Source organism: Peromyscus leucopus, chromosome 10 (genome assembly GCF_004664715.2).
Source record: "Peromyscus leucopus breed LL Stock chromosome 10, UCI_PerLeu_2.1, whole genome shotgun sequence".
NCBI classification, from domain to species: Eukaryota; Metazoa; Chordata; class Mammalia; order Rodentia; family Cricetidae; genus Peromyscus; species Peromyscus leucopus.
In genome coordinates, this window is record NC_051071.1 from 77887762 (window position 1) to 78031940 (window position 144179).

The 144179-nt window shown below is 43.8% G+C and overlaps 1 protein-coding gene across 1 annotated transcript; it reads left to right on the forward strand.

Annotated features, from left to right (window-relative positions):
- Positions 1–12079: 12079 nt before the first annotated feature.
- On the forward strand, positions 12080–116692 carry Parm1 (prostate androgen-regulated mucin-like protein 1). Its single transcript, XM_028881898.2, has 4 exons — positions 12080–12411; positions 78993–79691; positions 100243–100321; positions 112924–116692. The coding sequence occupies exons 1-4, from the start codon at positions 12369–12371 to the stop codon at positions 113006–113008; spliced, it is 906 nt and encodes a 301-aa protein (XP_028737731.1). The 5' UTR covers positions 12080–12368; the 3' UTR covers positions 113009–116692.
- The last annotated feature ends 27487 nt before the right edge of the window (positions 116693–144179 follow it).

Here is a 144179-nt window from a genome sequence, read left to right on the forward strand (position 1 = left end):
TTAATCCTATTAGGGAATAATTTATTTTTTTAATTTTATTTTACAATACTATTCAGTTCTACATAAAAGCCACAGATTCCCTTGTTCTCTCCCTTCCTGCCCCCTCCCCTTCCCCCAGCCTACCCCCCATTCCCACCTCCTCCAGATCAAGGTCTCCCCCGAGGACTGGGATCGACCTGATAGACTCAGTCCAGGCAGGTCCAGTCCCCTCCTCCCCAATGGTTAATTAATCAACTAAATTAATTCTCCAAGTGTTTAGCAGGTGTTTGACTATGAACTGACCCCCACAGGTTTATTATTTGAACACTTGGTCATCAGCTGATGGCATTGCTTTGGAGGGCTTTGGAATTCTTTGGGCATGGGGCCTGGCTGGTAGATAGAGGGCCATGAGGGTGGGGGCTAATGGTCCTAGCCTAGGTGCTGCTTGTTGACCTGCTGGCATTTAACAAGCCATGCTGCAAACTCCTTCCATCACTGACAGAACTCCAGCAGTCAAGCCTCCTAGCCACAAAAGTGTGAGCCAAGATAGACCCCTTCTCCCTCCAGCTGCTTCTTCTCGAGTATTTGATTACAGCAACAAGAAAAATAACTAATACACCAAATAGGAAAATCTATTTACCATGTGTGACTTAATTAAAGTAGCCAAAAAAAAGGATACTGCGAGAAAGTAAACACCATTTAGATAATTAGCATCCATATGAGAATAGTTGCCATAGGTTAAGAAGATAAAAAAGAAACATCACAGTGAAATTAAGATACAAGCAATTAATTGTCAGTACTTTCCCTGAGTCGATGGCATTACCGATGCTGTTTGGTTATTGATTGCCTTAGCTGGGGGTACTTTTGCAATGATGAAACACTCTGACCAAAACAAGCTGGGGAGGAAAAAGTTTATTTGAGTTACACTTCCATATTGCTGTTCATCATCAGAATGAAGTCAGGACAGGGACTCAAACAGGGCAGGAACTCAGAGGAGGAGCTGATGCAGAGGCCATGGAGGAGTGCTGCTTACTGGTTTGCTCATCATGGCTTGCTCAACCTGCTTTCTTATAGAAGCCAGGACCAGCAGCCCAGGGGTGGCACCACCCACAGTGGACTGGGCCCTCACCCATCCATCCATCACCAGTTAAGAAGAATGCCCTACAGGCTTGTGTATAGCCCTTACGAAGTCAGATCTTATGGATGGATTTTCTTAATTGAGGTTCTCCCCTATCAGATGACTTTAGCTTGGGTTAAGTTGATGTAAAACTATTCCAGCACATTGTTGTTTGGGAATATAATACTGAATGTTTTAAGAGACTGAAAAATCAGCCTCTGTGAATTTTCTGATTAATGTTACAGTTAAGAACACTGAAAGTTGAGAAACCAGGAAGTCCGTCCAACTGGAAGTAGAATTTACTAAGGAATGTACAACTTGTGGTTAAAATGTGCAAAGCAAAACAAGACAAAACAAGACAAAAAGAAGCATGTCCAAGGGAGATGGCTCAGGAGGTCGAGGGGACGGCTCAGGGCCTTGATGACCTGAGCGCTGTCCCTGGATCCGTACGGTGAGGGGGGAGAACCAAATCCTGAGAAGAGTCCTCTGATCTTCCTGTGCATGCTGTGGGACATGCACATAGATATACCTGATTTGCAAGCTCAAAATAGTTTTTATGCTAAGATAGTATTTAATATTTTTATGTTGTCTTTTTCTTTATTTTCCTTAGAGCAAACGAAAGCAATGAAAGGAAGCTCTCCTAGTAACCACTGGGTTACTAACCACAGAGTGTTCCCAGTTTCAAGGGAAAAACAGTCAGTTTCATGTTTTAATAACCTTGCTTCAGAAGTACAGGTCACTGATTTTATTAAATATTCTTGATACTTTATGTTAAAAGTTGGGAAATAAGGCTGGGCAGTGGTGACACATAACTTTAATCCCAGCACTCAGGAGGCAGAGCCAGGCGGATCTCTGTAGTTTGAGGCCAGCCTGATCTACACAGTGAGATCCAGGAAAGGCACCAAAACTACACTAAGAAATCTCTTGAAAACAACAACAAAAATATGGGAAATATGGATATAATACAACAGTAATTTTGGAAATACCATTGTGTGCTGACTTTCAAGGTATAGTGATTGCTTTTTTTCATGAAATACATTGGTTTTACTTGGAAGAAAAAGTCATAAACTGTGATTATTTAGACACGGGGATCTGTGAGATACTTTCCCATGAACTTAGCTTGTCATGTCAGAGAAAGCAGTTGGCAGTATTTGCAGCACTGGGAAGACTCCGTATTTCAGGGAGAAATTAAAACTTGAAGAGACAAGTATCATTTATCAATAAATTCATAGTTTCCTAACACTTACTTTCTGGTGGTGTGGCTTAAAATTTTACAAATGCTTTATACCTTTCAAATGTGGTGTTTTTGATATTGTATAATAAAATGCTTTAAATGTTTGGATAATCTGTAAAACTCAGTGAGCCAATGTTTTTCATGTGGCCAAAGCTTAATATATATGCATGCGCACACGTGTGTGTGTGTGTGTGTGTGTGTAAACCCTGTGTATATGAAAAACATATTCAAAATATAGAGAAGTCTAATGGACTTTAATGTGTCACAGTATGAAAATGGCATTCACATGCTCTTAGGTTCCACACTGTGATTAACTCTTAAGAAGCCTTGCCTTGTTGAACACACGGTTGCAGCAGAAAAGAAGAAACTCTGCAGTTACCTGAAGGGCTATGAAGATGCTGTTCTTACATAGACATTTCAGAGTTCTTAAAGGTTTCAGCAGTGCCAAGGGTCCTGAGACCACAACGTTTGGGAAATCCTGCCATGAGCTGTGCCTGTGTGGACTTAGGGGGACAAATGCCACTGCCAGTGGCTTTGGGTAGTAGTGAGTCTAATTTGTCAAAACACTGTCATGATGTTTGTCAGGATTTCACTATTGATCCTACTTTTTCATCAACATCATCATCGTCATCATCATCATCATCATGTTTTAGCCTACGCAAGCCTCGTTTGCTGAAATTCTTTGTCTAGGCTCAGTCATAACATTTTCTGTGCACTTACAACCATCTGGAGTACAGTCTGCAGATGGAAAACTGCAAGTTCAAAGGTTAACAACTTTCTTTTGGCCACGCATCCTTCAGTCTCATTCACACCATCCCTCACTCTTCGGCTGTCAATCTGTCACTGCTCTGCCCATGGTGGCACCTGCTGGTCATATTTACCAAAAAGCAGCTAACCAATTTAAATGGCCTGCACGTGTAAAAGCCTAAAATCTACAATGGGATTCAAAGTATGACAAGAATGTGAACTAGCTCGATATATTTACGTTTGGTATCTGTTGTTATGATAACTAACTAAGACATCTTGGGCCAGGTAAAATATATTCTACAATAAATCGTGGTTCTTTCTTTTCCTTTTGAGAAATGTGATGTGGGCTGGAGCTGAAGCTCAGTAGTGTAGTGGGTGTCAGCATGTGCAAGGTTCTGGGTTCCAGACCAGCGCTAAAATGAGAGAGACAGAGAGAGAGAGAGAGAGAGAGAGACAGACAGACAGACAGACAGACAGACAGACAGACATACAGAGAAAGAGTATTAAATGAAGCTACTCAAAAAGTTTAAGATATGCATGTGGCCAGGCCAGTATTTTATTTTTATTGGACGGCACACACCAGTCTAGCGTATTAACTCAATTAAGTTTTAACTAGTTTGAGTAAATGGTTCCATTGTGTGCATAGCCTCCAAGCAGCCAGCTTCTTCCTTCTTGAGATATTTAAAGAGTTTTAATCCTTAATTAAAAATTACTGACACATGGTTTATTGTTCTCAGCGCAATCATGCAGCTTCCAACGCTGCTGTTTAAGTCAGGTAAACAACCGTGCTTCATCCTGCCCTTTCAAAACTGCCCCGTTCAGGCACTCACTTCTCAGCTAAGTTCTACAATCGTGTACTCGCTTTTCATCTATTTTGTCCTTAGTCTTAAACGCCAAAGAACTGTAGTTCAAAAGGGAAAGCAAAGCTATGGGGACAAGTGATGTAGACCCAAAGGAAATGTGTTTGCAGTCCAGCTTGTGGAGAGGAAGCGAAGCAAAACTAAAACATAGCAAGGTCTCGAGGCTGCTGCCTCCCTGCCTTGGAATAGCAGCAAGGGCGGAAAGGGGGCTCTAAGAGGCAGGAGAGCCTTCCATGCTGTTTATTTGCAGCAGTAACCATTACTCCTCCCAGAGGTTCCGTCCGACCGCTGTCTATGACAGCAACCATTGCAGCCGGCAGGAAGGGGTTCTCACTGCCCAGTGGCTCCCCAAATGTTTTTGTATGGACTCTAAAGTTTCTTCTCCAGACATTTACTGGCCCTTAGACTGTGGCAAGCCTTTCATGTATAGTATGTGTTCTGTCTATATGGGATGAGGTTTAGAGGAAGCTCCTCCAAGTCTTCCCTATGGTGTGCTTTGAAAGCACATCACTGTTGGTTTCTCAGTGAGAAAGGAATTGGACTCAGGATGACTCACATCTTGGGTCTTCATCATACCTGATTTAGATGACAGATGAGAACTTGAATGTGGAGCTGGTGCTACAACAGCTTAAGACTCTTGGATCTGTTGGGGGTGGGGTAATGTATTTTGCATGGAAGAGAAAATAAGATGGGATTTATGGACTAAGTAAGTGCTCCATGGCGGGTGGTCATGTCAGAGGAGCTGAGCATGGCAATTGACTTCAGCGGATTGGCCCACTAGGAAACAAACCCTGACAGGCAAGGCCCGGCGGCCTCGGCCCCAGAATGTCTCTTGCTACTGCTGTGTCTTTGCAGGTTTGCCGCTGCCGTTTTCCTCTGGTATCTGGCACAGTGTGAATGGTGTGGGGAGATCCCCACTGCCCTTAATGTAGTGTGATCACCTCTTGGAAATATCCCATTCTACTGGGCATTTTTACCTGTGGATTATTATGAAGATGATTTCCTCCTAAGCTGTACTGTTTAACTGAAGCAATGATTTTATACAATAGTAGTGTTAGTTTAAATAGGATTTTGATGATTGGGGTTTTTTAATAAATATAGTAAGGAATTATGATAGGGGTTAGTGGAAAAATTAACATAGGTAAAGGCGGGATAAAATGTTGCCCCTGCCTCCGATAAAGCAGAGGATAAAAAATAAAACAAGGAAGTGTCACAAAGCTAGAACACATGAGTTTCTATTGAGGAGCTGTATAGACTGTGGCTTAGGTTAATGATTAAGAAGAACAACTGAGTCCCAGTAGCCCAGCTAGTTGAAATTCTTTTAATCTTAATTTTGGGAGATGTATTCACAGGTTATGGCGTACATCATAGCTGAAACAAAGCTTTGAACATAACTTAAGTTTAGACAAAGATATTTTTTTTTTGTCAAATAACTTTGAGGTGAAAAACCCCTAGAAAACAATCTAAAATTCACAAGGAGACATAGCTGAGTGATGAATTCATTAAACTTAGACAGAAAAACCTAAGCAGCCCAATTATTATTAGTTGACATACCTTCCTTGCTAGCATTGGTTAGTGATCAAGGATGATGATTAATTCCTTGTACCCATTTCTGTCTTCAATCTCCTGATATAAAAAACTATTGATGAGTGGGTATGCACCCTAAAGATTTAAAGTAGAGCTGACTGGTTGTTTTTCATATATAAATGTTTAGGTTTGTGATTCTTTTAAGATTTCTTATAAGATTATCTTTCAAGATAGGTAACAAAGTGATTGATCCTTTGTGACTGCAACATGCAGCCTGCTAGTAAAAGAACTGGCTGAGAAAAAAATGCCCTGCTTACTCACATTCTTTTATAGATCTATAACAAGCTGTTTAGATGTAATGTATATGAGTTCTTGGGATAACTTTGTTTTAATCATGTAAGGGAAATGGAAAATGTATTTTTACCTGTATTCATTATAATCATTTCACTTGAAAAATAGAATGTAACCACATTGTAATTTTTATATTGCCTCAAAGATTTTGTTGGGGTATATAAGCTGTAGAGGAAAAATAGTCATAAAAAGACAGAGTACAGTAGAAGGAAACCATCATGAGAATGCATGTGTGTCTTTTCCATTACCCCCTCAGATTAAAAAAGTCTTAGTACACCGAATCTGTGTATCCCCTTTGAGGCCCGCACTGCTGGAGGCTGGTCCTCATGGCAGCAGAACTCCACACACATTTCAGATTCATACATTGAAGCTTTGACTGCCAGTGTGACTTCCAAGTTTGAAGATAGCATTTTTAAGGAGGTAATTAAGGATAAATTAGGTCATAATAGTGGTGCCCCAATCCAGTAGGACTGGCACCCGTATAAAGGAATAAAACCCATGAATATACCACAGATAAAAGGTCATATGAGACTATAATCCAGAGTACAGGCATTGTAAACCAAGGGGAGAAAAACAAACAATCACAAATCAACTCCGCAGCACTTTGGTCTTAGTAGTCAACTTCTGTAATTTTGGAAAATAAAATACTGCTGGACCTGGTTGTGTAGATCTGTAATCCCAGCTACTTGGAAGGCTGAAGCAGGAGAATAACAAGTTCAAGGCCACCATGGGCTACAGAGAAAGTCTAAGCCTAGCATGAGCAATTTAGCAAAACCCTGCCTTAAATAGAGAGTAAAAAGACAGCTGTGGATGTTGCTGTGTGGAAGAGCAATTACCTAGAATACCTAAGGCACATTCACTCTTTAGTACTCTGTCACTGGTGTAAAAGCCTCCAAAACCTTACCACAACTGGCACCATGTTATAGGCTCTAATCTAACCTTAGAATCCAGCACACAGGCCCCAACACCTGCCAAAATGAGAACAAATACCTAATCTATCAAAGACCTAGTCTGTAGATGAAAGTTTTTCTGTGTCCAGCCCAGTTCTGGACATAGTCGCTCAGATCCAAGCAAACACACAGAGGCTTATATCAATTACAAATTGCATGGCCATGGCCTATGGCTCAAGCTTCTTGCTAGCTAGTTCTTATAACTAAACTCAGCCCATTTCTATTAATATATATGTCACCACATGTTCCATGGCTTTACCTGTGTGCCATTACATGCTGCTCCCTGGATGGCAGGATGGTGTCTCCTCTGTCTCTGCCTTTCTTCTTCCTGTCTCTCTCTTGGATTTAGTGCCTGGCTATATCCTGACTCACCATAGGCTAAAGCAGCTTCTTTATTAACCAATCATAGCAACACATATTCAAAGCATACAGAACGATATCCCACAACATTAGTCCATAGTGCAGGATCTGGGAAAGTGCCCAACTGGACTAACCTTGCTTTTTGACCTCTGTAGCTTCACCTCTCCCTAACTTTTCTTGCTAATTGAAATGTGTCAACCAGATGTAGTTTTTGTGTATATAAGGCAAGGAATGGTGAGGCTTGGGGCTGCATGATTTAGGCAAGTTCCCCATGCAGTCACCACCCAGCAATACAAACTTTCTATTCGGCTTTAAGAGTGTCCATGTGTTCTCTGGTGGAATTACCTTACAACACTGGGATGGAAGAAAGGGAGGGAGGGAGGGAGGGACAGAGGAAGGAAGGAGGAAAATACTCTGCTTCTTAAGACATTCAATGTATAGTGTATCATTATGGCAGACTTAGAACACTAATACAGAATCTGATAGGTACCAAGAGAGTAGAGTCCTTATTTGGCCAGTGGTAGAGAGGAGATGTGGACCACATCTCCAGTCACTATTACATTATCTCACACAGCTCTATCGCCCAAATTATTCACTCTTTCCTTAACCATGAGACTAAAGTTCTCGAGATAATATTTCTATGAGTCTGGCATATCTCACCTAACATTGTCTATAAAGTACAATACATCCAGGATATCTAAAGCTCAGCCAGCCAAGGGTAATGTTTTTGTAAAATGTTGAAAGTCAGTAACACTAGAAATTCATTCTAACAATGATCAAAATGGAATGAAGTCAGTAAACGGCTGATTTTTATCCCACTGGAACACTATAAAAGGATCAAGAGAAATCTCTGAAGAAATCTACTTTGGATATAAAGGCACAAATAAACAGTTACATGAACATTTCACCCCTGGCCCCACTGACCACGGTGTGTTCCCTGATATTATACAGCATAGCATCCTTCAGTTTCCTTCAACTCCAAATGTCTTAGTTCCTTTACTTTCAAGTAGAGGATAGTAGTATCATAGAAGAGAAAAATTAGTTTTCACTTTATTAAATAGAAGGTCTTAGCTTGGGCCCCCTGTAATGAATTATATGGCATATTAATATGAGAAAAAAAAGTTTAAGAAGATGTGCAAGTGTTACAGCTCTGGAGGGTAAGGTATCCTGGCTGTCAGAAGCCAGCCTTTACCTACAGCTCAGAAGGGGAAGGTATCCTGACTGTTGGAAGCCAGGTTCTATATATAGCTCTGTTCTGGTGGGGGATGGTTTCCCCACGGGAATGTAGCAATCTTGCTCCTGCTCCAATGAATATTGTTACTTCTCTATTCTCTGCTAAGGGGTGTTCCTCTCCATACACACACACACACACACACACACACACACACACACACACACACATACCACAGAAATGTAGCATGAATTGTTAGAAGGTCTTGGTAATAAAATCAAACCCAGAGCCAGGTATTGGGGTGAATACTGGAAGATCAGAGAGACAGAACAAGCCACCTCACCTCACCAGTTCCTGGGCTGATCCTGTTTCCTCAGACTGGAAGTCTCTGTGTCCTCTTTCAAATGGATCTCAGCTGAACTGCTGCTAAAAGCCTAAAAGCGTAACCAGCTAAAAGCTTCTAGTTTCGGGTCTTCATGCCGTATATACCTTTCTGCTTTCTGCCATCACTACCTGGGATTAAAGGCTCACTTTCTGGGATTAAAGGCGTGATGAGTCACCATGCTTGGCTGTATCCTTGAACACACAGAAATCCAGGTAGATCTCTGCCTCTGGAATGCTAGGATTAAAGGTGTGTGCTACCACTGCCTATCCTCTATGTTTAATATTGTGGCTGTTCTGTTCTCTGACCCTAGATAAGTTTATTAGCATGCACAATATTTCGGGGAACATAATACCACCACACAGAAATGTAGTAGTTTGCTCTTACTCTGGCAAAAGTTATTACCTCTCTGCTCTGCTTCACTCTGGCAAAAGAAGGTCTTCACCCAGAATTTGTTCAACAGATTTATTGGAAGGGAGGAATCCAGGAGAGTGGCTGCCTCTGCCAGGGTGAAAAGGCGGCTCCCAACTGAACAGGTACAGGGCCTGTATAGGGATTCTTAGGGATGGAGTTTTTCCAGGGTGAAGATTTTCAGGGTGGGATTAGGTCAGTTTTCAATTCCTGAGTTTGGATAAACTCAGAGATTGCCTGGATTTTGTGCTCAGGGATTGGCTGGTTTTCATGCTGAGTTGGTCAGGGGCAGAGTGTGTTTCTTTGGTTCTGGTTTCACAGCCAAAGTGTGTTTCTTTCACTGGCTTTGGTTTCAGGGTCAGATGTATTTCTTTGACTGGCCCTTTGGCCTTACAACATGCACAGACAATATATACATGGGAGATGTTCATTAAATGAGTAACTCTCAAAGGGGAGGATTCAGTTTAGGCTGAACAGCCATCTTCAAGCGAATAAGTTGATGATAATATAATAATAATAATAATAATAATAATAATAATAATAATAATAATAAGTTGATAATAATAACAATGCTGTTGGGGAAAGCGGCCAGCAAAAGCTTGGGAAAGCAGTATAAAGTTTTTTATATAGACCTATCCCCTCTGCTCTCCCACTGATCAATGTGTCTAGTAATTTAGTCATCTTATTTCTCTTAATACTGACATAGAGACATTTTTACAAATGGATGTGTCCTTTATAAATTCCCCTCTACAGGAGAGTAACTTCTACTCTTCTCCTATTTCTCCCCATTTCTCAAAGTAATTATTATTCCAGAGAGGTATTTTTTGGGATGGCATATTCTGGTCTCCTCCAGTACCTACCTCATAGTGCAAACAAATGCATGTTTTCTTACTGCTCACATCGAGTTTTCTCCTCTTATAGAAACATAATGGTTTAATTACAGAAAACAGACTTTCAATATTTTCCTACTGTTAATTCTTCAGAACACAAACAGCAAATTGTATATGTTTGGCTTGTATTCAAATGTTTGTTTTCTTTTTAAATTGCTGTTAGAGTTTCTGAATAGTTTCATTAAAATATCATTAAATGAATTTTGGCATGGAACAGAATCTCCAACAATCTTTCAAATGGTCCTACACATCAAATGGTTCTGCCATTTTGTGCTGTGTGTTTGTGTGAAAGGTGTTTTCACGGAAGGGTTACAGCAGGAGGAGAAGAGGGGATGAGATAGGGCATAAGAAGGACTGAAACCCATTACCTACGTGTATGACTCATAAACAATAAAGGAACTAAAAGGTACTGGTCCACTCTGAAATGCGGGAGGTGTTCTGCAACTTGCAGGAACAGTGACAGTTTGATTTTTTTCAGGAAAAAAAAAAACTATGTTATTTGTACGCAACCTTACTTAAATCAGCCCGTATAAAGAGAAAGGCACCAGCAGTGCCTCCAAGAGTGTCGATGTCAGGTTCCACCTGTGTGTGGCTGCAGACTCCATGACAGTCAAAGCCCAGATGTCGAAACACTTCACAATCACACAGGTCAGGTAGACACCAGAAGGACTGAAGACCAGAAGGCTTAAGAGAAGTGTTTAAGACATTGAATTTGCCAGTATTTCTAGCCAGGGAGGCAGGAAAGGGGTTCAGTGCTGACCTGCATTGTCTTTTGCTTCATATCCCAACAGGAGTCATTACATTTGTGAAGACAAAGGACAATTACGAGTCCTGTGTAATCTATTGTGGAAGTCCAGCCGAGATCTGCAAGTGGTGACGGTGAGGTAAGGCATAGAATTGACCTGACCACAGCTAAAGTGATGAACCCTGACTGAGAAAGAGGAGTGCCTGGCACGAGGAAACGACAGAGCAAATGACAGGAAATCGGTGCTGTAGATGGCACCAAGCTCTTCAAGTCCCTGTAAAGGTTCCTTTGCTCTCCGACTCTCCATTCTAGTTAGCGACTGAGGGGCTACCAGGCTCACACTGTACCAAACTGAAAAGGGAGTGGCATGTAACCGGCATGAGAACTAGGCAAGGCTGGAGGGGGGCGGGGCTAGGTGAAAGGTCAGTTTTGACCCCTCTTTGAAGAAGCCCTGATCTTTGGAGAGGCATTCAAGTACACAGACCGAGCCCCAGGGAAGCATCTGATTACCCTTTGGTAACTGTGAGGCCTGGGCAAGAAAGTACATTTATTTCCTACCCCCCAAATGAGGATACAATGTACCCACCTGGGATGATTTTAATGGGGAGTGAATGACTTGACTTGGGTCGTATGTGAATGGACATTGTCCATTGCCTAGCCTATGCCATTTCTCAAGAAATGTCAACTACTATTATTATATAACAATATAGGGTTATATTGTGGTTATGGGCCTGCTGTACAAACCATTCTTAAACAAGCTATATAAACATAGCGCGTTCCTTAATTTCTCATGCCTTTAGTTTCTTATCTGAGAAATGATAATTTTATGTCTTTGGGTTAGTACAAGGAACTTCAGCGCAGTAACTAGTCAGACACCTGGTTCAGTTATCCAGCGATCATGTCACCAGACAGTGGCATTTCTTCTGGTGTGAAGCTGAATAGGGTAGCTCAGGCACCGGGAAGTGCCGCGGGAGTTCAGGGCTGGTGAGGATTTAATGTACACAGAAGGTTGTTTGCAGAAATGAAGGGGAAGGTCTTCATCCCATACTTGGAAAGGAAAGAAGTGTGTTGATTCTCTGAGGTGACCTCTTAGTCACCTCTCTAAAGGTAATGTGTTTTCGTAGGCAAAACTGAGTTGGATTCCTGAGGGCAGGGACCCACTTCACTTTGCCCTGGCTTCTGGAACAGTGCAAGGATCTCTGAGCGGCGGCTGAAGCCACTGAAAGCTCCGGCTTAGCGCCCACTGTCCAGCAGAGGCCGCCCTGGGCCGGGACTCCTGGGACTAGTGCACAGGGAGGGGGAAGGCCAGTGGGTGGCCCTGTCCTCGCAGGAGGGCCGGGTGGGAGGGGTTTGGCGACGGTACAGGCGGGCCCTGGGCTCCGGCAGCTGGGATGGAGCAGAAGTGTGCCTGGCGCCGCAGGGCACACAGCTGACTCTGCGCACCGCCACCGCTTCGCCTAGCGCCGCCAGACACCAAAGCTGCCACCGAAGCTGCCTGGACTGATCGCGCCGGGCGGTCAGCTCCACCCGCTCCTCCCGCAGCCCACCAGGCGGAAGAGGAGCTGCCCGTGACCAACGCACTTGGTCAGCCCCAGGAAACTCTTCCCTAGCCGCGTCCAGCTCGGTGCCGAGCGCCGGAGTATCATGGTCTGCAAGGCGCTCATCGCTCTCTGCATCTTCACCGCAGGTACTTGGCGCGCTCCGCGGAAGAACCAGGCGTGGGGAAGCCGGCACCAGTCTCCGGCTCCGGGAGTTGGGGGGAGGGGGTCGGCGAGATCGAGAAATAAGTCGCCACTGGAAGGTGGTGGGTCTGCAGGGGTGTGCGCACTTAGATTTGAGATGTGCGGTTTGGGTCGTCCTGGAGGGGAGAAAAGACGGGGTCTTTGTGGCGGCAGCCTGTGCCCCCCACAAATTCAGTCTTTGTGAAACAGGTGGCTGGCTAGCTGGCGCGTTAGAACACCGAACCCCGCAAGGAGAGGAGTGCTCTCTGCGGCTTCTCTTCTTCGCTGGGGGTCTCAGAGCGCACCTGCCACAGTCCCAGACATCACTTCCTGCCGTGGTTTGCCCTGCCATGGGATACAGAGCCAGGGCAGGGGTCTGATAAAGCCGCTGCTAAGAGGGTTTCAGCATCATGTGCGCTCAACCGGGCTGATTGGCGCTCCAGGACTTAGAGGTCTCTGGAACTCCCGCGTCTCTTTTTACTTAGGCTTAGGATGATGATGCGGCACAGTCTTTGGGGCAGCGGCCCAGGCTGGGGTCAAGCTTGCGATCACTGCTGGCGAACTGCCGGTCTACTGTGGCCAAGAGCCTTTTAAAGATGTGCTCCCTGAATGAAACTAGTAACTTGTCTAAAAGTAAGACACACACCCCCTTCTGCCTGTGCCCTATCCCCAAATATCGCTCTCAGGCTCCACTAAGCATGTCCCCGATGGTCTAGGGACTTCTAGCAGCCACGACCTTGGGCCGACAACCCAAACCAGCCCGCGGACTGCAAAGATGAAATCAGGCACCACCGTCTCGGGTTGGAAACTTAGGTTTATATCCAGAAAAAAGTGTAGCTCAATAAAGGACTATGGATAAGGGACAAGGCATGCGGGGGTGGGGGTGGGAGTGTGTGGGAGGGGGGAGTAACCCAAGAGTCTGGTCTGTTTAAGAACAGATCCAAAGCCGCGTACAAGCCGATTCAAGATTCTAGCGTTAGTTCAAGTGTTTCCCCTCTTGAATTGCTTGGGTTCCTGTAAATATGCCTCCCCACCCCCACCCCGCCCGAAAGAAGTCACAACTCCTTGAGAAGAATCTGGAAGCTTCCCTGCGGCTCTCAGAGGATAATATGGATTTAGGGGAAAGTTCCCCAGCTTGAGCCAATAGCGTGCCATTTTCTCTACATGCTAACGTCTGGGAGAGCCTTTCATCTGCAAGGTCTAGAGACCTGCTTGCAGATCTTTCCGGAACAGTCAGGCAGCTTCCGTGGCAGTCCTCCGGGGAGAGGAGCGCTGAGACCTGAAAGTGGAATAGCCTTCCTAGCTGGACTGCCTCCAAAGGTAGATCCCTGGTCCTCAAAGGGGAGATGAGGACGGGATGAAACGGGATGAAACGGGAAGGGAACCCGTTTAAGAAGCTTAAGAAACCTGCAGTGGGCTAGGATAGATTTTGTTTGCTAAACTGATTTTGCACCTTTACCCTTTATTTATTATTTATTTATTTGTGTACTTAATATTTTTTTTAAACAGCTCTGACAGTTGACAAAACAAAAACAAAAATGGATTAACAAGGAGCTCGGATAAGATGGTTTACTGATGGATTGATGATTGATTGATTGATTGATGTCACTAGTGTTAACTGTTCAGCTGTGCTCTGCTGAGAGAAAAATATTGCCCATTGCCATTCCCCTCCCCCAGAGCCAGGTGGCTGGTGTTTCAGAGACTGGCTGAGCAGCCTCAGCTCTATGCCCTCCAGGCTTCTGCTGGGATCAGGGCCATCAGGTCACAGGTTCCGGAGGCCTAGGAAGATATATTGCCTCCTAATTCATGTTGCTATCCCATCCAGGCAGCCATGAGCCTGAGGGCAGCTTTCTCTGGAGTTTATAAATCTGAATGAATCTTTCCACGGACAGTTTGTTAATAAAACTGCTTACCATAAATAGGCTGGAAAATAATGTCAAAATTATCATAAATACCTCACGAGAGTCTCCGCATTCCAAAGAAAAGCATTTTCAGATTGACATATTTTTCTAGAAGGTTCTGGATAATGGCAGGCATGTTCCGGCAGCTTGTGCTGGAGCTTCTCTGGCAAGCTATTCACCAAAGGATGGCTTTTTTTTTTTCCTGTTCTATTTTCTCTCCAGCTTTAGAGGCTTCGGAAGAACCTGAACAAACTCTTAAAGTGATACTTGATTGAGTCAGATACAGTGTCCAGTAGGGCTTTAATTTTTAGCTTCACAAATCCTCCTGATATATGCATAGTGTTTATATATATATATATATAATATATGTATTATATATATATATAATGGACACCTGAAAATATGCTTGCATTAATGGCATCCTTGACAGGAGACAGCTCAACATTTGTTCCCTGAATTACCGTTGAAGGGATGTATAGGAGTACCACATGTGAATTAAGACCCAGTCCTGAGTCTCCAAGGTTTGGCACAGGGACTATGCAGGGAGCGGGGACAGAGACCACTGAGTAACTTTTGCCCCCTCCATCCATTGTCATTGCTGCTCTTTGGGGCTGGGTGGCACCATTCATTTCAAAAACCCCTCAGTGAGATAGATATATAAGATATATAGAAGCATTCAAATGGTCTTTTTAAACACTAAAGAAGACAAAAGAAATTCATTACATAAGAGTAGTTCATATATATATATATATATATATATATATATATATATATACATACAGAGAGAGAGAGAGAGAGAGAGAGAGAGAGAGAGAGAGAGAGAGCGCGCCTGTGATCTGGCTTCTCTTGCTCTGGGTTTGCCCTGCCTACCCCAGCACCGGATCAGGAAAAATACAGTGCACCCCATTCCCAGGCACACCCGGGAATACTCATTGGTCCTCTGGTAAGCAAGACCAAGAAAGTTAAAATTTCATCAGCAAGGGATCTGTGTGTGTATGTAGGTGTGGGTGTGGGTGTGCGCGTGTGTATACGTGTGTTCTGGACCCATCAGCTCTCTCTTCTCTGCATAACTAACATTGGCCACTGCTCTTAGCCTATGCAAGTCCTCACGTGTGGCAGGTCAGTGGCTGTATCACAAGCATACTGCAAAAATAGCAACCCTTTTCCAGGAAGGTGTGTGTATCGGAGTGCCAAGGGAGAGCTGCCCGGGTTCCTTTCGCCTGAAATCTGTGGTCCCGGTGAAAGACATGGCATCTTCCTTTGTATGAAGAGACCTGAAAATTGCAAGCTCTTTATATTGTCTTCTGATGCATTCATAGAGGCAAGGAGAAGCAGGTAGATTCTGCAGCCTGACTATTCACAGTACCCAGCCGAGTTCAGGCCAAGTACCCTAACCACCCTGCATTTTCTCCTGTTTAAAATTAGAGGAGGGGGTCATCTCATAGGGTTGGTGAAAATGCTAACTGACTGAGCATGCCTACCAGTATGCAGTGCTGGGGACGTGGAAAACGCTCAGTAATGTTAGCCCTTGCTGCTCTTACCCTTACTAAAGATGACTAGACCCGGCACTGAACACACAGGTCACCCTCTCCAAATGCAGAGCGTGTGTGTTTGCACTTAGCCTCTGCAGATCACAGACTGCAGCTCACATGCCAAGGCTGACTGTTCCAGCAAACTCAGTATGCAAATTAGGAAGTCAGTCGGCTGAGCCACTAAAGGCCTAATTTAAAAGGTTAAGACTGTGTTGGTTCAGCCATAGCGCAATGATCAGGAAAGAAAAAAAAGGGGGGGGGGTTAGTTACAATTAAAGTAAAATAAAGTCCTCACCAAGGATTTTTGCAAACTGGTGTATTTAGAAAGCCCAATTCAGCTAAATCTAAAAGGTCAGATCCCCAGAGCGACACATTTGGGGATAATTCAGAGTAAATGGGTCATTTTATCTGATGGTTCTGAGTGACTTTCTCCAGCACCCAGAGTCCTCAATAATGGCCAGATCTCCAAATGAACCTTAGCACTTGGGCATGTCTAATGTGCTAGTGTTTATATGGAGAAAATACTGGTCCAATATTCATACCGTCTAAGACAGCTGTCTAAAGCAATCATTTCACTCAAGGATCGGGGAGCATAGCACCTACAAAAACACACAGAGTGGCATTTTAAAAAATATTTATTGCCTGGCAGTGGTGGTGCACACCTTTAATCCCAGCACTCAGGAGGCAGAGGCAGGCAGATCTCTGCAAGTTCAAGGCCAGCCTGGGCTACAGAGTGAGTTTTCCAGGAAAGGCTCCAAAGCTACACATAGAAACCCTGTCTCAAAATAAAACAAAACAAACAAAAAACATTTATCACTTCAGTGGGACTCATGGCAAAGGAAAGATCCTTATGAGAGCAGTCAGAACTCAACTCGTCTCAAGAGTATCTGTCTCTAAATCAGTGTTGGGGAGTCAGCTATTTGCCTTGCTCATGAACTATCAAGTGAAAAGTTAATGTTTCCTGGAGAAGACAATACCAGCTCTAAGAAGTAGACGGGTCGTGTCTGCCTCACCCTATGGTGGTTTTGTCATGGGAAATGAGGAGTCAATAGGTTATCACCCGGTTAAAACAGCGTGACTACAAAGCCAGACTCAGGGTGCATGCAGTTTATCACATCTTAAATGATTTAAATGACAGGAACTGATGTAACATTTTTCTAGCACATGTACCTTTAAATATTTTATAATCCTTCACACCAGCACAGCCCATTTCTTTCAATGATATGTTTTTAACATTGTTTACAGATGTTGAAAACTTTATCATTTTTATGAGTAATAAGAACCATCAAATGAAGTGGAGAAGTATAGGATGCTTTCACTAGGTGTAGGTACAGTGCCGATGGAAAGCATATCATCTTAATTTTCCTTTGCCTCGTGTTGTCACATTTAGCAAATAAACACTCAAGCTGTCCGGTCACACTTGAATTTCAAGTAAACAGTGATTCTAAATATATCCCGTGTAATATTAAAATTCAAGTTCACCGGGGAATGCTGTATTTTATCTGGCAATTCTACTCTGGCCTTGTCTCCAGACCACCTATGCACGGGGCCGCTGTAGAATGACCTTCAGTTTAAGCCTTGTTTCCTGGGGCCTTAGCTGACCAGCACCTCTTCAGTCAGACTGTAAGTGGGAAGGAAACACATGGAGATTCAACAGCAGCTCTCTTCGCACAGATTAGGATGCAGGAGCAGTTTGCGTTCCAGTGAGATATTTGGACTGTTTCCACACCTATCAACTGTGCAGGGTTTTGTGTTTCTGACCAACAGATGGCATTTCCATGGCTTCTTTAACCCATTTTAATGAACCTTTCTAACCCTTCCTTTTAAAAAGAAATAGTATATTTCTAATGGTTAGCCATGTTTTTGCCTAGTGCTGGATTTGGAAACTGTCTGGAATATAGCTGGCAGCTGATTCAAAGGGAACATTATAGAATAGCTTTGGATTTCAGCACCCATTTTCTCGCCAAGATCTTAAGACAGCTTACAAATATTAATTATATAAGTTTTATATAATTCCTGCTGGATAGATGTATTGGTATCACTTAAAAAGCTGTAGCTATACAGATCCTAAGGCAACACATTAGACAGAATTTTAAGGTAGATATTAAAAAGTCTTTTAAGCTATTTAGCTTTGGGAGAAATTTGCACTCTTTATTCCCAGGGAGAAATCTGTGACTAGCTAACTGTTAAGTAAGGGAAATTGTGGAAAATTACCAGGTGTGATATTTAGAAAACATGTCTATTTGATGTGAAAAGTAAGTAATGGAATAAAACCTCTACTTACATTCTAAATTCTGGTTTTTCTCTTCCCTAAGCAAGAAAATGAAGATATAATGTTCAATATGGGTGTTGATCATAAAAGGAATTAGGTGGGAGAGGGAATGTTTTTTTCTACCTGTGGTTGTAAATTTGGGACTACCAAATTTAGATCATATTGTATTTCCTAATATATAATTAATAAAATATATGCTATCCTTTACAGTTGCGATAGTCTTCTCTGCTTTGTATAGCTCCAAAGCATAACCTCATCACTGTGTTTAATTACCCATCACTGCATCCTTGATGGAAAACTACTAATGGGTCTAAGATCTTAATCTTCTCATTCGGTTATAATTGGGGAACTTCTGAATAAGTATCTATTTCTCAGAAACTCTAGAGGTTGAGTCAACGATCTAGGTGCTAGTGGGTTCTGCATCTTGAGAGTATATATGGAGCCTTGTTTTTGTGTAGCTGCATGGTAGGTGACGCAAGGCAGCCCCTGGCAACATTTTATAGACACTATTCCATTCATGATGGCTTCACCATCATGATCTAACCACCTCCCAGAGCCTCTGCCTCCTAATACCATCTCTTAGGGAATTACAGTTTTTAACACACATATTTGGGGGGACTGGAGGACCAGGGAGATGGATCAGTAGGTAAAATCTTTGCCATGCAAGTGTGAGGACTTAGGTTCAAATTCTTGGTACCCAGGGGCAGAAACACAGGTCTGTTACAGAGAGGAGGGGCTAAGATGGAGAATGTGAGGGACTTCTATGCCACTTGCTTGTCAAAGAATCATGACAAAGTCTAGGAAACTGAGAACCTCTTTCTTGGCCTAGTAAGGAGGCAAGGCTTTGGTAGGTGAGATGCATGTCTGTCATGGGTGTTCTTGTGTCCATGTACCCATGAGAAGACGCAGCAAAGCATGCCAAATAAGAAGGAATCCTGGTTGTTTTGACTTAAAAATTGCAGCGTTGATGGAGGTGGTGTTTAGAGGAAAGCCCCGAAATTCTCCTTCTTTGAAGCACTGGTCAACTATATCTGAGCAGGGACAAATATCAACTTTCAAGAATGAATGATCATTCGTTATTTATCTTCTGGGAAATGCTTGCGAGGGAAGTGTGTGTGATGTGAAATTACATATGGAAACCGGTCAGGTGTGATGTGAACAGGAAACAGGGTTAGGGGATGGGAAGAGCTATTCAGAACTTTACTAGATGACTTGGGCATGGCAAGGGGCACGGAGTTGAAAGAAAGCAAGAAGATGATCAGATGTTTGAAAGATAGGAGTAGATCATGTAGATTTAGAACTAACCAAGGCCTTTTTTCTCTCAATACTCTTCATCAGTCCTTCAAGACAATGTGTTTTATTTTCCTTTAAGTATTATGCCAAGTTCAAACACAGTCTAGCACTTTCATTGCTCTGGTCCTGAGCAGAGCCGCTACCATCTTTTCTCTGGAGTACTGCAAGGGCCTCCCAGATGTCAGTCTCCAGACTTCTCTTCCTGAGATCTGCTTTGCACAGGGAAATGTCACTGGCTCTGTTGGAAATGCATCAGGAGTGTCACTGCTCTGTGCTAAGTCCCAGCCCCATTGCACCCAACTGAAGGTCAAATCCTTAAAGAGCTAGTCAAGATCTGCCCAAGGGGTCCATGTGCTCTTGACCTGGGTGTTCTCCCCGGAGTCCCCTTGCTCACTGTCCCCAGCCACCCTTCCTTCTTGCTGCATGCTGTGGTTGGCTCCTCTATCTGGAGCAACCTTTCTTCAAGGGGTCACCTAGCGAATGTTGTCTGACCTTCTCTAAACTGCCATTGTTGGTCACCTTTCCAAAACTGTCCCAAACACTTAAGATAATTGAGAGAGCGAGAGAGTGCTTGATTCCTTTCGACTCAGTTTGGCAGGTTTTAATTCCCAAACAATTGGCTGACTACTTTGGGCCTGCGTTGGGACAGTACTTCATGGTATGGACACAGAGTATCGGAAACCTGTTTACCCTCTCACTGAGCATAGGAGAAGGAGAGGAAGGAGACACTGTCCCATCATCCCCTTGGAGGGCATTCCTCCAGTGATCTAAAATCTCTTACGAGGCCACTTCTTACCATCCCACTAACACTCACCAGCAAGGCACTGGGGACCAAACCTTTAACAAGTGAACTACTGGGGGACATTGCAGGGCCCAAAGGTAGCACACTTGCCCGACTTTCACTTCTCAATAAACCCTACCCTAACCATCATGCTAAAATCACAGCACAGTCTCCCTGCCAAGTCTGTGCCCCTGGGGTACTGACCTGAGCCTGGCCTGTTCTTACTTCACTGCCCGCATCCCTCCATCCCTCCCTGCTACATCTCACTACAGTACAGCCTCACACAGGGGCTTTTTGTCTCTCCTCCTTGTTCTGGCAGTCCTCAGTGAAAGAATATTTTGTGGCACACAGTAGGTGGTCAAAATACATTTGCAACATTGGCAAAATACTGAGTCGAAAATTTCCCGTAGGTCACCTGAAAATGAGACATCGCAAGCTAGCTGACCATCAGCGCTTATGCCTGGTGCAGTGCTTACACACGGTGTCTTAGAAAAACAGTAGTCAGACCTTTGGTCCTTACTTTACAGGAAACAGACTAGCAAACAGAAACCCAGCTAAGCCTTAAGATCCGCTCTTTGATAGCTAGCTGTACACATACGGAATTCTGAAACTCTTCTTCTAAACTGTGGTGTCTCCCCCTCTCCCCCACCACTATGAACATCATTTTAGAATAGTTGGAACTTAACTCTGTGGCCAATTAAAAAAATGTCACCTTTGAGCTCAGCTAGGACGGATGAAGATACGACCGAGCACTATAATTTGAACCATTTTGAGAATTTTCTCAATAACTAAAAATAGCTTGTTGATGAAACGTGGTTTGAGTCTAAAGGAAACACAACTGGCAATTTCCCAGTGAAGCTTGAAAAAGTTAGGTAAATTCAGACCCTGAGCGTTGACAATGTAAAAAAATGTACGTCAGTCACTAATGTGCTCGAGGATATAATGGGGGATTTTCTTGGCCTTAGAGACTATGCATTATAGCTTTCTTAATGAGTCTGAAACAGGAGCTATGTGTAGTCCAAGCAGTAGCTAGAGATGATGCTGAAGTTCCAGCTAAAATCAAACCTATATCCTAGAACAGTGAGGAAAAATGGGAGGGTGCTTGTTATTTATCCTGCAGTAGATACGCCCCTTGACGCGGTTGGTGTTAAATTTACCCAGCATGGCACATGCCTCAGCTTTATCATACCCCCCCCCAAAAAAAAGTCTGGTACTTTCTTTCTTATTCAAAATAGGAATGATTGTTTATGTGGTGGCTGCCAGCAAGAACATGATCTTTATAATACGAGCATCCTGATCTTGGTGATATCAACTTGGAGAAGCAATTTATAAGTGAGGGAAAGATAATGCTTCATTTCAAACATTAGACTTACTTATTTCATAAGTTCTGTTTGTCCATTCTTGAGAAAGGTAAACTCACTGCCATCCACATTCAGCAGCCTTGACTGTGGAACAGAGAGGTATCAAACTCACGTGACCCTGGGCTTGCCCTGCATGGTCTGCCGGGATGTGTGGTGTTGAGACCCTGGCATTGCAATAGAGGTGACACTCTACCCCACCCCCACCCCCTGCCTCCCAGAGCAACATGTGGAAAGCAGGTGAAATGTGTAAGATGAGAAGCAGGGCCTAATACCTTACTGGAAGGAAAAAGATCACACAGCATGAAGAGAAGGTTGGGGGACCCCAAATCTCAAAATCAAGTGTGGCTGCAGATGGAGTGAAGTTCTGTCATTCTGAGACCAGAACTGGTCAGTGACGCCACCCTGTGCTCAGCATTCATCCTGAACGGTAACTGCGTTCAAGAGTGAGCTGGCTACACCACTGTACCAGCATGGCTGCCATTTATAGTTGCCAATCTACGGGGAGAAAAGCTATAGGATTTGTGCGTTAAATGGGATTGGAGGGATGCAGGGAGTCTCACACACACCCCCCCCCGCGCCCCACTTCTCTGAATTTTTCAGTAACATATTATTTCAAGTCCATCTTTTGCAGCAGTTCATGTGGTCTTAACATAATAATGTTATATTTTCTAAAACTCAAGTGTTGTATAAGGTGTCGCTCAGAACCACCATCTTGCATCATTTTTAAGGGGCGCTGAGCTATCAGATCAATACTTAAGGCACAATGTTGTAATTCTCTTCTAAAACCTAAAATCTCTTCAGCATTTGTTACCATGGGGTCTACTTTTTAAAAAAAAAAAAAAAAAAAAAAAAAAAAAAAAAAAAAAAAACACATCCTAAGTTTCTCAAAATGAAAGTTGTTAACTTAGATAGCAAATAAGAAAAATACCCTTCAGAAGACTATATTATTTCTTTCCTTTGGCAACATTCAATATATGATATCATATTTTCAACAAAGTAATCGATAAAATGTGGTTTAGAAAGATGTTGGAGGAGCCATTATTAATCCTCTGCAGCATTTTCAGAGAACAATGCAGGTGTGCTGGGGACATTACCGAACAGGCAGATGGGGCAGGGAGAAGCTGAGCTCCGACCGATTCCAGCCAAGCCCTTCTGTTTGGACACAACTGTGCGCATTGCTGGGGACCAGCCTGTTACCCTTTTAGCTCTACGGGGTACCACCACAGATCACTCTGTGTGTGCTTCCTCTGCATCATCATCTGCTCCTCCAGTAGCCTTGGGAGGGATGCAATACTGTTTGCACTTCGCAGTTGAGGTCACAGGGTTTCGAGTTAGGTCGTACGCCATTCACGTGTAGTTGGTAAGCAACAGAGCTACGATTTGAACCGACAACCTTTATCTTTACCCATTTCAACCCTCACTGTCGTCAGCTGTCCAGATGGCTGCTCAATCAGTTCGTGTTCCCAACTTTGATTCTCATCTCCGTCCCACATGGTCCAGCTTTGGTTGAGAGCCTGCCTTGCATCAATCTTTCTTTAAGCTGCGATGCTTAAGTGGTCCCTTTCTTCACACAGGATCATCTATCAGGACCTATTTAGGCCAGAACGGAGTGCCTATTCCCATAGTAAGAAAGGTAAATGGACCCAAATCTGCTTAAGACTCTCCCAGTGTTCATAGCATGGTGCGGGGGTGAGGGGCTAGGTTCCATTTTCACTAACAGAATGACAGGTCCTTGTGGAGGAAGCTAATTCCAGGCAGGACTGATTAGATGACTACAGTATTATATCAGACCAGAAAGTAAAGACCTTCTCATGATGTCAGAGGACTCAAAGATCCTTAATGAAACTCTAACTGGCCAAAGATGGTGCAATTTGATTATCAATGAGAATAATAATTGGAATAGACTGAAACTTACTAAATATGTTTGCTCATGAGTACAAAATAATTTTGAAACCACAACAGTGAAATAATACAGATGTCATTATTCTTCACTAGAAGATACGAATAAACTAACAGATTATTTTGAAAAGTAGTATATAACTACGGAGAATCAAGTCTTGTTTATTGATTGATTTTCAAGTCTCGCTGCCTTTATATTGTGAGTGTACCACTGTGTGGTGGAACATTTGATGAAGAGCTGATTGGTTGTCTCTGCAGAAGTATTGTAGCTAGTAAGTCTAGAAATGCAATAGAAACAGTTACTTTAATGCATAGGCTCAGAAGTTAGTGGCTGCCTTCTTCTTGAAGTGTGGCAGTGTGGCATAACCAGATACTTGTCCCTCCCACACGATCCCTTTTGATACAATCCTGCCACATTCAAAGGGAACTTACATCCCACTGAACTTCTTCAGCCAACTGGGAAAGGCAATAGTGAATCCCATGGGAATGAAGTCAGAAAGCTCCAGAAAACAAGAGAGTCAATAGGATCAACTGCCTGGTTTCTTCAATACATAGATTTTTAGGGAATAAAGAAAGAAGGCGAGAGAAAGATGTGCAGAGGAAGGAGAAATCTGCAGACTGAAAGGAGACTTGAGAACAGAGTAACCAAACCCTACCACACAACTTATTCAGGTTCTGACCAAGCCAAACTCTAAATTAAATAATGACATTCATGACACATTTGAGAAGAAGATTGACTTGCTCTTTAATGAGGCTGAGGTTTTGTTTATTTTAACCATGATAATGATATACACATTATTTTCCAACAATCTTACCCTTTAGAGACCCTTAGGATTATAGTTACCAAAAAAAGTGCTATTGTTTCTAAGATTTGCTTCAAAATAATATGTGAGTAGGAAAATAGGTTGGGATATTATCTGAAGAAATGGTTTTCAGTTAATAATTGTTGAAATTGAGTAAAGAGAACAGGGGGATTCACTGCACTCTTCCATTTAGTGGATGATTCCATTTTTGTTGCAAAAGGTTTTTAGAAAAGATCCTCATCCTAACCATAGCCTATGTCCAATTGATAATCACTCACAAAGGAAAAATTAGTTTTCTCTGATGAAGTCTCACTGGGTATACAAACCACACTAACAGACAGGCCCCATACCCAACAGTAGATGGCCAATGCAAAATGAACTCGGTGGTATTTTTGGAGATTTATTTTGTCTCATAGTGCTGGGCATTTTTTTTCACCATATAGCTCTTTTGCTTATATATTACGGTTTCCAGTTTTGCATCTTTATGGGATTTCTGTGTGTGGGGGTGTATGTGTCTCTGTGTCTCTGTGTGTTAATTGTGCTTTTTCCTTGTTTCTCTCTCCTTTTTTTTTCCTGTTTGTTTGTTTTGTCTTATTCTGGCTGGTTAGTTTGCTTTAGTTGCCTGTTTGTTTTCTATTAAGAGAGAAAGACAAAAAGGGTGTGGATTTGGGTGGGTGGGGAGGTGGAGAGGATCTTAGGGGAACTGGTGATACGGGCAATGATCAGAATATATTGTATGAAAAAAATCTATTTTCAATAAAAATTAAAATTATTTTTAAAAGGCTTTTAGAAATGAAGTTTGTCAGACCTCACTGTTGGGCACAGAGGTAAGCCCCAACCATTTAAACAAGTGCCTTGGAATCTTACTCGAGGACAAGGCGGTATGGGTGAGCATGTCAATGGGAGCTATAGAAGCACATGCATCATCCTTGGTGAGTCAGCCTCAAGAAAGGAAGGCCTGCTGTGTCCCTTCGGAACCCTCTGGCCTTGCTAGTGCCATTCCCCCACTCCTGTACACTAATCTCCACTATCCTCTACTGACCCAAATTCTCCAGCTTGCAAGCTCACATTTGAGTTGTTTGGGCGTGTGAGCCTCTGGAGAGCAGGGGGCATGTCTTGACTTCATACCCCTCCATTCCGTGCATGAACTCATGGGGCAAATGCGCAATGCTTGTCCAGGTGAACTAAAGGAACTGAAGCTTAGAGATGTGGAGTCCAAGGTCTCACAGCTGTTGATGGATGAATGTAAACTCATGTTTTCATGTAAACATTAAGTTTCCTGGCTTAAGGGAACCAAAGCCCATTCAACTTTGCCCTTTTCTCCTTAGGAGGTAAGACTTGAAGGCTTACTCGGTTAGAGAAGTGACATATTAACATGGAACAACAGAGAGATACTATCTACTGCCGCTCACAGGAATGTAGATGAGCACAGAGCCCGACAGGACTGACTGGTGGGGAAAATAATGTCTTCCTAGAAGAAAACGGCCCAAAATATACAATACCACATGAATTGGGAGTTGCTCCGAGATGGGTACCATAAGGACCTAGAGAGAGCACAAAGGACAGATGGGAGGCTGGGCAGAGCCCAGTGGCCTGCTTCATCTGATGACACAGGAGCAAATGATTTAGAAAGGAATTGTAATTGCTTTCCAGAGAAGCTTGTTATGTTTGCGCAGTCACACCACCAGCACATTCTTATGAAAGGAAATTCTGCTCTTTCTATTCATGTGAAGACAGCAAGGATTGCCTTGTAAAGACTCTAGGAGTTGAGCTAGGGCTAACCGCTCTGGGGAGTTTTAGAGAAAGGAGGCAATCCAAGAGCATCCTCTGAAAATTACATTCGTCGGGAAAAAGGGGAAAAGGCCTAAGTTGTGTTTCTGTATGGGTGTGTGTTCTTGTTTAAACACCAGATTGTTCTTGCAATCCACAGTCCAACCTTTGAAATGTGTCATCAAAACAGCCTATAAACACCGCCTGGAATTCCAGCACTCAGGAGGAGAGTGGGGTGGGGGGGTACTCAAGGCTCCTCAGCTACCGAGTGAGTTCAAGACCAGCCTGAGGTGCAGAAGACTCTGTCTCAAAAAAAAAAAAATAAAATAAAACGCACACACAAACACACTAGTTGAAGATGATACTGTTTTAAAATACACAGTCATGTATGTTTCTCCAAGACAAGTATAAAGAAACTGTATCTCAAATGCTAAAGATAAACCAAAACTCCCAGAACCTACAGAGGCCAGCAAACTGCTTCTAATTGCATCTGCGGTATAAAGGATTTGTTAAAGAAGGGAGCGCTTTCCTTTCTGGGTTTTTAATGGCACTAGAAAGACATTTCTTTCCTTTGAACTCAGGACACCAGGGATCAATCCTGGCGTCATCAACCAACACTGGAGAGATCCAGGAGGATGTGCGCCCTCCTGGGACACATTCCCCTATTTTCTTCATTACCCAGCAGCTGAGGTTGCCAAACGTCCGTCTTGCCCCTGCGAACTGTTGGGAGCTTCTTGTCCCCCTGAGCCAAGCCAACTGCCAAGCCTGGTATAAATATAGATTAGCTATTGTCTCAGTTTCTTAAGGCTCCGTAATAAATCACCACAAAATTGTACGGCTTAAAACAGCAGCCGTTTATCCTCTCGCAGGTCCGAAAACTCAAGTCTGGGATCAAGGGTTCTTCTCTCTCTCTCTCTCTCTCTCTCTCTCTCTCTCTCTCTCTCTCTCTCTCTCTCTCTCTCTCTCTCGGAAGCTCCCCAGGGGAAGCGCCCTTTCTTTCCTCTCCCAGCTTCCAGTAACCCCAGGCTTTCCTTGGCTCTGCTCCCTGCCTCTGACTTTATGGGAACCCCCCCCCCCATGCTGCCTGTGTGAATTCTCTCTGATAAGGACATTGAGCCCATGGTCCGTCATAAGGGCTAGCACCCACCTTCATTCAGTGTGACTTCATCTTAACTTGACGTCATCTGCAGAGACTGTATTCCAAGCATGGCCACATTCACCATTCTAGGAGTTTGGGTGCCTAAATATGCTTGCTTGCTTCCTTTTCTTTTCTTTTTTTCTTTCCTTTCTTTTTTTATTTTTTATTTTTTGTTATAATAGCAAGGTGGGATTTTTTTTATTATTCTTATTTACTTATTCCTCTTGATTGAGATGGCTTAGATCAGATGTTTCTCAGTTCGGTGGGAATTAGAAAAGGATATTTCTTTACCACACAGAGACACCCTACCTACCCCCTGACCACTAAATAACAGCAGCACACTGTGCATTGTGACAAACAATAGAAAAATTAGGAAAAAAAAAACCAGGAAGGAAATGTCTTTATACATTTCTAAAATATGAGACTTACTGGAAACCAGCAGTCTAAATTAATGAGGTTTTCAATGCCTCTCATTTCAGCTCCACACAGATGAGTGAATTGTGTTAAACAATAGCAGCTCTGATTGGCCAGCCATCCTGCCAAGTGTGAGAGGTCGTAAGGTGATTCTAGAACTTTCTGATTTGGACAAGGCCATAGCAACAGCATATGTGCTATTTCAGATGCCTATGGAAGATTTTGCACAGCATTTCACTTTTTCTCTGTGGCTTTTAAATGCAATGTTGCCATCTACAGCTGAGAAGGGGGCTGCAGGAGGTGAAAATTGGCCTTCTGCTGGTTCTCAGTGTAGCTCATCGCTGTGTAGGACCGTACCTGCACCCTGTGTGGGACAGAATTTATTTCTAAAAGCAGCATCCTTTTCTCAGCCCTACATAGTGTATTGTGAGATGTGGGGATGTAAGAGGTCAGGAGAATCCTTTCTGGAAAAAAAATGCATAAATTGTGATACTTTAGGAGAATGGATACCTGTTTGCCATTGTAAACTCTGTGTGTGTGTGTCTGTCTGTCTGTCTGTCTGTCTGTGAGTGTATGTGTGTGGGTGTGAAAGGATATGTATGTGTGTGCCTGTGAGTGTGTATGTGTGTGTGCCTGTTAGTGTGTGTATATGTGTGTGTGTGTGGATGTGAGAGGGTATGTATGTGTGTGCCTGTGAGTGTGTGGGATGGTGTGGGGGTGTGCCTGTTGGTGTGTGGGAGGGTGTGGGTGTGTGTGTGTCTGTGTGTCTGTGTGTGTCTGTGTCTGTCTGTCTGTGAGTGTATGTGTGTGGGTGTGAGAGGATATGTATGTGTGTGTCTGTGAGTGTGGGGGTGTGTGCCTGTTAGCGTGTGTATATGTGTGTGTGGGGTGAGTGGGGGTGAGTGGGTGGATGTGAGAGGGTATGTATGTGTGTGCCTGTGAGTGTGTGGGAGGGTGTGGGGGTGTGCCTGTTGGTGTGTGTGTGTGTGTGTGTGTGTGTGTGTGTGTGTGTGTGTGTGTATGTGTGTGTGTCTGTGTGTGAACCGGGGTCGGAGAGAGGTATGATATGTATGATGTACTGTCTCCTTTCATCTTCCTTCCTGCTAAAATAATTAGAATTTTCTAAAGGTTATCAAGTAACAGAAGAATGTCTTATTACATAAAATTAATATTCAAAGGACTCATTTATTTCTAGAGAATCTAAAATTTACTTTCCCGTCCATAGACAGGTAAAACCTGTATAAGACCCGTAATCATACCTATCTCTCCTGAGTAACAACTAAGATGCTGTTCTACAAACATGAATATTTATTTGGCTCTGAACCTATGCACTTGAGGACCTTTTGTAATTACAGCTATTCAGAATGAAAACTAACACTTGAAACTCCTGGAAAGCACAGTGTCATCCATAGGAGATTTAGGGACTTATGGCGTTCACCTGTGTAGGTAAGAGAAGCAAGGGGTCAAGCTCTGGGTCTATAAAGGAACCTCTTTGAGGAGAAGCTGGTTCATGCCCAGATGAGAAGTTACAAAGTAAGAGAACTGTGTCATTGTATTTTTAAGATCTCAGAGAAAGTCATTGAGCCACCGAGACAACACACAAAGAGCCTCGTAGCCAGCGTCGGTGCCTGAAAGACTAGGAGTACAGAGTTTAGAAGCTTTCAGTGTTTGGTTTGGTTTGGTTTGGTTTGCTTTCTGAAACAACTAAAATGAGAAGAGTTAATCAGGAGATCTATGGTTACCCAAGGGTGAGCAGGTCAGATGGCTCATATATCTGGTTTGGGGCACATGTTTGGGATGACCAAACTTTTCCATGGAAGATTGTACCTGATGATAACTCATAGAACAGAAGAAATGATGAGAAACATTAAAGTCTGAAAGTGAGCTTTTCTGCTACTGACATCTGAGGACATCCTGGCCTCTCCAGGGTCATGTGACCAAGGGGATGAAGCAGAGAAGCTGGCTGGGGTCCCTCCAGCCCTAGAGGACCTGAGGAGGCTGGAAGTGGGTCACAACTGGCGAGGGAGGCTCTGTTTCTCTTGGCAAACCAAGACTTCGAGTTTACTAGCTCCACTCCCCCAGTCCCACCCCCCATGGTTGGGCTGGCTACCTTTTCAGAGGTAGCATCCCTGACAGCTTGAGACCTGACTTGAAACTTCTGAAACAGGAGCAGGTCCCGAATACACCCCCAAAGCTCCAGGCTCAACAGCCACAAGGAATTCCTCTAGAAATGATTAAAATGGAAACATCCACTGTTCAAACAAGAACTACCCAAGAAGCACCAAGAGCCTGACATGGTTGGAGTTTTAGGGAAAATAACTAATGTCTCCTGACAACCAGCTTGGGTTTTGGGTTTCTGAGTAGGTGCAGAAAACTTGAACTAGAGAGTCAAGTTGGTATTTAATGTCTTCTTTCTTTCTTTCTTTCCTTCTTTCTTTCTTTCTTACTTACTTACTTTCTTTCTTTTTGGTTTGTTTGCTGTTGTTGTTTATTTTTTATTTCTGTTTTTATTCTGGTCTTTTATCTATCTTGGTCAGGCTTTACAAAGAGCAGTAGTTTGGATTTGGAAAGGTGCCTAAATTCTTTGCCACATTATCCATGCAAGTTGTCCTCTTATTATTGCTGTTGTTTGACTTTTAACAGAGTGTCTCAGATATCACAGACTGGCCTCCATCTCTCTATATAGCCAAGGGTAACCTTGAATTTCTGATCCTCCTGCCTCCACCTGAGTGTTGGGATGACAGGCATGTGTTCACCATGCCCAGTTTATATGGCACTGGGGATCCAACCCAGGGCTTTGTGCATTCTAATCATACTCTCCATCAATTGAGTTACATCCCCAATCCAACTTCAATATTTGTAATAACCCTAATCTGACCTATGTTTGACTAAATGACTCCATGCTCCCAAATGCAGCTCCAGCCTTAGAATTATAAGAACAATACAAAGCTCTGCCCTTGTTATATTGATAGGACTAAATAGTCCTATCAATGCAGATGACCGACCCTAGTATGTTCAGAAGACACCCACCAATCCTGCACCTACAGAAAAGCAATTTCCTCTGGCTGTGATCACAGAGGAGAGGTGATGGGTCTTGGCTCCCATCTACAATAGTGATGCTGGCCCTCATTGTGGTCCTGAATGCACATATTATACTGTTTGTATATTTTCTTGATTTTATTTTCATAAAAATGCTTTTTTAACATCACACCTAAGTAATGCTTGATTTCTTTTTCTTTGTGATAAGGAATTTGGCAGAACACAGGCAATTAGCTGGGAGCTGTGTAAATTCAGGTGACCTAATTAACAGATCAAAATCTATCTGAGAAATTTAGGCTGAAGCCATGTAAATTTACCTTCTAACAGTGTTAGGCCATATGGCTTTCAAAGAATACTGGATTAACTCAGTCAATGCTTTCTCCTTATATGGCACCATTTTGAAGTAAAAACATAGCTTCTACTGTGGAAAATTATTAAGATCCACAAAGGCTTAATTTAACATAGATTATAAATGACAGGTTCTGGTGACTGCAATTAAGTCCAACAAACAATCTTACTTCTGTATGTTTGCATGTTTTGAAAAATGGAAAGAAAAACTTTATTTTAAAATGTATTGCACAGTTATAATAAGGTCACTAAGAGGAAGCATACCTCCATTGCCATTCATTAAATAAAAGGATTATGTGGTCATTTTGGGTCTCTCTTGTTTGTGATCTAAAATGGCTTCTTAACCTGAGGTTTTTCCAAACACAGTTGACTCATACATGAACACCTGGAAGCCCATGAATTGTATAAATCATATCAAACATGGTGTGTTTTCTTATGGGCACTAATTTTCTTGGGAGAAGACCTGTAGATGTTACCCACTACCTAGGTTCTATACTTCCAAGGAAGCTAAGAATATCTGATATTTACTCTGTGATCAATTTGACCATTAAATGATTTAGACATAAAAAAATACAAACTCATTAACCTCCTCAGGATGTTTTAATAATCTTCCAGTTTGCTTGGGCTATGGCTTCTACCACATCCATTCATTTTGCCCTCAGATCACCTTCAAAGGCAGAGGTTGACCTTTCAAGTTGTTGATCAGAAAGTGGAGAAGGCAAAATGGCTCAGAGACATGCCACTCAGCATAGGAGTCAGTCATGGCTGTTTGGGCCTGTGAGCTTTTCACCAGAGTCCAATATAAAGAGTATCACAAAAGACCTAATTTAAGGGTAAAGAGTGTGGTAGAGAGCTTGCTTACCATAGTGAAGTCTTGAGTTTAATCCTCAACTCAAAAAAAACAAAAACAAAAACAAAAACAAAACAACCTCCTCTCCTACACACAAAGCTCAACAACTTAGAAACCACTTTGACCAAAAAAAAAAAAAAAAAAAAAAAAGGCTGGGCAAAAGTTGGTGGCACACGCCTTTAATCCCAGCACTCGGGAGGCAGAGCCAGGCGGATCTCTATGAGTTCAAGGCCAGCCTGGGCTACCAAGTGAGCTCCAGGAAAGGCGCAAAGCTACACAGAGAAACCCTGTCTCGAAAAAAAAAAAAAAGAAAAGAAAAAAGAAAAAAGAAACCACTTTGACTAATAGAGTTCTTCAGTTGATGGCAGAGGGACACAACTGAGGGACACCCATCACCACACTGTCTCCAACAACAGCCTGAGGACCTCTTTTCAGAGTTCGTTTCTATGCAGGTGAAGCCAAGATTCTTGATTCCACTGCAGGAAAGAATTTCTGAACAAGTCAGTATGAAACAAAGTTGGAGTTTATTGAAAAGCTTCTTTAACATAGATGTAAGAAGAGTTGAGAGATAGGCTGTTCTAGTACACTTTCTATGGCTATGAGAAAACATTGACCAAGACCAACTTGGGGAGGAAAGGATTTATTTGGCTTATATGTTAGTGTCCATCATCAGAGAAAGTCGGGACAAGAACTCAGGCAGAGACCATGGAGGAATAACTGCTTACTGGCTCTCTCCTTCTAGCTTCTCAGCTTGCTTTCTTACACCCCCCATGACCAACTGTCCAAGGGCAGCACTGCCTGCCATGGGCTGGGCCCTTCTTCATCAGTCATCAGTCAAGAAATGCTCCACAGCCTTCCCCACAGGTCAGTCTGGTAGGAAGCATTTTCTCAACTGGGTGAAATTCTCTTTTCTCAGAGAGGTTGTGTCAGTTTGACACAACCCTTTTCTTGGGTGAAATTCTCTTTTCTCAGAGAGGTTGTGTCAGTTTGACAAAAAAAACTAACCAATGAAATTGACCAAAACACACACACACACACACACACACACACACACACACACAAAACAAACAACAAACAGATGCTGAGGAAAAGGGAAGTACACGCCCACAGGCATGGTTGGAGGCATCTCAAGAGTGAGGCATGCTTAATTGTCTCTACAGCAACCATACATACCATTTGGGAGGCTTCTGGTATTGTATCTCACAGAGTTGCTTAGGAACCTGGATGAGATCACAGGTGATTACTAAGGTAGGAAAACAGCTGATAAGGAAAGACTATGGGTCACAAGGTTCTAAAAAGGGAGAGATAACACCACCGTGTTACCAGAAACCAAGTTTAGAGTCTCATTTATGGGATTCCTCAGAAATTTCAGGTTCACATCTGAGAAAGGAGTAAGAGTGCACTCAAGGGTCATCTATGCTTAGGCCTTGAGCATGTCTCATTGCTATTTTAATATTCCTGTTTGAAATACCTTGCCGTAGAAGGAAGCTTGTCTCTGGGGAGCAATCTTCACAGTAAATTTTGTTAACTCTGCTGCAATTCTTGACTCTTGACTAGCAAAAGACTTCATCCAGACTCCGGCCCCTTCTGTTCCCCTGCTTCTTACTGTTCCCTGCCTTTTCATCCGGCCTCAAACCAAAAGAAACCCGACCGGGAGAAAGCATGAATTTATAACTACAACTGTTTCCTAGCAAACAGGGTTCTTCAGGCTCTTTCTCTCTAAATTCTAATAAGAAAAAAAAATATCATAAGATACCGTGTGGCTTCCTCAGAGCATCCGGGTACAATGTGCCGGTTCTCACAAGATTCTGATTATCAACCAGTGCTCTTGTTACAGACACGAGAGAAAGCAGATCACAGAACTGAGGTGACATGTACATAGGCTACAGAGCCAGGACTGCACATTGATCTTATGACTGTAGCTTGTGCTCGCTCGCTCGCTCACTGCGTGACAATTGTCTCTGTGGTGCTCTGAGGGCATCAAACAGAAGGGAGGTTGGGGACACAGGTGGCCTTTATCCTCTGGGACCATCTTTATAGAACTGTATTGGAGAGAGCTGCTTACAAAAGACATTCCTGGTGAAAGTAAACAGGCCAATGCCGAGAGTTTAAACTGGAAGGACGTTTCTAAGAGTACAGAATGTTTCTCCACACACACCAAGCAAGAAGAGACTAACCAGACCTGTGACAAGCCAGAGAAGGCCTGAGCATGACATCTTCTCAACCTGAAAGTGCAGCCTATGACTTTTAGGAGACATATTTTGTGTGTGTGTGTGTGTGTGTGTGTGTGTGTGTGTGTGTGTGTGTGTGTGGTGGGGGTGGGGCTTGCATTTACTTTTCCTTCCAGAAGCAAACTCAACCTAAAAAAACAAAAGAAAGAAAAGGACAGCAAGACAGATGAAGCATCCCTGTGTCCTCATTGGCTTTTTGCGAAATCTCATAGAAATTAAAGCACAGTAATTATTATTATTTCTTTTTTTGAAATTTATATTTGCTTGTTTATTTGTAGACACTAGTCTTGAAGGTAAAAGAAATTAGCATCAGTAGTTTCAGTTTGGAAGGTAAAAGAAATTAGCATCAGTAGTTTCAGTTTGGAAGGTAAAAGATAAAGTGGGATTCCAACTTTTAATGTGCACATTTTGAGATATTTATCTATGAATAATCTGTAAATGAAGACTGAAATTCATATTGCTCAAGGAATTAGAAGTATATAAAATCAACTACAAATTCACTTATGGAATAATATGAGCCACCGATGGTGATACAGATACTTGGAGGCTGAGACAGGAAGATTGCAAGTTCAAGGACAGTTTGAGCTATTTGGGGGAAACCCTGTCAAAAATCTCCCAATATAAAAATATTAAGTTACTCTTTCTGGAAAAATCAACATATTTTTCAAACTGTTAGGTCCTCAGCAGGAAGGCAGGCCGCATAGCAAAGCAAGCTTCTTCCTCCTTGTCTCTTTGTTTTGTTTTTCTGAACAGATCACAAAACATAAATATCCTTAGTGGTCTTAACAATTTTTTTTTCACTCAAGAAACAAAGCCTACAAATATTTATGGGTGGGCTGTTCCCTAGGGAAGACTGTCTCTTCTGCTCTCAGCATTCCTTAGTTGTCTGTGGTTCTCCATATAGGGCTAAGGCCTTGTGTTCTTTCCCCATCCACTTTATCATGTGTCTTGTTATCCTTCCTTGTTCAGCTCATGTTTAGTGTCCTGTTGGTGAGACTTCATGGGTGTGGCTCTGGTATTAGCAGAAGGCATCGTCTCACAGAAAACTCTCTGGTCCTTTTGCTCTTCCTGTCTCTCCTTTGAAAGGATCCCTGAGCCTTAGGTGAGAGAATCGTGTTGTAGATGTATCCCTTGGGATTGGGCCCCACGGCTCTGCATTCTGATTGGCTGTGGTTTTCTGTAATAGTCTCGGTCTGTTGCAAGGAGAAGTTTCTCTGATAAGAGGTGAGGATTAAGTTATCTGTGGGTATAAGGACAAATATTTAGAAACAGTTAGGAATATGATGGTTTAGTAAAGTGGTGATTGTATGTTCTCCTCCAAGAGCTATGACCTCACTAGCCCAGGGTATGCATATCACTACTGCACCCTTAGAGTTTTCATGCCATGCTAGTAGTTGTGGTTCATAGGCATCATTGTCGGTTAACTAAACTCCACTAAGTGCTAAGAGAGCAAAGAAAGAGAGACTAGAATAGGCTTTTTCGTAAATGAAGTTTGTTGCAGTAGTGACAGCCGTACCTTGGCAGTAACCAACAGCTCTCTGCCTGGACTTAAGACGAGATCAACAAGAGAGAAACGATGCCCGGTACTGGAAACCTCACCGAGTGTTGGTTGCTCACCTCCTTCAGAGGCTTGCTTGGAGAAAAGATATTTTTTACAACCAGGCTCTACCGGAGCTTCACATTTCAAAATTCACTGAGAAATGCCTGGTTCAAGGGTCTCAATTTTATCTTCTATAAAAGATAAAGTGATGGAGAATGGTCTCCTGACACGAGGGATTGTTCAAGTCTTCAGTCTGACTGGGAGCTCCAGTGACGGGGGAACCCCTCAAACAGGACCCTATTACAGATGTTCAAAGGATGTGGGCTTGAGGGCCCTGGCTCTGCTTTAAATTCCAACTCTTCTATATCCCAGAGAAGGAAAGAGGTGCCTAATGCTTATTAAACATGACAAAGTGCCACCTGCTGTGTTGGGCACATTAAACACATTGTCATATTTGCCTCATCTCTGAAAGGTTGGTGCCACTGGTCTCTGTCTGCAGGTGAGAAAACAGATTACACAGGGCACAATAATCTCCTCAACTATAACCAAACACAGTGCACTCAGCCTTTGGTGAGTGCAAGCCCAGTGAGCAAATACAGGCAATGACGAGTAATGAGACACTTTACAAGTCATGCCATAGGGGATGACTTCTAAAGCAAGTTCTTCTCAAACAAAAGGAAGTAAAGGACTGGTGTGATGATGCATGTCTGCAGTCCCAGTTCTGGAGAGACTGAGAGGCAAAGGCTGGTGTCATGATGCATGTCTGCAGTCCCAGTTCTGGAGAGACTGAGAGGCAAAGGCTGGTGTCATGATGCATGTCTGCAGTCCCAGTTCTGGAGAGACTGAGAGGCAAAGGCTGCTGTCATGATGCATGTCTGCAGTCCCAGTTCTGGAGAGACTGAGAGGCAAAGGCTGGTGTGATGATGCATGTCTGCAGTCCTGGCTCTGGAGAGACTGAGAGGCAAAGGCTGGTGTCATGATGCATGTCTGCAGTCCCAGTTCTGGAGAGACTGAGAGGCAAAGGCTGGTGTCATGATGCATGTCTGCAGTCCCAGTTCTAGAGAGACTGTGAGTCAAAGGCTGGTGTCATGATGCATGTCTGCAGTCCCAGTTCTGGAGAGACTGAGAGGCAAGGGCTGGCTGGAGTCATGGTGCATGTCTCTACAATCCCAATTCTGAGAGATTGAGAGGCAGGAGGATCCCTCACATTTCCCTGGCGTGAACTGAAGTTCCAGGGATTGCAGGGGGGGGGGGGTACCTATGTTAAAGACTCTACAAGGCTACCTAACTGATTATAACTTCTGTGATTATGGTGAGTTGGAATATTGGAAATCCATAGCCAAATTACCATGCTGTCTTTAGTCCCTTAATAGTGGCCATTCATTGCTTGTCTCTATATCTGACTTGACATCAATGTGACAATTATATGAAACCTTTTGGGTATTGACAGATCACCAGCTTCCACCAACCCCAGAGCTAAGACTGTTGTCAGATAGCATTTGAAACCTATTCTACTTTGTTGAAAACCTAATGTTTCTATCAGTGTTTTTAAAAATGCGTTGTTATAACTTTCTTTTGTTCTATAACTATAGAAATTTCATGAAATTACTACCATGCTGGGAAAAATGGTATTTTAGATAGTCTGAATGCATGTTCCAAGGCTATGATGACTCATATTTAGCTATAGAATAACTACCTCTAATTCTGTTTGAGGTACAAGGCCTGTGTTTTTGCATCAACACTAATAGGATCCAGGCCAGCCTGGGCTAGAAAGTGAGCCTGTCACAAAAACAAGAACAAAGAAAGAAGGAAACTGAGGGAGGAGAGAGAAAGGAGAGTGTGTGAGACAGAGGGAAGAGAGGGAGAGAGAGATAAACAGCAAGAGAGAGAGAGAGAGAGAGAGAGAGAGAGAGAGAGAGAGAACACAGGGGGTCTTCATTGAGTTAACTCATGCTGATCATATGGAAAAGGCTCATCATGACCAGTAAAGGTGAAAACATTCCTGAGCATGCTCAGTTTAATATTATTCCCCTTCAAAAACAACAGACAGGACACTGGGCAGAGAATGTAGCATTAATATAAAAGTATAATGATCATATGTTACTCTGGATCACCCACTAGCATACATCAGTGACTGGGGATACTTTTTCGTGCTCTTCTCTAGAGGTCCTTTTATGAAACAAAATGAATAATTTTTATTTTCCCCCAACTCCCATATAAAAGCATAGGAACCTCCCCACAGAAGTTCCTGCCTTGATGTTTACAAAACCATAGGGCTAATGGTTACCATGTTTAAACTCGTATCTCTCTACCATCAAACCTGTGCTTTTCCTATTTACCTATGTTTTGTCTTTGTCTTTTAAGAAGCAAACATCAAAATCTCCACGTGGACTATTGGATGATGGGAGATTAATTTACCCACAATAATCCTGATATGCAGGGATAGTTCCATAAATAAATCCCCCCTTCCTACACTTCATGTTGGTAGTGGCATGATTTTGCCACTTAATTTGCTTACTGGGTTGGTGGATTCGAAAGCTATTTGAGTATTTGAGTCTGCTCAGCTTTTTTTCTAAAATGCAGAAGCTAAAAGAAAACTCCAAGTAGAGGTTCCGTATAAATGTGGGGACAGGGACGACCAGAATAACACTTTGTTCTTCAGCCGTTTGTCTCAAGTGAGGATCTACAAGAGAGCAATGGCGCAGAGAATCGTGTGGCGCTGATATACTCCCGAGAGACTGTGGGTGGCTGCCAGGCATCTGGAACAGTGTTCCAAAGTGCGATGAACAGCTATGGTCCATTGTTTTAGGAGAAATGGAAGAAAGACAACAACCAAGCTACATCCAAACAGGCCTGTAGTACTTCCAATGGGCTCAGCCATTGTAGGCAGGAGGCCCAGAGTGCTATCCAAGCCTGGGATGTGGTAGATAATGTGGGCAGAATATCATCCAAATTGCTAGGAGCTGACAGTATCTCAGTGCTTTAAGTGACAAGCTGCCTTCAAAAAAATCATAGAAAAGACTCTTCACAGAAATGCTTGTTTTTATTTGGCTCTTTGTTTGGTTTACATTACTCCATCACTTGCAAATAACTGAGTGATATCTAAACCACCCGGTATGAGAACAGTAGCAAGCATTCTGATAAGCTGGAGTGGTGGGAAAATGTGTCATAAAAATGAGAAATAGTTCCTACCTCAAAGGGATGTGAGGATTAAGTCAAAATGGCCTTTAGCACATTCTAACATGCAGTCACACTCAATAAATGTCACCTCCCGGTAGTATTCACGACAGCAAGAGTTAGCTCTGCAATAAAATCAATAGCAGTGAATACATAAGTAGTATCCACATGAAACGTCTCAAGATTTTCTTTTAAAGAAAAGGTCTACTACTGGGATGGGCCATAAAACTGTCTATGATGTTGGAAATCTTCCCCCTCTCTGTTTCCTACTCAGTAAGCCATGGGCTGCACCTGACTACCGAGCATTTGAAGTGCAGCTAGTCCACATGAGAAACCTAAAGTCTTGCTTAGCTACACCCAATAAGTCACTTCTGTATCACACAGTGGAGGTCTAGCATCATGAAGTCATATGGTGCTTCACTTATAAGAGACTGTAGCCAGCACAGGTCTACCCTGGGTCTTTTGTGTATATATTATGGCTTCCAGTTTAGTGTTTTATGGGACTCCTAAGTGTGGAAAGAAAAAAAGAAAGAAAGAAAGAGAGAGAGAGAGAGAGAGAGAGAGAGAGAGAGAGAGAGAGAGAGAAAGAAAGAAAGAAAGAAAGAAAGAAAGAAAGAAAGAAAGAAAGAAAGAAAGAAAGAAAGAAAGGAAGGAAGGAAGGAAGAAAGAAAGAGGAAGGAAGGAAGGAAGGAAGGAAGGAAGGAAGGAAGGAAGGAAGGAAGGAAGGAAGGAAGAAAGGAAGAAAGGGAAGGAAGGAAAGAAGGAGAGAGGAAGAGAGTTTAGAGTTTTCACTTTACCTGGCCTTAACCATTGTACAGATGTGATTGACACACTCAGTGGGAAATAGACTTGACCAGGGTCATATAGTAAGTAAAGGACTAATGTGGCACTAGAGCCCAGCATTTCTGGGTCCTGGGAGAAAAGTTGACATTATTCACAACTGAAATCCAGTTGGATTATCTTGCACTTCAGAAAGCGCCTGTTGCCCAAGCATCATGAGCTTCAATGTCCTTCTCATCATCCCTCTTCCCACTCCAGGCACGGTTCTGTTCCTTTGGTACCTGGTAGGATACACCTGCTGTTTCCAGGAGGTCTAGAGTCATCCATCACTCATTAACAAGTATCTACTCTCTTACTTGGACACTAGCTAATTGTAACAGAACGAATCCCTGCACTTGGTCTACTACAGTGTTCGGCATCGCTGTTCTCACAACTAGTCCTTCATATCGTTACCTTTCCTGAATACTAAACTTCTACCAGAAAAAAAAAAAACCACTGATCTTCTTAGCTATTTATAAAATGGGAGATCAGATACTTCATCCTTGAAAAGTTGAAGATGTCACACTATGTAATCAGGTCATTAGTTAAGAAGTGGCCATCAGGGGGGTCTGGGGTGGTAGAAAAGAGGGGAATGTCAAGAGTCAATCTCCCCACATAGACAGTCATCACACTGGCAAAACATGTCTCCAAATGCTGGAGTCCATTAGAAGGATTTCAACTTCCAGGAGTATGATTGGTTGGTAAACTCTGGGGAATTCCAGTTGATTCCAGTACCTAGGTACTGAGGAGCAGCTCTCCAAAGCACCTGGCAGGCAGTAGAGGAGCCTCAGGGAGTCAAAAGGATTCTGTCTTCCAAAAATTAAGGATTCATAACCTGATTGCTACTTCCGCCTTCTGACCTTCAAGGGCAGCTTTGCTCACATTGCTAAAGTAACTTCCAGGGAGTCTAAAGGACACACATCCTATTCTTTCCCCACCCACTTCTCTTCTTTTTTCTAGTTTTCCTCTATCGGGAGACACATATTTAAAGTCTAGGACATTTGAAAGCAACTGTATATATGGGAAATTCGAAAATACAACCAGGAAAAGGCACAGAACAAAGAAATCTACTTGTTCAGGCTAACAGCCAGCACAGAAAAGGCCTGCCCAGCTCAGAAGTCAAAAACAACCGCACAAACCTGGAGGAAGAAAAGGTGTACTTTCTACAGTCACTGCATGACTAGATTCAAACATCTGATTCTTACCTAAAGAAAATGTACTCATCTACAAATAAGTGGGAAACCATGGCCATTAAAGGGATGAAGTAAGACAATGAAAACGGCCCCTGAAAATGACTCTGGTTGAGGCTCTACTTAACAAATACTTCAAAGTAGTCCTCTGAAAGACATTCAAAGAACTCAAGGGAATGTGGAGAAAGTTAAGGAAATTAAAAACACAGTATAACTGTCAATAAAGAGACGGAAAGCCAGAAAGAAACACAAATTCTGGAGCTGGAAGGTGCAGTAGCTGAGGTGAAAAGTCCCATAGACTGACTCAAAGGTGCATTGAGGCTGACTAGAAATGGCCAGTGGTTCGAAAGCAGAACAACCAAAATTATTCATCTGAAAAAATTACCAAAGGACTTTGAACAGAGTGTGAGGGATTGGTGGGGGCAGGAGAAAAAAGGGGGGATTGGGGGAAAATTACCTACTAGACCAGCATATACGTCATGGAAAGCCCAGAAGGAGAAGAGAAGGAGAAATGAGCAGGGAGATTAGTCAAAGAAAAAAATGCTCCTAAACTACCCAAATTTGGTATCAGGTGTGAGTACAAATATTTAAGAGGCTCTAGAGAGGATGAGCTTAAAAAAATAAAAATAAAACACCCATGCCAAGACACATTTCTAATCAAACTGTTACAGGACAGACATAAAGAGAATCTTGAAAGCAGCAAGAGAGAAGTGACTCATTATACAAGCAATCCTTAATACAATTATTATAAGAAATCCCAGAGGTCAGGAGGCAGGGTGACACATACAAGGTGATGAAAAGAATACTGAATTCTGTACTGGGAAAAAAAACTGCTGCAAATATACAGAAGAAAAACATTCCCACACAAACATATGAGAGGAAGTTCACTAAGGCTTGATCTTCGTTGCAAGCCTGGGGACGCCCTTTATGGGCAGACTTTCAATGACCAAAGGACCCGTGAAAAGAGCTCTTCCAGACTGACGTGAAATGACCCTAGGCAGTAACATGAACCCTATGAAGAAATGGAGCTCACAATAAAGGTAAATGCATGGCTATATTACTCACCGTTATCTAGAGGAACAGAGCTGATATAATGAATATATGTGCATATATGTTCATGAATATTCATATATATGAAAATATACACTTGGGATTTATTAGAGTAGCTTACAGGCTGTGGTCTAGCTAGTCCAACAATGGCTGTCTATCAATGGAAAGACCAAGAAATCCATAGTTGTTCAGTCAAAGAGGCAGGCTGTTTCAGCTGGTCTTCAGTCTACCGTACATGTGAGAATCCCAAAGAAGTAGACTCTAATGTCAGTAAAGGAATGAACTTGTTAGCGAGAGCAAGCAAAGAGAGCAAGCTTCCTTCTTCCATGTCCTTTAAATAGACTGCAACCGGAAAGTGTGGCCCAGATTAAAGGTGGATCTTCCCACCTCAAAAGATCAAAATGAAAAGTAGGTTTTCCCACTTCAAACAGTTTAATTTTTAAAAAAAATCCCTCACAGATGTACCCAACAGCTTGGGTTTTAGTTAATTCCAGATGTAGTCCAGTTGACAACCAAGGACAGCTATCACAATGAGCAGTTATAAAAGCAATGTTTTAGCTTTGGTGTGTAGCTTTATTTTTCATGTTCTCTCTGGCTTAAGAGAATAATGTCTTTTTAAAAATCATGCATTAGTCAGCTTTCCATTGATATAATGACATAGTAGAGTCACCCCACTTATTAAAAGATAAGACTTATTTTGGATGATGTTCCTAAAGGTTGCAATTCAAGATCCAGTGCTCCTTTGTTTGGAGCTCCTAGAAGAGAAAGGTCCCCACATTCCCTTGAGGGCTGTATTAGTCAGGTCATCTAAGGAAGGAGAGCTGACAGAATGGCTACATATGTTAAAAGGATTTATTAGAACGCTAATAGGACGCAGTCTGGATAGTCCAACAATGGCTGTCTCCCACTGGAGAAATCAAGTCCAGTAACTGCTTGGTCCACAAGGCTGTATGTCTCAGCATTTCCACTCTGGTGCTGGAGGCCTGGAGGATTCCTGGAGAACAGCTGGTCCCCAGTGCACATTTGAAATCTAGAGAAGCCAGTTCTAATGACAGCAAAGGAATACTCCAGAAACAGGACACGTGGACTTGCCAGCAAGTGTGAAGGCAAGCAGCCAAAAGGCACAGTTTCCTTCTTCCATGCCCTTTCCCCCAGGCTCCCACCAGAAGGTCCTGCCTTACAGGTAGTGTGGGTGTTCTCAGTCCTGTGGAATTCTTTTTCAAAGCCTCTCAACTCTGTCCCATTCTGAGAAAAGCACTGGAAGAACTCACACTGGAAACATTCTACCAGAGAGCTGACTATTATTCTCCAGACTACCAAAGTGGCACAAAAAAGGAAGGCCGCAAACCAGGGAAGGCTGATAATGATTGGCAGCTGAGAGCCAGGCGGTACCTAATCAAACCCTAGATCAGAGAGGAGACAGCAACGGAGAAACAGGTGAAATCCAAATTAAATCTGGAATCCACTTAATGGCAATGCACTGATGGTGTTACAAAAGAAGCTTGTCAACAATGTCAATAAGAGAGGATGCTGGTGAAGAGTGGATGGCAAGTCTGCATTATTGCTACAAAGTTTCCGCAAATCTAAACTTATTACAAAATAAGTAGATAACATAAGGGTTGTAACACAACTTCTAATAGGTTCTTTAATTTTAAAAAAAAAAAAAACCTGAGCTAGATATTGGGGTAAATGCTGAAAGATCAGAGAGACAAAGGAACAAGCCACTGCCATGTCTTACCTCTAGGACTCCTCAGCCTGAAAAAAAAAAAAAGCCCCTAGTTCCTGTCTCATCGCACCTTATATATGTTTCTCCACCCAGCCAGCCATCATGTCCTGGCATTAAAGGTATGTGTGCTTCCCAAGAAAAGACATAAGATCTCAAGTGCTTGGATTAAAAGTGTGTGCCACCACTGCCTGGCTCTGTTGCCTCTCCTAGACTGAGTCAATCTCATGTAGTTCAGGGTGGCTTTAAACTCACAGAGATCCAGACAGATCTCTGCCTCCCAAGTGCTAAGGTTAAAGATGTGTGCCACCACTGCCTGGCATCTATGTTTAATCTAGTGGCTTGTTCTGTTCTCTGATCTTCAGGCAGATTTTATTGGGGGCACACAATATATCACCACAAGGGTAGCCTCAAAGCTTAGTTTGGCTCCTTGTTAAGGGAAGCAAATAAATAAATGGTTTAAAGAGTTCAAGATGGCCAGGATCAGGGTGGAGGGATTCCAGTGCTCAACTGACCTTCCTTTTCCCCTTTCCGTTCAATCCAGAACTCACCCAAGGGATAGAGACACCCACATTGAGAGTGCATGTCTCAGTTAACTCTCTCTGGATGCACCTTCGTAGACACTCCCAAAGGTCTGCCTCATTACTATCCAAGGTGTTTCTTAATCTAATCACACTGGCAAAGTCAGCCAACAAAGAATAAAGCCAAGCATACCGAGTCAATCCCAGGTATAGCGCTATGAAAGAGTAGGGATTTATATCCAGTGTGCAGAGAGAGGGAGTCAGTGGGAAGAAAATCACAGGGAAGAGACATCAAACATGGAGGGATTCCTGCCAAATCATTTTAATAGGATTTTCCTTCAAAGCTGGCCAAATGCTGGCACAGCAAAGGTGGGGAGTGGAGAACGTGATTGGCTATACATGGCAGGAGTCTCACTAACCTGATGTGGGAGGATTCTCCTTAAGACTGGGCCAAGCAGACCAAAGACAGGACAAGGTCCCAAGAGAAGGCCTGTCTGAGACTATGGCTCAGAGGGGCTTCGTGGAGGTTGGGTGGAAGAGAACATCTGTACCGCCACCAGTCGCTGTAATGTCGTTTGATTCCAATCTGAGTGGCTCCTGCGGTGCCAGCGTTTGTAGAGCAGTTTGACTCCTCTCCGAGTGATTAGTTGTATCTGTTGAGTTGGCAGGGAGGGAGCCTGGGCATAGATCCACCTGTGATTTCATGTCCAGCACCTGAATCTTGGCCTTGGCATTACCAGCATTGGTCAATTTCCTCTCAAATTGATTGGCATGTGGGTCTGAAGACAGCAAGCTTTGGCATTTTGCATGTGATTTGGCAAATAATCTGGTACCTACACTCCACCAGGCAGTTCCTTCTCTCACAGTTAAAGGCCTTGGGACTGTCTTTCTAGCCAAAAAATGGTTACACAGATGGAAGAACTTTATAAACATGAATCCCATGAGCCTGCCAATGTAGGTCAGGAGGATTAACAATAATAAGACTTTATATTGTGCATTCTAGTACAGCATGAATACATCCGGGTGTAGAGTGCTTCACAAAGCGTATAAGCCCAGTTTCTACTCTTGGTGCAGGATGTCACATTTGTTTGACATTTGGGTTATTTCTGGAGTGATGTCTTCCATGCAAAGCCATCTAATGTAATGAAGCAACCTCAGATAGAACAAGTTCTGGGTTTGGACCCAATTCTGACCTAAAATGATTTGCACAATAGGCCCGTTTCTCCAGGTTTTGGCCATGGAGACACCTAAGAATTCTGTCTGCAGGGAGACAGATTGTATCACGGGGAGTGTTAATGCAGAGGGATTGTCAGGGGGAACCCAGCAGAAGTTGACATTGGCGTGAAGGCTGAGCTGTTGAAAACTCAAGTTCAAAGTTTTCTGGGTATTTTTTTTCCAGTGGCTTAAGTTCCAAAAAAAATTTCATAGGCTAACATATCCTGACTCTCCCAATTCCATAAATATCCTGAATAGACATGGAAAAGGTCTTAAAATCCAGCTAAATACATGTCTGCCTCTAAGGTCTTTTTGTTCTGCAGTCGTTTGACTTGTGACTTCCCCGAGGAATATTTTGATATATGGAGGAGGTAAAACGGTGGCTAGAGTCTTGGGCAGAATGCAGCCATTATTCATAGCACAGACAGATTGTCAGCCAACCCCCCAGTGCTTAGATGAGTTCCTTGGTGAGGCTGCAAGCACAGAATTCTGTAGCCTGCCCAGAAAACATGATACGTGTTTCATTATTTCTGAAATATTAAAGGTTTCTCCCTCCTTTCACTCTCGATCCTTACAAAGTCCTTTAATTTTAACACCAGCTCCTAGCCAACATTCACAAGGAAATTAATGTATGCTATGACTTCATTTCTTTTCAGCAGTTTATGATATTTAAGAGCAGGCCAACCATAATTTATTTATAGAGTTTGATCCTGTTTCTGCTCCTCCATTTCCTCTCCTGGAAAGCAGAGGGTAAGAACTGTAAATATATCAAAGAAATTAGACATTGAACTTTACTTTCCCCCAACTGCTGCACATAAAATTAAAGCATTTGTCTCAAGACGAAATTAAGAGAAAAGAACATTGTATCATCTGAAAATCAGATTACAAAAGCATCAGGTCTACATAATGATCTCTGTACAGGTCAGGAAATACAGAAGTTGATTTATGCTGGTTTTGAGCCCCACTAACTTTCTGCGGCTACTATACTCCATAATAAGCCCCTTTCCCCTTCCTGGATCCTGCACCATGTCCTCTTCAAACAAGATGTGGAAACTTTTACGTTTCTCATCCTGATTATTTGTTACTGTGCACAGAATGAGGAAGAGGGGAGAAAAATAACACTGCAGCTCCGCTCATTAATTAAACCAGAAATTAAGTGCACAGTCAGCCTCGATCCCTTGACTTTGTCCTGGTAACTGCAGAGGAGGGGCGATTTGAGCTCCACTGTATACTGTGCATTCTTTTGCCATCAATCATCCCTCTGTCCATACATCCATATATCCACCAGAAGGAACTTTTCCTTTTGGCCATTTACTTCTGTTTCTCCTATGCCCCAAACCGCCAAAGTACGTGATATAATGTGTTTAAAAATAATTAATAAAATCTGAAGGCTATTTGGTTTCTAGTCATTCTGAGAGTATGGTTCTTTCCCACTATGAAGAAATGCTTCAAGAGACAAAAAGCAAATTATAGATTGCTGTTCATGATCAAAATTAGCAATAGTTTTCCTGACAGAGAACCTACCAAGCTAGACTGAACGGAAGCACGCAGGAAGCCAGGTTTGGGCTGCTAGTCATGCTTTGCTTAGTGGCTACTGGGAAGGTGGCCAAGGCACACATCTAGAGCTTCTCCTGAAGCTGAGGGGAGGGAAGAACTACTGATGTCTTCCTGCTGTTTCCTCTCAGTTCCAGAAATGCCATGGATCACAGGACATTGGCAGTGTGTCTTAGCTGCTGTTCTATTACTGTGAGACATGATGACCAAGGTGACTTATAAAGAAATATTTCATTGGGGCTTGCTTACAGTTTTAGAGCATGAATCAATGACCGTGATGGCAGGGAATATGGCAGCAGGCAGGTAGGCATGGCACGAGAGCAGTAGCTAAGAGCATATGTCTAATCCACAAGCCTGAGGCAGAAAGAAAGAAAATGAATTGAGAATGACTTGGGATTTTGAAAACTCAAAGTCCACCCCCAGTGACACACTTCCCCTCAACAAGGCCATACCTCCTAATCCTTCCCAAACAGTTCCACCAGCTGGGGACCGATGATTCACACACACACGAGATTCTCATTCAAACCACCACACAGTTATATATTGGGGGATCCAAACCCACTTCCTGAACTCATTAGGTAGTACATCTGTTGCTTTTATTGTTGTGATGACCAAATATTTGACATAAATAATTTTTAAAAGGAAGTTTTTATCTTGGTTCATGGATGCCTGTCACATGAGCTTGACATATGCAGGAACATCTGGCAGAGGCTAGCTGCTCAGTTCATAGCAGATAGGAAGTGGAAAGAATGACTACAGAAAGAAGTCAGGGTAGGATACATCTCCCACCAAAAGACACACCTTCAGTGACCCACTTCCTCCAAGCAGGCTACCTCCCGCCTTTCTGAATCTCCTTATGAATTATTATAGTGTTATAAACTAATTTCGCGGGGGAGAGGATCTACTCATTAGATTTGAGCCAAGGAACCAAGGCTCTTAGAGACTCCATCACAGACACACCCAGAGGTGTGTTTCTTTAACCTTCTCAACACAATCAACTTGACAGCTCACTCTAACCACCACAGACCACATAACCTTCAGATTCTAAAGAGTTTACAGACATTCAGGGAGGAAGCACAAACTTTAGCAGCTACACCAGGGCTCCAGTATCAGGGAGTGCTGAGCCACACCCAGAATGCCATCTTGCTCAAGCCGAGTGCAGTTACCACCATTTTATCCTGAGTGACGTGTGTGTCTCCCCGCCCCCAGCCCCCCAGATCCACACAACGGCCTTGAGCGGTCAGAGGATGGCAGTGAGGGTGCACAGGCCCTCACATTTCATCACAACAGTTAAAGTCTCCATCTGGCTGTAAAAACAACCACGTCTCCAGAGGAATAGGGTGTTTTGAAAGTACTGGGTCAGAAGGCAAGGCTTCTTTGGGACTGCTCCCCCTGTCCTCAAGCAGTAAAAGCTAGGAAAGGAAAGGTCACCAGGTAGAACATGGTGTGATAGAATCGATTCCCTCCTGGGAAGGCAGTGCCTGACACCTTCTCTTTCAGCTGCTCCTCTATCCAGCAGCCAGAGCTTTGTTTCTGAGAGAGGTCGGAGAAACTGATAGTTTACTGTGCTTTCATCTTGAGATTTATCAGCTGAGCTCCTGGGCCTCCCAGGGGCTGAAGGAGCCTGGCTGCATCTTTGGTTATTGTCAAAGTCTTCGGTTCACTCAGAAAGTCAAGGCAGGTCACGGCCGGATGCCCAGCCTAGGCACAGAGATAATGTTTGCAATATTCTCACTGACATGTATTCCAGCCACTATTCTGGGTTGTAAAACTCAAGTCAAAAAGAAACTTCTCTCAGTACGAAGTTTCCACAGTTAAACTTAAAAGTGACAATCTGTGGACAGGGGTCAGAGTATCCAGAGGTTTCTAAGGCCTCAACCATACTAGACATTCCAGATGATTCTTTCCAAACCTTATTTTGCCTGGAGCCATCCGAGTGTTGTCCTGTCACTCTTCTCAGGTGTGAGGAGTCTCTGGGTGCTGGGGACAGAAGATGTCACATGTCAGTCACCAGCAGTTAGATTTGGGCACCGTAGACCTTGCCTCCTAAGCAGGGCACAACTGGTACAAAGGAAGCTCAGCGCTCCCACCGAGCAGTGGGAGGAAAGACTAGACCAGGAAATAGAACACCATTCTCATGCCTGCCCCTGACTCCATTAGGTGTAGATCCAGTAGGCATCCAGTCCAACTGTGATGGAGCTGTTCAGTCACCCGGCAGGTGCACTACCTGCTTTGGAATTTACAGAGCATGATCATTCTAGAGACCCTCTCTTCCCCAGTGGCAGAAGCCTAGCCATGCTGCTCCCAACCTGTCTGCGTGTACTGGGGCAGCAGTTAGATTTCTGTGTTGTCACAAGTAAAACCTGATCCGGAGCCAAACGCTCTGCCTCGTCATTTGCTTCTATTTTCCAGAGCCAAAGATAAACCCTTGGGGTGAGAGACCATGCCTTAGGAGGCAGCATTCAGGAATCAGAAGCCTGTTCTGAGCTCTCCCTCCGCCACCAGTCCTTAGCTCTGTGACTTGAGTAGGTCTTTCAACCTCTGGACGTGAGGTTTTGCATCTGCAGTGAACAGTGGGATACAGAGATCTCGGAATTGAGTACTGGACTTTTAGGGGCGAGATACTTACTATAGCTTACCAATTCTAAAATAGTCTTTCCAAAAATTCTTTCATCTTTTTTTTTACATTTAGCACATATGAAGGATGTGTCTCAACTAATACATCATAAGTTATCATCAGCATTTTGCCTCTCCTTTTCATTATAGTTTTTTATTTTTTGAAACTATAATGTATCATTTCCCTTCTTCCTCTTCCTCCCTCCAAATCCTTTGGTATACCCCCTTTCAAATTCATGCCTCTTTTTCTTTGTTGTTACATATGTAGGTATGTATGTATTTATGTATGTGTGTATATATATATTACATATATATATTAAATGTATAAATACAACTTGCTTGGTCTTAATAATGCTACTTGTATGTATATTTTCAGTCTGATCATTAGGTACTGGATAACCAATTCCGTGCTCCTCCATGAGGAAGGCTGTTTCTCCTGCTCTCAGCTCTCCTTAGTTGCCTGTTCTTTGTTGACACCTCCTGAGTCTTCTCTCTTTCATATTAGCATGTCTGTTGGCATTGTTCTTACTCAGGTCTTACTGGTGAGACTTCATCGATGTAGCCTCTCTGACGTTTCTAGAACACAGTCTCACAACAAACCTCTAGTTCCTCTGGCTCTTACAATCTTTCCATCCCCTCTTCTGGAATGATCCCTGAGCCTTAAATGTAGATGAATTGTCAGTTGGGAGCCACAACTCCACATTTTGATCAGTTGTAATGGTCTCTGTCTGTTGCAAATAGACATTTCCTTGATGTTGCCTCTTCTCCACAATACATGGAAAGGAGGTGCGTCTGAGAGCTGTACTTTCTAGATTTGGTTCCTAGACTGAGAGTGTTTATCGGGAAACATCTCAGGCCAGTCAGGCCAGTTCTCAGGCATCCTCCTTCTCAGACGTTCTGAGTTCTGCTTTGTGGGATTGTCTGTTCCACACCTCCCTCCATAGCAAGGTAAATGAGGAGCTGGCTTGACCTTCAAGCACCCTTGTCTGTAATCCTAATATTCCTCCAGCCTAGTCTAGACTCTTCTTTCCAGGAGAAAATCCTTAAGGTTTCTGAGGAGTCTGAGCTATTATAGCACATTTGCTGGATGGTGCCTGTCCCTCTCAGAGCCACAGGACACCTTGTACAGCCACAGCACAATGATTTTATGTCATCGGTATTTTTCTGTTCCTATAGAGTTCCGTGGGGTCACTGGTAGTGACGTTGTCTCTAGGGGTTGTGCAAGGGTGAGCAAGAATATGGAATGAGTGTCCTAAATGTGAGCAGGACAGAGATGAAAACGTAAGAATCCCTGAGTCATGCCTGGTGGAGCAATGCTGTTTGCTCCTTGTGGCCAGCCAGAGGCAGACAGAGCAACTACTCAGGCATCTGTATAGCCTTGCTCTGCTGTTGGAGAAATCCTTGCTTTTTGCATTAAGCAACGGATGCATTTAATTTTGCTTTTAACAATGTAAAAAAAAAGTCTGTGACAACACTTTCCCTTTCAACCATATCCATTCACTTGATTTAGACTTCTGTGTGTTGCCTCCATAATTTGCCCCATTTAGCATTGAGTTTTGTATTTGTGTGTGCCATAGCAAGACGGTGACTTCAGAAAGAAACACAAATCTAACTGAAAAAGTTTCTGAACACTCTGCCTTTTACACACTCACCAACAAACCTGGGTGTTCCCAGAAAGTCTGCCACTGTAAATCATTCTTCCTGACATTCTGTAAAGATCCTCTCAGGGTCCAGAGCCATCTCTGAGAGACTTGTCATTTATTTAATGTCCTTGTAGAAAATCCCCCAGTTAATAAACGACGTAGCAGTCCACTTCCTCTTCCCTTGATCTGCAGAGGCTCCACCTAAGAATAACTACTTTCTCTGGGTTCTTTTATTTGAAATGTTAAGTTCTTGACAATGTAATCTAGATGGTTCCCTCCTGGATCCAGACAGGGAGACAACATGAAAACTGACAATTTGGAGACAAGGACTCAAGGACAGCTGGAAGGTGGCTCAGTAGTGTCAGGCATGAGCTTCAATAGAATTATCATAGACTCTGCTGCACATCATCTGCCTTATGAACTTTAGGAGATCATTTTGATCTTGGGAGGTCATTTTCCTCATTTGCAGATAGTAAGACCATCATACTATTTGTGTGACTTTTCTGAGAGGAGACACAAATAAATGCTGACTCACCCCTAAATAGAACCCTGACAACAGACCAAGGAAGCTAAAACCAACTCGCTGAACCAGTGGCCTTGTTGGGTTTGCTTACAGAAGAGTGGGGTTACTTGCAGAAGTATTTACAGGTGCCATGTTGACTCATAGGCAGCTGTATCACTGAAAAGCACACCCCAGGTGCCTCCCTGGACCCCCTGTGTGACTTGTAAGCAGCTGGAAAGGTCAGGGGTCTCTTACCTGAAGTTGTTAACTGTTTACATAACCTTGGAGAGGAGCCTTAGGGATGTTGTATTTCAGTAGCTTCCTACGATTTAGGATCGTTCCTGAGCCTTGTATATTTCCTGAGTTGGGAAGAATCTCTGTGTTGCTATTTGGAGGCAATTTCCATACCTCAGTACCTCACAGTGTTATTCTGAAGATTAAAACAATGTAAGAATGTATTCTCTATAATTACATCATATCTAGGTACTTAAAATGATCACTTTCCACTTCCACACTGCTTTTAGGGGCCTTGTTTAATATTTTTGTTTGGATTTCAACATTTGTTTTTTAATCAATGACTGGTTTCATAAATTCTCAGTGTATGGATCATCAACTTGAAATTAAAAAAATTAATGAAACCTGCCATCTAGGCAATGCTGGAGAACATGTTGAAGAGAGACTCATTTCCCCCTGTTAAATACAAGTAGACTTTCAAAGTATTTCTGTTTCCTCCGTAAAGGGTTCAGTATATTGAAAACGACCAAGAACAACAGAGAAAGAAGAGTGAGAGGAGAGAAAGAGAGACAGAGACACAAGAGACAGACAGAGATGGGGAGAGAGAAAGATAGAGACAGGGACAGAGAGAGGTAGAGAAGACAGAGAGAGAGGTGGGGAGAGAGAGAGAGAGAGAGAGAGAGAGAGAGAGAGAGAGAGAGAGAGAGAGAGAGAGAGAGAGAGAGAGAGAGAGAGAGGAAGAGAGAGAGAGAGGAAGAGAGAGAGAGGCTGATAAAGTACAGCTAAGGTACACTGGGATAGAGCTGAGGACACTGTCTTCTGGATTCTGATAGTCAGGTTCTTCATCTGTATCTTTGCCTTCAAAAAGCAGCCAAGATAAGCAGAAAGTCCTGTCCCCAAGGATCTGAACAACCTACATCCCCCCTTATAGTCTGTGGTAGTACAGGATTCAAGATAGCCAGGAAATTTCAATGATAGAAAATACAGCATGTTTACAAGATGCAGATTCAGGGCATCCATTTTAACAATTTCCTGTTTTCCTTTTTTAAATATTGCTATTTGCTGAGGCAGTCCAATGAACTGAAGACATTTGAATGTTTCCAAGGTGCACACTTCTGGGGCTCCTCGGTCCCTGAGGACCACAAGGAAGGGTCCAGCTTCTGAATGAGGGGTGGAGTCTTGATCTCACTGGGGCCTCCAAATGTTAATCCCAAAGATGGGAGAAGAAAGGCCACCAACCCAAATCATCATGGTCAAATTAATTAAAGCAAGAATTTTTATTGTGTATATGAGCTGCCTCCCCCTAAGGCAGTGTTTGGTAAGTCAGCTTTGGATATGAGAAAGACAAGGCTTTTATAGAGTTCAGGGGAGGAGGTTTCTAAATGGGTGATTTGTCAGGCAAAATAGGCGGGGTTACAAGAGCAGAGCACAAGCCTACAAATTAGTCCCTCCCGAAACAATGACATGGTTGCAAGGTGGGCATAACAAGGTAGTCACTGGTGGTCACAGAACCTTATGAAACAAATGTAGGTTTGCGAGATGGTTATAAACAACCTTTTGAAGCAAAGACATGATTGCCATTCCTGCAATATGCAGTGCAGAACCATTTGTAATTAAGGTTATAGGGGGGGACATAGTCCAGTCCTTGAGAAACACAGGTTTAATCATAAACAGGAATGAGCCTAGTTTGTCTTTACTATGGGATGGCTTTAAGCTTGAGAAGGAGGTAGGTTGGTTCTTCGGTAGCAAGCTCTGAGCAGTTCAGCCTCCTTTCCCTGCAGAGTTAGTAGAACTGGGGCAGTCTCCTCGTGTCACTGTGACATGCTTCATTATCTATGTGACTAGCCACGTAAATGGCTCAGCTTTGGAAGACACTGGGGTACACTCAGCAAAGATGCACACCGACACTTGGCCCATTGCCAACAGTGAGTTGTCTTTTTCATCGTCAGCACAATCCTGGGAAAGGAGGTACTATTGTTATCCCATCTTACAGCTGAAGAGTCTGAGGCTGTGAAAGAGGAAAGCAAAGTGACCTACCCAAGGTCACAAGTAATGTGCCTGAGGCTCAGAACCAGTATGTGAACAGTGATTTCACCTCCCTCTGCCTAAATGCAGCACAAACACAGTCATATAATTCAGCAGAAGCCAAAACCCACAAAGAATAGACCCAAGAAAACCATCCTTTGTTTTTAGCCTCTTCTTTAATAACAATAACGCTTGAAAGATGGCATTTTTACAATGCATAGGACCTGCGATGCATAATAACCCATTTTAAGATTTATGTGTGCTTGGATGCCAGCAAAGCCTGCCAAAAATACTTTCCTGGTTTAAAAAAATAAATGGATTTGGCTAGCTTTCACCTTTCCCAGTGGTTTTGAAAAGTTTCTTTTGCAGTTTGAAAGACAAAATACAGATTTAATTATCTTTTTCTAGATAATGTTCTAACTGCCTAATTACACTGAAAGCATTAATTGTAGATATTATGAACAGCGGTGCACGATAAAACATTTCCTCATGATTTAACCGAGCTCACCAATCAAATAAAGTCCTGAACATCTTCCCCCAAACCCTTATTATCTCTACACTCTCGCAGACAAGTAGCTCATTTGCATGGACCCTGTAGCAGCAGGTGCAAGATGTGCTATACCTGGGCTTGTGTTGGGGGGGGGGGGAAACTGACATAAACAGCAGAGGAAGAGGCTAAAAGGGGGAATGTAAGCATACATCTACACATGCAGGTCAATGGTGATGGCCATTTGCTGTGAGTGCATGCACACACAAGTGTGTGTGTGTGTGTGTGTGTGTGTGTGTGTGTGTGTGTGTGCACATATGCATGCACACATACAGATACACACATAGCCTGGAGTGAAAGGGGTAGACCAGTTGCCTATGACTTCAGATTGTGGGTAACCAGCACCTCTGGAAGTGTTAAGCAAAGGGACACAAACATAGTCAAAGAGCTAGATAGATCCTGCCATTCTACCTGTGAACAGAACGGTGGCCTGTGGTGTCAGAGGTGTCACTTCTCGGCCACCTCCACTCAGCGCTCATCACTTCCATTTCCTTGGCTATCAATGTCTGGGTTGGTTGAGTTCTTTCAGACAAGAAAGCCCCCCATTGATCCACACCGAGTGCCCAGTTGTGCTTCCCCTTCCCGTTTGTTTCATTCTTTTCCATTCCACAGATTAATTTCCCTCTGTTCTTTCTTCACAATTAAAACATTAATTCCAACAGCCTCTCCAGAGTTCTAATCCCCAGTACAATGACTTGAGACAGGAATGTAATCAGTCCGACTTGGGTAAGGTCTACCCTATTCACCAGCTGTGGTTGGGGAATGGGAACCCAGCATCTGGGTGTGACCACGGATCCCATTCCTTTGTAGGTGGGGGGGGGCGTGTTTTTAGAAAAGGGGTGTAGTACTGTCATAACAGTTTTGAAATAACTATAAACATTAATAGTTGTAAAGAAGTTATATCAAATGTTTTAATACTCCTCATTAAAAACAGTAGTTACTTTAAGGAGAGTGTAAGACAAACTATTGTCAATAAGTTCATAAAGTAAAATCACTTGAAAGATTCCCTTTAAGTTTGAAATAATAGATACATTGGATATTTGGTTTCTTATAGGAAATGGAAAATTTTTGAAATTTATTTTCTACTACAAGTTGTGTCAATGTCAGGAGGTAAAATTGAGAAGTTGTAAAGTTTGCTGCTCAGTCTCTGACTAGTTCTTGAAGAAACTAAACTTGAAAGATTGTGGTGCTTTCTGGTGGATGCTCAGTAGGGACAGCATTATTCTCTGTTTTGAAAAGGATTAAAGTCCAAAGAAATGAGCCAGTCTCTTCTAGGGATAACAAATGATTTTAGTCTTCCTTTCAATTATTTAAAACATAAGCAGATCGTCAGTGTCCTTCCATGGAATCAGGAGGAGTGTGAGATGTGGTTAGTTCATTGAAAAACTTGATTATAGGAGAGATGGCTCTGCATACACCTGACACATTTACCCGATGGAGAAATGAAGGGCCAAGATTGCAGTCTGTATGTTTATGCTGGGGGAGAAATGTCCAAGTATAGTGTATACAGAGCACACTCAACTATGGGGGAGGCTGGCCACATACACATTCACATGAGTGTGGGAGAGATGACTTCAAAAGATGTTCCTATTCGTATTTAGGCAAAACTCTTACCGTGAAGTTTTCACACAACCATGGAAGATATGTACAAGTACACAGTGGACATAGTTGCATGACTGTGGAAGAGGTCTGCACATATACAATGTAAAACAACCATGGGCAGCTGACCAGATATGGAGTGACCAGATATGTAATGCAAACAACGGTAGGACCAATGACTTGGTATGTGAGAGGTGAAGTCATCAATGAAATAACTCAATAGCATGGAGTCTTGCACCCTGTGGATGCTTGCCCAGTTCTTGTTGAACGAATGGACGAAGTGGTACACCTAAGCAGAATCGGAAAAGTGCTATTAAATGCTATCTGACAAATACAAAATGCTACAAAAAAATATAAGAAGATAAAGGTCATTTGACCACTAATTAAATACTTCCTGTGGCAGGGTGGCATGCCTTTAATCCCAGCACTTGGGAGGCAGAGCCCGGAAGATCTCTGTGGGTTCGAGGCCAGCCTGGTCTACAGAGCAAGATCCAGGACAGGCACCAAAGCTACACAGAGAAGCCCTGTCTCGAAAAACCAAAAAAATAAACAAACAAACAAAAAAACTTCCTGTGGACCTACCATTTACCAGAGTCTGCTTTAAACAAAACCATATGGCCATTACCTCTGATTTGAAAAAATCCCATACAGGGGATGGCTTATGTACTGCCTTTCAAAGCTGAGACTTCTGGCTGTGAGCCGGCCAACGTGAGTTTGAAGGAATTTCAAGAGAGGGTTAAAGTTCAGTTTGGTATGCGAAGAAGAATGGCAGGTAAGCTTATAAACACAGACTAACCTAAAGTCACCGAGGAAAAGGTCCTCCATGCTGGAGGGCTGGTTTGAGCTCCGTGTCTTAGTTACTGTTCTTAGTTACTAGTACTGTGATGAGAGTCTAGACCAAGACAACTTATAAAGGCAGCCGTCTAATTGTGGGCTTGATCACAGTGTCAGAGGGTTAGTTCATGACTGTCGCAGAAGGACACATGGCAGCAGACAGGCAAGCGTGGCTCTGGAACAGTAGCCAAGAACTTACATCTTCATCTGCAGGCAGCAGTGGCGGGTGGGGGGTAGGGGCGTAGGGGTGAAGCTGATGTGGGCTTCTGAAACCTTAAAGTCCATCTCCAGTGACACACCTCCTCCAACAAAGCCACACACACCTCCTAATCCTTCATGAACCTTTCCACCAACTGGGAACCAAACATTCAAATAGATGAGCCTGTGGGGGCCATTCTCATTCAAACCACCACGCTTGGCTTTGGAGACGGTAGTGAAGTGTTGAAACTTTTGACGTCCTATCAAGAGGTTGCCTTTTGGAAGGTCTGAGCACAGAGGGGAAGACAAAGTGTTTTCCTCTTCTCCCTATTGCTCGGTATAATGACACAGATTTCTCCACCCCATCCGCACCAGCAGCCAGAGAGTCTTCCTCAGGAACTGGTCAGTACCAGCTGAGTATCCTCATTCCATGCAATCCAGTTCAATTCTGACACCATCTACTTGGAAGAAGCATCAGGTTCCACAAGTCTCAAGAGCTTAGCCACACACGACTACCTTATACTTCAGATGCCCACTGTAAACACAGGGAGGCACACTTCTAACCAACTGCTATAAATTGGAGTTCCCACAGCCAGCTCCTCGAATCTGGTTAACTTGTTAGCATGTCTCACAAAACTCAGAAATGCGTTTACTAGTTTGCTGTAAGGGCTATTACAAAGGATACAGCTAAATAGACAATGGAACAGGGGCATGGAACAAGGCATGGGGGGAGGGGCCCAGAGCTCCCCAGCCCTCTTTGGGCATACCTACTCTCTTCAAGAATCCCCACTTGTTCGTTTATCAGTACGTTCCCCAAGCCCCACCCCTTTGGTGAGGGCTTCCTTATGTGAGCATGGTCAATTAAATCACTGAACACTGGTAATCAGCTCAGTCAGCTCAGGTTAATGGTCAGGTAATGCAATAGGAAGTCCCACCTCTCTGGTAACTTTCTGGTGGCCAGTGCTCACCCTCCTGCTCTTTGGGGTTTCCAGGTAGCCATCATCTCCCTAGCATTAGAAAGATGGTCACATTCCTTTGGAGAGTCCCAACGTTTTAGAAACTATATGTCAGAAAAGACCAATTGTGTCTTCCTAATGTCACAGCAGAGTCACCTGGTAATGGATGGATCAGTGAAGCTAGAAGCAATGGCACCAAGGATGAGGCCTTAGTAACAAGGCAGTGATAACGGGAACATTAAAAAAAAAAAGAGAGATGAGTAGGAATAACGTCGGAGGATTGGAATTCATAGCAAACAAGAGACCTCGTACATACGATGCTGCTGTAGGATTGGGCGGGTAGAGCCTGTTAGAATTAATGGAAATAATAGAAGATCGCGATGTCAAAGATGACTTCTGTTACCCATTAGGAAATCGAAAGTACTAACTAAATGGGAACTGTCACTAATGAAAATCAATCCCAGGAGAAAGGTCAAAGAAAAAAACCACGCTGTTGTTGCTGGCCTTGAAGTGCAAGCGGAGTATAATAGAGCAATGTGCAGCGTGCCCGCCTGATAGGGGCTCCCACCTGAGCAGTTAAGACCCAGGGCCACTGCAATGTGTCCCAAGAGCGGAGTCTTTCATCTGTGCAGTAATTCCTTCAGTAGCTTCCCCTACAGGACCAGTTTTTCTGGTTGGAAAGAGGAAGAGTTTTGCAGCTGAGGTATAAATAGGGATTAGTGAGTTTCTTCAGAATGCTTTTGGCCTCAGCACAGCACAGATCTGGCCAGACGTGAAACTCAGATGTGCCGAAACAGTATCGGAGACAGTGGAAAAACCTGGAGCCTCTGTTGATGATCCAAGAGGCATGAAGTTACAATCATCTAGACAAAGTCTTCAAAAGTTACACATCAGCACCGGCCAAGATAGAGACAAAGATCATCTAGCAGAGAGTGGAAGGCTGAGATGGGAAGGCGGGGGTGGGGGTGGGGGGTAGACACAACAGTGACTGCCCATCAAACTTAGTACTGTAATTAGGTAATCAGACTAATTTGGTCAGATGACAGGAATTTTCACCTGGATTCACTTTTGAAACGTTTGTCATGTAAAATGACAGTTGAAGACCCGCCATCAGGTCGGGTGATGGTGCAAAGGGAACCCCCATGTTGTGGATTCATTCCAGGAGCTACAGAGATAATAGGGGCCTATGGGATGGATGCACTAGTTCCAAAGCCATAGGAGCAGGCTTCACAGCCAACTTTTCTGAAATACCATGTAAACAGTAAGTCTCCAGGGGCACTTTTCATGGGCATATGGGCTATTTGAGACATTATTGGACTGTTACAGATTATTGAAGCTAATATGGTCGGGCGGTGGTGGTGCACACCTTTAATCCCAGCACTCAGGAGGCAGAGGCAGGCAAATCTCTGTGAGTTCTCTGTGAGGCCAGCCTGGACCACAGAGTGAGTTCCAAGAAAGGCTCAAAGCTATACAGAGAAACCCTGTCTCGAAAAACCAAAATAAATTAATTAATATAATATAATATAATATAATATAATATAATATAATATAATATAGTATAATATAATATGTGAGATTTCCACACTATGCACACATCTGAATTACACACATATACATGGCACTCGTACATGCATACATAACCCCCCCACACACACACACTTTTTCTTTTTTTAATACTGAAGAGTTCTACCTAGACAGGAATGCAGGCAAGGCCAAGCAGTTTCCCTGAGTCAAGTATGCAGTGTTGAGGGGTTGAGGGAGGACAAAGCTGCTTCTTGAGACAGAACATTAGCTCTAAGCCTGCAGAGTATTCGTTTTCAATCCAAGCTAGGTTCTGACAAGTAGATATCTATGTGCAGAATTCTTGAAGTTGAAGACAGAATCATTAGAAATGAGTTGACAAACCAATTTATGACACTCATTCTGACTGAAAATAACCCATGTCCCCATGAGATGGGAGAAAACCTTCTACTACATAGGACATTCAGTTAGAAAAGCTAAATTAATAAAGATTGTTGTGGTCCCCACATCACAGAGCTTAAATACAAGCTAAGAGGATAAAAAATTTTCCAAGTAATTTAATTCATGTCCCAAGACAAAGTTCAAAACAATGAGAGGGATACAAATAAGTCAATAAATAACCCAACCGCATAGATAATTATAATGCCTACACCCTAATCAAAAATCATCAGACACTTACAGAAGCACTAAGTTGGGAATCATACGGAGAAGAAAAGCCAGTCAATGGGATCTGACCCAGAAGTGGTACAGATAACAACACTGATAGTAGAGAACATTAAAGTAACCAGGGTAAAGGCACTGCATGTGGTTAAGAAAATGGAAGTAAGCAACGATGTGCTGGAGAAAGGGGTGGAAAACTCCAGCAGAGGCAGACCAAATAGCAAGAAAGGACTTATAACGTTTGGTGTGAAAACATTAATGCATTAATATACATTCATTAGAATAATTCATGAGTTTAAGTACAATGGTTGCAGCACTTTTAAATTAAAATGGGGGGACAATAACTAAACTCACAGAAAGGACGTAGGTTTGGGAACAACTTCTAATTGGCTTAATGCAAGGAACACAGGGAAACTTTGAGGGCAGTGGGTCTGTGCATTTTCTTGATTGAGGTGATGGTTCATAGGATATACAAGTATGAAATCATCAATGAGAAGCACTTAAAATACATGTTATTGTGCATCAATTGTCCTTCACAAACATAAGTAGGGGCTGGGGAGAAGCCGTCGTCATGTTAACTTTGAAGACCTGGGTTCAATCACCAGTACCAGTGTAAAATAAAAGGTGTGGTAGCATACACTTGTGGTCCCAGTAATAGAGAAGTGTGCATTGGTGGATTCTCTGGCCAGCCAACCCTACTGAATTAATAAGCTCCAAGTCTATGAGGGACCCTATTAAAAAATAAGATGGATAGCTCCTGAGAAAAGACACCTAAGGCTGTCCTCTGACCTCTATATGCACATGTACCATCACACATGTACACCAGCATGCACACACACACACACACACACACACACACACACACACACAAGAAAGATAAAAGCATAAAGAATAGACAGAATCTTAAAAGAGAGAATGTTCAATATGAATAGTCATCATTAAAGAAAACTTCCCATAAGTCAAAAGAACCTAGAATCAGGCCTTGCTCAAGTGGCTGAAGAAACTCAGGGAGGTATTTAGGCAGAGGACAGAATACTGAAAGCTAAGAAGCAGGAATTTGTTTGCTGGGCAGAAGGGAAGAGCAAGTCAAAGAGCAGAGCAAACAGTCTTTCTCCATTTTCAAGGGTAATTTCTTCTTGAAACCCTGATGAAGCAAATTCCTGTATGTCTAAAACATAATTGCTGCTCATTCCAAGAGATGCCAATGTATCCTGAAAGCCAGTTAAACCACTGATGCTAAAAGAACACCAAATTGTTTTTGGATATTATCATGTCAGTAGAGGACACTAGTCCTAGTCATTGTAGTATGTCCTTTCTGCATTAATTATTCTGTGACAAGACTGGATGTCTCAGTTCAGTTTGTTAATGGCAAATGAGTTCCATGTACTTAAACCATTTTAGCTCCCCTCCATAGTAAATAAATCAATAAAAACAATGCAGATAATGTATAGATTGCCATTTGTAACACAGCGACATAAACTTGCAAAGCAGAAATACTAGGGATAGAGCACCACTGGGAAGATGACCTCACAAAGCCAATTGTTTCCTGATGATAGATCAGGAGTTTCCTAAGGACAGACTTGGTGTGCCAGGTAAAACTGTGAAGGGACATGAAGAATCTCTCATGAACAATCTGCTCAATATAGCTTTTAGGAAAGTATATATAATCCAAGATAGCCCTCATAGACATGGATAAGATACATCACAAGTCAACACAGATAGTGCATGAAATTTTGAAAATTTATATTCTTGCAGACCCAAAAGGCATACTGAGAGGTAAGCTAAGGGAAAAGTAAGAGTAAGAGCAATTAAGGTGGTCATTTGAATGATAGGTTGAGATTTGAACTTAATCAGGAAACTTACAAGATCTAGAAAAGTGACCTTGTAAAAGATGTCTTGAAGATTAGCCAATTCTATGTGCAGAATAGAATTAGGCAGACAGTGAATGACATGGGAAACATATTTAAGATGTCATCATGGGGTCAAACTGGAAGATGGGATGTGATTGTGAATTTAAAGAAGTGACAATTCCAAACACATTTAATACAAATAAGTAATATGCAGTGGTGCTTCTGATGTACCTGACATTATGTGTATTGGCTATAATATTATGGAACCTGCACCATTGCTATCCATGTTTCACATTTGAGAAACCAAAGGAACCAAGAGAGTCAATGACTGTGGTCTCAAGAACTAGTGAAGAGCTGAATCAAGGTTTGAATCAGTCAGTTTGGCTGCACAGGTCCATAGTTCTCTGCTGCCCTCCAGCATTTACTTGACAGATCATGGCATGGCTACTGGGAAGGTCACTAAAGGAGCCAAGGCCAAGGATGATTCTGAGTATGTCTGTAGGTGAACTTTTCTTTTCTGCCAGCCAATTCCCAAATAACCACACAGAGACTTAATATTAATTATAAATGCTCAGCCAATAGCTTAGGCTTGTTTTTAGCTAGCTCTTATAACTTAAATTAACCCATTCCCATTCATCTATGCTGCCCCGAGGCTCATTTACCTCATGTACATACTTCCCATCCTGCTCACTCTGCATCTCATGGCATCTCCCCAGACTCTGCCTTTCTCCGCAGCATTCTCTCTGCCCTGAAAATTCTGCATAGCCATCAGCCAATCAGCTTTTTATTAACAATGAGAGCAACACATCTTCACAGTGTACAGCAGGATTATTCCACAGCATGTGTCCATTTCTCCCCATGCTCACTCCCATAGCCCAGGACAGTCTTCTCTCCACAATGACCCTAGTTGCTTTCTCCATTTCCAAAGACGCTACCCCTCCAGTCATTCTGCTCTCCAGTCACATCTCTACTCTCACCAGAGTGATCTTTCAGAAGCATGATCACATAACCCTTTGTTCAAAGCTCCTCTATGGTCTGGCCCCTCCAACCTTGTCTCGTTCCTCACTTGCGTTTTATGTTCCAGACATGAGGCTTAGTGCTCTCTCACTTCTAAGACTTCAATGTTCTTTTAGTTGAGAATTCACTTTTCCTTCTGTCCAGCCCCCTGTTCCCGAACCTACTTCTACAAGGAAATCTGCTGTAATCTCCTGGCCAACATTTGCTCCAAGCTTCCTCTAGTATTCATAGACACAAGTCTCTCCCACCTTTGGCACCACTAATTACACTGCATCCTAAACCCCTGCTTACTGAGTGGCCACTCCACAGGCTCTGGAGCTCCATGGAGGCAGTGATTACTGGTTATTTTATTCCCAGCACTCAGCACAATACACTGCAAGGGGCCTGGCTGAATTCTTCCAGTTGAAATATAAGTGAATATTGACAGAATGTAGAAAAGAAATCCAACTTTCTCTGAACACCTTCAACCTAACTAGTACTATTTGGCAGAATTGGGAAGCATTTAGGAAATTTGTTTTTGGAGGTGGTTAGCAGAGAGATATTCAGTTGACATGTTGAATTTGGTGATGAAACGACATCCAAGAAGAAATGTCCTGTGCCCTGCTGTGGCACAGCAGGGCATGGGCTCACTTGGGGATGAGGCTGGGGAGTCAGCCTTGCTCATTATCATTTTAGAGAATGTTTCTCCCATTGCCTTGCTCAGTAGTCCTTCCCTAGGCTGACTATTGCTTTATTACAGTGAAACAGAAACCAAATTGATACCAGGCATATTCCGTACATCAAGGGAGGACCGATTTCCTCTGCACCTTTAAGAAAGTTTGTTTGTGTCTTATGTACTTTGCTGTTTCTCACTTGGATAGAGGGGCAAGGAGTGGGTTTCAGAGATAGGAGCCAAAACTGAAGTGCTCCTGATTCAATTACACAGTAAATAGAAATGCTATTTCTGATCTTTCAAAGAATAATTTTGGCTTTTCTATACATCATTATTTGATAAGGACTTTAAAAAAGGTAGACTTTCTGGATGAAGATCTATGAATGCAATTACAGCTTCAACTGTACCCAGCCACGGTTCTCCTGCTTTAGCTTGCAGGGACTGGACCTGACTAAGGACTAGGAAGTACTGTTTGCGTAAGATGGGGATCTGTCTGAAACAGCCTCCGGACATGTTTTGGTAGTCTGGCTATCAGAAAGTCCCTTCTAGAGGACCTGTGAACATCTATCCCACGATCTAAAAGAAAACCAGTCATTTCCCTCTGAGCACCGATATGCGGAATTTCTATGTCTGGGCTGGGTCCAAATATTTCTTCTTTTCTGATAAATCATTTAGAGAGAGAAGAAGAGAGAGGGAGGGAGGACAGAGAGGGAGATATTGATTTATTTCACTCTACTGCAAAGGATTTCTCTTAATAACTCTTATCTATAGAAATAGGATCCTCTTCACTAAAGGCCTGAAGACGTCAGTGGAAGTCATACACTTCTGGATGCAAAACCCAGCTTGTCCTCTTGCAAGCTATTTAACTTTGGATTAGAACTTGAATAAAGGGGAAGGAGGATGGCCAAATCAAGGCGAGCTAAGGGGATCTGGTTTGGGTATCAACGTAGACTTCTGGAAAGCAACAGGGAACACAGGCTGGGTGCTTAGACCATTTTACACAAAGCCACCTCAGATTTATGTGGAACTCTGTTGCAGAATATTTGTTTACACTGTGAAGCTGTGTCTTTGCCAAGACACCTTCTGACTGGTTTAATCAGGAGCTGAATGGCCCATAGCTAGGCAGGAAGAGGTTAGGCAACACTTCCAAGGACAGAGAGGACTCTGGGAAGAAGAAATACAGAGTCACCAGCCAGACTTAGAGGGAGCAGGATGGGCAGTATGGCGGTGAGATAACGCCACATGGCAGAATGTAGATTAATATAAATGGGTTGATTTAAGTTATAAAAGCTAGTTGAGAACAAGCCTAAGCTAAGGCCGAGCTATCATAATTGGTAATAAGTCTCTGTGTCGTTATTTGTGAGCTGCTAGTCCCAATGAGAAAGTACTGCCACAAAACTCTGCCTCAGATTACACATGGATTAGTGTCACCTCAGAGTGTCACCAGTGCCAGAGGGGGCGTGAGAATACATAAAGTGAAGTGATGCAGAAGACTGAATACAGCCAGATGGGTTTTTGGGGTTGAGCTTTTTTTTTTTTTTTTTTAATGTTTTTTTTCCCTAAGCTGCAGTACTTAGAAATTCTAAGCAAGTATGCCCAAAGCAACATCATTTTTGGGTTGAGCTATGAACCGAACAAAATTATATACAGCTTCCAAAATTTTCCCAACTTAGCTCATGGTGCCAGACTCTGCGCTTCCAGACTGATGTGTCTAATAGCATGTGTCAGCAACGGATGGAGAGGAACATTGTGATGGGTCCCAGAGACGTCCATCAGATAGGCCGCACTCCAGCACCAGCACGGTGACACCTCCCCAGCTGGCGAGGCTCAGGTTTTCATGAGCAGAGAAACCTGCTGCAGCACTTGAGAAACGCTGTAGGTGGCAGCAGTTGGTGGCTCCTTAACAAGTGGAGCCTGGGAGACTAGAGAGCTAGCCCAGTGGGTACAGTGCAAGTCTATGAGAATCATGAGGACCCCAGTTCAAGACCTAGAACCTAAGATGCTGGCTGTAGTGGTCTGTGCTTGTAACTCCAGAGCTGGGGAAGTAGAAACCAGTGGATATTTGGGGCTTACTGGCCAGCCAGCCTTGGCTAATGGGCAAGCTCCAGATTCAGTGAGTGACCCTGCCTCAAAAAAAAAAAAAAAAAAAATAGTTTATCTCCTGAGGAAGGATACCTAAGGTTGACTTCTTGCATGTATCTCACACATGTATACACCCACGTGCATGTGCACACACAAATGGAGCACACAGACGCTGTTTGTGTGGTTATGTGTGCCCAAGAAATGGCCAAAGTTATTTTGAGCAGAAATGCAAACTCTGAAGAAGGAACTGTGATCTCTCTGGACTCATGGGTGTGTTAGGGAATGAAGGCAGAAGAGAGGCTGGGAATTTTAGGCAAATTAAAAATCTGAACACTTCTGCCACAGGTAACAAATTGGGAGGTAATTAACCACATTAAATGAGAATTTGTCACAGAGTGTCTTCAAACAGCCCATTTCCCTTGTCACTTCAAGTATTTGATGAAAATTCATTACCCACGGCATCGCTTACATAAAGCATGATCTCGCCTATTGATCGCAGCTGATTTACTTCATTATGGGCAATGTTTCTCAGATGAGATTCACCCCCTACAATATTAATAGGCAACCTTAACAACACCTTATCTTAATCGGCTTTGTGCCACTGCCACAGAATAATACCACAGCCTGGATTGTTTATAAAGAGACAGTTCTTTGCTTCTGATCAGGAGGCTGGAGAGGCCACAGTGGAGGGGCTGGCATCTGACGGAGGGTCACCCCCTGGGTGGAGTGGGGCAGGGTGATAGAGCATGCACACATGTACCCATGTGCACACACGTGCAGGTACATGCTAGAGAGGTCATGACAGGACTGCAGCCCAACTAGTCTACCTCCTTCAGAACCCACTCCCACCATCACTAACCCACTCTTGAAATAACGACATCAAAGGTCTCACCTCCCAACACCATCACACCAGGGAGTAATTTTCTAGCACATGGACTTTAGGATGTGCATTGAAAGCATAGTAGAATTGGAAATAAGGTTTGTCTCACTTAAGTTTTCTGCTAGTCACAACTTCATGCAAGCTGTAAGCATGCACATGGTTTTGTCGCCTTGCAATGACTGGGTTTCCATTCTTTATCCAGGGACCGAATGGTAGTAGCATAGTTCCTGCTTCCTGTGGGTGGCCTGCATATCTGTGACATGTGGGGACATGGAAAGATTCCACAGGGGACAAAATGAAACAAGGGCTCTCTTGGACCCTGGTGACAAGTTGGGTTGTGCTGTACATGGTGGTTCGATCCACAACCTCCAGTCTGCCCTCAGCCCTAGCTTGGAAAAATCTGGTTGTCATGAGAGTATTGCAGTATTGAAGATCCCTGGTCAGAAAGAAGGTTAATAATTTGGGGAACTGAGTCTCAGCAAGGAGAATCAGCTTACTTGGCAGCTCTGGCCTTGCTGTTCTCACAGGCAGGGTCCTCTGAGCTCTAAATGCTGCTCCTATATGTCCAGCCGGGAACAGACAAGCCAGTGACAAGCCTTGTTCTCATGGAGATGTCGTTCAGGTTCTAAGCACTGCAGCCCAGTGCTCTCTTACAGCCTGCAGCTTAGGAGACAGTTTAAGAGGCAGGAAGAAAACTAAAGGGCGACACCATAAGGCACTCAGGAGGCAGAGGCAGGAAGATTTCTGTGAGTTCAAGGCTGCCCTGGTCTACATTGTTTCAGGCCAAGCCTGGGCTACATAGTGAGACCCTGTCTAAATAATAAATAATAATAAACAATGCTATAATAAAATATAATATAAATATAATAATAAATAATTAGTGGTTTATCTCGGCATTTCACTTGCCCCTTTTCTAAATGATTTGGCCTGTTTGCTTAGCCAAGTCTCCAGCATATTTGGCAAAATAGACAATGCACAGGAAGCAGAGCTGGCTGTGCTAATAGCAGAGGGTTTCACCCACAGCGAGGTCAAGTGGGGACGTCAACACATAGGAGGGAAAGCGATCTGAATTGTAGCAGTCAGTGGAAAGATCTTGATGGTAAAGACATTCTCTCTCTCTCTCTCTCTCTCTCTCTCTCTCTCTCTCTCTCTCTCTCTCTCCTCTCTTTTTCTCTTGATGTCCTCCTCCATATTGTTTTGATACCTGGGAGCCCTACTCAATAGCAGGCACTCTAAACACCATTGCTGAATTAGACAAGCCAAAGGTAACCTGCTAAATGATGCTTAAAAATTGAAATTGATGGTATGGTGGTGACTCTTGATTGTGAACTTGATTGGGTTAAGAAATGACAAGGGCATTAGGGAGGCACACCGTTGTAGGGAATGAGAGCATTTCTAGAGAGGATTAATTGAGGGCAGAAGACCCACCTTGAATGTAGCCAAGAGCATTGCCCCTTCTTACATATTCCTTTTTTTATTTTTTTTTTATTTTTTTTTATTTTTTTTTATTTTTTGGTTTTTCGAGACAGGGTTTCTCTGCATAGCTTCGCACCTTTCCTGGAGCTCACTTGGTAGCCCAGACTGGCCTCGAACTCACAGAGATCCACCTGGCTCTGCCTCCCGAGTGCTGGGATTAAAGGCGTGTGCCACCACCGCCCGGCGACATATTCCTTTTATAAAGAGGCAGAGAATTTTCTAGCAGTCCCATAGCCTCTGTTACATGTATTTCTTTGACCAGCACTGGAACACATTGATAGCCATTAGCAGCTCAGGAAACTAGGAAGGCAATGGGCAGCACTTATCCTCTTTGGGAAGAAAGGAAATAAGGGATTAAGATTAGCTACTGGATTAGCCAAGCAGCAATGTCTACTTTCCATGAAGTATCAATTAATCCTGACTATAAACCCTTTGAATGCAAGAGCTGGTGGCATCCCTAGTTTGTAATAAGGGGATGGAATGAATAAGACAATTATCCAAAGTCACTCAGCAAAGAAGTGGCCTGGCTTATCATTTGAACCATTACGGGCAGCTTCATATAATAGCATGGTAATTACAAGAGCAAGAGGCATGAGGACAGACTGTTTGCTCAAGTCTGAACACAAGATGTGCTGCTCCCTAGCTAAGAGCACACTAACAACCCAGCTGAGTTCCACTGGGGATGAACAAATTCAAACATACAAGTTTGCCCCCAGCATGACTCCATTGGTGTGAAGTTCAAATGCAAGCAGCATGAGTCTAAAGGGCACAAGATGCGATAGGAACTCCTTTGATGGAGTCATGTGATGAGAGGACACGAGGGAAGTTTCCAGAAGCCGGAAGGACTCAGATGCTTTTTGGCTATGAAAACAGTGACATAACTATGTCTGGTAGCCCAAGCCACTGAGGACAGTGTACACCCAACAGAAAGAGATTTGGTCTTAAAGCAGGACAATTTATGGGCTTTGCTAACTTCTGTTCTGATGTTTCCAGGCCCATAGGGATGAAAAATGGCTTGCTTGTGACTTTGGCCCACTGGAGGTGGGGAAAGAAAAACAAAAACAAAAAACACTGGGCCACCCCTTAGCCAGGCAAAAGACCTTTGCATTTTATAAACACCCGGACAAAAAAATTTCTTTTTAATCCCTTAACAGGAGATGACAGAGAACTGGACTTAGCTTGTAAGCCTAAGAGCATGGCCTGCCAGCACAGGATAAGGGTACACAGGGAGAATCCCAGCTCGGTTCTTGGAAGCCTATCTCTAGTAAATCACCTAAAGTGGTGCCTGCTTGTTCTCTTTGACTTCTGCTTAGTCTGGAAAATGTCAGAAAAGTGAGGTGTGCCAAAGAGATACTGTCCACCAAGGCTGCCTGGGCACTGCATTCAAGCCAGGCTCTGTCCCAGGCACTACCTCAGACCATCTAAATCCCATTCACCCAGGGATCAATAAAGGGGTACCCCACGAGTTGGCTTTAGAGCCCTTGGGGAAACACAGGCTGACTACAAAGACATCTTCATTTCTAACACTGGAACATTTTAAGTCAACATTTTCTGTGTAGAAATGTGGCAGAGTTGTCCAGAGTCCCACAAATGTTAGGATTGAACCTATGGAAGGGAAGTACCAAAAAAAATGACACTTCCCCTAAAAACATCTCCTGATAATCAAAAGAGGTCTTAAAGCTACTTTTTCTCTTTTGATACTGCCTACTGTGTGGTGGATGATGGCCACATTCAACCCAAAATGATCCAAGAGAAGGTGCACTACTTCCTGTGTCCATGTTCCTTCTTTCCACTATCCTCTGAAGAGCATCACTATGCCTTTAACCTTTGAAGCATCTGTCAATCATCTGATGGTATCCTTTCTCAGTAGTTCCTCCTGGGACTGAGTACTTCAGGCCTTCTCAATCCAGAGGAAATGAGTTTTGGTGGAATCTTGACTGACAAAAGATGTTAAAAAAATGAACGCCTTTAATCCCAGCACTTGGGAGGCAGAGCCAAGCGGATCTCTGTGAGTTCAAGGCCAGCCTGGGCTACCAAGTGAGTTCCAGGAAAAGGCGCAAAGCTACACAGAGAAACCCTGTCTCAAAAAACCAAAAAAAAAAAAAAATGAAAATAGGATTTTTTTCCCCAAGAGGTACAACATTCTTTATAAATGTTATTTTCTCATTAGCATATTAACATGCATAGCAGGGACAGAGAGCTGATGATGTCAGTAATGCTGAGTGTGTGGATGAAGAAGTTGAGTCATACAGCATGTCGGCAGACTCTGATTTAGTGCTGATGTGGCAGGTGCTCTCTGCCCACTTTTTGGACCACATGGTGTCTCATTTCCATAAGCAATGCACTCGAGGCAATGTGGCTTTTCTAGTAAAACCAAGTGTCTTCTAAAACAGAGTTCGATGGCTTAGGGGCACACACATTCTGTCCAGACATATGACAGTTTTAAAATGCCATATGGTTAGACCACACTCCAATTAGCAATGAGTTTACAGATGCTACATGAAACTTCTAGAGCATTGGGTGCCCCGAGGAACCCCAACCAAAGATAGCATGGGTAACAGTTGTGAGTTAGTTTTACTCACCCTAAAGAATATAAAGACCCAGCTTAGAAACTGAAGGAAAACTCAATCTCTCCCCATTCCCTAGCAGCTCCTGATGTTCAGTCTATTTAAGGTGGTGATATTAAGACAGGCTTGTCATTAAGCCAAGTCATAAGGTAGTATTTCAAGAGCTGATGGCTCTGACCTCTATCATTATTATGGGGAAGAAATCCCAGACTGGACATGTAAGTAGCTAAGTTGATAGATTGTTTCTCTAACATAAACAGTGACCTGGGTTCAATCTCTAACACTATACAAAACCATAAAGCTGGACATGGGGGCTCATGCCTGAAATCCTAGCACTCAGAAGGTAGAGGCAGGACAAAGGACAATCAGATGTTCAAGGTCAGCCTCAGCTTTATAGTGAATGTAAGCCCAGCCTAGGCTACAAGAAAACGTCTCAAAAGAAAAAAAAAAAAGTCCTCAATCTCCAAAAATAAGTCAGTAGAAGTAACAGATACCTACTTAAAGCCCATATGAAATTTCATGTTAACTATTCATTTTTATGGAACTTCTAAATGAGAGAGAGAGAGAGAGAGAGAGAGAGAGAGAGAGAGAGAGAGAGAGAGAGAGAGGTACATTTCTAGTAAGACCCAGCTATTAAATCAGAAAGCATTTCTATCTTCAAAGGATAGAAAATGCCGGTTTTTCTCCATCTTTATTGAGCATGTTCTCTGTATCAGGCACTAACACATCAAGGATGAGTTTCAGTCCTGTCAGCTCGGTGGGAGGAAGCAGAGAAGAAATGATTGACAGTAGAGTATGCACTACAGTCCCACTCATATGAAGCCTGAACAAAGGCATTTTGTAGTTCGAGTGTATTTCACAGAGGATGTCAGGCTCCCTTTCTTAGAACTGGAGGGGCAGACTAGAATCAGAGTGGATGGGGTCAGACTAGAAAGACCAGGAGCCAAAGAAGGGAGGCAGCCAGGCGGTCCTGGGCACATCAGGAACTCACAGTGGTTCTGCGCCAGAGTCCAGGATCTATACTGAAGACACCATGGAGACTGTGGGAGCACAGAAGCTAAGAAGAAGGGCTCATAGAATCATATACCATGTTTAAGAGCATCCTAATGGCCCACACTAGACGGTATATCTAGGGAGAGAAGAGGAAAAAATTTTCAAACATGGGATCAACAATTCACAAATGCCCCTGCATATTCCAACCATAGAGCAGCTAAAAGGCCAGGCTTGAGCAAGATGGTGTAGGTTCAAGTTTCAGCTTAGAAAACTTAGTTTCCGATTCTGAGTCTGGCTCTAGTCATTTGCGAAACTTGAGACAGAAGATGCCAACCCTGTGAGGGTCATATGAAAGTCAAAGGATGTGATGCATAGAAAGTGTTCAACCTAGGCCTTGCCCACAACACTCACACATTCCCTCAATGTGAACGTGTGTGTGTGTGTGTGTGTGTGTGTGTGAGTGTGTGAGAGTGTATGAGTGTGTGCATGAGTGTGTGTGTATGAGTGTTTGTGTGAGTGTATGAGTGTGTGCATGAGTGTGTGTGTGTGTGTGTGTGTGTGTGTGTGTGTAAACACACCACAGGCTCCTCAGAGGCCGAGCTAGTGCTGTGTAGAGTGACTGTCGGTGACTGTAAACACTTAACACACAGCCCTTGTGCAGCCCAGGCCTCCGCCAGGACACCCCAGCCAGCACTGCAAGCTAACTTGGCAACCGCAGAGGAAGGATGACTGCACCTGTTTTAAGTTTTACCAAATTTGCCAAAGCTTTGTCCTATCTTTTCTCAGGTACCTGAAAAGCTGGGGGCAAGGAGGGACAAGGAGAAAACAAGGAATGGACAGTCATGAAGCCAAGCTGCATGAGACTCTGGTAGCAGCTGAGGTTGCGGCCCTGGGAGTTTAGGGACAGGGACAGAGGTTAGGATGGTGAAGCATTGATGGGTCAGAACACTCTCTAGTCTACAGTGCCTCATAACCCCTCCCAATAGTAGGAGAATATGCCTAAATGTCCCATCCATCAATCCCAAACCCCTCTTCTTCTCATGGTAGGAAACCAGGGATCAAGCCAAATGCCCAGTCTTTCCAATATCAAAGAGCTATAAACAGAAATACTGATATCCCACTCAGGACAATGCATATGGGGACAAGGACACTGATAACCCATTCAAGACAATGTACGTGGGGGCAAGTCACTGTCTCTCCAATGAAGAATCTGCTTTGTTTTTTCCATGTCATCCATCTGTCACATCTTGCAACATGGAAGCTTAAGTCTAACCAAGCCAGGACCAGGCACTGCTTGTAAATACTCACGGAGTAACAAGATTAAGTTGACCTTGTGCCCCTGTACCCCACGTCTGATCTAAGTGGGGTCAGTCCATTTGACACATGGGGGCACTACACTGCCCAGGCAGTTCATACCATGTCTGCTAATGTCACTCTGTCTTTAAGCAATGTGGGCTCATCTCTAAGAGAGAGGTCACTGGATTTAATGTCTTCATTTTAGTAGCTTCCATTTTCTCAAGGAAATACTAAAACTCCTTTGGTTTTCCAGAGTAAAATGGCTCTGCTGTGGAGGGAAGTGGGACAGAGCATGATGCTTTTCTAACCTTCTCTGATGTCTCCTGGGGGCTCATGCTTGCTTATTCTGTAATGGCGGCTGATAGAGCGACGTCTTCCATCTGTTTGAGGATGTAGCACTGTATGCCTGGAAGGTCCAGACATCACATGCTCAAGGGCTGACTCTGTCTTCAGAGACACTGCCCAGTTCTTGCTCTTGGAGTTGAAAGGTGGATTGTGTGACTTTCCCTGCCTGGACCTGTTCCCTTGTTTGCAGATGAGAGGTTATGCTCACTCTTCAGCCCTGACTATTTTCTTCAAATACTCAAAAAGTGTGCATTCCCACCTGTCAGACTTCTTCAGTTTGGTGTGCTTATGAGAAAACAAGCCATCCATATGAAAAAAGCAGAAACCATAAGCCACAGAGGTTCTGAATAATGAAACTTTAGCCCCCAAATGTAATGATGCTTAGGGACAGAACTTTGGGAGCTAATTAAGGTTAGGTGTGGTCATGAGACAGTGGGATCTTACTGATGGGATTCGAGTCCTTATAAAAGACATCATAGTGCTCAGGAAGATGAGACAGAAACACAGTCCACAAGTTCAAGATCAGCCTGGGTGATATAATGAGTTCTAGGCAGCTTGGGCTACAAAGGGAGACCCGATCTCAAAAGGAAAAAAGATACAGGAGTAAAAAGAAGAGAGAGAGAGAGAGAGAGAGAGAGAGAGAGAGAGAGAGAGAGAGAGAGATGCTAGCTCTCCCCGCTCCACTCTCCACCCAGATTCCTAGAGGAAGGGCATGTGAGCACATCTAGTTGATGGCCATCTATAAGCCAGGACGTGTGTCCCACCAGAAACTGAATTGCCTAGCACAGTGATATTGGGCTTCCCGTCTTCTATAACTGAGGTACATTGTGTTAAGCACCCAGTCTGTGGTATTTAGTTATACACACCACCACCACCCAGGAAACAAATGCAGGTGGCATTCTCTAAGATAGTCATGTGTGTTTGTCTGTCCTTATGCTAGAAGAAGACCTGCCTTTCGGTGGGCAGGGCAATGGGATACAGACAATACAGCAAAGCTGAGATTTTTAATGCCTTATGCAAGTGATGGTAACCAACATTGTCATATAATTTTGTGCATTGTTGCTTGGTTAGGAGGAGAAATTGCCTGAACTGGACGGTAAAGTGCTTTAAAGAAGTATGCAGTAGGTAGTTATAGAAAGTAAATGGCCACCTCCAGACCTCTTTGGAAGCAGGCAGGATGGGAGCAGAAAAGTATATTAGTAAGAATCGCACAAGGAAGTGGAAGTCTCCAGCAATAAACAAGCACTTAGAGAAGTCATTTTTGGATCTATAACAATGGAAGAGAATAGCTTTTGGCTCTGCTGGAAATAACAATGCAAGTGTCATCCTGAACAACACGTATCTTAGGTGGCATCATGTACATTCTTATCCTTTTAGAAACAGCTCAAATGTCATCTTTTCCGTGACTTTCCTAAATGTCGATAGAAAATGACATTTGTGTATTTTTACATCCTGTAGTGCAGACTTTCTTAATCTTTCTTTGAGGCTTCAAATGAAACTTGGTTTTGCTTTTATAAAGCACTTACTGCATCATGTTACAGGAAGTTGGGTATGGTTTCTGTCCTGCTAAACAGTGAACTCTAAAGGCAAAACTGTGGACAGAGAAACTACTCAACAAACATTGGAAAGAATGAGTGAGTGAATTGTGAATGAATGAGGTGAGTGATAAGTGAAAGAATGAATAATGAATTAATTAATGAATTAATGATGAATGAATGAATGAATCTGTGCTTTTTGTGAGTCTTCATTTATCTCAGTCTTGTAGAGATTTCTTGACCCTACTTCTAGACTGAGGCTGACTGTTGCCATCTGCCCATATATGAAGCTCTGAAATGTATTTAAGTATTGCCATGATTTCACCCTCAGAGTCTTCAGTCAGCCATGGGAGCCGCCATAATACGGAGGCAGTACACTTCAGAGCAACATACAAATATTCCATACTTTACTAATATCTGTCTCACTGTTGCCTTGCCATATTTTAAAGATTCCTCAGCTACTAAAAGACACCATAACAGCCTGGACCACAGTGTAGCCTAAGTTTGGAGGTCTGTCCTCTTGTTTCCTAAGGAAGTCATTGTCTCATCATCCACATTCATAACCAACTCCTTTAAAAAAAATATTCCCTTGCCAGTCATTGAACATGGGGCTTCCTGCGTACAAGGCAAGTGCCCCTAACACTCGTCTAGCCTCTGACTGATGCTTTTAAAATAAAATTAAACCGGGCTGGGTGGCAGATCTCTGTGAGTTCAAGGCCAGCCTGGTCTACAGAGTGAGTTCCAGAAAAGGCTCCAAAGCTACACAGAGAAACCCTGTCTCAAAAACAAAACAAAACAAAAACAAACAAAAAAAGTTAAACCGGTTGTTTTTAAGGAAATCCAAATGTTAAGTTTAGAGTAGGTGCTGTAGTACATATTCCATTAGGCCCTGAATCTGTCACATGGCATCAGACAAAGGGATAAATCCTCTCCTGATCCTGGAATGCCTCCCCTGGGGTCTTTCCTCCCTTTCTCTGCTGGTATCTGGCCCATGCGCTGTTCTTTCAGAACACTGTTTAGGCCAGTCCTCACCATTGTGAATTCTCAAGTGGAGACTCCTCAGGGATGTAGGGTCAGATACTTGAGGACCTAACACCTGTCATAGGCATACATTACGGGAGAGAGACAGCGTGAAGCAAAGATATACCTCAAATAATACCGGACAGGCAGTTGTCCTGACAGAGCCGTGGTGGACACAGCTAACAGCAAATGACATGAAGAATAGATGAGGTGATGATGTTAGAGGAGTCAGGAAGAAAGGCTTTTATTTTATCTTTTACTTTTTATGTCTATGGCTGTTTTTGCCTGCATGTATGTCTGAGCACCACATGCATGCAGCGTCTGTGGGGCCCAGAAGACAGCATCAGATCCTCTTGAAACTGGACTTACAGGGAGTTATGAGCTGCCACTTGGGTGGTGGAAATCAAACCTGGGTCCTCTGGAAGAACCGTCACTGCTCTGAGCCATATCTCCAGCCCTTTGGGAAGGAAGGTTTGAAGCTTTTGGTTTTCTTTTCCTTCTTTGCTGCCTGACTTCTACAAGTACTTATTTAATATTTACTGTGACTTGGACACTGTCCTTGAGAAAACAACAAGGAATAATGTCATGTCTTTGTGCCCTTACTAGGCTTACATTTTGGTACAAATGAAATTATGGAACTCCAAAAAGAGACACAAGTATGTAAAAAAAAAAATTAGGTAAAAAAAAAAAAAGTAGGCCAGTTCCTCCAAAAGTTAAGCAAGATTACCCTGTGACCCCACAATCTCATTCTTGGATAGATGCCCAAAGAAACTGAAAGCAGGGAGACAGCAGACATCTATGCACTTGTGTCCATGGCAACAGTCTTCTTAATGGCCAAAAGACAGGAGCAGCCCAAATGTCCATGGATGAGGAGCTGACAAACACAAGGTGGGATAGATAGATAGATAGATAGATAGATAGATAGATAGATAGATAGATTATTGATTGATAGATAGATAGATAGATAGATAGACAGGTAGACAGATACTAGATAGATAGATAGATAGATAGATAGATAGATAGATAGATAGATGCATACATACATACATACATACATACATACATACATACATACATAATAGACAGATGATAGACAGACAGACAGACAGACAGACAATAGGCGGGGCATTGTAACACAAACCATTGCATGGGTGAGATTTGAAGACTTTAGGATAAGTGAAATAAACATGTATTAAAGGGAACAAGTCTATATGATTCAACTTTCGTGAGGCCCTTAGATGATCAGTTTCACACAGACTATAAAAAGACCCTTTACACGAGCTGCCAAGAGTGAGGAGGGAGGAGCTGCTTACTGAGACCATGAGCTTGACAAAATGAAAAGGTTGCAGAGATGGATGGTGACACCCCCGAGACAATGTTAATAAACTCAGTGCCACTGAGCGGCACACGAAGATGGTTAAGATGGTAAACATTAGCTGTGATTTTCACCACAGATGTCTGGAGTGGGGATGATTTTAATTAGAATCGTCTGAGAAGGGCTTCCAAGGTGATTTCGAGTAAAAGCTAATCACAATGAGAAAAACATAAGATGACAAGGGATATTTCTGATTTCATTCTAAATACAACAGAATGCTTTTGAAGTGTTTGGATCAGTTGAAAAATGAAGCCATACGTGGTCACACACACCCTTAAATCCCGGTGCTCAAGAGGCAGAGATGGGTGGACCGCTGGGGTTCCAGGCCATCTCAAACAAAAAGAAATGAGAAGCAACAAACACCTTAAAAGACTTTAAGATTAACTTAAAAGATTTTCTCCATTACGTGTGAAAAGCACAACAGAACATTCTTCTGGGAAAAAGTCAGGAACCAGGAGGTCCTTTAAGAGACCCCTGTCATCAACTGAAGAGTTAACTCAGCGTTGTTGAGATGATTGCAATGAAAAGTGAGGTTGTCAGATTAGAGTATAGGGGAGTGACTGACTGAAGAACTTGATTTGGGTATGAGGGACAAAGGGTGGCATCTCTATTTTTAGCTGAAAACGTTGCAAATGGGAATTCCATAGACTGAGAGGGAAATGACCAGAGGTAAAGCTGCTTGGCAGATGATGAAGGGTAGAGAGAAGCCATCGAGAGGCGTGTTACACAGACAGTGAGATGACGGGCCCAGTGTCTGCCAGATACCAGCACCAATTCAAAGAAGTCGTTGGTTAAACTTAATTAATGAATAATAAAAGTGAATGGAGGCTCAGAGCGAGGGAAAAAGTGAATGACTCCCTGGAGGCTAGGATCAAGGGAAAGTGGATGAGGGAAGAATGACCTCTAACATTTACAAAATATGAAGGAGAAGATTTGGCAAAATCATGATTGTAAAAATACCAGTCTAGAATTCCAGTGATACTCCCAAACCACAGCTGAGGGTTTTATCCTGAAACTCCTCTTCCTCCCATAGGAATGTGCTTATAAAGCCACCAAGCCCTGCCTCACAGTGCGGAAATGCAGAAGGGACAGAGGGAGGAGGCAGGCTCTCCATGGCCCTTCCGGCTTTGAAATCAGAGCAGGGCCACCGAGGTCCCTCTGAAACTCTACTCCATTCCTGCCGGTCACCAGGCACAGATTTCACCGTCCATTCTGCGCACACAGACACACACAGACACACACACACACACACACACACCCTTGGCATCCCCAGTGTGCTGATGTTTGTTATGCAATGACACTCAGTCATGCAAGCAAATGCCAGAAGTTTCGGGAGAGCGCCTCACCCTCGAAGGACAGCGATTTGAACCCACAGGAGACAAGATTATTTCTTTCCACCTGTGGCTGGTCTTGAGTTGACGGATCCAGATTATTTCTTTCCACCTGTGGCTGAGTTGACGGATCCACTGCCTGCTCTTATGGGACTTCAGGCCAGTTCCTACTGGGAGTCACAAGTCAAGGAGAGAAATTAGTGAGAAGAGCAGATTTTAAAAGTCACTTTCACAATTCAATGTCTGCCTGCACAGCTTGAGGGGGCAGATACCTGGCATTACACTGTAAAACAGCTGTGCGATTGTCCACCTCTGTACCATATATGATGTTCATGCAGCTAACTGTGTTTGTCCTGACTCTTTCTTTCGTAGGACTGAGGGTCCAGGGTGTAACGACATCATCCCCCTCGCCTGTGTCTCTTATGACAAAAATTACCCCACCTCCAGCCACCTGGACTACCTCTGCACAAAGCACAGCTATGGCCACCACCCCCGTAGCCAGTGGCACTCACAACGCCTCCGTTATCCCCACTACTGCTACATCGCTGACATCTCAGCTTCCCAAGGACAATTCCACGGACCCCAGAGAAGAGGCTGTCACCAGCCCGGCTTCGAAGAGGAATAACAGCAACACAGACTCTTCACCTACCGGCTTCTCCTCAACGAGCAGCAGTGTCCACTTGACACCCACACCCATGGAACAGAGTCCTGGCAGTCCTGAAGCAAGCGTGCCAGCCACTGCGTCACCGTCCCCCACGCCCATTTCTTCTCAGGCTCCAACCTCCACATCCACATCCCAGGTCACTTCCCCACCTGAGTCTCTTTCTGCCTCCGTTACCTCTAATCACAGCTCCACGGTGACCAGCACTCAGCCCACAGGAGCTCCAATGGCACCTGCGTCCCCAACAGAGGGGCACAGCTCTCGTCACACGCCCACTTCCCATGTCACAGCAGAGCCAGCGCCCAAGGAGAAGGGGCCCCAAGATACTGAGCCTGGCAAAGTGATCTGTGAGTCTGAGACCACCACCCCCTTCCTGATCATGCAAGAAGTGGAGAACGCCTTAAGTTCAGGTGAGTCCCTCTCAAGATGAGACTAGTGATCTTGGTTATGCTAAGGTCAATCACCCCTCCCATGGGAGGCAGCTGGAATGCACAATACCTGAGGGTAATTATAAGGCTCAATAATTTCAACAAGAATGCAAGTTTTCAGTCACTCAATATTTGGCATTCTTTGTAGTCGGTTGACATCTGTCTGATGTGGTACAGAATGTCACAGGGATTGTACAGAAGAAGTGAGGCCCTGGGGTAAAAGAATTGGGTCAAGCTTGCCTAGGTTTTGCTCCCAACAACTTCCTAGCCCCCTCTCAAAAAATGGAGGAGAGCCCCCCACAGCGGACTCTTTTTTCTTTGGGTATCACAAAGCCAAAGGGAAAAACCAAAGCTGAGCACCAGGGGTCCACATCTATTTATGGCAGAGAATGGAGAACTGGGAGTCTAGGCTCAGAAGTCAATGTTTACCTTGTTTGAAGTGGAAATATCATACATACAGGGTTTTAAAAAATAATGAGTATAATAAAAGGAAGGAATATTCATGACTTTTCATTTAACATGGGAAGATTCTTTCTCTCCTACGGTGTGGTGTTTCCTGTCATGGCGGCGGGTGGGCGTGTCACCAATATCAACATTTTAGGTTATAAAGAAGTTCAAGGTTGTCTGGCCATCACTCTGGAAGCACCTTAGAGCCAACTAGTGTGGGGTAGCCTGGCTGAAGAGGATGTTCTGGCCTCCAAAGACAAGATTAAGGCTAAGTCAAAATTCAGCTAGGTCCCTGGGTGGCTCTGAGTCCTGACCTGGACCACGTTCCTTCCCCCATGCCCTTCTTTTCCTTCATCTATAGTGTCTTGCCACACACTGGCCTCGTGGAGCTCAGCTGGCAAACACGGTGCTTAGGGGAGTTCCTGGCACAGAGTAAGTGCTCAGGAAACTACAGTTTGACTCAGAGTTCTAATGAAATGTTGGCCTTAGAAGCTGGTCACGGCAGGGCACAGGCAGAGAAGGCTTGTTCGGTGTCACTTTGGCTCCTCGTGGAAAACAGCGTGAATTTTACGGAACACTGCATTCATTTTTATTCTCTCAGGAACCCTGTAAAGTTAATGTCATGCTAGCCTAATTTACCTTCTTGGAAATTATGGCGTATATTCAGAATCTTTTCTAAAGCCACCCATACCAGTCACCAATGTGAAACTATAAACTTCCAGACCCTGAGAAGAAAAGACTTCCATGAAAACAGTTGTCCATGTGGTGAAGAATCAGCGAGGCAAGAATGGCCAGAATGTGATGTGGAAATGGACCCAAACCTTCCCCTGGGTGGTCATGGGACAGGCAAGCCTTGAGAATAGACTATTCCGGTCAGATCACGTATGACAAGCTAGGGCCAACAGAAAGCTGTCAGTGGTGAAAAATAGACATCTGTTAGTGAAAACAAACAAATGGGAATGGACATAGTTCTAGAGAATAGTAGGAAAAGAGAAATCTAAGATTAACGAAGGAGTAACCGCTAGGAAGAGCCCATGGGCTAATCAGGCAAACCATCTTGGAAAACTGAGTAACAGACACTGTCGAAACATGTGGAACTTTCAAAGGATATATATATATTTCAAATCTTATTTCAAAAGGCTGGGGGCATACCAGTGAGGAGAACAAGAATGAAAGAAACATTCCAATGTGATGAAGGAATCCACGACAGAGGCCTGGCTGAGGTACAGGAGGTGTGCTAAGGGCCAGGCCTGGGACAGGAGAGAGCTGAAACCGGAAGTCAGGACCAAGCCCTGTGGAAAGACCACCTCCATGACAGCAGAGGCTCTCGCTTGAAGGGAAATCCTCTGCTCCCCTAGCCTACCTCCCTCTGACATGCAGCAGAAACCAAGACAAGCAGAGCTAGTGGTGTAGTGGAGAGCCAGGTGGGGAAGGGTGGAGGGCAAGCCTGCAGAGGAGGAGGGGGACCTATTCGTAGCCCATTGACACCCTGTTCACAACTCCAGGCCGGAACTCAACAAGCTGTCCTTAGATTTATGCCTCTGTTACTATCTTACCCTGACTTCCTGCCCAAGTATAGAGAAAGTACCTAAAGCAGAGTGGGTTTTGTAAACTCCATCCTTCAGAAAGGGGCCATCCAAGTACAAGCCTGTGGGCATGGTCCATTCACCTTTTCCTTCCCAGTTTGGGCTCTGAGCACCGTTGTCTGTATATACTGCTTCCCTTTGCTCCTCCCTCCAGAATTCCCTAGACAGGACAGTTTAATACTCCAGAGTACGGAGCCTAAACTTGGTGAAAATGAATCTCCAGGATCTGATATATCTACCCCTTCCTAAAACCTCCTAGTTCCTCTACTGGAACTTTCAGGACCGTTCTGGTATGTTGGCTTGGTCTTTGGATCACATATCTTCTTTTCTTCAACCCAGCAGGGCTAAAGGTTCAAAATTAGTGGCACAGTTGGGTCATGTCCTTTGTAGTTCAAGAGACTATAAACACACAGGAACTCTGTGTGAAGAGAAGCTTGAATGGATGGGGAGAGAGAAGAGCGGCAGGGAAGGGTGATTATCAAGTCCGGGCCAGGGTCCATTCATAGAACACAGAGAATTTGTCCCGTAAGATCTCTTTAATACAAAAATACTTACTGTGCACCTGCCAGGACCCACTGTCTGCCCTTTGAGAGCCAAGCAGAGAGAAAGAACACAAGCAACTTCTAATTCCACTCCTTGCTTCTAACCCAAGAACAAACCAAGACAGGGGATGAGCATGGGGGCCGTGAGATTCAGTCTGGTCATCGCATAGGTGAGGAGACTATTCTCAGGAGGAGTGATGTGCCTTGCTCAAGGTCATGCCTCTCTCAGAAGCAGAGCTGGGCCCAAAGTGATCTGGCTCTGGGCCAACCCAGCGTTGCTGATGCACCTCATCAGCCCTTGGCTCCCCTGAGTTTCTGTTTCCAGACAGCTGTGTGAGGATGCTCTTGTTCAGAGATTTGTGTGCTGCCGGTGATAAGACCGCACTTTGTATGACAGTTGGGTCTTATTCTGGGTGAATTTACATAGAATATTGCTATTAATCTATCTGTTCAACAAATACTTAGGCCTAGTCCACTGATTAATTTGGAAACAAAGCAAATGTTAGGTGAGTTCTAATCAACCAGAGAAAGCGTGATACTCCATGGTGAAGGGATCTAGGAACTGCAGAAAATAAAGGTGGTCTGAGCAAATGTGTCGAGGGGAGGGTCCAGATGTACTGCAGGTGATGCTCAGGAGAGCCTACTGCAGCTGTAGGACCACCTGCTCTCAATGAGGAACCCAGTACCCTCCCCGCCTCCTGCTCCTTTGGCTAGGTCTCAGGCCTGGGTTGACCTGACCACTGTAGAGCTGTTGACCTTGATGGCCATGGTCAGTGCCCTCATCTCTAAGGCACTGTCTCTGCCTGACCTCCAGGGCAATTTCTCTCTCCTTTCTCTACTTGTTCAGTCGGTGCCTCCCTCACAGACCACCGGCACTCCAGGTAATACTGAGCACTGCAAGACCACCCCACCCTCTTTCTTCCCCTGTTGTTCCGGCCCCTAGCCTTCCTCTCTTCTGTTGGAGAGGATCACATCCTGATAACACGGAGACACACAAGTCTACCCCCATCGTGTTTTATGGAACTGAGCATGTATCTATCCACTGTCGGCCAACTGGAGACCTCCCCGGGGGCAACCCATGAGCATCTCACACTTCAGATGTTTGAGAGGGATTATTAAATCCCTCAGTTGGTGATCTTTGGGGCTCCTTTTCCCCATCCTCCACATCCAATCAATCCATCGATCAGGCCTGGTAGCCTCTCCTCGCTTCCTCTCCCTCTCAGGTTGCTACAGTATTCCTGAAAGTGACCTCATCAATCATCACACCCTTCCAGAGAGCCGTTTTTAGGATTTGAGTCTTGGGTCCTCTGGATTGTGTTGTCCCATTCATTCAGCCCTGATGACTGACACCTACCTAGTCAGTTGAAGACCTCAGAGTCAAACACCCCTTAGGCCTTGCCCTTTTCTGGGGATGGATATAGGCTGGCGATTCTTTTAGCCTTCACCTCTGACCTTGAGGAAGTCATAAGTGTTAGACTGGTCCTCATACCTCCAATAGAGTAGTCAGGAGCCAAATTTGGCCTCTAAACCCTAGAACTGTGGCTGTTCCAAACAGAGATAGTCTGTAACTAAAAATGTACTCGCTGGGTTTCAAAGACCCAGTGCAGAAAAGAACAGGAAGTAAACAACTTTATATTGTTTGCAGGATGAGGTGGTAGTATTTTAGATGTATTAAGTTAAATAAAAGTAGATCTCATGATGCTGTGGCTCTCACGGTCTCATTGCTTCCCCTCTGAACCAAAATGAAAGACCAGAGTTTAGGTCACGCCCACAGAGTTCAGCAGGCCTTGAACCTGTAGAGACTCTCGTCTCTCTTTTGTTTTGTTTTGTGTTTTGGTTTTGGTTTTTTTATATATATATATACCCTCAAACTCCCTGGCAACCTTCCTATTAGCTGACCACAGATACTCCTCCAGCCTCAGGGTCTTTGCACTCACAGTTCCTGTGCCTGAAAGATTCACCCTCCTCTTTTTAATGGATCAGTCCCGTTCCTTGTCTGGACTCGATTCACCTGCCATCTCTTGAGCAGACCTCAGCTCCGCTAAGTGGAGTGATGAGTACCGTCAGTGTGGGCCCCTTTACCGTACTTCACTTGTCTTGTTATTGCTTGACATTCTCTGACAGCATCTCTTTTATCAGGAGACTGCCTGCTTCCTACTGCTAGGCTAAAGGAAGGACTCTGATCACAGAGAAGAAGGAGGAGGTTACGTCTCCAGCCCTCTGAGGTGGCAGATCCTCAGCAGCGTTCATTGAATAAATGAAAGTGTCCATCAGCCAGCACCAGGGAAGTTGCGGCATTTATCCGAGACCCATTTTTATCAATAAGACGGAATAAGGAGAACACCTGTAGGGTGCAGCTCTTAGAAGGTTTAGGTAACATGTACACTTAGCTATTGAACAGTGCCCCAAACAATGGCTTTGGTTGTTGTTTTACGATTATTTACTATCTTATTAACTTGTTGATGTTGCAACTATCATCATCTTTATTATCATATTTGCCATAGTGAAGGATGCCCACATCTTCAACAAGCATTTCTTAAGCTAGGTATCTGGCTCTATACTAAGGATACATGTAACTATGGATAATAGTCACTTTTCTGGAAATTTACAAGGTAGCATATGTATGGCCTAGAAAGTAATATAGAGTCCCAAAACGCCTAGACAGGTCCATCACCAATGAAGGAGGAAGGAACTTCAGGGGTGTGCCAGAGGTCATGAGATAAGGTTGTTGGATGTACGGGTAGTCACTGAAGGGAAGAACAGTCTAAGAATTACACTTAAGCAATATTCAATAGCAGGAGAAATGTGCATGGTAAGATGTAAACAGTTGAGGACCAAAAGGATATACCAGTTCATACCTGTTTTCTGGTTGCTCGTCATCAATGACAGATAGGTCATGTTATTCAACTACTCTACCATTAGGGTTTTTCACTAAAAACTGAATACAGGAGAGGCTATCTTAAAGTCCTCTGTGCTTGTCATACTACGACAACTTTTTACTGCGTTCACCCAATGCCTAAGAAAAGAGATTCTTGTTTGTGGGAGGTTGGCTTGGAGACTGGGCTGTTCCCCAACACAGGCTCCCCTCACTCAATCCTCAGAATACGCCCATGAGGCCAGATCAGCTGTAGCCATTCTAAATGTGAAAACTATGTACACAGACACGGACTTACTCAAACCTCATGTGAGTGACAGGGCCAGGGTTCAAACTCCGTTCTCCAGACAGATCCTAAGCCAAGACTTCCTGCCACTGAACCCACATGTCTGGCGTAATGGAAACACAGAGTCAGGAGAGCTAACCGTCACCAGCACACATGAATAGGCTGCATGGGACACTGTCTGAGCTCACCACCTGGGTCACCAGCGGGAGGAGAAGCAGGTGGTGTTGGCAGCCAGCGTCAGTCAGTCAGTCAGTCAGTCAGTCGAGCAGAAGGCAAGTGTTCTGATTTGCAGCTTTTGCCTAACTGGTGAGAAAGAAAAGGAGCAACTTGTGTTAAATTTCAGTCATACTGTGGTATTAAACCAGAGCTCCTCGTGTGTAAATACTATGATGTGTTTTTCATTCCCTAAGCAAAGTCAGTGCAATGCACAGCTCAGGACACAGGGAGGGAGGGAGGGAGGGAAGGAGGGAGGGAGGGAGGAGGGAGGGAGGGAGGGAGGGAGGGAGGGAGGGAGGAATGGAGGGAAGGAGGGAGGGAGGGAAGGAGGGAGGGAGGGAGGGAGGAGGGAGGGGCTGAGGTGCAGAGCAAGTTACACTCACAGTGTCGCCGGGCGATGCACATCCTCCACAGATAATGCTCGCTCTGCTCCTTACAGTGTAGAATCCACGTGTCCACTGGGATTGTGATGCCTTGCATTTTCCACTACAGTGAGGAGGACATGGCTGTGAACATCGGGGTGGCATTCTCTGAACTGTAAATTGCTGGTTTGAAGCCTAGCTTTTATTCAGTAGAAACTCCGCTAATCAGCACCCTTAAAGGGCAGTAGCGCAGAGATTCTGGACACCTCTGTGTCTCCAGCTCCAGGGATTTTCTGTGTAGAACACAACCATACCTTTGAGATGAATGTAGACTTGGGAAAAAAAGAATTAATGATAGGAAGGATAAAAGAATCATTCAAAAATATACCTAGGAAAGTTTTAGGAGTGAAAAAAATGTATGCTGTAATAAGTTAATGACCATATTTCAAAAACATTAAAAGTCGGTTAAAGGATTTAACATTGATTTAATATAAAAATGTATGTATGAGAAGAGCATATGAAAGGAATTTTAGCCTTCCTTAACATATTTTTAGAATGCTCAAAAATGTATTAGAAAGCAATACTCCTGAAGAGTAAGTTATGCAGCATTTAGTTTACAAACACATCACCCATGCTCAAACCTGGACCTCTTCAGTGAGTGGCACTGCCCATCTTCCTGTTCCCTTCCTCCCACTTCCTATGTCTTCTCCATCACCAGGTATTCTTATCCTTAATTAATTATTTATTTTTATGTTCATGAGTGTTTTGTCTTCACATAAGTCTGTAAACCATGTGTGTGCAATACCCTCAGAAGTTAGAAGAAGGGATTCATTTTCTAGACCTAGAGTTACTGACAGCTGTGAGCTTCCATGTGGTTGCTGGGAACAGAACCCAAGTCCTCTGGAAGAACAGCCAGAGCTCTTAATCACTGAGCCATCTTTCCAGCCCCACCAAGTATTGCAGACATTGAACTATGAGCAGCTCCTAAACTCATCCACACCTCCTCATGCTCATTCTCCAGTCAGGGCTCTCAGGGCCCACAGCAGGGGCCTCCAAGCCCACCTCTCCACTGCCCCATTTCCCAGACGTTGCTTATTCACCACAGAGCAGTCAGAATGGGAATTAAATCAGATAGAACTCACATCACCAACTTCCACCAATCTCTCAGCCTTTAACGCAAAGCTCTCAAGCTTGCACCTTATGTGGCCTCTACCTGCCACTCCTGTGGCATCCAAACACCTGCCCCTCACTCTCAGCATCTCCATGACTAGCTGAATCTCAGGTTCTTAAGTCTGCTGGTCTTCCTTGTGACTTAGAGTCATCATCTATGCAATGCTTCTTTCTGGAACCTTCTCCCACACTTCATTCCAATTCAATCTTCAAGTCTCAGGTCCAACATGGCTTGTTACGGTTGTTTCCCGTGTGACTTCCAGTCCATCCAGTTACAATTGATCACAACCCAGTTGCATCCCTTCTCCACAGGAGGATGATGTACTTAGCTGTGTAGCTCTTCGGTCATTGCCGTCACTGCTTCTCAAGGTACATGGGGGTAGGGAGAAACTGTCTGTTTTGACTCCAAAATATATTCCTAGCACCTCACTGTGCCTGGCTCAGTGTAGGTGTTCAATAAATACTTAATAAATGAACATTTTTTTGTTTCATATAGAAACCCACACATTTTCTTAACTCTGTAAATTCTGAGATTTGAGTTGAAAATGGAAAAAAAAAATATTGAACCCCCTCACCTCTGATATCCTCTCAAGACAACAGACTATCTCAAGGGCTTTCTGCTGTCATGATGGGTCTCCACCCTCTTCCACCCCCGACACACCTCTTTCTGCCCACATCCTGATGTCCACTTAGCATTGGCTGCTATGACTGTTCATAGGAACTGCAGTCACACTTCCTTTTTATAGGCTAGATTCTTTTTGCTAACCTTCAAACCTTGCTAATCCCAATGGACTCTCATTATTAGATGCTATTTCGGTTATACACAATCATCTATTTCTCCTTTGACTTACCATCATGACTTAAACCTTAATCTGATTTTGAAGTATTTCTAAGATAACCTTTAAAAATATATGTCAAGGTAATAAAACTAGCTATTTACCATTTGTGTCATCATCCAGGAGCAAGACAACCGTCGCATATTTTAATTGCCCCAATGTCATCTTCTATTATATTTGGAGAATATCTGTCTCCATGGAACAATTTTTCTTTTCTGTTTCTTATTTGACTTTCACCAGTGATAGGTGAAAGGTGGTTTTGAAAATGCTTTACTGAGAAAATGAGAGTTAGCAATATAAACCCAGATAATGCTGTTAAGGAACCTACAGCCTGCTGGCTCATTTTGGAGATATGGATGAGGATTAGCCCAATCTCATCTCCACACAGAACCATTAGAATGGTCTAACTCAGGAGAGCATGCCTTTTTGCTACAGAGTGACTAGTCAGGAAATGGAGGGTAGGTCATCATCTACCCATCAGCCTTGTCAGAAAAGAGTCTAAAGATCTCACTCCAGGGGACTGAGTTGGGACTATTGTGTCAGCAAAACATATAAGTGATGCTGAATTGATATTGTCCTTAAATATGCCTGCTTCCTCAATCCTAGGAAAAATCATATTGGCCCTAAAAGATGGCATTTTTTACAGTGTTTTATACTCATGGCTAGATGGATGGCCTTCAAGGAGTAGACCACTGGCTTAAAGACAAAGGTGAATTTTAAGCTAAAATGAAGACATCACACTAAGTAGGTGGAAGTGAACCCTCAGACACTCTATAGCAGGTTTCCATTTAGAGATGTGTGGGGTAACCTAAAAGGTGGACTGCAGAAAAGCAAGGGGGACGATGATGGTACAAACTCCACCATCAGACTGTCAGACTCAGATCTCTCCAGTGCCTTTCACTACATGAGAGACCCTGGGGTAAGTTTGTCTATCACTGGACATCATCTTCAAGACGAGGTCACACACAGAACTGTACCTATTCTGTGAAACTCTTATTAAGACTAAATAAGACAACTGCACGAAGTTCTTCTAATACAGCTAACAGTAAATGATGTCAGCTGTTATTATTACAGTTGGATTCTTAATTTTGGGGGTGGCTACTGCTGGCTCAGACGCTTTTAGACTAGTTCTCTTTGCTTGAAAACTTAGAATGTTTATAAAATATTTTAAGACTCCCAAAGGGACACTTACAGTGAGTACTGGGTAATAAAAGCCTGTGTAAGTACCTGTCTTTAGTACAATACAGAAAAGGATAATCCAAACGGTGTGAAGGAGATTAACCGCTCCCTTCTGAAACAGAAACACTTTTCACTTGGGGAACCAAAGTAGGTGGGCTAAAGAATGAAACAGCTAGAGTTTTCTGGCCGAGAAAAGCAGTCTTGGGGTGCTGGGGGAACAGCAGTGAGCAACAAGAAGAGGCACACCAGTGTGGAGCCGAGGCAGTACCCTCCACTAACTTGCATCCCAGGTGGGAAATGAGTGTTCTTTCCAGTGTTTTTAACTGGAAAACCTCAGAGGCCTAAGTCTGGGAAAATTTAAACTTGGTAAATGCAGTGTCGGAAGGCAGGCCCTGTGGGGCCTTGGTGATTAATTACACGGGGACAAGGCCGAATTTAACTAATGGTTCTTAGGAGAGCTCAGATTCCTCGGGATTACCATAATTATGTTGATGTCACTGCCCTCCCCCAAAGCTGTTGGGACAAGTGACTCGGGGAATAAATGACCCGAAACGGTAATAACTAAAGACAATAAACAGGCACACTACTTGGCAAAAGGGGAGGACCGTGCCTCAGGCTCTGACAGCGGTCTTGCCATCTTGCTTATATCCTGTGACCAGGGAGACTTCCAGAGTGGAAGGTTGTGCTGGCACTGGCCTGCCCTAAAGGGAAAGTTGGCCTTTACCTGGCAGAGCGGATGAGTCCAACTGGAGACCTTTGCCAACTCTTCCGTCTTATTATCTCCCCCAGGATTGTTTCCCCGCCCCCATGGCCAGGCTTCATGTTTATTATTAAACTACTAAACAGAGTAGAGATCGCAACAATGGCACAACCCTCGTCTCTCAGAGTTCCTGGAGACAGGGTGGCATCCTTCCTGTAATATCTATCATCCCTCGGGCAGTATTCACAGAATGTAAGGCACTATACATTTTTCACTGGGAGCTGAGAAACCCAAGCAGGTCCTTAATAATCCTCCTTCCCTGCAGACTGGGTGTGGAACTCACCCTCTGGCCAACTGAATGTGAGCCATGCTCCCGACAACCCCGGAGTTGCGGGGTGGCAATCAGCTTAGACAGCTCTATGCTGTGGGAAAAGGGATAAGCAAGATCGGTGCTATTCTTGGAAACCCCAGGTAGCTCGTGTTACAGATGTCAACGGAGAGCTGCGACTGGGCAATCTAAACAGGTAGTTAAAATAAATTCCAAGTAAGGAGGAGGTCTCATTTGTGTTGGAAAAGACCGTAATTGGAAGTGAAGTGAAGAAACTTTAAAACCATGGTAACGGAGAACCGCCAGAAACGGTGTCATTAATTGCAAGCCTGCGCTCCATGCTTCCTTGCCGTGAGTGCAGTGCGGTGTCCCCAGGAGAGCAGAAAGCTGAGAGGCAATGGCACCTGAATGTGAAGTTCATGACATTTATTATCTGGACCAAGATTAGCCTTTCCGCTGTTCATTTTTAGCTGTATGCTTTATGAAGCCAAGAGTTTATTATTTATCTGTGTGATCTATGTGTGTACATGCTCGTGTCTGTACATGGAGAGGGTGTACATGCATGTGTGTGCACATTGTGTGTAGAAACTGGAGGTGAGAGTCGGGTGTCTTTCTCAGTCACTCTCCATCTTGGTTTTCATGACAGGACTTCTCACAGAACCTGAAGTTCACCTATTTGGCTGGGGTGGTTGGCAGTGAACCAGGGACACACCCATTTTCCGCCTTCCCGGCACTGAGATTAGAGGTGTCCCCAGGCTTTTATGTGGGTGCCAAGGATCCAAACTCAAGTCTTCATACTTGTGTGGCAAGTCCTTAACCTACTGAACCATCTCCCTGGCCCACGACAGTACTTTTAGGTCAAAGGATAATTGGTCTCCAAACCAGGTCTTCAAAATTCGGGAAGTGTAACAGTACAGTTGTGCTCCTGGCCCAAGTCTGAAGCCAATCTGCAAGCTCGCCCAGTTGCCTACTAACTAGCTGTTAGGTACAAGTAGAAAGGAAGGGAAACACTCCCGATGGATAACAGTTGCCTAATTTCAGTCAGTTGGCTTCTTACCCTGTGTTTGAGGAAATGACTGTAGAAAATCAATGATTTAAAGGTTTAGGAAGGGCTTGGTAAAGAAAAGAAAGAACATGCGGAGACAAGCTCAGGTGATCTTCACTGAAACACTTCTGTAGGTTTGCATGCAAAGCATGTTATGATAAAGAGCTTTCTTCCTCACACCGTAAGTACTAACCAAGTGTGATTGAACCAGCTCTGAGGCTGCAGAGATGCCTCCATGGGGAAAGGGCTTGGGTACGAGCATAAGGATCTGAGTCGAGGCCCCGAACACTCACCTAAAACAAAGGGCTTTGTTTGTAATCTCAGTGCTAGGGGGAGAGGGACAGGCAGATCCCTGAGGCTCCCTGGCCAGCTAGCCTCATCTAGTTAGTGCACCCCATGTCCAAGTGAGAGATACTGTCTCACAAAGCAAAGTGGATGCCTCCTGAGGAGCCATATCCAGAGTTGTCCTGGGACTTCCACATGCACACATGAGTGCATACACATACATATACATATGCACACATCCCCATGCATACTCCAAAAATTATTCATTTTAATTAACTAATAATAAATCAGCTATATTTCAGAGAAAATCAGAATTGTTTTATAATTTCTTATTTTAGGCCTAGACAAATGAAGAAACATGGCTTGGTATTCCTGGCTTGCAGAGACTTCCAAATGAGAGCAGACAGGATCCGAACACTTGACTCATCAGCATGGCAGTTCATCCCATGTCCAGACCTTGGGTGTAAATACGCATAACTAACCATAGCTACAGATGCAGTATCAGTTATGCCAGAGAAAAAGAAGATATCTAGAAAAATGGGGTTTGAGGTCGATCTACCCTTTGAGATTGGACGTGAGAAGGTTCTCGGGAAAACAAAAAACTGTGTACCTCTTCCCAGCATGCTTCTAGGGGTCCCTCACTTTCCCACACTGTTAAAAATCAAATGTCATCCCTGACCTTCAGAATTCTCTGTGACTTGGTCCTGAGTACATGGACCTTTTCATGACCTTTTTCATTTCCACTATACCTTCTTGTGTCCACAAGGTTCATTTCTGTGAATCATGTGACCTTGGCAAAGTCACGTGGTCTCCTAGTTCAGGAAGTGAAGAGACAGGCTACAAAGATCTTGGTGTTTTGTGAACTAGCACAAAACACTTCCTTCTGTCTGTTCTTCCCCAGGGCTTTAAAGGCAGAAGACAAGGATTAGCTCCTTTTTAGATAAGACGTTCAGTCAGGGTCCTTCTGCGTGCAGCCCGGTGCTGACCCAGAAATGTTAGCTTTCTGCCCCCTTCCTAGCTGGCTCCTACCTCATGCCTCCACTGCTGTCTGTCCAAATCCTGCCCACCCAGAGAAATGATTCATTCTCACCTCTTCTCAAGACCTGTTCCAACTTTTCCAGACCCACCTCTCTCAGTTCCAGGCAGAAATACCAAGTCTGGCATTGCCTACCTTCCTGCTTACCTTCCTGTCTGTCGGTCCAAACCTGGACTCCCCTGTGTGGTTCCCAGACACTGATGCTTGCCTCGGCAAGCCACTGGCACAAGTTTCTCAGTATTCCACATTCCTAGATCAAGAGGAAGGCAGGAGTCCGTCCAAAAAAAGCCTTTGAAACCAGGGAGTTCATTGAAAACAGCCTTTTGAGATTGTAGAACGATGGAGGAGATAAATTTAGCTGCCCACAACATGGAGTAGAATAAGGGAGGTAAAGGGTGAGAGTCAAGCAGGATCCATGGCCGGAGGTCAACATGACCTTCAGGAGCACAGAGATACCATCCATTTACATGGTTCTATATGAGGGCGAGGGCATCACTCCCTCATCTCATCCCACTCAGAACACACATTCCATCATTATCACCACCACCAAACTGTTGGCATAGATCCCTGACTATAGTCAACTTTCAGCCTTCTTTATCCACTCATCCTCTATCAGAAAGTTTTGAACCACAAAGGAGTCTGTATTGAACATGTACAAATATTTTTCCTGTCATTTCCCCCCTAAAAAGTATAGTCCAGTGACTATTTACATAACCTGTAACTTGACTGGTTATACTAAGTAATCCAAAGGCAATTACAGTCTATGGAAAACGTGCATGGACTATATGCACATACTCTTTCATTTTCTGTGAGGAACTTGAATACCTTGGATTTTTCAATCTGCAGGGGATTATAATAACAGTCCCTCATGGGTGCTGTGGGGTGACTGTAACACAAATTGCTAAATGGTCTTATTAAAAAAAATCCGGAGCCAGATATTGGGGTGAAAACTGAAGAGATCAGAGGAATAGAACAAGTCAGCCACAAGTTCTAACTGCTAGGAAATCCTCAGCCCAAGAAAGAGCTACTTCCTGTATGCTCACGCCTTTATATATCTTCCTGTGCCCTGCCATCTTACTTCCTCTCTCTGCCCAGCTACATCACTTCCTCTTTCTGTGCAGCTCTATCACTTCCTGTCTGTCTGTACAGACCTCCAGACCTCTATGGTTAACTAGTGCTGTGACTAAAGGCATGTGCCACCACACCTAGCTCTATTCCCAGTGTGGCCTTGAACTCACAGAGGTCCAGATGGATATCTGCCTCCCGAATGCTAGGATTAAAGGCTTGTGCTACCATAGCCTGACCTCTGTGTTTAATACAGTGGCTGACTTTGTCCTCTGATCCCCAGGCAAGCTTTATTTGTTAGAGCACAAATAAAATGTCACCACAGATGACTACCACACTGCACATTTGGCAGCAATCTGAGCAGTTATTTTGGGACGGGCAGACATACACATACATACACGCACATACAGGCGCTCAAAAACACAGCCATGGATCCTTGTGTCTTACGTTGCTGCCCTGTGCCTTGTGGCTGCTTCTAATTAGTCGTCTTCCCGACACACCTATCCCCACCAGAGACATGTCAGTTACCATGTATACAGGGGTATTTCATATCCAGTTGTCACTGCGCTTTGACTCATCTTCACAGTGCCTAGAGAAGGACCCAAACTACTACACAGTCTTGAATTAGACCGACTCTGGACAGCCAATAGAAAGCAGACAAGACGTCCAGAGCGAAGGCTTGATCTAATGCCTGGCCGAGTCCCAGCACAGCAGTGAAGGTGGCAGAGGCAGTTAGTGGACAGCAGCATGGATTCCAGGCCAGCCAGTCCTTTGCAGCAGGCCCTTCTAGTTACCAGCACAGTCTGCGGGCCTACAGCTCTGTCTTCAGTTTCTCCATCTGTAAAAGTGGAGAGAGCAAAAGCATTTAGTGTACAGAGATCTTGCGAGGGAGAGATGTTCTGAAATACTGAAGCTTACCCAGTTAAGAGCAGGAAAGCAGCGTTAGTTGCTATTGTTTGTACTATCATTGCTTGTTACTATTATTATCATTGATATTAGGAGGAAGGATATCACTTCTGCGAACATGGAAGAGCCTACCATAATAAATGGAAATCCAGGCACGCGCTATTCTGGTACTCAACCCCTCCCCCAACACACCCACAGACAGGCACTTTGAGAGAGAAAGAACTCAAGACTAAGTGCCCCTAGGGTCCTGATGACCTTGAATGAAGGAGCTGTTACAACTCTGAAGTGGCCGCCTGTTCCTGTCTATTTCTCCCTGACTTTATGAACCAGGAAGTAGGAAGGAAAGTATAATAATACTGAAGAACAGTTGAGAGAGTTGTTAATGAGTCTTCTTAAGTACAGCAGGAGTGTGTGCACACACCCAGGACCTGGGTCAGTTGCTCACACTCTCCTTAAATACAGCAGGAGTGTGTGCACACACCCAGGACCTGGGTCAAGTGCCCACACTCTCCTTAAATACAGCAGGAGTGTGTGCACACACCCAGGACCTGGGTCAGTTGCTCACACTCTCCTTAAATACAGCAGGAGTGTGTGCCCACACCCAGGACCTGGGTCAAGTGCTCACATTCTCCTTAAATACAGCAGGAGTGTGTGCACACACCCAGGACCTGGGTCAAGTGCTCACACTCTCCTTAAATACAGCAGGATTGTGTGCACACACCCAGGACCTGGGTCAAGTGCTCACACTCTCCTTAAATATAGCAGGAGTGTGTGCACTCACCCAGGACCTGGGTCAAGTGCTCACACTCTCCTTAAATATAGCAGGAGTGTGTGCCCACACCCAGGACCTGGGTCAAGTGCTCACACATATGAACTAAATTCTCTGGCTGGCTGCATGGCTCGTGTGTCTACACAATGGGCAGGAGCTGAGCACTCTCCTGTTCCTCATCCTTGGACACTCCTCCATTGCCTGTTCCACCCACCCTCACCCATCCCACCCCTGTGCTCTCCAGCAACACTGGTGAAGTTTATTCACAGGATGTTTAGATCCACCCTATCATGTCCTAGCATTTTCATCCTGGGTGCATTTGGCAAATATCCCCAACAAAAACTTCCAATGAAATGCTTCTTTCATTTAATTGGGGCAGGTAGTGCACTCAAGGAGAAAATTCTGAAAGTGGGAACTTTAAGGGTAAGTGATACAGGTAATAGCGCTGACATGGGCAGGGCCCTTGAGTTCGAGACAACAAGAAAGCCCACACATCTGTGGGTTAGAGGCAAGCATGGAGAGAGGGGGGGGCCTTAAAATGTTGGTTCCAGGACTGCCTCTGGTCATCGACAAAGGTGCTCCCTCCAGCAGTGGATGGCCATTCTCAGCAGGGGCATGTCCTGTTAGGAGTTTACTATGGTTGTCGCGCAGGTCTAATCTGTCTCTAGCCAGTTATTACTAAAGTAATTCTCTTCCAGCCAACCCCTATGGCCATCCATTAAATAGTGTGGAAGGTGAAGGTCTGGGGCAGGGCAGAATGGAGTCCTTGAGGTAGATGCTTGGATAAGACCTAGACCAGAAGATTCCAGCCAGGAAATCTGGCTGCAAAGCCTGTGTTCAAGAATTTCCTTGGTGTAGTGACTGGGGTCAAAACTTCTGGTTATCATGTTTCCTGCCAATATTACAATGAGTGATTCAACACTGAAGGAAAGAGTTAAGTATCCACTGTGGGCTAGAGACAGTGCTTGGTGCTAAAAGGATGCAAAGGATGGGAGAGGATGCAGGAGGCTATGACTCGAATCTGTCTAAGGAAGCTCAAAAACACAATCCAGTGTTTGAAAAAGGAGACAGTTACCCCAGAGTGTCAGTCAGGAAAGCATCTCAGAAGCCTTGTTATTCAGTTATGTCATAAAGGAAAAAGACAAGAACAAAGCAAACAATGAACCGAGAAGATGAGAGCTGAGGAGTTCAAGGAATGGGCTCCAGGATGGAACTAGCCTGATGATGATCACAATGCAAAAGGCTGGTGAAATAACCCTGGGGTTCAGATGTTAGTTAGCGCCATGGTTTACCAAACGTAAAACTTTAATCAAGATTTCACTTTTTCCGGGCCTCGACTTCCTCATCTATAAAATGGGAGTGTGTCCATTCAGCTCAGAAAGAGAATTAAAGAGGTGTAACCGTCTTAGTTACACCTAAGGGCTGGCCTGCAGAAGACAGGAGCTATGGTTATCCTTGAGCCCATTATTCTCATTCTGGGCCAGTATGAAAGTGACAGAAGAGTACTCTGAGACATTCCAGGCTCTGGGGTGGCATGGACTGAATTCAAGGAGGCTTTGGTTTCTGGATCTTCACGAGCTCTTTAGTTAGGCAGAACATGTTGGCACAGCACAATGTGCTGGCACAGAGGGATGTCTTGTATCGGCTTACACAATGTACAGATGTGTTTCCTCCGGTTCTCCAATATCTGCCCATCCCACAGCTTCATGGCATGAGTCACACCTGGTCTGTAAACAATGGACCAAGGAGGAAGAATTAAAACGCCACAAACTTGCCCACACCCCTTCCCAGCACACAGCCCGCGAGGGCCTATATATTTCTTGTTGGCAAAGCTGTCTCCACAACCAAATCATCCTCCTAGTTCTTCTCCCTGTCCCATCTTGAAAAAAAAAAGAAAGGAGAATAAGATGACAAGGGGAATTCCAGGTTAGTTTAAACAAAAGTTGGGGGAACAGCATTTGTTTGCACAAGGGGAAAAAAGCCTTTTCAGTTGCCACAGAAAGCAGTGATCACAGGAACTTAGCAGCTCGCTCTCTCTCTCTCTCTCTCTCTCTCTCTCTCTCTCTCTCTCTCTCTCTCTCTCACACACACACACACACACACACACACACACACACACACACACACACCACCGAGCCCTCCACCACACGGGCCTTCCCAGGACAGACACAGCTGCTGAGGGAAGACGCAGAACACAGAATCTTCTGGGCTCAGGATAATAAAGATCTCCTTCCAGAAGACTCCACCTCCTGAGGTGGGAGTTGGGGGTGGGGATGGGGTGGGGATGGTGTACCACTCCCTTCAAGCAGCCAGTGGGTAACAGAATCGCTCATGAAAAGGTCCCAAACTTCAGCACAAACCGTTTTACTTTATATTCTTTGCTTCATATTGGTAGAACCAACTCTCTAAAGGGCACTTTACCCAGCATCTCCCAGGAGACTACCAGGTAAAATGTCACCTGTATTCTCCATCTCTGGTAACAAGGATGATGTCACCTGTGGCCATAGAAAGGTGGCTTGAAGATTGGAACTGCTCCGGGAGCTGGATGGCCACGGTGACGTGGAGAAGAAGCAGGATAGTCTGTCACTTGCTGTCTCCACACAAAAAGAACAGCGCTTGAGATGGGGGAACTGCCTGATTTATTTTAAAAGGAGGTGGTATATAAATAAACAGGGTAAATGGCGGGGTTGGAGGAGGTCCAGCTGCTTAGAGTTAGGGAAAACCCTGAAGAAGGTCAGACCCACAACATCCTGCATTAAACCATCCTTAGGGTGCTTTAAGAGTCTTTCAGGGGAGGCAGCTGTATTCCTTTCCCTTCTTTTTTTGGAGGGGGGTAAAATAAAGGTCAGTTTTTTTCAGCTGCTCCTATTTGCAATGATTGCATCTTTTTTAATTGTCAAATGCCCCCCTCAGCTTACCTTGCGGTTACAGCCCTCCCTTTGAAAGCTCACAGCAGAGCTTTTAAGAGGCTCCCGTGAACTTTGAATTGTTCTAATTTCAGCACAGTTTGGAGGCCAAGAAGCTAAGAGCTGCCTTTCAAAACAGGAGTGGAGATTTTTCATAAGAGGATCTGACCTCGGGCTTTCTCCACTTGACCAGATCTGTACATTTCAGCAATCGGCACCATGATCTACCGAATGCTGTATAAAGGGAGAGATAACCACACCGATGATTATGCTCATCTGGCTCAAAAGCCTTCTAAAAGCAAAGAAATGGACATATGAGTTGTCCTGGAATATGCAGGCTCTGAAATGGTTGATATAGCCAGTCTCCATGGAAACACTAAGCTCTTCGCGTTGTCTTCATGTTAGCAATGACCCCTGGCTCTCTCCTGTAACCACTGGGAATGTAGACGCCTGATGTAGCCTTTCACCTAAAACTTCAGGGGAATTGCTGAAGAGTTAAGAAGCAGCTTTGCTTCTTGACTATGCCCTGCTTCTTCTGGTAGAGGGATGATGGGAGAAACAATAAGCACAAGCCATTCATGGAAGGAAGGTGGAAAGAAAGGAGACGCCAAATGATTTACAATAGATAAATCTATTTAAGAATGTGGGGAAGATTCATGTGCAAGAGATAGGAAATGGACCGGGATCATGCACTGAACAATTAAGATTGGTGTGTGTCCCATCTCATTTACCTGTATTAAAATCATGTAAGATGAGTAGAACATATAAGCCAACCTAGTTGACTAAATAGCTCCTGGTCATACAGCTAATCATGGTTACTTACACACACACACACACACACACACACACACACACACACACGCACGCACGCACGCACGCACGCACGCACGCTTGCTCGCTCACAGATCTACATATTTCACTCCAGTTCTCTCAGCTTTCCCCCAGGCATTTAAGAACAGCTCCATTCACTTGTTAAAGCAGTAAGTGGTGTACTAAAAAAGTAAACAGGTGTATTACACCAAAAGTCTTCTGAAATATTTCGGGACAAGAGTCTAATTGATCATTACCACTTCTAAGGTAGAATAAAAGAAAAGTATATAAATTATTAGCCCAAAACTTATACAGAAAGAGTGCTGTACTCCAAAGAGAATATTCAGAGGCAGGACGGTTATTTTTATATGGTCAAGTGCCTAAAGGGCTGGTCTCTCCGTCTGTTTACCTTCCCATTTATACTGCTTTAGGAACCAAAGTTCAAGCTACAGCATGGAGCATTTGTGTTCCTTTATAACAATGTTACTACATCAATAAAAAGTGTTACCTGAACAATTGACTTTGTTCTGCAAACCAAACTTGACTTCATTCTCTATAATCCAAATTTACTGTTTAAGTATGGAAGCTGGCCATACTTCCCAAAGAGAAGCACTGTCTTTCCAATGCTTTGATCTGATGACATCCGTGAAATTCGCACATCTCCTTACCAAAGTGACCCCTTTGAAGTGGGCGCTACTGAAACAGCTGTTAGGTTCCAGTTTATTAGAAATTCAGCGGCATCACTTCATAGTGGACCTTGAGTAGGACACCTTTCTCCCAACATGTCACAGGGGACCCAACCAAACAGGAAAAGGAAGACATTGAGAAGCTTAAAACAACAGCGCTGCCTGCCAACCGACCACCATCATTCTTCGGAGGACCGTGAGATATTACTGTTATGAGATACTAATGGTCTGCCCTTCGTGTTCCGGAGTATCCAACACGTTGTGATAAATACCATAAGAAATATTGACCATTTACTGAACCTCACTTTGTATTTTTTTTTCTTAAGTTCAATAACAGAATTGAAGTCCTGGCTTTTGTTCTGGTTCTAACTTCCATCAGAATGGTCTGAGGCAGATAGCTTTTTCCTCTTCCAGAGGAGACAAGGTTAGGTGCTGTGCACTCGACTATCACCGAACTAGCTCCCTCACGGTCTTTTCTGGGCCTTTCCTCCTTTACAGGCAGTATTGCCGCTATCACTGTGACGGTCATCGCCGTGGTGTTGTTGGTGTTCGGAGCTGCGGCATACCTAAAGATCAGGTGAGACACTCCTTCCTCCCTGAAAAAAAAAAAAAAAAAAAAAAACAAGACTCCATTTGTGAGGCTCCAGGCTGAAGCCACGGGCTTCTTTTGTGGTGGGCATCTCATCCCTCAGAAATACTGGCAGGGAAGTGACTGTGGACAGTAAACTAAGCCCACACTAGACAGGCCGGACAGTTTGTAGAAGAAAATGCCGAGTATATGGCATGATGATGTCATAGGACAAGGTTTACCTGGAGTCCCTCTGTGGGCACCTCTGCCCTGAAATCATTTCATCGCTCCAGGGAAGCCACACACCTCTGGGAACTAAGGCTTCCTCATTGGTGAGCTGGGGCAAAGGCAGAATCAGTGGTTCCTAAATTCCTGTTGTTCTGTACACTCATCGGTTGGTTGGCGATCAGTCTGTTCAAGGCGTGTTCATTAGTTCTAACCAAATATATGAAAACTAAAAGGAAAATGTAGGATTTTCTAGAAAACTGGGCTTCGGCACCCAGTTATGTCCCTATACTGTTAGCTTTGAAAACACTTTCTCCTATAAAATGAAGGTGAACGTAGAGGGTAGCTGAGATTTTGTATTCCTTAGCCAGACAGAGAGTTACAATACTCTTTGAAGCCCTATCCTTGTTTCCTGTCACTCTGTAAAATCCAAAAGCCCTCAAAGTCACCTGACTCACACCGAGTGTCCGTCCTTCCAGTTGTAAATACAGATGGGACGTGGCCATCTCATTCACCAGCCTGCACAGTACAGTAACAAAGGACAGACGGACATGTTCTGCCATGATGAACATGGCCTCCTTGACCTCCAGTGCACTGGCGTTCTAGCAGCTGGTACCATCTCTTTGGAAATTCCTCCAACCCCATCATCCCGTCCTGGCTCTTGCCCTCCGCATCTCAGTCCAGACTCAGGCTCCCCTCCAGTTCTCAGAGCATGCCAACCCCGCTCCCAGGCCCTTGGTCTTCCATGCACTCCCACCCTACTGCTGTGTTTGACACTCTGCCCTGTGCGTTGTCTGTGAACATGCATCTCTTTCCTCATGAAGATTTCTTCTTCAGTTTCGGGCCCGTCAGTCATCCTTTTTGCTCTTTACTACTTTCATCCCTGATGCTATCAATGTTTATTTTCCATATATTTGTTTGCTTGGTTATTGTCTCTTCTCCTCATAAATATATGAGTTTCATGAGCCTAGCTCTCAAGTTTAAGCTCAATAATAGACATAGAGGTGACACTGGTAAAGTAAGTGACAAAGGTCAGAGTACACATCACATGGCACTGTGTGCACACACACACACACACACCATATACACATATCTACAAAGATCAGGCACACACACATACACCATATACACATATCTACACACATACACCATATACACATATCTACAAAGATCAGGCACACACACACACATCAGATACACACACCATGCAAACACATATACACAGACACATACATTAGACATAAACACATGACACACACATACATACACAAATACACACACACACACACACACACGACATACACGATATATACATATGTACACAGATCAGACACACACATACATACACAAATACACACACATGCATTACACACACACACACACACACACACACACACACACACACCTGTCTTACTTCTGTTCATCAAAGCTGTATTCCTCACAGAGCATCTGCTGCCTCCACCTCATCCCCCATGCCTGTTCCCTCGAAGGACGCGTTCCCTCATCAGCCCCTCATCTGTGGTCACCCCAGCGACGTACCCACCAGGGAATGCACCCCTCCTCCTTCCCTTATGTTGACCCATCTTTGGTTATCACGTGACATCACATCAACCTAATAATAGTATCGAGCATGCGAGGGCTTCAGAGCATCACCTCCATCTAGGGTACAAAGACAGAAAAGGACAGTTCTCGAGGGGAAATGGAAACAAAAAGCCTGAGTCACTCAAATCCAAAAGCCTTTGTAGAAACAGACATTTCCTTTGGATTTAAAAACAAAAACCCCCGTCTTCATCAAGTCTGAATTTCTTTGAACATCAGACATAATTTTATAGATCACGTGGTGTGAGTGGGACTCTCCACTCTAGTTTAACTTCTGGTTTACTGCTGTAGATATCCTGTGTTTATGAGGTAAGTAGCTTTGTTGCTACTTTGTAACAAAGAGTATGCTAAAAATACATCCCTGCTCCAGCCAAAGGAACTTATAGAGAAATTATTATCATTTTTCAAATCGCCAGTGGTGATATTCTGCAGAACTATAACACCAAAACACATGACCGTGGCACAAATATCCTCCTACTTGCTGTATTCTCCATACACACATTCAAAAAAAGATGCCAAGACCAGCTAAAGGACTCTGTTCTTTGTTTTGTTTTGTTTTTACTTTAAGCAAGAATTCAGTTTTACCATTCAAACAAATACTGCCTATCTGCAGGCTTGAACAGTAATTAAATATTCAGGCTCTCGATGTTGGGAGATGTTAGTTCAAGTCCCAGCTCCAGCATTTTCCAGCAGCCTGTGCATGCTATGGCGAACCATTAGCCCTCACTCCCTCACCTGGAAGAACGGTGGTTTTAACAACCTGGTGGGCGTATGGGGAGAGGGAACGGATACTGTGCGCCAAGAACAAAGCCTTCCTCCTGCCATCCCTCCTGCCATCCCTCCTGCCATCATCATCAACACGGTGAGCTAGGAACAATCTTGGTAACACAGTCATACGAACATACATACATACCCATGTAGATAAACACACGCATGCATACATACCCATGTAGATAAACACACACATGCATACATACCCATGTAGATAAACACATGCATACATACCCATGTAGATAAACACACGCATGCATACATACCCATGTAGATAAACACACGCATGCATACATACCCATGTAGATAAACACACGCATGCATACATACCCATGTAGATAAACACACGCATCCATACATACCCATGTAGATAAACACACACATGCATACATACCCATGAAGATAAACACACACATACATACATACCCATGTAGATAAACACACGCATGCATACATACCCATGTAGATAAACACACGCATGCATACATACCCATGTAGATAAACACACACATACATACATACCCATGTAGATAAAAAACACGCATGCATACATACCCATGTAGATAAACACACACATGCATACATACCCATGTAGATAAACACACGCATGCATACATACCCATGTAGATAAACACACGCATGCATACATACCCATGTAGATAAACACACGCATGCATACATACCCATGTAGATAAACACACACATGCATACATACCCATGTAGATAAACACACGCATGCATACATACCCATGTAGATAAACACACGCATGCATACATACCCATGTAGATAAACACACGCATGCATACATACCCATGTAGATAAACACACACATGCATACATACCCATGTAGATAAACACACGCATGCATACATACCCATGTAGATAAACACACACACGCATACATACCCATGTAGATAAACACACACATCCATACATACCCATGTAGATAAACACACACGCATACATACCCATGTAGATAAACACACACGCATACATACCCATGTAGATAAACACACACATACATACATACATACCCATGTAGATAAACACACACATACATACATACCCATGTAGATAAACACACACACATACATACCCATGTAGATAAACACACGCATGCATACATACCCATGTAGATAAACACACACATCCATACATACCCATGTAGATAAACACACACATCCATACATACCCATGTAGATAAACACACACGCATACATACCCATGTAGATAAACACACACGCATACATACCCATGTAGATAAACACACACATACATACATACATACCCATGTAGATAAACACACGCATGCATACATACCCATGTAGATAAACACACACACATACATACCCATGTAGATAAACACACGCATGCATACATACCCATGTAGATAAACACACACATCCATACATACCCATGTAGATAAACACACGCATGCATACATACCCATGTAGATAAACACACACATGCATACATACCCATGTAGATAAACACACACATACATACATACCCATGTAGATAAACACACACATACATACATACCCATGTAGATAAACACACACACATTTATTGATCACCAGCCATGTGACAGGCATCTTTCTCAACAGTGGGACCATTTCAGTGATGCAGCAGAGTCCTTGCCATCATAGGATGTACCACACTTAGAAAATTAGCATCCCATTAAAAATTGTTCTGTGTGCTGATGAACATTGTATAAAAATGCTATTTTTAAACTATATTCCTCTCCAGCCCTAACCCCAGATAAAGTTGGGGGTAAAATTGAATGAATTTCTGCTTTTCTTCCTAATGTCTCTCTTTTCCAAATGTAGATGGCCCACAGTGGTGTGAGCGTAAGGGTGATAATTACACGTTAATCTACCCACATTTGGCACCTAAGGACAAGGTAGTCACACCCATGCACTAGAAAACCCCTAAGGAAAACCCCTTTCTACTTCTCCGTTACATTTATGGAGGGAAATGGTGATATAAATAGGTTAATTGTTTTCATGGGTCTTGGGCCACGCTTCCCCTTCAAGTGTTACCTTGCCAGATTCGTGGAAAATACTTCTAATTGATCCTTCATCAAAAATATAGTCAGCTCCATTGATGTCTGCCCCTCCGTGTGTGTGTGTGTGTGTGTGTGTGTGTGTGTGTGTGTGTGTATGTATGTGTGTACTATATTTGTATGTGTATGTGTCTGTGTGTATGTGTATGTATATGTGTACATGAATGTGTGTAACATTAGGTTTCACCTAGCCTAGAACTTTGTTTTGCTTCTATCAGCTCATATTTCTAAGAACGATAGCACGTCAGTATTCTCTTATCTGGTGGACTCTTATCACTTGGCTACTAACTGAAATCCCAGGTCATAAAGGAGCTGTTAGCTTATGGCCTGTACCCACAGGCTTCAACCCTGGCACAGCCAATGTCCCTGTGAGTGCAAAGCCACTGGAAAAGGCCACCTTACCTCCCAAACACAGTGCACCTTGCAAGCTCTGCTGACAGGGCTCCATGCCTTTACCTCTCTCCCCAAGCGCTCCTTTCCTCCAGCGGCATCGGTAAACTCATTAGCCAGCGCTTTTCACACTTCCATTCTCCAGTGGCTATGACCTCCAGGCTCATCACAGTGTCTGCTGCCTGGAGAACTGTGTCTTTTAATAACCTGAGCCATCGTGGGATGTGGCTTATAAAATTGACCTGCCTGAACTTCTTAGCGCTCTCCTGTTATGAACTCATCTTGACCAGCAGCAGATACATGTGAGAGGGCAGATCAGGAGCTCTGCATCCACATCCAGCTCCACACTGGCCTACTTACGGTGTCTGTCAAGCCTAGTTTGAGGGTAAAATGATGAGTGCCGAGTGCCCAAAGAGACCACAGCATGGGAGTAGGCACAGGACCTATGCAGCAGTGTCTCAATCGGTCTATACTGTTTTCCTTTGTGAAGTGGGACTATAATAAAACACTTAACTCCAGAGCGTTGGGGGATCAAATCGGGATGCCTGTACATGTTCAGTGGGGAGGCTGAGGGGAGCTGCTGGGGGAGGCTGAATGCTGTGACATCCATCGTTCTCAGAACTGGGTTTGTCATGTGATGCTCAGTGAGATGGCAGGTTCCAACATGGGGCTGGAAGAGTGACTGCGTCCCTGGCATTCCCGCTGATGGACACAAAGGATTCCTAGGAGACAGAGGAGGGGGAGAAGAGGATGATGCGGCAGCTGGGTAGTGTGGCGGTGTGTTGTGTGGCAGCCTTCTTGTGATGCTGTTCGCCAGTGAGGTTGCGTCTGTGTTAGACCTTCATAAGCAGAAACAGTCTCAGGCCGCCTCTACTCCAAAGCTCATTTGCAAATTTAATGGGAAGCAAAAGCCCCCCCCCACCTCTTGCAGAACGGCGTCTTTAATTAGTGATGACTGAAGCGTGGTGTAAGTCAGCTCTGTTTTGTGGAAACTGCTCCAATCTGCTCAGCTAGGAGGTAATCTCCCCACACGAGGGCCCACATCTGCAGAAGTGGGCGGAGCTATGATGAGGTGTGCTGGCAACCCTTCATAAAAATACACGCAGTCTTGAAGTTTAGGGCCCCCGGGGCTGGGCTCTTCAGATGTCTTTGTTAGAGACTAGTTGTCCTGCTCTGTGTCTCACGGTGGCTGCAGATGGCTTCTGCTTGTTCTTGGGTTTAATGACTAGCCCTGGCCATCTGTGAAGGCCAGGGTCTTTTAGAATTTGTTGCCCACGTGCTGAATATTTTCAGATTAGCTTTTGGAGTTCTGGATGTCTAGCTTATTTGATTCCCACCTCCGTAGCTTTCTGGGATCCGCTGAATAAAATTGCCAGTGGGGGCAGGGGCATATTCCAAACCATTTCCAGTCATTCTGATCCCGATTCTGATTTGGTAGGTCTGGGTGGGGGTCCTTACATCTGCATTTCTAGCTAGCTCAGCGAGGATACCAAAGCTGATGGTCCAAGAACCATAGTTTGAATAATTCTGCTTTATCCTCATATCCTGACACTTGTAAGAGACACAGTACTATGGAGGTCCCCAGATGGACAGCCCTGTCCCTTCATGCCTCTGTGACTTTGAACAAACTAAGGGGTGTTTGGTTCATCCAGTTTTTTATTTCCCAAGTGTCTGGCTCTAAGTAGGCCTACTCTTGGATCTTTCTACTCACCCTCTCCATACCGAGTTCCTGGATGCACCTTCCTGCTGTCTTCCACTTGCTTTCCAGGAAGTCATGATGTGTCCCAGCCTCTTCCACTGGAGCCCTAAAAAGCCAATGCCCCCAACCCCACCCCATCCAAGTACAACATGAGAGCTTTAGAGTAGAACCAACTGCAAGGGCCTAAATTTGGTCTTAGTTCACCTGTAGGGGTGCAGGGGTGAGGAAGTGGGAGCCACTTGTGTCTGTTAAGACACACAGACTTTCACTGATGACCACTCCATGCTGGATCTATTGACAGGGGCAAGGCCTCCAGCCCTCACCTGTGGTGATGGTCTGACAGTGGTATGGTGTCCCACAGAGACACACATATAACTAACACACAGATAACGAACTAGAAAAAATGGAAGAAATAAGTGTGAAAGTGTGAAGGTGATTGGTTATTGGAAGATATGTTTGAAAATAATAGCTTTGAAAAAAAAACAGACTATGAAAGGAGATTTTGGAAATGTTTGGAAATGTGCCCATCATTGAGATTTTGGCAGAAAGAGGCTGCAGTGATAAGACCCTCAGCTGTGATACTCAGCCACTAACTTGCTGTAGTAACTGTGGCTGACTAAGCCTGGCTTCCGTGGCCTCAGTTTTCTTAGCTTTAAGACCGTGCCCCAGAGCATTAATGTCCTACCTTGGACAGATAGTTACACAAAGCACTGACCTTAGATGATGCTGTGTGAAGGACTGACAGACACCACTGTCTCTGCTGCCTGCAATTTTGCCGTGAATTGAAACATTCAGTTTGAAAATTTGATTTTATTTTTACTAGGGACCTGGTGGATGCTACACAGATGGGTTGTGTGTTCCTGTCCCCAAGACCTTTGCCCTCTTTCCCATCTCTGTCTTTAATGTGTTTCAGACATCCACAGGACTCATCCCTCATCTCCTCGGGCGTCTGCTCAAATGATGCCTTCATGAGACTTTCTCTGGGCACCGTTCCAAATGTCAATCCCCACCTCCTGCTGGGAATTCCTCATTTTTTGCTTTTTTTCCCCCACTACACTTACCACCACCTACCACATAAGTATTTGTAACGTATCTATTATGCCCCCATCTCAGAATGCAAGGTCCCTAAGGACAGGTATTTAAGTGTATTTCACTGGTCATGGTGTCCCTAAGTTTCCAAAACAGGGTCCCTAAGACTAAGTTTTCAATGAACAATTCAATGAAAGGAGCCAGGCAGGGATGTAATGGTCAGAGACAGGGGGCCACTGGTGTGAAGGGACAGAGGAGACAGGGACAGCTGCACCGGACATCTTTGCTAATGCAAGTCAGAGTCTGACGCTTCATTACCAATGGCTAGTGACCGCAGCATTTCCCCGGACCAAGTCCTGTCTTAATGTCTGTGTCTCCTTCCTGCTTAGCTCATGATAAGCACTAATGATGGAAAGCGGGTCTCCCCTGCCGAAAGACAGGACTTGGGGTGCATGTATTCATCAACACAGGTGGAGGCATTGCCAAGAGCTGGGGTGCACCCTTGGAAAAACAGCAGGCGTTTTCTAAAATACGCTTTGTTTAAACTCAAAGAAAGGGAAGCCCCACACTCATTGTCAAGGACAATAAAGTAAGGACAAGAAGATAAAATAAGAGACATGTTCATAGTTTCCGTCTCAGGTCCAGGAGGAGTACAGACGAGAAGGGTATTGCCATTGGTCGGAGCACAGTGGGTACTGAGTTAAGTGCTGTAAAGTCACAACGTGCTCTGGGGTCTGGCTGCAATTCTCCTCCTCCTTCCTCCCTTTAAGTCAAGTGGACCCTTTTACCTCCAGCATTCTTTATTGAGAATTTTTTCCTCACTGTGCCAACTTCGTATAACACTGCCACAAGCCTTAAGACCCGGCTCTAGTATTGACCGAGTTAACATCTGCACAATTTCTATGCTACTAGATGTAAACTGTCACCTTCAAATATTTGCACTATAACCCTAGCACCAAGCTTAACACATTAAGTGTACAGATAGTTAAGGTGGTGCATTTAAGAGGAACCAATTCACAACCAATGGAAAACACGGGGCAGGTACCAATCTGTATTGAGAAATCACATCAACAAAATTGCCTTTACCCAACAACAACGTCACTCAGACGGACCGCTCTTCAGATGGAAGTTAGATAAAGAATGTTGTCCTACAGAGTCAAGAGGAGGTTTTGTTATTGGGTCTCCCGTTAAATGATATTGACAGGGCCATCTAAATCCCTGGAGTCCTGCCTCCCTGATGTCGCAGTATGAGGATGCTTCCTCCTTTACTCCTTAGCGTCTGCTTGCACATACCCATCTGGAAAGCTCCCTGTGTTTAATCAAGATGTGCCGTGTGGCTTAAGAAGTCCTGGCCCAGAAAGAAAGGATTAAATGCTCACTAACTCTTCCCCCCTTATCACATACCCACAGCTGTGCTTCTGTCCACAAAATCACCAGATCTACCCAAGGCCAGCTTGAACCCCAGCATATCCAACTCTTGGTCCAGCCCCTGAATGCATGCGTTCAGAGCAAACCCTGTGGGTTCAATGCATGTCTCATTGTTCTCTCTTTATGTCCCACCCCCTTCTGGTTTCTCTATATTCCTTGCATGTCTTTCCCCGCTCAGCAGCACTCACTGCTCAAATGGAAAGGTGAAGAAAAGTGAAAGGCAAGACTGGTGCTTCTGCTCATCTCCTCGCATCTGCACAGTAGACACCTCCTTCGATACAGCAAACTCAGGGGTAGCATTGACCCAAGTGTCCAGATTAACCACAGTCTGCAAAACCTGGTGGCCAGAGGAATCTTAATCCTTTGGCCTCACTTTGCTGTAGTAATATTTTTGAACATTCCAATGACAATGATATCAGAAACCGGATTTATTACTTTGCCTGGAGCAGGACTTCGGCACTTCAGCGCTCTGTTTCACTGTTTGCAGATTTCGCATGGGCTTGTATGAGTTTCATTATAATAAAAGTTACGAAGCAGCGCCGGCCAATATTTATTGTGTGCCAAGCCTTTAAAATGCATTACCTCGGTGAATCCTTCTAACAACTTGAATGCCTTTTTTCAACTCTCCATTTTAGAAGTGAAGGGACAAGGGGGTCAAAACCTACTCAGGTCATACATCTCTTGACCAAATGGACAGTTTATGAGAATAAAATTATATCAAAGAGATTCAAGTGCCACGAGAAGTTAAATTACCTTGTAGGGGAAACAGGGGCTCCCCGTTGATGAAGGTGTGGGGTTGATTAGGAACATGTTTGCCAAGCTCACAGCAGCAAAGCCATGCTGAAATAGAGGGTGGACTCTGTTGTTCTAATGCCTGGGGCTTTATCTTCTCGTGGGGCTGCTCCATTTCTCACTCATCCTACTAGTGGTTGGTTGGAACAGGGGGCTTTAAGTAAGTGGAGGGTTGGCCATGGCTGGCTCCTGATCTTCACCTTCCAAACTGGCCTCTGCTCTTCCCGAATATTGAAAAGGCAGTAGTGTGTCTAGGTTGCTACTTGTGTTCTCTCTCTTTCACACACACACCCCCCCCCACACACACACACACACGATTGTGAGATGGTAGTGTCAACCGATTCTTTTGTGGGGCATTTTCAAGTTTCCAGGAAGAGAGATAGGTCCACTGAGTCAGCTTGCAGGAGCAATTCTGCAACTCTGAATGAGTAGAGGAAGGGCCTGGCCCTGGCAAAACGTCATCTCTTTGCCAACCCCTGGCTGATGTCAGTAAGTGGCAGGAGAGAAGAACAGTTGTTTTAGGAGCTGAAGGAAGTGGAGCAAATGTGTTGCATGAATCTTCAAAGTTCTTATTAATAAAATCAAACCTGAGGCGAGTTATTGGGGTCCATGCTGGTAGATCAGAGAGACAGAACAAGCCACAGCTATCTCACCTCGCCAGATCCTCAGCTGGTCTTGTCTCCTCAGACTGGAGGCCTCTGAGTCCTCATCCGGAATGGGTCTCAGCTGAACTGCTGCTGGAAAGCCTGAATGCTTAACCAGCCAAAATGCTTAACCAGGCCAAAATGCTCTAGTTTCTGGTCCTCACGCCTTATATATCTTTTTGCTTTCTACCACCACTCCCTGGGATTAAAGGCTGGCTTTCTGGGATTAAAGGCGTGTCACCATGCTTGGCTATTTCCAATGTGGCCTTGAACTCACAGAGATCCAGAGGGATTTCTATCTCTGGAATGCTAGGATTAAAGGTGTGAGTGCCACCATTTTCTAGCCTTTGTATCTAGTGGCTGTCTGTTCTCTGACCCCAGATAAATTTATTAGAGTACACAATATTTTGGGGAACACAATACCGCCACACAAATGTCTTTTGTGTCCCTCGGGTTGTGTTTCTCTTTTGCTGACTATTCCCTTCTGGCTGAGAGAAGACTGTGTGGACCGGGCATGGTTTTCTGCACTGTATTGAGCATCCATGATTTCCAGTCCGATCTCAGCCCCCTGGATCTAAATTCAGCTCTTGCCCCTCGGCTTCGCAGAGTCTGACTGTCACACTGGCCCAGCAAAGAGTGCAGTCTGCCCAGGCTCTGATGGGGCATTGGCGTTGTGGGAGGCTCTGACACATGTAAGAATCCACATGCTAGCATGGACCAGTGCTTGCTGATGCTGTTCTTTAATCCTGTCACTCATTTCAGTCTCTAAATGGCCATGCCATTCCCAGGGAAGCGCCCATCTTTGTGAGCAGACTCACTTTTGTGAGAACTCAAGATGTGTCTTTTTCAGTTCCTGTGTCTTCCACAGACAATTATGGATGACTTCCTGTGTGCCGAATATTCTAGAAGCTAGAAATAGAACCATGACTAAACATAACAGGCAAATTATGTCTACCCTCATGAAACATACAGTTTAGTTAAAGAAGAGAAGTAATGATAAAGCAATTATAGGAGTCATGTAGTATTTTGGAAGATGTATGAGCTAGGAAACAGTACGTGCAAAGGCCCTGAGGCAATGGAGCTGGGCATGGGAGACAGAAAAAAAAGGCAGTACATTTGAGCTGAGAGCAATTAATTTTCTCAATTAATTACTTGGAAAAGTAGAAGGTCCAGAGCCTTTGTGACTTTGGGAACCACTCTAAAGACATTGGCTTATACACTTACATGAGCAACCCATTCAGTGGTCTTCAAAAAAGTGATAGCAATCTGATTTCAGTTTCTTACAGAAGTCATAAATGTGTTACAACCTCCCAGAATACCAGCACAGCTTGGTTAGGCCATGTTTCCATTGGACTAAAGGGTAATCAGACTCAGGGGGACCTGAACTCTGGTGGCTCCATTTTTAGGTCGAGGTGGGGATCTGACACACAGCTCAGCTGGATGGTTTGGGGCATATCAGTTACACTTCCTGAAGGCCATTTTCCTCACCAGAGAAACACTTCTTCCTCCCAGTCTTGATGTTGAGGGTCTACTACAAACTGAATATAGACATGCTTTATAAATGACAATAAAGCACCAAGAGCCATGGTGGCAGCAACAGTGTCTGTGGTTGTGTGGATATTACGTTAGGGAAAATTTGCCCCGGGACGTACATCAAGACGCCGGGCCCCAAGCTTCCCTTCCCTTCCTTTCTTACTGGGCAGCTGTGGAAATGGAGGCCCTGCTCCCTTCTCCTGCACTTGGAGGTAAAGGAGAAAGAGACTCAGCAGATCTCAGCAGAAAGGGCCAGGCCAGCTCCTAGGCGGATGTTGATAACTGGGGCCTACCTACATAGTCCAGGGGTACCCTGCTGGACTGTGTTGGACCTTTCGCATGGACCCATGAGCCTCCTGGGTTCGGGCTACAGGGTATTAACTTGTCCTCAGATGGCGCAGTGACAAGTAACCTCTCCTTCTTCTTCCCACACAGGCATTCCTCCTACGGAAGGCTGCTGGATGACCATGACTATGGGTCCTGGGGGAACTACAACAACCCGCTCTATGACGACTCCTAACAAAGGAAGGTGGCTGGGGACAAGAAATAGCTGTCCTTTATTTATAAGTGCTTATCCAGTAGAATTAATAACAAGTACCTGATGCTCATTGAACGACAATCGCAAGCCCTGTTTTGTTGGTATGGTTGGGTTTTTTTGTTGTTGTTGTTTTGTTTTGTTTTTCCTCCCTCTCCTCTGGCTGCTACCACCACATCCCCCTTCTGGTACAAAAGAACCATGTTGTAAAGGCCAGTGGAGGCCGATTTGCAGCTGACATGGCCATCTCTGCACTGACCAGGGCAGACACCATGAGGTGGAGGCTGCAGCCCCCACCACAGGACCCATTTTGGAAGGATTTGAGGAAAGGGCTCCAGTTGCCTTGTTGGGGATTTAGTTTTAGGGGAACTTTTGGTTCGGGTTAGTTCTTAAACCTCTCTAGAGGCAATTACATTAACTATCTATCAGTGGGGAGAAAAGGGATGTGTCCCTGGAGGCTACTACCCTGTGTGGAGGAAGCAAGGGATTCTTGATTTCTTTCTAATCCCTGGCTGTTTGCCTGGCTGTATCTGACAGGACGCCTACTTGGTCCTACAAGCAGAGAGACGATGCTTAGCTGCCTAATTAAGGAAAGATGAAAGAGGACTGTGCCCAGGGGGAGAGCAGCAGGCCAGAGCAAAGTAGCATGGCGGGCTGCTGTCAATCCCCATCCAGGCCACCGGAAGGCAATGGGAAGCCCCGCCCACTGGCTTTCAGAAAAGTTACAATACAGTTCCAAAAGAGAAAGAAGCTGGGAGGGGAGCTTGCAGAACGGAAAGGGAGAGGCATGTGGGGTATCAGGGTAAGGGAAGAGGGAGGGACAAAAGCTCACATGGACCCTCTTGAAGCAAGTCGGAGCCAGCTCTCCATAGTAGTGGGAGATATCTAAATCTTGGAGGAGCCCATAGAGCAATGGTTCACTGCCTTGCTGTCTATATTGGATAATGGCTATATGCTATTTAAAAAAAAATGTTAAAAGAGGCAGTTAATCTTCCATAGGAAGGAGACACATGAACACCTCTGGGTCTCCGGTCTCAAATCCTGTACAACAAATTTTGAGAAAGTCATTTTTCTTGACTGACATCCATTTAGTTCACATATTACCCATCAGGAAGTGATTTTGTGTTCTTCTCCCAGGGACGTTTGAAAATGTCTAGTGGCAATTTTTGACTGCTACTACTTATCTGGGAGCACCACTAAGGGGTAGAGACCCTGGATCCTGCTAAACCCTCCACTTTTCCCAAGACAACCTGCCACCACAAAGAGCCTCCTAGTCCAAAACATCAAAGGCTGACATTGAGACTGAGATTTATTGTGATGTCCTTGTGATGTAGAAAGACACTCACACATCAGTAAAACCCTTTCATTTTCAGCAGAGTGAAACATCATTTTTTTTTTCTTCAAAGTGTTTCGTTTGTTGACTGATAGGTTGATTCCTGGCATGTGCGGTTGCCTTATATTTGTTTGTGTTTCTAGAGAGCTTTATTACAGGGCTACACCGCTGTCCTTCTGCAACATCTGATATCGGCACCCAGTGTCTCATGTCCTGACTTCATGTAGTAGGAAGCATACATCTTAAAAGAGGTTACATTGTCCTATGATGTCACAGAGAAGAAACCATCAGTTAGCTCCTCGGACAGACCCTGCCCCATGACTTTGATGAAGAAAACACTCTATAGTGCTATCCTGAACCCCTCTAGTGTGGAGACCATGGGTCAGGGTACTTCCCACAACCTGCCATCCAGACTCGGAGGGAAATTCTTCCTAAATCCCAGAGGTGCCAAACGGAAAGCACAATCATCGAAGGTAGTCTGGAAGCAGAGTGGGTAGCAAGGAGGGGGTTTGCAGAAATTAAGATATTCCTGAATATGAACCTCCAGACACACACACACACACACACACACACACACACACACACACACACACACGGACCTCCTCATAAAAACTGCAAGGGCATGCCCCCTGGCCATGCTTGATCTAAACAACTGTCCCTTGTTACTACCGTGACCCCTTCACGGGTCTCCAGTTAGGCAAAAGACAAGCCCGTACAAACAGGGCATTCTACATTTCATTTTCCTCCACCAGCCAAAAACATTTTTGACACATGACACAAAGCTCTCCATGAAACACTTTAGGAGAATGTGCTTCAGATATCACTTCTGGGGTCAGTCCTAGGCCAGAGGAACCAGCTTCCTCCCGAGAACCCTCACCTGTTAGAAACCAAGGGCACAATAAGAGTATTTTCACACCAAAAGATGCTATTGTACTTGAACGTGTGATTGCTTTTGCTCTGCTTAATTTCCAATTGCTCCCAGCAAAACACAGGGCAAGTCATATCCACCAAGGTGACAGCTCCCCCTCAAAACTCAAGAACGACCCTTGCTGTGTTTGTTAGTATAAAACCTGTACACGTGAGAACTAACTTTGCCAAATATATTTCTCCTCTGTTGAATTGGCCAAGAGATTTCAGCATCTTTATTCTACAAATGTTGCTACACACACACACACACACACACACACACACACACACACACCACACAAGTGCACACACGCACGCACGCACACGCACGCCCCTCTGATATACATGCCAATAATTGATGTCCTTTACCTCAGGGAGAGTTAGTTCAAGTCTACACAAGGGAAGTCAGTGGCCCTAGTAGATTTAAACAGTCACACCCCATCGTGGATAGGACTGGCTGTAATGTTTTGGAGAAAAAAAGTCAGAGCAGAAAGCAAGCTAGGAGCCCCTTCTCAATGGACTGCACATGATCAGAGAATGGTATGCAACTCCGCTTTCCTTTCCTGTGGCCCTCGTGGGGACCCCTTGTCCTCCTTACACAGCTGTGTCTTCATTTATAAAACGGGAGTGATGCTTTCATAGGGGTCTCAGCCCTTCCTACCTCACAGACATTCTGTGAGGATTTATGAAATTGTGTCTACAGTGTTTTCAGTTTCTGGAGAAAAACTATTTATGGACATTTCAAGTATTATATAGATATATAAATGATCTCAGTTTCTTATTTGCTATTATATTGGTGTGTTGTTTTTACTTATTCTATAAAATGACCGTTAATATCATAGTCACATCAGACAGCTATCAGAGCTCTGAACTTCCCTCCCATGCACCTGACAGATGCAGGGTTAACTGTTCTGGGACCAGAAAGAATGATCTCCCTTCTCAGTGAAAAGGTGGCCCAGGACACAGGTCTCACAGATGTTCATCAGGATCCAGGTTAGGATGACACACAATGGATGCCTGAGCACTGATAGCAGAAGACCTCTGACCTTCACACCCTGAGGTCTCAGAGGAGTAGATTATGGTCTAATGTGATCTGTTTGCCCTTCATCTTGCTTGCAAGGGTGCATGGTTTGATCCTATGCATCTTGAAAATTTGTGAATGGTCCAGATGCTAATTTGCACGTCGATTCACCTTTGCCTTTAACCTTCTTTTGAGGGCAAATGGATGTACCATTTCAACTTTGATCTCGGAAATGTTATTTGATATTGGCTCATTGCCACATTTCTCTCTTGAAGTAAGTTAGCTGACATTGTTGAGAGATGGAAAGGTGTGCAACTTCTTTGATATTTGATGATGTCATATCTACATTTGATGTAAGACCTATTGCATACGAATTATAATTCTACCAATTAAAGTGGTTAAAAGCTTGTGTCTAGCTGTGGTTGACTCACATTTTGAGATGTTTTGCTCTCCAGGTCACTGGGTTCATTTTTACTGGTCATATTAAGTAGCTCCAACTTGTTCTTAATGAAATTGTATCCCTCATCAATAAATAATATTTTTCTGTAGCACAGGAAGGTCGCTCTGATCTTGAAACAGGCTGGGAAAGTGTTAGTATTGAACACTCCTTCTGAGCAGGGATTTCTCTCGAAAATCTTCTGCGTGTTTTACCCGGCAGTGGTACAAGTAAACATTTTGATTCAGTGAGTGAGACGGGAAGCATAATCAAGTCACATTAAAGCACATTGGCATTAGCAGTACATGTGGTGTTTGCTTCGCTCCGTTTCAAAAAATTAAATTCAGCATATTCATCCTTATCTGACAGCTAATTAGCAGGCAATTTCAGCCGTCCAAAGGATAATTTCAACCCCAAGAAGCTAACCAAATATTATTTTGATTTTGATTAGCCACAGCAAATCCCATGCATTTTACTCCATACGGGAAGAGGAAAACAGCTGCAAACTAGAAAACAACAAAGGGTTCTTTCTGCTTTCTTCCCCTGGAGACCTAGCTTAACGAGTCCTGGCAGGCTTTGAACGTACTATGTAGCTCAAGCTAATCTTGAGCTCCAACCCTTCTACCTCCATCTCAGAAGTGCTGGGGTTATAGGCATGCACCACCAGAACCACCTAGACATTACTGACTAGATGATGAATGCATACTTAAAATCAGGTTTGGTTCATGTCATTGCCTGGCTACCAGTCACACAGCATTAAAGACATGCTAGGCCATCCTAAGGAATGGAGACCAAACATGGAGTCAGCCCCTCCTATTGGCTGTTTTCCGTGATGAAATCTGGCTATGTGTCCCTCGAAAGCTCTGGTATTAGAGGTGTGGTCAGCAGTCTGTGGCACTACTGGTGAGATCTTTGTGAGGTGGGTCCAGTAGGAGGAGGTTAGGTAATTGAGAGCAAATCCTTGAAGGAAGTTTGGGGACCCTGGACTCTCCTCTGCCTTTTGTTTTTCAGCTACAGGAGGTGAGCAGCTTCCTGGGCTTTCCACTCCCACTGTAGGCCCATGGGAAGCAGGACCTCGGACGATACCTAGGAAAAGCCGAAACCGACCTCCTTAGCAGCTGGTTCATGCTGACAAACAGTTCTCTCTGAGGCCCGCCTTGGGTACAAAAGCAACAGAAGATTCCTATCTGATGCTTTCTTAGGCTACGAAGACAGCTTTCTAGAGGACATAAGTTCAGTTCCCAGCACCTTTGATAGGTAGTTTACAACTACCCATAATGCAGGGAACCTGACATCCTCTTCTGGTTTCTTTGGGTACCTGCACTCATGACACACACACACACACACACACACACACACACACACACACACACACACGCACGCACGCACGCACGCAGGCACATATACACACTTTTTTTTTTTTTTTTTTAGTTTTTCGAGACAGGGTTTCTCTATGTAGCTTTGCGCCTTTCCTGGAACTCACTTGGTAGCCCAGGCTGGCCTCGAACTCACAGAGATCCGCCTGCCTCTGTCTCCCAAGTGCTGGGATTAAAGGCGTGTGCCACCACCGCCCGGCAACATATACACACTTTTAAAAAAGATAGCAGTTTCAAAAAACTGTGAAAATAAAAAAGATAATCATTTCATAAAATTAATGATCATAACAATATATTAAACATAAAAAACATAAATAAAACAAATAATTTTTTAATTATTTAAACTTTTAAAAAGCTTGCCTGAATGGAAGTGGTAACAAAGGGCTTGAAATGTAGCAGAAAGCAAAGGCATCATGAGAGCGTGTAGCTAGGGCCAGGGGGTGACTCCACCAGTAAAATACTTGCTGTGCGAGGATGTGGACCTGAGTTCAGATCCCCGGCAGCCAAGTAAAAGCCATGCATAGCAGTGCGTGGCTATAACCCTGGCGCTGCAGGTCAGGGACAGGGACAGGAGGATCCTGATGACATGCTGGCCAGCCAGTCTAATAAAAAGGGTTCAGAGAGAGATGGAGAGGGATCTTGTCTCAAAAAGTAAGACAAGGAGTGATAGATAAAGCACACCTCATAACCACCTCTGTCCTCCTTGTGCATTCAAACACACGTGAACATGCACATGAACACATACACGTTCAAATACCATGCGTTCACACACAAAGCGTGTGTAGTGTTAACACACCCTAAGTTCTTGGGTTCAAATCAGTCTCTTTCCTTATGTTACAATTTGTCAACCTCAAATCATGATCTTTTCAGGTGTTTGGTATCCGATTCAGGACATTTTTCTCATCTACAACTGGATAGTGAATGTTGTGAGCTTTGTCAGAAAGCGCTGAATCAAAACTAACTGTTGCAAAGCACTGATCTTGTTGAGGGAAAGCTGTAAGAGGTGACGTTGCTTCCCTTCAGGACCTCATCCTTGGCCAGCGCAGAGCCAACCCTACTCACGTCACCAGGACACTTCGAGGCACAAAAACACCATCAGTTTCCATCAACAAGTGCACCCAGTTTCTCTGTGAACCAATAAATTGGATATTTAAAATAAAGTGATCGTAACTCACTGGGGAGCCCCCATGCTGATGGGCCGGTCTGTATTAGAGGTCATTACACACCCTCTCTACATGCCCTCCCTGCACACAGCTGGGAAACTGAGGCTCTAAGATGTGAGGCTTATTTATCAATACGCTGAATCTGTCCTTACACTCGGTCATGAATAAGATGAACTACATCTCCCAACAGTTTGAGTCTAGTTGGTGACAGGGTTGGGACTCAAGACAAATCTGTCATCAAAACCCTTTTCACCCAAGAGACCAGTATTCATAAGCCTGACTGTGCCACCTCCCGCTACCATGGGGCTTTCCACCCCTTGCTCAGGCGCCCCTCAGCTATTTTGAGCAACCTCAAGAGTGTCTGGCCTGCAGCCAACAGCAAGCTGGGTCAGCTCCCAGCACACGTTTGCTGCTGGGCACGGTGTCACCTCTGTGCTAACTGCTGCTATCTGCCAAGCCGTGTTCTCTAGGAGGAGACTGCCTGCCCTTCTGTCCTGAGAGGACATCAGCACAGGGCCATGGGCTCTTGGAATTTCGGTATGAACCTCTCATTTCCCTGATAGCCACAGGAATCAGGTGTGAGTCCCCAGCAGAGTGCTGATGTCCTTGTAGTCACCTTGGCTACTACCCAAGGGTACATCATTACGTCAGCTTGTCTTCCCTTGGAGCAGTGATGACGATGTCTTTTTCTTGCTTAGCACTTACCATGAGCCACATACTGTTTTGAGCATTTGAGGTGGCTTAACATCACTGTGAGGCAGGTATTATTTAAATGGCCATTGTATGAATGAAGACGCTAAGGGCTAAAGATGTGGTTTTTAAAATTAAAAAAAAAAAGTAGCCTGTGGTCACAGGTGGTGGGGTAGGGATGAAATGTTGACCGATGGTCTTCAGAATCCATGTTCTGGACCACTTTCAAGCAGAATCTTCATTCTATGCCAGAACTTCCTGATACCTGTACTCTGCCAGCTATCCGCCATTCCTATCCATGTGGGACAACCCTCAGCTAGAGTTGGGTACCCAGCACAGAAGCAGGATCCTCCCTATAGTGAGGGTTCTGAAGTGGCCCACTCTGTGTTTGAATGCCTGCATGACGATACTTGCTCTTGCTAATGCTTTTGAAGGCAGCACCGTCCCCATGGCTGGTCATGGGACAGTCTCTATGCTGTCTCTGTCTACATTCCATTCTTCTGCTCAGGGTCACTGTATGTTTCTACTTTGTTTTCTCCCAGTAACACAACACCTCCGACTAGGTGAGAAATGCTGGAAGGAGGTTCACTTTGACTCACACTTCCACGGGTAACATGGTCAAGGGGCTGCACCTGGTGATAATCTTTTTATTCGGTCTCACAGTAGTACAAGGAGTTATACGGCAAGAGACCAGGAGTGTGTGTGAGAGAGAGAGAGAGTGTGTGTATGTGTGTGTGTGTGTGTGTGTGTGTGTGTGTGTGTGTGTCTGTGTCTATGTTCTGATCTCTTCTTTAAAAGCCAGCAATATTCAGCTGTGAGGGCTTGTCTCCTAATAGTGCCACTCCTTATGGGCATATGGGGGCCATTTTAATTCAAACCACCACAGGGCTCCAACTAATGACTTCCTCTAATCCGGGTCACCTCCCACAGGCCCTACATCAAAACATCATAGACAGATTGTTTCTGTTATCTCTATGCATCATCGTGGATATTAAATCTCATCACCATGGATATTAAATGGGTTCTGGAGGACAAATCAAGTTAGGTACAATGGTTTGGCTCTCAAGCACCCTGCAAAGGCTTGCTTGTTAAAGTCTGGCCCCTCAAACGGTCCTAGAAGGAAACAGTAGGACCGTTAGGCGGCAGAGCCTAGCTAGAGGCTACCGGGTCATTAGGACATGCTTTTGAAAGGGGTCATGGGACCTTGGCACCCTCCTCACTCTCAACTGGTTCCTGGTCATGAGGTGAGCAGTTTTGTTCCACCACATGTTCCTATCATGACATGTTGCTTCACCACAGGCCGAAGGGAAGGAGGACAACCAGTCATGGCTAAACCTCCACACTGGGAGCAGGAAAAGAAATTCTCTTTATAGGTTAATTTCCTCCTATGTTTCATTGAAGTGATGGAAAGCTGACTGGTATGGACATAAAATGAAGACTGAACCATAGGGTCACCCTTTAATCACCACCAGATCAACATCAGGAGTCGCCAGGCTTCGGGTCCACAAAATCAGTACTGACCAAGTCCAGAACTCCATCTTGTCTCCCTCTTAGTTCCCCCTTGGCACGTGGACAGAATTGACTCTGACAAACACTGCTGGGTGGAGTGTTGAAAAGCTCAACCAGTCATAAAGCCAGGCGTTGTCAGGAAGTGTGAGAAACAGAAGTTCAGTGCCAGCCCTGGGGCCGGGACAGTCAGCTCTGTGACTGGGGTTATCAGGAAAAGCAAAAACAAGAACACTGCCCTGCAGAGTCCAGAAACTTAGGTTAAAATGTTAACACAAAGTTAGGTGTTTTATAAAGAACTTAAGAGTCTTATCCACGCTTAGAAAAAGCAGGAGGAAGAGAATGGTGAAGGAAGCCATCAGTTGGTCACTGCTCGAATTCTAAGGTTTCAGACTGCAAGAAGGAAGCGGGGGCTCTCGGGACCCACTGAGAACAATGCTTTCTGAAGAAGAATGCCTCACCCTTCTAAAGCTTCCATTTCTTGTCTGAAAACCTGCCACAGACAAAGGTAAGCTAGAGCTGCACAAGAAAGGGATCCCAAGATCCCTTTGCAAGAGGTGTCCTACCTGGCTCCTTTGCTTTAGGAAGGAGGTTTTAGAAAAGGTAACCGTTCCAAGCCAAAATAATCATGGTTTGGCATGCTTCCTAAGGAGCAAGGCATGACTGTAGGTCACTGTATCTGTAGGCTGATACATTCCATTCCAAGTTAACACATAGTCTTCCTCTGGTGTCAAATCACAGCACTTTAGCTTACTTTATAGTGGGTAGTAGAAGATGAGGAAGGATGGAGAAAGACCTGAGGGGTGTGTGTGTGTACACATGTACATACCAAAGCACAAAAGAAAATAGGTAGATACTAAACCTTCCTCTCTGCCGGGTCACATAAGCATGTTAGTTTGTACCTTTCACTTCCACTAGCTGTGACATGCTCCCAGTGTCCTCTGTCAACATCGCATGTGCCCATGACTTTTTGAGGCAGGATGACTCAACCCTTCCATCGAAACATCAATAAAACCTGAGACCTGGAAGGAAGAAAGAGAAGTACTGAGCTGGATAATGCTTCTACCACTTAACCGTTTTCCAAGGACAAGTGAACTGAGAAAAAACCTAAGAGAGAAATAGGAAAGAGTGGGGGAAGGGGGGCTGCATGTATGTCCACAACGTGCCAAGCCTTCTCCTTCTCTTTGTCCACTGATCTTCCTTCTTTCTTCTCCCATCATTTCAACCCACCTCATCTTCCTCACTCAAGAAAGAAAGGAAGTGGAGAATGTGTCCAATCCCATTCTGAGCACTTAGCCTCCTACATTCAAAGTCATGGACCATTCTACAAGCCATAGGTCCACCAACTCCTGGCAGCTCCCCCATCTCCATTTGTGGGTCTCTGAGAACTAAGCATTCCTCAGAAGGACTAGGGATGGCATAAGAATAAAGATAGAAAAGATGCAGACACACGGACACAGAAAATCTGGGTCAAGTGGACTGTGTGACACCAATACACAGCCACTTTTTGTTTTCTGGTTTGGGGTTTTGTTTTTTGGTTTTGGTTGTTTTTTTTGGGGGGGGGGTTGTTGGTTTGTTTTGTTTTGTTTTCTGGTTTTTCAAAACAGAGTTTCTCTGTTTGATCCTTGCTGTCCTAGAACTCACAGACCAGGCTGGCCTTGAACTCAGAGATCCGCCTGATTCTGCCTCCCAAGTGCTGGGATTAAAGGCGTGCGCCACCGCTGCCTGACCACAACCATATTTATTAACCTCACCATATTTAAGTATAGTAGAGGAGTAGGAGCTAGCTAGTCTAGGTAGGAGGTGCCTGTCCATAGGAGAGCAGTCTGAGGCTGTAAACCTCCAGGAGAAAGAAGCTACAGTTGCTAGTTTTACACACACCGCCACCATTTGCACTAAAACCAGAGGAAGACTTTGCCAATTTGCCATGGGTCTGAGGCATTGGTCTTTGATGTGCCCCTGCCAAGTCCACAATACACATTGACTCGGAGCTTCTTCAGTAGCCCACGGTTAAGCAGGTCCATACCTACTGAAGACTTAAAACAGCCTCTGGCACTGAGCAAGACCTATCAGAGCATGCTCTTGCTTCTCATTTTAGAGATGGAGAAACTGAGGCTACCCAGGTCAAACATACTGCAATGTCTGTTTATAGACCCTCTCTGTAAACTAATACCAAGCACATGGTATAGGAAGAGACACAGGGCTAGGAGCTTTGCTAACATAAAAATCCTCACAGCCATTCTTCCATGGAGACAGTACCATCAGCAAGGGAACCGAGGCTCACACAGTGGGTACCTGTGACTTCTATTTGGTGTTGAATCTAGATCTAGACTCAAGGGTTTGGCCTAAGACCCCGATGCTGTGGTCCCAAAGTTGATACTTCATCTACTTCTTTACCTGTCCTTGTTGGTCATTGCTCATGTTCCCAGCTCTGAGCTAGACAGAACTTAGCATACAGAGAAGTAAGAGTCATGCTTTTTTTTTTTTTTTCCAAATTACTAATTTTGTACCATGTCTTTTCTTCTTGTTAGATGTTTGGGCAAAGTAACCTCTGAACATTGATCTGTCATTGAGCCTCAGTACTGACAGTCGGTAGCTTTGACAGTGTTGGACCTCAGATTCCTTCCTCATCTATAAACCAGAGATGTCAAGGCTTACCTGGCATAGTCATTACAAAGACTAAAGAAAGCAGCCAGGTGCACACCTGTTATCTCAGCACTCACTTGGGAGGCTGTGGAAGCAGGAGTGTGAGTGAGTGAGTGAGTGAGTGAGTGAGTGAGTGAGTGAGTGAGTGAGTTCAAGGTCAACCTGGGCAATGTAATGACAACGTCTCTCGAATCTAAAACAACAAAAAGACTAGACAAGCTCGTTCTACCCCGAGCTCCATCAACACTTATCCCCGTCTCTTGCCTTCTCTCGGTTCTAAGAAGGAACGAGAGAACAGAACTAGAGATGCAGATGCTGTCAGTGGCTGGACAAACAGCTGGAAAAGGAAAGCTTTAGAAACCTGGATTTTGAGCCTGAAAACCCTGTTAAAAGAATTAAAGAGTCAAATAATTATGAAAAGAAAACCCTCCACACTTTGGCATGCCTTTTTACATCAAGATTTCATATGTAAAACCAAACACTTATAAGTCTACACTTAAGAAAATATTTGGACTAGGAAGTGTGGGTTTTGGCTAATTGACAGGGAAGTGCGTCTGGTGGATTGAAGGAACTTCCTTTTTGCTGGTGGAGTCTTGGGAACAGGAGGTTGTAAAGGCCAGTTTTTGTTTAGACAAAATGGCACTGATAAGGATATCAGTTTGAGCAAGCTAAAATATGGCTGCCACCGGATATCCAAAGAACCCCAAAGTAAATAGTGATGCAATCTACTATATAACTGATTTTTTTGACAGACTGCCACTTCTGTGTGGTTCTATATAAATATAGTCTTGAGGTCAGGGGCCTTCACCCGAGTCTTTGCCCCATTTCTGCCAGCATGCCTATGTCCGTCTGTCTTTCTGTGAACAGATATGTGTGCTTGTGCCTGCCTAGGTGTGGCCCATGTGGCCCAAAGTAGGCCTTGGCAAGCTGCCTGACTGGTGACCTTTGCCCAGAGTGAATAAAACATGGCTTATCTGCCCTAGGTGACTGGAGCGCTTTTCAACACCCCACCACCACCACACCCCAGCCCCGGCTTCCCGTGACTCTCCATTTTCCTGGCATCAGAGCATGGACCTCACGTGAGGTCTTGGCAGTTAGAATGGGCAGTTTTCATTGTTCTGAAGATCTGGGCATACCCAACATCTTTGTTGTTGGAGGCAAAGTCTTCTTTGCTAAGGTCATGTACAGGAGTAACTAAGGGTCAGAGATGTCTTCCTTCACAGTGGTCTCCTGCTCCCTTTTCAAGAACAGTGAACACCCCCTGGAGCCTTCCACCTTTCACATAAAGTCTTCAGATACCCAATGGGGCATCCCCTGGCTTCACGTCTGCCTCTCAGCTTCCCCGACATCGGTTTACAGTTGTCAAAGTTCATCCTTTGAACCACACCCCACATTTACTTGATTGGCATTCCCAGGCTTTGTTTTTAAGAATTTACAAAACCATCAAGAATTCCTTTACCACAACACATCCTTTGGGATCATGACTTTTGGCCAAGCTTGGATCCTTATCATCACATTTTACACCTCTCACTCCAACACATCATATTATCTTATAATGAATTTACACTGACCCCTAAGGAAGTGCTGGTTTCAGCTGTGGGGCAATAATAACTGCAAAGATGCTTCCCTTGGGATAAAGTTCTGCTTATAAGAAACCTCCATAAGACTGAGTTTCTCAGCATAAACCATCTTAAGTTGAGTGGTGCCTGTTTCCAAATATACCAGGAATCATGAATGATGTCTCTGCTGAAAATGGGAATTCCTGACTGTTAACTAATTACACTGACATCAATTCCCTCTGAGATAGAAAAAAGATTCCAAGTCTCAGGTGAGTTATTTTTGGCAGAGGTAATTCCATGTCCCAGAGATGAAGTTCTTTGCATAATCAGGTTTCAACATGTCAGGAGCAAATTGGAGTGATATTAAATTGTTTCTGGCTTTTGAAAGGCTTTCAAATGTCCTTAAATCTGTTCAGTGTTTAATAAGAAAAATAAAGGCTGAACATTTTGTCAATTTAAAGAATATCTTAATACAGGGACGCTAGAGCCCCATGCTTGGACATTCAGTCCTGAAATATGCAACCTTGTATCAGAAGGAAAAAGAATAGCCTAGAAAAGCTGAAGCCACAAGCTTGAAATGCTTAAACACTTAAGTAAATAAAGAGGAGTCATGGAGTATGTTAATAGCCCATTAATTTAAAAAGATAAAAACAATTTATATTTAGCTCATTTCCAAGTCAATATCCAATTTCATTAATTGTCCCCTTCTAGGAATTTGAGACATTGAAAGACAGGAATGATGCCTGACATATTGACAGCAAAGTAAAGCAGAATTCTTCAAAAGTTTCATGTGAAATAATTAGGGAAGGTGGAAAAAAAATAGCCATTGGTCTAGAAGAGAAAAAGTCATTCGTCTAGATGGAAAAGGCCAGACTGAAAAATAACCATATCCACAGACACTTTACAAAAGAAAAGTATAACCCACAGGCATGCAAGAAGATTTCCAACCTTGCTAGTAATTTTCAAAATTTTAAGTAAGCCAGAGATACCATTTTACATAATAAATTTAGATAAAACATTAACTCCCAACTGTCAAACCCAGGAAGGGTCTCAGGAGTCACCCCCTCCCCAACTGGGGGGCTTTTGGCAGTTGATAACTGCTGAGAGAGACTCATTCTGCTTTGATGGTGTGGCCCACTGTAGGTTGCCCATGCTCCAGCGGCTAGCCACACAACATGCACATGTAGTTAGCACTGATTAGATGGAGAAAGTTATATTAAAAAAAAAAAAAGGACATGAAGTCATGTGTTGAGCCATTGGGATGTGTTGACTCATTGGGATGTGTTGACCCATTGGGATGTGTTGACCCATTGGGATGTGTTGACCCATTGGGAGGTGTTGACCCATTGGGATGTGTTGACCCATTAGGATGTGATGACCTACTGGGGTGTGTTGACCCATTGGGAAGAATCTGGAGGAAGTTGGAGGGAAGCAGTCAGGGGTGGATATGATCATATGTCATTGTATATATGCAAGAAATTCTCAAAGGATAATTTCTTTGAAGAAGAATAAGGAGTTAAATCAGAAAATAAAATACAAACCAAGGTACTCAATGCTACTTTTCAAGGAATCCCATTGTATTTCTAGTGGGATATAAATTAGTACAAATCTTCAATAGCTCAGAAGCCTGAGAAGTATACTTCAGAATAGTGTGCACTTCAGAGGTCTGTATGCAGGAGGCTCACTGGGTAGGGCTGTGAAATATTAGTTGAAGATGTGTTACATTCATTTGTGCTGTGGAATACTTGTTTAATAATGCAAAGATGTGTTGCATTCTTTTGTTGTATTTGTTTAACTCTGTGAAGTTGTGTTACTTTACCTGTCTAAAACATTTGGTTGGTCTAACAAAGTGCTGAACGGTGAATAGCTAGGGAGGAGAAAGGCTAGGCAGGGCTGACAGGCAGAGAGAATAAATTGAAGACAAGAGGGGGAGTGAGAAAAAGGAGAAGGAGAGGAGGACAACAGGGCCCAGCCATCCGGCAACATAGCCAGCCATGGAGTAAGTAGGAAAGAGAAATAGAATAGAGAAAGGTAAAAGCCCAGAGGTAAAATGTAGACAGGATAATTTAAGTTAAGAAAGGCTGGCTAGGGCTTTTTGGAGCCTAGTGCCTATGGTGAGACACTTTGTGCAGCCTTGATGCAGGGGGGAGGGGCTTGGACCTGCCTCGGCTGAATGTACCAGGCTCTGCTGACTCCCCATGGGAGACCTTGCCTTGGAGGAGATGGGAATGGGGGGTGGGTTGGGGAAGGAAGTTGGGGGCTGGAGAAGGGAAGACAGGAAAATCTGTAGTTGGTATGTAAAATGAATAGAAAGTCTCTTTTTTTTAAAAAAAAAAAAAAAAAGGAAAGTAAAAGCTGGCTAGAAACAAGCCAAGCTAAGGCCAGGCATTCATAAATAAGAATAAGTCTCCCTTTATTTATCTGGGAGCTGGGTGGCAGACCCCCAAAGAGTAAAGAGCAAAGAGGAAAAAAAAGAAACTACTGGGGAGAGACTAGGGGATTAACACTTGGAAAGGAGAGAAGGGAGCTTAGCAAGGAGGATCTGCAACACAGTGGCTACAAGAGTCTCCACCAACCCTCCCAGCATCTCTGGGGTAAAGGGCACTTAGACATTTTCTCAGTTCAGTCAATATTGATTCTCCTGCCTCTCCATCTGACAGGACCATAACTTCGGACAAGGCAGCACGCTCCATCCCATAGTAATTCCCAGAAATGGAAATCAGCCGGTGGTAGCCAGCCACCAACATGGTCTCCAGCTGGAAAAAAAAAAATTGCACAGACCCGAATAGGAATTCCCCTGGAACTCCATGATAGTCACTGTACTCAGCTCCTTGTGCCATTCTATTCTGCTTGCTTCACATAACAAAAAAAAAAAAAAAAAAAAAAAAAAAAAAAAAAAAAAAAAAAAAAAGCTGGAAGATGTTCCTGATGTTCCTCCGGGACTCTAGCAGAGCCTTATCAGAGGAAGGTTAGAAAAACTACCATCCTAGCCATTTGTAGCTAACCTTGAGACTACAGGAGTCATTCATCTTGCCTATCTTGGGCCCCCAATTCTAACGCCTTCAATCTCTGGGCTACCTTGGTAGCTAGGCCTCTGAGGTGCCACTGACGCATCACCATGAATTCTTCAGGCCATGGCTGCTACGCTTGTCCACATGCTGTTAACCTGGGGAAATGCTCACCCAAACCAAGCTGAGTGGGTCACGGGGTAAGCGTCAATTACTCCTGCCAGTGGAGTGACAGCTCACTTTGCCTCCTGCTTCCTTGGTGTAGCCTTTGAAGCAGCCGAGCAGCCATCTTGCATTAGTAAGAGCCTGCTGTGTAACTCAGTGGAAGCCAGAGTCACAGGAAAGGGAAGTATCCGTTTCCTAACAAGGTCACTGGGCCGGTAGCAAGCAAGTTCACTACTTTTTCACCTCTTGCTCCTTGGATCAGATTATGACACCTTTTAAAAACTTATCACCATACAACATTCGTTGACTGGAGACGAATATAGATAGCATCTCAGCCAAAACTTCAAGAGATGAGGTTGTGCTGGTCCAGTGGCTGCTGGATAATGAAGGAACAGTGGCCACCATGAAGATGTATCGACCTCTGCACCTGATTTGCTACAACTGGTCTTCTGTTCCAAAGCACTTTTGTGTGGAATCCCATGCTACAGATCAAAGTCTCTCTGAACTCTTGGTTGACAATATCAGCATCACCATGAACATAGAAAAACATCCTATATTTGTGGTAGGTATCAAATACAGTGTAGAATGAGTCCCACAGCCTGACTTCCTACAGACCTTTTCTGTCTTAGGCTCACAAAAGTTGACAGTCATATGCATCACTCAGTATGTGGGTTAAAGCAATATTTCCAAGTGTGTAATATACTGTCTTTATACCTCAGAGTATACGTCAGAGATCTCTATCAAGTATTGATCTCCTTTTTGGTGATAGGAAGTGCAAAGTGCTATCACCTCCTTACTCTGGAGACAATGCTCCAGTGTGCCACAGACCATTAGGCTAAAAATTGCACTATGCTGTAGGCACTGAAATTTTCTGAGGGCTTTTCCCCTACCTGGAGCACATGGTCTTAATTTTCTGTTGTTACATTAAAAGTTAACACAAAGTCAGCTTAAAACAATACCCATATATTACCTCGTAGCTCTGTCGGTCAGAAGTTCAAGGAGGTTAATCTGGCTTCTCTGTTTAAAATCTCACAAGGCCGCAAAGTGTCAGCTGCACATGGTCCAGTTTACTACAGAAGCATGTTTTACAGTTCCAGCCACCACACACATACAACAACCTAGCTGTGTCCCAGGTAGCATTAGGAAATGTTATTGCTTCCAAGTTTTTAAAATAACGCTTGAACATGAAACGCTCAGTCACACTAGCTGTGCTTACAACCTTCACTACTTCTCAAATCAAAACGTGTGGACTGTGTGCCCACCAACTGTTTTATGCAAATAAAACAGTGAGCCATTTTCATATTTCAATGAAATCTCTTCTACTGCCTGAAACCCATGCCTTCAGCACAAGTTGAATTGAGACCTTTGATATATATTTCTGTATTTCTGTCTACATCACCTCTTCCAAAGCCAGCCATTCATTAAGCAAACGAAGATTTCCTATGACAAGGGCTTTCAGGAATAATTTTTTTTTTAAGTCACCAGACAATTTTAAGCAAATATAACCTGATCAATATCAGAACTCCGTTTACACTGAATCACAGTGATCCTGTCGCCCCTGAAAGCGCTGTATTTACTATCATCGTGAGCTTTTGGGAACAACTGCCCCCATCACATTCTGCTTCCTTGAGATTGGGTAACACACAAAAGGGCCATTTCAAAGGAAATTTGACCAATTACCTCTAAAGATGACATTCATCATTGACTCTGTGATTAATCTATGGAATTGTTATGATTTCTGTGATAAGTATCCTTTTGTCATAGGTAGTGATGCTTCAAAGGATTCATCGTCCACTTTGGTAACTTCCCCACCAATACCACCAAATTTCCTACCATATGGAAAGCACAGTATTTTACTTTCTTTTGAAAGATGGATCTGCTCTCTTTGGAGGTTACTTTGGAACAAATTGCTACTTGGCTATATCCAGTTTCCCCCCTTCCTCCTCTATTTCAGAACTTCCTGTTTTAGAGGGACACTATGATGCTCAGATAAAGACTGCCTATGTGTCATCTGTCACAGAAGAACCATCACATGACTTAATTCTGGTCAATGTGATATTAACTGCTCTGTCTATGGGGATCACTGGGAAATCTTCTCAGGAGAACAGTATGCTCACCCTTCCTTTCTGCTGTTGGTGGAGTGGGATTGTAATGGCTGCTTTACCAGTAGCCATATTTGTAATGAAGTAACTGTAAAGACAAAAGTTAAGAAGATTTCAGAATGAGAAAGGAATCTGTAGCACTGATGGCCCCATGAAGTCCTGTCCCAACACTATCTAGACTCTCTGCTCTCAGACTCGAGAGAAATAAATGAATCCATTGCTTATTCCAATTATGGTTATTTGAGGATTAGTCTCTCTTCTATATAACTGAAGTTGTTGTTAGTGAGAACTTTGCAAAAAGATTGCATTTAGGAAAAGGTGCAAAAGCTACAATGGTCTCATGCCCATAATTGACGACATTTTACAACAGGTGACAGGCAAATAAAGACATTTTAAGTTACTGGTACGATAACACTCAAAGTTCCATTATTTATTGTTACACTTTCTCATACTACCTTTGTGTGTGTGTGTGTGTGTGTGTGTGTGTGTGCGCGCGCGCATGCGTGCATATGCAATCACGTTGAGCTAAAAAATAATCAGAAAATACTTGCTGAATTTTATATGAATTGAATGCAGGAGTACAGTTGGAAGCAAGTTATCATGGATAGATAGAGGAGGAGAAGAAGGTCATTTTGAAGAGGAATTACCAGCTGAAACTGGAGGGTGGGCCTTCCCTAAGGACCTGTCTGACACATAGATAGACTGAGCACTGTGGGAAGGAAGGAATATCTAAGTATTTAAAGGGACCTTGCCTCTGCCGTTCCATCCCATTCCTTAGGTAGCTGGGGTGAAATCTGTCACCATTGTCAGCAGTGACTGAGCTCCCTGAGGTTCAAAGCTGATTTGAGTACAGTAATGGAGTTAGGCCAAACACCACATCCGAGCAGTGGTCTTTAACTGCTTTAACATACAAATACCTTGAGAACATTCTGGGTTGTTAGGATTTCTCTTCTAACAAAAATCTGTGAAATCTATTCGACAAAATGGTTGTCTCTTTTCCCTATATTGTACACATGTATGAAATTGTCAAGAGAAATATATATATATATATATATATATATATATATATATTACAAAGAAGTAAGGCATTTGAGAAGTGATTAGGTCATGGGGATGGAGCCCTCGGGAACTGGATTAGTACTTGTATGAACGCATCCCAGAGGGGTTTCTGGCATGAACAGAGTCTCTGAGAAAAGGTTCTCACTAGAAACTACTTTTCTTTTATGTTGAACTTATTCACAACTTTCCAGAGCTGTGAAAAATAAATTTCAATTATTTATGAGCCGTCAGTCTGTTGACCTTTGTCCTGCTGGCCTGAGTGCCTGTAGACTCCAGCTACGGTTTAATAAGGAAAAGAGGGACTCTGTAAGCTGCAGCAGAGCATTAAAGCAGGCTAGTGACTGTGGAAACCTTTGGGTCACTGAGGTCCTAAGTGTGAAGGTTTTCAGGGCTACATGGAGATGCAGAATCCTCATCTCCCTGAAGAGCTCACCCTTAGGTAATCACAAAGGTCGCTGTCTGTTGTCTGTTCTCCATACCCTCCGACATCTAGTCCTGTCAGAGACTTCAGCTTGTTAAAGTGAGAACTAAACTCCATTTCTGTGATCCGGGACTGTTAGATGACTGAGGAAATGTTCCAATTTCCTTGAGTCTGCTTTGCTGAAAACAAATACCCGCCCACTTGCCCGGCCTCTAATGAAACCTTAGCCAGCTGACATGTGGAGACATCTCCGAGAGTTTGCCTACCTGGGTTTTTGCCTTTTCCCCAAGAATAAGCCATGGTTTTCTCCAGAATCCAAAATTGTTGATCCATGTTGTCACCCATGCCCCAGATTCGCTGGGTTTTAAATTCCTAAAGAACAGTAGCAGCACACGACTGCTTCCCTCCCCCATTTTCTGATGAGAAAGATGATCAATGCTGTGAACTGTGACATCCCAAAGGAAAGCCTGCCATGGCTGAGCTGTAAGCCTGGAGAAAGGGAAGGCAGCTTCAAAAAGAAAATGCTAAGGACTTAGCCTTAAGAATTCCAAAACCTTCACACATAACTTCTCCTAAATAATTTAGTTGTGCTTATTAAGTTGAATCTTTAGCCACAGTACTCCAAGACCACTAAAGAGATAGTTCTTCAGGCTTGAAAGGGACCAGACTTGAAAAGATTCTGACATTAGTGCCCTCAGGTGCTTAGGGAAGAGGCGGCAGGAGAAACCATTGTCTGTTCTCAAGGAACGGAGAATCCAAGGGAAGGGACATCTAACCAGCAAATTAATAAAGTATGAACAGCTGAATATGACGAATGCCAGTGTGTGTTTGAATTCAAATATAGATCATGACACACACAGTCTCCCCCTTCTATTTGTAAGGAAGATGGCATTTGATTCTATGACAAGACCTTCCTTATGTGTGACTGTCTTTTGAGTCTAAAGCACCAGACCCCTTTATATTGTTTTATATAACTCTGAAAACTTAAAATCATAGTTAGAAGTTAACCTTTGGCATTTCTTGTGGGGTGGGGAGGAGATTCAATCAAAGCCAAAAGGAGTCAACTGAAAAATGGAAAATATTAGTATGATTGCCTATTCTATCAATTTGGCAAAATGGGAAATACTGGTATGGTTGGTTGCCTGTCCTATCAATTTGGTAATATCTAAATATTCCCTAGAATTCTTATGACAAAATATGCCATATGAAAAATTTAATAAAATGGAATTTGCGGCAATGAGCACGGCAAACAAGTATCTGCGGAGTGGGATGTCAAGCCCTTTGGGCATGTGCCACGGAGGGGTACGTCTGGGCCATATGGTAGATTTATTTTTAGCTTTTGAGGGTCCTACAAACTGATTCCTCTGCTACTCTTATTCCTTCTTCTGATCTCTCTGTTCTGTTTGAACTCTATCAGATCTGTTCCCTGTTTTCCTAATGTGCTGGGAGGGTTTTTTTTGGGGGGGTTGTCTGTTTGTTTTGGTGTTTTTGATTCTCTGATTTTTTTTCAGTTCTTTATATTTTGGGGATATTAATCCTCCATCAGATGTACTGCTCACAAAGATTCTCTCCCGCTCTGCGGCTTCTCCTTCACTTGATTGCCTTTTCTCTTTATTTTATAGGGTTCAGCTTATCCGTTGTTGGCCTTGATTCTTTATCTTGAGCAAACCAAGTCCTGTTCAGAAAGTTCAGAAGTCCTGCCCTTTCCTACAGCTATAGCACGTAGGGTAGAGCTTGTGTTTTCTTACGGCAGTTTCAGGGTTTCAGGGTTAGGTCTTTGATCCGTGGGAGGGATTGAAATGAAGAAAGGGAAAGGAGGCAGTGATGGAATTATATTTAAATTTCAAAAATTAAAATAAATTTCAAAAGTGGATCGTGCATGGGAGACTGAGATGAAGCAGTGACCATGTTTCTCTGATAGTCCTTGTGCCTGGAGAGGATGGCAGGTGAGGGCCACTCACTGCTGTCCAAGGTCGTGCTCGGCTTCCTGACTGCTCCTTCTGCTGTCCAGCAGAGATCCCATGTACATCGATGGATGTGCAGCTGGGAATCCAAGCAGGCCACAGCTTCTATCGATGCCCGCTCTTGCCTCTCCCCTCGTTCCCACTCGGGTGGCTGGATGTACCCAGCTCTCAGATCAACTGCTTTCAGCACCTCCTTCAGATCTTCACTTCTCCAGCCTCTCACAACATACTGGGTTTAATTCTTATAACAAATCTCACACCCATACCTCAGAGAGGTCAGCTTCCTGGTTTACCTGTGATGTTATACTGTATTGAAAAGGGTCATTCCGAGCCGGGCGGTGGTGGCGCACGCCTTTAATCCCAGCACTCGGGAGGCAGAGCCAGGCGGATCTCTGTGAGTTCGAGGCCAGCCTGGGCTACCAAGTGAGTCCCAGGAAAGGCGCAAAGCTACACAGAGAAGCCCTGTCTCGAAAAACCAAAAAGAAAAAAAAAAGAAAGAAAAAGAAAGAAAAGAAAAGGGTCATTCCGAGGTTAGAGAGATGGCTCAGACACTAAGAACACTGTTCTTCCAGAGGACCCAAGTTTGGTTCCCAGCACCCACGACAGTAGGCTCACAACCACTTTTAACTCTAGCCCCATCCAGGAAATTTAATACCCTCTTCTGGAATCCTTGAGCACCCACACACAAATACACATGAACACACATAACTATAAATAATTGTAAATCTTTAAAAAGTTAAAAGAATTTAAAGGGTCATCCCAGTCCAGTATTAGACCAAGTACCTTCCCATCTACTATCCTAATTTTATCCTCATGACATCAATGTAAGGTTGGAACCCTGCTTTCAGATAGGAAAACAAAATCAGAAAGAAATGACCCAGCTTACCTAAGAGAATCCAGGTCAATGAGGTTTGAGTGGTACAAAGCATTCCTCTTGGACCCACTTGGTGCATATACACACACCCAGCCAAGAGGCTGCCGCATGGGTCCAAGTGTAAGACCAGTAGGAAAGAGAATAGATGCTGTAATGGCTAAGGAAATGGTTCCAATAATCAAGTCAGTCTAGGCTAGACTAGAAGTGGAAGGAACCAATGTCAGTGACGCTCCACAGATTCTCACAACCACCCATGGTAAGTACAGCTGCTAGCCTGCTTTCATGGATTAAAAAGCAAAGAAAGTAGAAAGCTCCCCAAGTGAGTAAATCAAAATGAAGCCAGTTTGTAGGCATCCTAGCTCTTGGTCACCAGAATTTATAAGCTTATGACTCATAGTTGGTTTCTATTGCTGCAATAAAGTAGACCTGAGATAATCAAACAAAGAAAGGGGTTACTTTAGCTCATAGTTTTGGAGGTTAACTATGGCGGATGGCATATTATTTGGGGGCCTGTTGGGAAACAAGACATCAGGATACATGGCAGAACAAAACTGATCACCTCATGGACAGGAAACAAAAGAAACAGGAAGAGTTAGGAGCTGGTGTCCAAAAAAACCAAAAGAGATCCTGCACGGCCCCACTTCTCCAAAGTCCCACCCTCTCCCAATGGTGGCAGTCTATGGATCAAGTCTTTAGCACACCAACCTTTGAAAGACCTTCAACATCCAAACCACAGGACTGAATCAGGAGGAAGAGGGAGGGTGGGAAATGACAGCAAAATTAAGAAGAAAAGCTGAATTGGGAAGAAGGCAGGAAAAGATGACAGACATGTTCATGCAACCAAAACTGTTTCCAGGTCACATTCTGTAGTTTTGGTTCTGTACAGATTATGGGAATGTTATGAATGTCTCTTTCTCATCCTCATGCAGCTTACATTCCAAGAAGCAAGACCGACATTAATCTGCGATTTTTGTTTTAATGACTACTATATTATCAGCCATTTATTTTAAATTATTATATATAATGTGTGATGTTTGGGTGGGTATTTTAATCTATACCCTAGAGGTGAGGTTACTATCTGAATTACCATAATCAGAGAAGCGCAATATGTTCTGTGAGGTAGTTAGTTAGCATTTTAAAGCTAATCAAAGTGCTCCACGGGCAGCTACCCGACAACCATCATCACCTTAATATCAGACCAACAGCAAGGTTGTTAATTAGTGTAATGGATGCTATAGATGATTTTTTTCCTTTGGTCAAATAAATAATCTTCTATTTGAATGGAATAACCAGAAGTATAGACATACCGATCCTTGTGTAAATCAATGTGGGTGTCAGAAGGCCTAAGAGCCTCATACCCTTTGGATCCCTGCTTAGCCTTAATATTTCTTCTGAGTGAATATCCTAACTTGACCCTGCTTAGAAATTTAGCTGAATCCTACTGCCCAGATGTGTATGCATCTGCCTTCACTGAGCCCCTTCATTGATGCCTTTCATTGGTGCACACAAAGACAGAAAGCTGGGATGCACGGAGGTGGCAATACAGACTGTGGGACAGTTTGTGATTATTTGATGGTATCTGTTGCACAGATTTGAAGTTTGCCTCTGGTATAACATCCACGCTGATAGTGAGATCTGGATTAAACACAATCACAAATGACCAAGGTGGTCTAGTTTATTTTTACAATAGCCATTTAATTTCAAATACAAGTGCCTCCGGAGCATTAGCATCCAGGGTGATATGGAAATGCCTGACATCTATTCCTGCCCTAGTCTCATAACTCACAATTAGAGTTTATGTAATGAAGGGATGTAAGATACACTGTAGGCAAAAGACCAACAAATCTTGTACCCTTTAAAGATGAAAGGCCACCTGTATAAATGCACTGGCTCAGTAGAGGTGGTATTGGCTAAGGCAAGAAGGTGTCAGTTCACGTGTGGGCCGGCAGGTAACGATGTTGATTATCTGGAATTAAAACACACAACCAAATGAGTGCATGAGTGACACATTCCAAAGGAAACTCCATAGAAAAGAACACCGAGTTCAAACACACAAATCTTTTCCATTTGGAACCAAACAAAGCCAAACTAAAATGGTGATGTGCGTGGAAAAGAAGTTTGATCTTGTTCAACTCAGATAAGCCTTCAACCCAATGGAGGAAGAACTCTGCCCGCTGCTGATTTGCCCAGGTGTGTTTTCTATGTAGCTGTGTTTTAAGAATATCCTGTAGGCAGTGGGGTGCTTGACCTAAGTGGCAGTTGGTGGGCTTCTTCTGGCATCATTGTGCTTGGCAATGCCAGCTTTTGTACCAATGCCCAATTAGCCCACAACTCCTCAGTGAAAAACAAACCTCATCATTTGCATAATTGTTTCCTTTGCTGCTTCCTTTATAAAAAATAATGAGCCATTATGCACATCATCAAAGCAAGCGAGGGCCCAGCTGACAAGCATCACATGAGAAGGTCAAGAGAAATGAGCATCAAGGCTGGTCTGCTCTGCAGAAGGCCAATCCAATATGCACTGTCTCCTGGGAGCAGACTCCCTCCCGCATCCACCTTTGGGTTTTCCTGAGCTCAGGCTTCCTGGAGGAAACATGATTCTGCTTCATCCAGCCCTCTCCCTGTCCATCTCCTTTTCTTCCTGGCTTCTAAATGCTAAGTATCTGGCTTGATATCTGAGCACTTTGCAACAAATTCTCTCACCTCCTTACCCTGAGTCATTTTCCCAATGAACCTGACCACAAGTAACAATAAAACGCTAATGTAAAGAAGCAAGGCTCTCCAATCCCAAGAAGGTTCATGATGAACGTTATGGAGACTATTTCCTCTTTGGTCTCCAAGTGGCTGGAGCATGGCAGAAGTTAAGTATCTTTTCCCCCAGTTATTTCTTATCTCTAAGGTTTTTTTTAAATTTTATTTATTTATTTATTTAGTGTGTGTGTGTGTGTGTGAGAGAGAGAGAGAGAGAGAGAGAGAGAGAGAGAGAGAGAGAGAGAGAGAGAGAGAGAGCGCTAGGGGATGGAGACACATATGACGTATCACACCTGTGGAGGTCAAAGGTCAATGGAGTGGCTCCATTCTCTCCTTCCACTGTCACGTGACTTCTGGAGATTAAACTAGGCTCACCAAGCTTTTGTGGCAAACACCTTCTGAACCATCTTCTCTACTCTAGAAGTTGACTTTATTATTTGTGTGTGTGTGTGTGTGTGTGTGTGTGTGTGTGTGTGTGTGTGTGTGTACTGGTACCCACATGCCACAATACAGCTTTCAGGAGCCAATTCTCTCCTTTTCCTGGGCTCCTAGGATTCAAATTCAGATCTTTAGGTTTGTGTAGTAAGTACTTTTACTGACAGAGCCATCTCTGGGCATTTCCTTCTAAGATCTTCTTCTTTATGGTCCCAGTGGATCCTTCTACCTGGGCATCTTATATGCCTGGGCCATTTCTTCTCCCTCCAGCTGTGTCCCAGTTCCTGGAAGGAGGTTTGAGGAGCAGAGGCTGTTAAAAATGCAGAGTCCTAGGCTTCCACTCCAGACTTAGAACCCAAATAAACATTTTCATAGGATCCCAGGCTACCGCTTTCCACTTTAAAGTGTGAGAAGCAGACATCTAGGGAACTCCTTCAGTTTGGTTTCTTCTCCTATGGTATCCGAGAACCTCCCATTATACAGCATCGTTTAAAGGATTCCTGTCCTAGAATTACCAGGTGGTCCAGCACAACCCTGGACCCTGGACAGGTAGGATCACAGAGCACAGCAGCTTACCTGCCAGAGATCCTCCCAGCAGGGAAGGAGTGCACTGTACATCTCCAAGGCCCCCATGGGGTTGTGCTCAGGACAGAGTGAATGACTACAGGCTGTGGGAAGCAGGGTTAGTGGAGAGAGTGAGCTGTTTCTTGCAGGTAGGTATGACCAGATCTTTTTTAATAAATCTGTAGCCACCATGGGCTGGGGCAAAAGCGAATACTGCTCCTGACTTGTTTAAAGGAGGGGTATTTGGTTGGTGGGGCCTCACCAGCAAGAACCACATGGGGAAGAAAACTCAAAGTTAGATAGAATATCTGTGGTCAGCCTCCAGTTTTACCAGAGGTCAAGGCCACATTCAGTACTAAACCTTAGTTTAGGCCTTACGTCACATAGCAAAGCCACGTTATAAAAATACATACTGATGCCATGATATAAAATTATAGGCATGTCTCTGGATAGAACTAGAATGTCTCATTCTTTACCTTTGATCTGTCCCTCACTCATGATATTTCCCCAGCATCTAACATGTGACAGGTACAAAATAAATATTTATCGAGTTCATGAAAAAATAAGGCATATAACTAGCAAGCATGGTGTCTAGACTATGAAAGATACTCCTAAGTATTTACAATCTCATCTCTGCTTTACCTTAGTCTTAGTCATATAATAACCAGATCCAAATAAATAGACTAACATAACCCAGAAACTATCTTTAGTGTATTAAAGAATTTAGTCTATGATAAATGAACTATTTTATTCAGTAAGAAATAACATAGTATTTGATTGTTCAATAAAGGTCGGAAGACTTTGATGCGGCCAACATTATTTGAATGACTTGTATGTGCCGGGCACTACTAACTGCTCTCCCATACATGATCTAATTTCGTTCCAATCCTAAGTAGTAATCATTCTCATCCCCATTTCACAGGCCAGGAAATTGAAGAGGCTTTTACCCTGTCAAAACTGGCCCTGCTTATTATATCTAATCATGGCATTCACCAAGGTAACCCATGATCTGTTATTATAATACAATGATAGCCCGGCAGTACAATAGAGCCCTCATAGCAACAGAAGTACCAGTCACAGTTTGGGAGACGCCAACAGTAGAATGTTGAATTTATTGGGCTAGATAATAATAAGAATAGTGAGGAAGATGGACAGGTATAAAATGCTTTGGACTTGGTCTGCTAGACTGATGCAGATAAAATCTGACAGTAACCAGAAGATCATGGGAGAAGCTGACGATAGAAAGAGACAGTTAGGGTACATAGTAGCTATCAATTTTTCTAGCCAACTTTCTTTCTCATTAATTTTAGACCATCCAGAGCCATGCAACAGGACTGTATTTTTCAGTCCTCAGAAGAAAAATGCTCTTGCTGCCCCATGTTAGCAAAAGTATAGCAGAGTGGCTAAGAATACAGACTCTGACTCTAACCTTTCAAAGATCAGATCTCAGCCTGTTTGCTTTCTGGCCGTGGATCTGGGCTGATTATTTAATTTATCTCTGCTTCAGTTTCCATCTGCAAAATATAGATAATAAGAGCTTCTATTCATAGCATTATGGGGATGGGATAAGTTAATATACATGAATTACTTACAACAGTGCCTGGGACAGAGTACCCATGTAATGAGAGGCAGTTATTGTTATGAGTCAGGGTTATGTTCCTGACTTACACAAAAGGTCAATAAAATAAAGTGATCATGTGAGACTTATCCAAATGAACAGAGCAGTGTGGCCCAGAACTAACCATCTTTAATATAGAGAAGAATTTAGTCTATGGTGAAGGATTATAAAAATAATATTTGGTTGTTCAATAAATTTGATCTCACCACATCTTGCCCTCTACCTGGAGTCTGTCTGATTGAATAATCACTATGACACCACATCCCAAAATTAATAACAACCCCTTACTCCTAACGAGAGAGAGAGGAAAAAAGTTTAGTTCATCATGTAAGTGAGAAATTCCATCTCAGAATCCCATTTGTGTAGTTGTGTGTTTCCATTTGACTTGTTTGTTTGGTTTAGTTTTTGTTGAGACAGTGTCTCCTGATGTAGCCCTGGATGGCCTGGAACTCAAGATCATTCTGCCTCGATCTCCTGAGTGTTGGAATTCAAATGTGTAAATGGTGACTCATTTAGAATTCTCTTTTAAAGCCTCTTTTGTAGATCATATCACTCATACAACCCATTAGACCAAGCAGGACACAGGTATGCTGTGGGATGTCTTTCTGTATGCTGTGAATATGTGCGATGCCCATTGGATAATAAATAAAGCCATTTTGGCCTACGGCAAGAAAGCTTACAGTCAGGTGGGAAGTCCAAGCAGAGATAGAGAGAGAAGGGTGGGGTCCAAGGAGACTCGAGCCTGCCACCTAAGGAGCAAGAAGATGTCAGCAGACTGGTAATGCCACGGCCATGTGGCAAAACATAGATTAATAGGAATGGGTTGAATTAAGTTGAAAGACTAGCTAGCAAGAAGCTGAAGCCATAGGCCACACAGTTTGTAATTAATACAAGCCTCTGAGTGATTATTTTATAAGCAGCTGGGGGACCACGGGCCTGGGTGGGACTGGAGAAACTTCTGGCTACACAGGTAGCTTATTCTAATAAAATAATAAGCAGTTTAGTTAAGGGATTATTGATAAAATTTATATAAAAAAACTAATAAGAATGAGAGCTTTCAACAAGAGATCTAATATCCTAGGAAGGTCTGAAGGGATTGATTCCTTATCAGAAGGCAGGGAGGCCTGTGACCATCAGATGCTCACCTGGCAGGATCTGTGGCTTCCTGGTTGGGCACAAACAATGCTCACCTGAGCTAGAGTGAGGAAAACAATGAGATAAGGCTCCACCTCTCTGTATTTTCTCACTCTCTGAACTTCTGAAAATCAGAGAGGAAAAAACCCCAAACCAATCTCACTGTTATGAGTCAGCCTTCCAAAGGATACAGGAGGGTGGAGAAGGGAGGACTCTGAGCCTTAAGAATAAGTAAACAGAATCTAGGAGGATACTATCCACACCTAGGAAGGAAGGAAGTAGTTAGCTGAAATAGCTAAAAGTGAGGGGAGCTATCATCTTGCTGAAGTTTCCTAAGGACCAGGGGCATCTGTCTCAGATCCTATGACATTGTTGAAGAGAGTTTTATTCACAGCTGTTGTGTTAATGATCCCTAACTTTAAAAGAAAAGACCACATGGTCTACTTCTCCTAGAGTCATTTAAACTATTAAGCCCCAAGTTAGCTTAGAATTGATTTTGAAACATGTGACTGTGTTCTCACGCAACGGGAAAACACTTAAGATTGATAGATCCCTTATGCTTTGGATGTGTTTCCTGATTAGACGGGCCCGACAGGTGACATCTGGTGGAATTCCTGCTGTGTGGCTTTGGATCTGCCAGCAATGTCGCTCCCTTCTGCTGAGGTTGTTCCATTCTGTCAACCTTCCACAGCAAATGGTCTTACTGACTCCTCCCTGCTTCTTCACTCCAGACACCATTGGCCAACTCTGCACACTGTGCTTCCACATTGTAGCTCACAGGACCTCCCAAATCCAGATGTTGAGGTGATGGTATTCATATGTGAGAATTTCAGGAAGTGACTAATCCATAAAGTATCTTAATAATGAGGTTAGAGCCTTTTAAAAGGAGACTTCACACAGCTCCTACATGGGAAGATACAACAAAGGCCCGAATCAGATGAAAGCCAGCACCCCATCTTACTTCCCAGATTCCAGATGTGTGGGAAATGATCTCCATTCTTTACAAATTGCTGAGCCTCACATATGTTGTTGCAGAAAACCAGAACAGATTAAGGCAGGTTGTGGCTTCTGTTTGCTCTTCTTCCACTGGCTTATGGCTTTCCCTGTCTCTTAGGAGCCTTAGATACATTTCAGTCATCAGCATCTTCTACTAAGCAGCCATAGATTCATTCATAATTCCTAGGAACTTATAAAAAGAAATTATTCTGACCTATTGTGACAGAACTATTGCACAAAGCCACCTCAGAGTCCGTTTGATGGTGTTCTAAGAAATAACTTTCCCATGGTGATGTGAAACAATCTTTTTCATATACTGTGAATGTGTATTACTCTCATTGGCTAGTAAAGGGCTGACTGGCCAATAGCTAGGCAGGAAAAGGTTAGGTTGGACTTGCGGACAAGAGAGCATGGGGAGAAGAGGGTGGAGCCATCAGGAGACCCACAGGAAGCAGGAGATGAACATGTCATGCTGAAAAATGGTACCACCACATTGTAGAGCATAGATTTAAAAAAAATATGGGTTAATTTAAGTTGAAAGAGCTAGTTAGTAACAAGCCTGTGCTATCAGCTGATCATTTATAATTAATAAAAAGACCCTGTGTGGTTATTTAGGAGCAGCTCATAGGTCAGAGCTGTCCGGCAGTCCCAACAAAAAACTCTGCCTACGCTATGGTGTGGTGATATTTTATTTGTATGTTAATAAATAAAGTTTGCCTGGAGATCAGAGGTCATAGCCAGCTATAAACAAAAGTCAAGCAGAGTCTTTGTGTGTTCAGGGATACAGCCAAGTGTAGTGACACACACCTTTAATCCCAGTACCAATCATAGAGATCTGGAGGTCAGTATAGTCAGGCAGTAATAAGGAAGTGATGTGGCTGGGCTTAGAGCCAATGAGAAGGCAGAACAGCAAGGCAAAAAAGGTGCAGGTTAGACAGGAAGAAGCTGGTTGGTTCTCTTGGGAAGCTACAGCAGTGTGGTGCGCTAAAGTTAGTTGGTAGCTATCACTATCACTGTGATCTCTACAGCTTTCACCCCTGTATTTGGCTCTGTGTTTCTTATTTAATAAAACTGTTTAAAAATTCCTCTACACTGGATTGGATCCCTTAGGTCTTATGCCTACCTCTAGCAATTTAAAGCAGCCAGATTGGAGAAACAAAGAGTCTCAGTATATAAAAGAGACATTGTAATTCACATGTGCAAAATTAAGTAGGATTGCTTTCTGAGAAGATTGAAACAAAAAGTTTAAAAAAACAGAAAGAAAAAAGAAAAAAACATAGATTTCAAGCCAGAGATTGTTTTAAGTATAAATAACAAGTGAGTAAGGAACACAAAGGAAAATAATAATGATTACCATCACTAAAAATTACTAAGTTTAGGGGGTAGAGACATGGCTCAGCTGGCAAAGAGCTTCCTGTGCAAGCTTGAA

What these genes read in the sequence shown, in the direction of transcription:
- Parm1 (XM_028881898.2), top strand. Translation starts at nt 12,369, where the DNA reads ATGGTCTGCAAGGCGCTCATCGCTCTCTGCATCTTCACCGCAG. An exon ending in TCTCTGCATCTTCACCGCAG is followed by an intron (nt 12,412 to 78,992) that starts GTACTTGGCGCG and finishes TTTCTTTCGTAG; the next exon opens with GACTGAGGGTCCAGGGTGTA. An exon ending in GGAGAACGCCTTAAGTTCAG is followed by an intron (nt 79,692 to 100,242) that starts GTGAGTCCCTCT and finishes CCTCCTTTACAG; the next exon opens with GCAGTATTGCCGCTATCACT.